The sequence below is a fragment of the Balaenoptera ricei genome, chromosome 6, assembly GCF_028023285.1.
Source record: "Balaenoptera ricei isolate mBalRic1 chromosome 6, mBalRic1.hap2, whole genome shotgun sequence".
NCBI lineage: Eukaryota > Metazoa > Chordata > Mammalia > Artiodactyla > Balaenopteridae > Balaenoptera > Balaenoptera ricei.
In genome coordinates, this window is record NC_082644.1 from 27,022,969 (window position 1) to 27,167,147 (window position 144,179).

Below are 144,179 nucleotides of genomic sequence, written 5' to 3' on the forward strand. Positions count from 1 at the left end.
CCTGAGAGCAGAGGCTCACCCCATGGAGCCAGCTTGGGGCTTGCCAGCTTGGCATTTGTAAACCCAGCACACCTCCATCAGCCCCGAAATGGCTGCCGGCTTCCCTTGTGCTCTCTGGTCAGGGAGACTAAAAACCTTGAGATGCAATGGACTTCAGAGCTCCTCTAGCTCAGCACCTTGTTCAGGAAACTAAAAACAGGCCAAGATATTTTGGCAATTCGAAATCCACCTCTTCCAATTTCCCCTTGAGGATAGCCATCGTAATTTCAAAAAGTGGCGAATATGATCATTTATTTATGGTATTATATAGCTGAAGAGGAACCTGTCCTTTTGTTTCTTCTGCAGTAGTGGACTCTCACTTTTCCAACTCCATCCTGAAATCACATCTGTGAAACCCTTCAGAGAAGAATTTGTAAAATGTTAGCCAACAGAAAAGGTATTATAGTAATTCACTTCTCACTGTAGTAATACTTCCAATCTGAAATCAGTTCTAAGAGGTCTCACAGGAGAACCATTAAACTGCTACCCTTCAGTTGTTCATTGGGCATTTCTATGAAGTCGAATTTCTAGGAATTGGAGATGCGGTGAAATGAACTATGGTACTACAGCTATCATTATCTCATGACCGTTATAAATAAAATCAACTTAAATGTGCCTTTACTAGTGTGAAACGTAGAAAAGTTGGCATTTTAAACGAAAGTATGTAACTTTCTGACAACAGTCATATCTGACTAAACAAAGTGCTCTATTTCCAGACCATACCAAATGCAAGGTTTATATCTTATTGCTGGAGTAGAAGGAATGAGCATCTGTATTATCATCTCTCATTCTTATGGGAGAAGGCAGGTCTCTAGTCGACCTTTTCTCCTCCCCCCCATCTCAGGATCAAAAATTAAGTTTCCCTGTAGTTGTCAATGCTGGCGAGAGTCATTTCAGTAAAATATAACCTTATTTTATTAAATGTTGAAAAAAGTAGCCCTGTGAAGAGAGCCAGAATCCATTCCACAAAATTTCTGCTTCTTCTGGTCTACTCATGAATTTCTTCCCTTGCCCAAGTAAGTCAAGAAATTCTTATGAAATTGCCCTGACACCAACAGAAGGAAAACTGGAAAATTCACAAATATGTGCACACTAACAACACACTCTTAAACAACGAATGGGCCAAAGAAAAGATTGCAAGAGAAGTTAGAAAATACCTTAAGACAAATGAAAACAAAAACATAAACATGCTATACCAAAACTTAATGGGATGCAGTGAGATAAGTTCAGAGGGAAATTTATAGCTTTAAATGCCTACATTAAAAAATATCTCAAATCAGTCACCTAACTTTGCACCATAAAGCACTAGAAAAAGAAGAGCAAACTAAACACAAAACTAGTACAAGGAAGGAAATAATAAATATTAGAGTGGAGATAAATAGAGAATAGAAAAACAAGAGGGAAAATAAATGAACCAAATTTATTTTAAAAGAGCAACAAAATTGACAAACCTTTAGCTAGAGTGACCAAAAAAGAGAAAAACTCAAATTACTAAAATCAGAAATGAAAGTGAGGAAATTACTACGGACCTTAGTACTAACAATAGCACTGAATTGTACTCTTAAAAATGGTTAACATGATGAATTTCATTTCATGTAAATTTTACCTTAGTAAAAAAGCCTGTATTTGCGTGGATTCATACCTGGACTCTCTGTTCTGTTCCATTGATCTACGTGTCTATCATCTCACCATTACCACACTGTCTTAATAACTGTGACTTTACAGTAAGTCTTAAAGTCAAATTTTTTTCTTTTCAAATTTATTTTGGCTACTCTAATTCCTATGACTTTCTATAAAGAGTTTAAAGTTAACTTGTCAATATATACAGTGAGTGATGCTGGGATTTTTATTGGAATTGTGTTAATCTATAGATCATTTTTTAAAGAATTGACATTTTAACTATATTGAGTCTTTCAATCCATGAGCATGATATATCTCTCCATTTATTTAGATTTTTTAGACATCCTTTGATTTCTTTCATTAGCTTTTTTTAGTTTTAAGTGTACAGCTCCTGCACATTTGTTAGATTTATATCAAAGTATTTCCTTTTTTAAAAAGAAGCTATTGTAAATGGTATTTAAAAAACAGATTTGGTTTCCTATTTTTCATTAATATTATATAAATTACATTTTAATTTTTGTGCATTGACCTTTTATTATGCAACTTTGCTACATTCACTTATTCATTCCAGTAGCTTTTAAAATAGATTCTGGAGATTTCTACTTTATCATGTCATCCTTTCCAATCTCTAAGCTTTTTTCCCCTTGCTTTATCACACTGGCTTGTCAACCAACCTATGGTGTTGAATAGGAGTGGTAAAAATATATAATCTTTGCTTTGTTCTTGATCCTGGGGTAAAACATTAAATCTTTCACTACTAACTATGATGTTAGCTATACAATTTTTTTGTAGATGCTTTCTATTCCTAATTTACTAGAGTTTTAATGTTGAATGGATGTTGAATTTTTCAAGTTCTTTTTCTGTATCAATTGATATAATCATGTGGTTTTACTTATTTTAGTCCAGGGGTCAGCATACTGTGACTCACAGGCCAAATCCTGCCCATTGACTGTTTCTTTAGAGGCCACAAGCCAAAAAATGATTTTTTCACATGTTTAAAGTGTTGTAAAAAGAAGAAGAATATGCTATAAAAACTGTATGTCACCCACAAAGCCTAAACTATTTACTATCTGGTTCTTTACTGAAAAACAATTGCCAAATCATCCTTTAGTTGATTAATATAGTGGATTGCATCAATGATCTCTGTCTAACTAGCTTTGCATCACAAGAAAACCCCCACTTGGTTGTGATGTATTATGCCTTTTACAAATTTCTGGATTTAATTTGCTATAATTTTATTAGAAAATTTTATGTCTATTTTCATAAGGGATATTGATTTGTAACTTTCTTACAAGGCCTTTTAAGGCTAATACTAGCCTCAGAAATGAGTTAGGAATCTCTCCTTTTCTATTTTTTAATTTGAAAATATTTTCTTAAGAAGCTCTATTTATTTTATATTCATAGGAAAATTGAGGAGACAGTATAAAAGTTACCCCCTGCCCCAACACACACACAGCTTCCCCCACTACCAATGTCTCATACCAGAGAGTACATTTGCAGGTTATTTGATAATCAACCTACATTGACACATCATTATCACCAAAAGTTCATCAAGGTTCACCCTGTGGGTTTTGACAAATGCATAATGACATGTATCACCATTATAGTATCATACAGAACAGCTACACTGCCCTAGAAATCCTCTGTGCTCCACAAATTTATTTATTCCTCCCTCCTTCTGAACCCCTGGAAACCACTGTTCTTTTTTACTGTCTGCATAATTTTACCTTATCTAGAATTTCATATATTGGAACCATACAGTGCGTAGCCATTTCAGATTGTCTTCTTTCACTTAGTAATAGGCATTTAAGTTTCTTCTATGTCTTTTCATGGCTTGAAATCTCATTTCTTTTTAGTGCTGAATAATATTCCATTGCCTGGATGTTTCACAGTTTATTTATTTATTCACTTAATGAAGGACAACTTGGTTGCTTTTAAGTTTTTGCAATTATGAATAAAGATGCTATAAACATCCATGTGCAGGTTCATAACTTTTCAGTTCCTTTGGGTAAATGCCAAGTAGTGCAATTGCTGGATCATATGGTAGGAGTATGTTTAGTTTTGTAAGAAAGTGCTTAACTGTCTTCCAAAGTGGTGGTACCATTTTGCATTCCCACTAGCAATGAATGAGAGTTCCTCTTGCTCCACATCCTTGTCAGCATTTGGTGTTGTCAGTGTTACAGATTTTGGCCATTCTGATAGGTGTGTAGTGGTATCTTACTATTGTTTTAATTTGCAATTTCCTAATGACATATAATGTTGAGCATTTTTTGTATGCTATTTTGTCATCTGTTTATCTTCCTCAATGATGTATCTGTTCAGGTTTTTTGCCCATGTTTAAATCAGGATGTTCATTTTCTTATTATTTAATTTTAACAGTTCTTTGTATATTGTGAATTACAGTCCTTCATTGGATAAATCTTTTGCAAATATTTTCTCGCAGTCTGTGGCTGTTTTCTTATTCTCTTGACAGTGTCTTTCACAGAGCAGAAGGTTTTTCTTTTTTTTAATTTTTATGAGTCCACCTTATCAATTATTTCTTTCACAGACCATACCTTTGGTGTTGTATCTAAAAAGTTATCACCATACCAAAAGCCATCTAGAATTTTTCTGTGTTAACTCCTAGGAGTTTTATAATTTTGCATTTTATATTAAGGTCTATCATCCATTTTCAATTAATTTTTTTGAAAGGTCTGTCTGTAGATTCTTATGTTTTTTAATATGTGGCTGTCTAGTTGTTCCAGCACCATTTGTTGAAGAGAGTGTCTTTTCTCCATTTTACCGTTGTATTTCATCAAGATCAGTGATATTTTCACAGAAATATAGTGATATTTATGTGAGTCTCTTTCTGGGCTCTTTATTCTGTTCCAATGGTCTATTTAACTGTTCTATCACCAACACCACACTTGGTTACTATAGCTTTATTGTAAGTCTTGAAGTCAGGCAGTGTCAGTCCTTCTGCTTTGTTCTTCTCCTTCAATACTGGCTATTCTGGGTCTTTTGCCACTCCAGATATACTTTAGAATCACTTAGTTGACATCCACAAAATAACATGCTGGCATTTTAATAGGGATTGCGTTGAATCTATAAATCAAGTTATGAAGAACCAACATCTTGACAAAATTGAGTTTTCCCATCCATGAACATGAAATATCTCTATACTTATTTAGTTCTTTTTTAAATTTGTTTCATCAGAATTTTGTAGTTTTCCTCATATAGATCTTGTACGTATTTTGTTAGATTTACACCTAAGTATTTGTGTTAATGTAAACGGCAATATGTTTTTAATTTAAAATTCTACTTGTTTATTGCTGGGATAAGGAAAGTGTTAACCTTTTGTACATTAACCTTACATCTTCCAAATTTGCTGTAATAACTTATTAGTTCCAGAAATTTTGTTGTTAATTCTTTTGTTTTCTATATAGACAATCATGTCATCCATGAACAAAGATAGTTTTATTTCTTCTTTTACACTCTGTATAACTTTTATTTCCCTTTTTTGGTATTATTGAGTTATCTAGAACTTCTGGTATGATGTTGAAAAGGAGTGGTGAGAGAGGACATCTGCCTTGTTCCTGCTTTTAGTGGAAAAACTTAGTTTCTCATCATTAAGTATAATGTTAGCTATCGATTTTGTATAGATGGTCTTTATCAATTTGAGAGAGTTCCCCTCTATTCCTAGCTTGCTAAGAGTTTTTATCAAGAATGAGTATTGGATTTTGTCAAATACTTTTTCTGTATCTATTGATATGATCATGTGATTTTTCTTCCTTAGACTGTTGATGTGATAGAGTATATTAATGGATTTCCAAATGATAAACCAACCTTGCATACCTGGGATAAATCTCACATGGTCATGGTGTATAATTCTTTTCATACATTTTTGGTTTTGATTTGCTAATGTTTTGTTGAGGATTTTTGCATTTGTGTTCATGAGAGATATTGGTCTGTAGTTTTCTTTTAAAGACTATCTGGTTTTGGTTTTAGGGTAATGCTGGCCTCATATAATGAGTTAGGAGGTTTCCCCTCTGTGTCTATCTTCTGGAAGAGATTGTATAAAATTGGCATAATTTCTTCCTTAAATGTTTGAATTCACCAGTGAACCTATCTGAGCCTGCTGCTTTCTGTTTTGGAAGGTTATTAATTGTTGATTCAATTTATTTAATAGATACAGGCCTATTCAGCATCTCTTTCTTCTTGTGTGAGTTTTGGCAGATGTATCTTTCAAGGAATTACTCCATTTAATCTCGGTTATCAAATTTGTGGCCATAGTGTTGTTCATAGTATTCCTTGATTATCCTTCTACTATCCATGGGATCTGTAGTAATGTCCCTCCTTTATTTTGGATGTTACTAATTTGTATTTTCTCTCTTTTTTCTTAGTTAGCCTGGCTAGAGGCTCATCAGCTCTATTGATCTTTTCAAAGAACTAGTTTTTTTTTTTAAATTGAAGTATAATTGACCTACAACACTATGTTAGTTCCAGGTGTACAACATAGTGATTCAATATTTCTATACATTAGAAAATGTTACTATGATAAATCTAGTTACAGTACATTACTATACAAAGATATTACAATATTACTGATTATATTCCACATGCTGTATATTTCATCCTCACAACTCATTTATATTGCAGCTGGAAGTTTACACCTCTTAATCTCCTTCACCTATTTTACTCAACCCCCCACCCCCTACCTTATGGCAACCACTATTTCTTCTCTGTATCTAAGAGACTGTTTCTATTTTGTTCATTTGTTCATTTGCTTTGTTTTTTACATTCCACATATAAGTTAAAATCATACATCATTTTTCTTTCTCTGCCTGACTTATTTCACTTAGCATAATAACCTCTAGGTCAATCCATGTTGTCACATCGAAATCACAAAAGATCTCATTCTTTTTTACGGCTGAGTAATATTCCACTGTGTATAATATACCACATCTTTATCCATTTATCTATTGATGGACACTTAGGTTGTTTCCATATCTTGCCTCTCGTAAGTAGTGCTGCAATAAACATAGGGATGCATATATTTTTTCTAATTAATGTTTTTGTTTTCTTTGGAAAAATACCCAAAGTGGAATTGCTGGATCATATAGTAGTTCTATTTTTAACTTTTTGAGGAACCTCCATATTGTTTTCCATAGTGGCTACACCAATTTGTACCACCAACAGTGCACAAGGGTTCCCTTTTCTCTACACCCTTACCAACACTTGTTATTTCTTGTCTTTTTGTAATAGCCATTCTGACAGGTGTGAGGTGATATCTCATTGTGGTTTTGATTTGCATTCCCCTGATATTTAGTAATGCTGAACATCTTTTCATGTGTCTGTTGGCCATATGTATGTCTTTGGAAAAATGTCTATTTAGGTCCTCAGCAAATTTTTCAATTGGTATTGGGTTATATGAGTTCTTTTGGGTTATATGAGTTCTTTGTATATTTTGGGTATTAACCCCTTATTGGATATCATTTGCAAATACCTTCTCCTATTCAGCATGCTGTTTTTTCATTTTGTTAAAAGTTTCCTTTGCTATACAAAAGCTTTTTGGTTTGATGTAGTCCCATTTGTTTATTTTTGCTTTTGTTTCCCTTGCCTGAAGACACATATCCAAAAAAATATTGCTAAGACCAATGTCAAAGAGTGTACTGACTATGTTTTTCTAGATGTTTTATGTTTTCAGGTCTTACGTTTGAGGCTTTAATCCATTTTGAGTTTTTTGGTGTTTTTTTTTTTTATGGTGTGAGAAAGTAGTCCAGTTTGATTCTTTTTCGTGGAGCTGTCCAGTTTATCCAACACCAATTAGTGAAGACACTATCTTTTCCCCATTGTATATTTTTGCCTACTCTGGCATAGAGGAATTGCCCATATAAGTGTGGGTTTAATTCTGGGCTCTCTATTCTGTTCTAATGATTTATGTATCTATTTTTGTGCCAGTACCATACTGTTTTGATGACTGTAGCTTTGTAGTATAGTTTAAGATCAGGGAGCATGATACCTCCAGCTTTGTTCTTCTTTGTCAAGATTGTTTTGATTATTCTGTGTCTTCTGTGTTTTCATACACATTTTAGAATAATTTATTGCAGTTCTGTGAAAAATGCTGTTGGTATTTTGAAAGGGATTGCACTGAATCTGCAGATTGCCTTGGGTAGTATGGTCATTTTTACTAATATTAATTCTTCCAATTCATGAACACAGTGTATCTTTCCACACAAAAGACCCAAATAGTCAAAACAACCTTGATAAGAAAACAAAGTTGGAGGTATCACGGTCCCGGATTTCAAACTATATGAAAAAGCTATCGTCATCAAAATAGTATGGTAAAGATGGATCTTTTCAATAAGTGGTGCTGGGTCAATTGAATATCCATATGAAAAAATAAGTGTGACCTGACACTTACCTCATACCATACATAAAAATCAATTCCATATGGATTGCATACCTAAATGTGAAGAAAAAACAATTAGGCTTCTAGAAGAAAATCTATGAGAACCATTTCATGACACACATCCAAAAGCTGAAATCTAAAACATGGAAAAAGCAAGTGTTGGTATGAATGTGGAACAACAGTAAACCTCATACACTCTTACTGGGAGCATAAATTGGTCCAACCACTTTGGAATACTGCTTGGCAGAGTCTACTAAAGCCAAACACATGCATATCCTATGACCCAGCAATTCTGCTCCTAGGTATATATCTATCAGAAATATGCACATTTATTTACCAAAAGACATGTACTAGAATATTCATAGCACTAATCATAATAGTCCCAAGCTGGAAACTAAATACCTGTTAAAACTGTTGTGGATAAATGAGTTGAGACACAATAAAGTACTATGCAGCAATGAGAATCAATTACCTATAACTACATGTAGTATGGATGAATCTGACAAATAGAATACAAAGGAAAATAAAACTACAGTTGACCCTTGAACAACATGGGAGTTAAGCCATGTATAACTTATAGTCAACTCTCCATATCCCTGGTTCCTCTGCATCTGCAGATTCAACCAACCACCGACTGTGTAGTACTATACTATTTACTATTGAAAAATACCCACATATAAGTGAACCCACAGTTCAAAGCAGTGTTGTTCAAGCGTCAACTATATAATATACCACATAACATACTATATGATTTCACGCATGCAAAGTACCAAAAAAAGCAACATTAATCTATGTTCTCAGATGTCAGGATAGTGGTTACTCAGAGAAGTTTGAGACTACAAGGAAGCTGAGAGGGCTTTGGGGGTTCTGGCATTGTTCTCTTTCTCGATTAGAATGCTGATATCATGAGTATGACCAGATAGTGATATTTCTTTGGGCTTTATGCATGCAATATTGCACTTTTCTGTATGTACACTATTTGTCAATAGAAAGTTTTAAAAATGTTTTCACATCATGGATGTGTCATAATGTATTCAAACATTTCTGTACTTATTGGTCATTCCATTTGTTTCAGCTTTTTTCTTCTACAAATAATGTAAAATAAACATCTCCATACATATTTTATACATATTGGTCCCTTTTTTTTTTAAACATCTTTATTGGAGTATAATTGCTTTACAGTGGTGTGTTAGTTTCTGCTTTATAACAAAGTGAATCAGTTATACATATACATATGTCCCCATATCTCTTCCCTCTTGCATCTCCCTCCCTCCTACCCTCCCTATCCCACCCCTCTAGGTGGTCACAGAGCACCGAGCTGATCTCCCTGTGCTATGCGGCTGCTTCCCACTAGCTATCTATTTTACGTTTGGTAGTGTATATATGTCCATGCCACTCTCTCACTTTGTCCCAGCTTACCCTTCCCCCTCCCCGTATCCTCAAGTCCATTCTCTAGTAGGTCTGTGTCTTTATTCCCTTTTAAAGAAATAAATTCTTCGTATATTAAGTGGTTTAAGTCTCCACACTAATATACAATATATGTGACATTTCTTCCAGAAAAGCTGTAAAAACTCAGATTTTCATTTTCACTAGCAATGTTTATATTTTTCCTCTTATATGCTCATTAGAATTTTTTCATGTCTTTTTTCAGTGTGTATATTGAGTTCTTATCCTCATTTATAATAGATTAAGTCATTTTGCTTTCCTATATGTTGCAAATACTTTTCCTAATATAGGTACTCTACATTGAATTTGTTTATAGTAGACTTCTGATAAAATTTATGGTGATTTAAAATATGTCCACAAATACTCTGATACCATTCCCTTGAAGAGATGGAGTTTAATTCCTCTATCTTCATCATGGACTGGACTTTAATGACTTCCTTTTAATGAATAGAATGTGGCAAATTGACAATGTTTGACTTCTGATACTAGGTTATGAAAGGCATTGCTCTCTTCTCTTTCTCTCTTGAATCATTCACTCTGGAGGAAGTCAGCTGTCATGTGGTAAGGACACTCAAGCAGCCCTGTGAAGTGGCCCACATGGTAAAGAGCTGAGGCCCCCAACCAACAGACATGTGTGTGAACTTTCATGGAAGTGGATCCTCCGGCCCCAGTCAAGCCATATGACTACAGCCCTGGCCAATGGCTTGACCCCAAGGCCACCCGGCTAAGATACTCACAAAGGCCTGGCCTTCAGAAAATGTGTGAGATAATAAGTATTTGCCTACTTAAACTGTTGAATTTTGTGGTAAATCTTTTTACAACATATAAGTAATATATAATTTAAAAATTTTTATTGTTAAACACAATGTATGTGCAAAAGCAAACAAAACATAGATGTACAATTTAACAAAGTATTATAAAGCAAACACTAATGTAATTACTACCCAGCTTAAGAAATTAAAAATTGCAGGTCCCCAAAAAGAATATGAGTGTCCTTTCATGATCAAAACCCTCTTGCTCCAGTTTATGTGCAATCACGATCTTGATTGTCATAGTGATCATTTCTCTGCTTTGCTTTATGATTTTGTCTCCTATGTTTACATCTCTAAACAATACAAGTTAGTTTTGCTTATTTCTGAGTTGCATATAAATGGAATCTATGGAATCACAGATTTACTTTTTTATGCCTTCTTCTGTTCAACCTTTTGTAAGATTCATCAATGTTGTTGTATGGAGCTCTAGTTTGTTTACTTGCATTTCTGTAGAATATTTCCATTGTATGACTCTACTGCAGCATATTTATCCATTTTACTATTTATGAATACTTGGGTTGTTTCTAATTTGGGACTACTATGCTTGCTTTTATGAACAATCTTGTTCATACTGTCATGGTTCATGTGCGCATGAGCTTCTCAAAGTTATATATTCCTAGGGGTGGTGATAGGAATATCACCACTTTACCATTTAATAACAACTTGTTTTCCAAAGGGACGGATTAATATGCACTGCCTCCAGTGCTGAATGAGTCCTTGTTGTGACATATCCTCAACAACACTCATAACTCTAAAGGTTTTTAATGTTTGCCAGTCTGAGGGGATAGAGTGGTATCTCACCATAGTTTAATATGCACTTCCTTTAATAATAATGATTTTAAGTAAATTTTCATATCTTTTTGGCCATTTTTATTTTCTCTATTATGAAGCACCATCTATTTTCTATACATTGCCTGCCTTCCTATTGAATCAGAGATTTAAAATTATATGTTTAAATTAAAAAAAATATATATGTATATACATTTTAATCCTTTATTGTTTATAACTTTAGAAAATATTCTCTGACACTCATTACTTTATCTTTCAATTTTTAAATAGTGTTTTAATGTACAGAACTTTTACATTTTAATGTAGTTAAATTATAAATCTATTCCTTATGGGTAGTTATTTTCTGACTGCTTTAACCAATTTTATACCACAAAGTATATATATTTTTATATATAAAAAATATATATATTATATATTTATATATATATAATTATAATATAAATGTATTTATTTTATATTTATTATATAAATAACATAATTATGATATATTATATATTTATAAATATATCTAACTCTAATATATTATATATATAATACATACATATATAATTATATTACTCGAGATATATCATGTTCTTGGACTGGAAGAATCAACATTGTGAAAATGACTCTACTACCCAAAGCAATCTACAGAGTCAATGCAATCCTTATCAAACTACCACTGGCATTTTTCACAGAACTAGAACAAAAAAATCTCACAATTTGTATGGAGACTCGAAAGACACTGAATAGCCAAAGCAATCTTGGGAAAGAAAAACGGAGCTGGAGGAATCAGGCTCTAGGACTTCAGACTATACTACAAAGCTACAGTAATCAAGACAGTATGGTACTGGCACAAAAACAGAAATATAGATCAATGGAACAGGATAGACAGCCCAGAGATAAACCCAGGCACATATGGTCACCTTATCTTTGATAAAGGAGGCAAGCATATACAGTGGAGAAAAGACAGCCTCTTCAATAAGTGGTGCTGGGAAAACTGGACAGCTACATGTAAAAGCATGAAATTAGAATGCTCCCTAACACCATACATGAAAATAAACTGAAAATGGATTAAAGACCTAAATGGAAGGCCAGATACTATGAAACTCTTAGAGGAAAACATAGGCAGAACACTCCATGACATAAATCACAGCAAGATCCTTTTTGACCCACCTCCTAGAGAAATGGAAATAGAAACAAAAATAAACAAATGGGACCTAATGAAAATTAAAAGCTTTTGCACAGCAAAGGAAACCATAAACAAGACCAAAAGACAACCCTCAGAATGGGAGAAAATATTTGCAAATGAAGCAACTGACAAAGGATTGATTAATCTCCAAAATTTACAAGCAGCTCATGCAGCTCAATATCAAAAAAACAAACAACCCAATCCAAGAATGGTCAGAAGACCTAAATAGACATTTCTCCAAAGAAGATACACAGATTGCCAACAAACACATGAAAGAATGCTCAACATCATTAATTATTAGAGAAATGCAAATCAAAATGACAATGAGATATCATCTCACACCGGTTACAATGGCCATCATCAAAAAATCTACAAACAATAAATGCTGGAGAGGGTGTGGAGAAAAGGGAACACTCTTGCACTGTTGGTGGGAATGTAAATTGATATAGCCACTATGGAGAACAGTATGGAGGTTCCTTAAAAAACTAAAAATAGAACTACCATATGACCCAGCAATCCCACTATTGGGCAGGTACCCTGAGAAAACCATAATTCAAAAAGAGTCATGTACAACAATGTTCATTGCAGCTTTATTTACAATAGCCAGGACATGGAAGCAACCTAAGTGTCCATCAACAGATGAATGGATAAAGAAGATGTGGCGCATATATACAATGGAATATTACTCAGCCATAAAAAGAAACAAAACTGAGTTATTTGTAGTGAGGTGGATGGAGCTAGAGTCTGTCATACAGAGTGAAGTAAGTCAGAAAGAGAAAAACAAATACCATATGGTAACACATATATATGGAATCTAAGAAAAAAAAAAAAAAGGTTCTGAAGAACCTAGGGGCAGGACAGGAATAAAGACGCAGATGTAGAGAATGGACTTGAGGACATGGGGAGGGGGAAGGGTAAGCTGGGACGAAGTGAGAGAGTGGCATGGACATATATACACTACCAAACGTAAAATAGATAGCTAGTGGGAAGCAGCTGGATTACACGGGGAGATCAGCTCGGTGCTTTGTGACCACCTAGAGCGGTGGGATGGGGAGGGTGGGAGGGAGATGCAAGAGAGAGGGGAAATGGGGATATATGTATACATATAGCTGATTCACTTTGTTATACAGCAGAAACTAACACCTTGTAATTATGCTCCAATAAAGATGTTTATAAAAAAAAGAAATTAGATTTACTCTAAGTGCTCAAAACACACACACACACACACACAAATAATTAATATGTAAATTTAGCAAGGCAGTTGAATACGGGTCAATATACAAAAATCGAATGCATTTCTATTTATATTTATACACAAATGATTTCTATGTATGCTACATATAGTATGCACAGAAATTTTTTTGTAAATACAAAACTATACATACCCCTATGTATTACTGTTGCGTTGCACCCTACAGGCCTGCAAGCCCTGCACTTGCCCAGCCTCGAGACCGAAGAAAGAGCCTGAAGTGAGCGACACAGACATCAGTGGTTTAATGGATGGAGGAGCTTACCTGTCCTGGAGCAACACTCCACGGTGTGCGGCAGACAGCGGGCAGGACATGGTAGTAGTCTTTGCTCCCAGGGCTCGGGGAGGTCACCGGTTATAGGGGGAATTGACATCAGGTTGGCTCATCGGTTACCAGGGAAACAAGCAGAGGGGCACATCCCTCACCGTCCCTTTGATAAGCTATCACCGTGGAGGTGCTCTGATCTAAAGATTAGAACAATCACCAGCTGGGGCCGGGGGCAAGTATGTATTAGGAAGGAAGGTTGGTGATGTGAGTAGTGTGTAGATGAAGGAGGACTGGTCGGGCAGGGGTTGTACAGCGAGCAAGAGAAGAGCCATCTTGGGTGGCTTGATCATACAATTATTTATGTATTTCTATATATGCTGTATACTAGCAATGAAAATATTGGAAAATCAAATTTTAAAATAACATTTAAATCGTATAAAAATACTTATGAATAATTTTAACAAAATATGTGCAAGCCCTGTTCACTTAAACCTACAAAACTTTGTTGAGAGAAATAAATGAAGGCCTATATAAATGGGGTCATATATGCCATGTTCATGGCTTAGAAGACTAAACATTAAGATGTCAGTTATCCCCAAATCAATCTATAGATTCAAAGTAATCAAAATCCCAGTAAGCAGTTTTGTAGAAATTTCCAAGCTGACTTGACAAATTTTATGGAAATGGATATATTTTCCAAAAAAGAAAATGCTGGAGGTCACGACTTAACTGTAATCTGCGGGAAACAAGACCCTGTGTTACTGTCATGAGGACAGACAAACAGATCAGTGGAGACTGACCCACATGTTCAACATATAACACATATAACACATACAGTCATTTGATATTTTGACAAACGAAGGTGATGATATAATTTGATGAAGAAAGGATGGTCTTTCCTACAAATTCTGGATACCCATTTGTAAATAAAAATGAACCCTGACGCTGACCATGCACACAAATATAATTTAACTTGAAATGAGCCACAGACCTATATGTAGATCATCTTCCCAATAACCCGTGAGACGAAGTCACACAAAGCTAAGCCAAGGCGTCAAGGTGCTGGGTTCTCACTGGGGCCCCATTCAGGTCGTTGGCAGTCCAGGACACTGTGGCTACAGAACTAAGGTTTCCCTGCCTGCTGGCTGGTGGCAGAGACTATTCTTGTCCTCAGGCCCACCGACAGCCTGGCAGCCAGCACGGGAGGCCCCCGCACCCGTGAGTCTCTGACTTCCTCTTCTGTGACCAGTCAGAGAAAACTCTCTGCCTTTGAAGCACTCATGGAATTAAAGTGGGCCCGCCCAGATCATCTCTCTTTAGCCAGGTAACAGAAATTTCTCGTGATGCTTGCAACTTTAACCATTTCTCCTTGAAATTCCACACATTTTTGTTCCATATATATTTTAGGCCATACTTTAAAGTGCATTCAAAATTAGCCTCGCTGTATCCTTCTGGGAGGCTGATCAAATTATTATTTTGAAATGACCCCTAAGATCTAGTAAACACTTTGATCTTCCGGTCTTCTCGTCTAACATTACCAGCTGTGTGAGCTTGCTTCTGGTTAGCATCTCCAACGCCTGTCATTTTCCCATCCTTTTAATTCCATCCTCCTTAAGTGTTCTGTTTTAGATGAGTCTTGTATTAATTTCCTAGGGCTGAAGTAACAAAACAGGGTGGCTTAAAAAAACAAAAATTTACTCCCTCACAGTTCTGGAGGCTAGAGGCCCAAAGTCAAGGTACCAGCAGGGCTCTGCTTCCTCTGAAGGTTCTAGGGCTTTCCTTGGCGTGTAACAGCACACTCCAATGTCTGCGGCATCTGCACATGGCTTCTCTGTGTGTGTCTCTGTGCCTTCTCCTCTTCTTAGCAAGATACCGTTAGATTAAGGGCCCAGACTAAATCCAGGATGATTTCATCTTGAGATCCTTAACTAAATACATCGCAGAATAGGAAGGGTGGCAGGGAGGTGCAAGAGGGAGGAGATATGGGGGTATATGTGTATGTATAGCTGATTCACTTTGTTATAAAGCAGAAACTAACACACCATTGTAAAGCAATTATACTCCAATAAAGATGTTAAATAAATAAATAAATAAATAAATAAATACATCGCAGCAGCACCGTTTCCAAAGAAGGTCACATTCTGAGGCTCTGGGTACACCTGAATTTTGGGGGGATACCCTTTTCTGTACCCCACTGGTGCATGTGTAAAGTCAGCAGTCTCCAAATCTGAGCAAAATTTTGTGTAGGGGGTTGATCCTGCCCCATCCTCCGACAGGGCAACCTCAAGAAAATCAGTGCTTCTGATACAAAACCTACCGACCTCAGCCCCGCACAACACACCATCGAAGTGAAAGCTGCAGGCTACATCTGGGCCCTAGTGGTGACAGAGGGGATCACAGGTTCAGGTTCAGATCACAGGTGACTCTCTGTTCCCAGGTACGTATTATGCCTTGGGACGTGGAGGTAGCATCCTGCAGGCTCCGCACAGCCACTGGAGCCTCCTTGCTAAGACAGAAATGACATCTTCAGGATGAAGGCAGGCCTGGCCATCTGGTGCAGGAGGAAGTAGCTTCCTGTTGTCCTCAGACCCTTGCCACAGGCAATGACACTAGAGCAGGCCACCCTCTGAGTAGACAAGAAAGGGAATTCTCTCGTGGTGTAGACAGCACTGCCACTGTCCCATGCCACACGGCCCACCAGAGCACTGCTGCTGCCTGTACCTTAACGGGTGTCCCGATAAAGGACAGACACAACAGTCCACACAAATGGTTGACCTTCAGGCTGTCATCTCAGTCACCTTAGCCCTTGATGCCCCAGCAAACAACCAGCATGTTTACACTCTTTGGCCATTGCCAGTGGCATGGCCATGTGGCCAGCCAACACAGAAACTAAATTCTCATCCAAGCTTTCCCGTTTGGGAGGAAGACCTCAGGACCTCTTGCCCCCCAAACACCCCAAATATAAATGATAGTCACACATGTCTGCACATAGCAGGCACTCCTATCCCCTTTGGAGACCCAGACATTACCAACAGTGACCAAGACTCTCATTTCACTTTAAAAACACACAACACCAAGCTCTTGAGCAAGTCATTCAAGAGAACTTCCCTTCATCTGCCAATTTAGAACGCAGGCCTCACAGAGGACCATATGGCCTACTTATACAAGTTCAGGTTCGGGGAAATGAAACATGCACCTGTCAGTCATCAAACATCAGAAATGCATCATAAAAACTTACTCCATTTTTGATGTTTGACAGCCGATAGCCTTTAAGGACCACCCCCCTCTCTTACCCCAGGGCAAGCTGATAAGAAAGGGGCACCTGCAGAGAATTCACACCAGTAAACCCTGGCCCAGGGTAAGAACCCCACCTCCCAAACCACAGGGAAAGCCAGAGTCAGTAACTCCCCCCTGCTTCCTCAGGCCATTTCCAGAGCGGCCTCCTGGGAGCCCACCCTGCTCTCCCAGCAAAGTCTCATTATGTGAAAAATGGACCTTTTCACTCCCACTCGCTGCATGTGTGGCATCATCAGTCTTGATAATGAAAACTAAAATGTTGCCTGCCATATCAGTAAACAAAGGATGTTGCAGCCATCAAGCCATCATATTACAGCCACCGGAGGGTGAGCCCTAAGGGAACCCAGGATGTAGACAAACGGGCTGCTCACTGCCAAACCCTCAGCCACTGCCACACCCCCTGGTTCTGCCAGTGTACCCTGAGGAAACTCAGGATAAGAATGCACAGGATACTGGCCCCAGATATTTAAGGTGCATATCAAAGGAATGATTTCAGTGAGCCCAGGCTCTTGCATCTTCCCCAACATAGAAAAGTGCTAAATTCCATAACTTGAGAAATCTGGTTTTCTTTTATTAACAGTAATCTTTTGATGTTCTGACTACCTGGTCTTTTGTTGAGAATCTCCTATATATCCTGGCTCCCCACCCTTGCCTCTTTGGAACAGTTTCTGCAATGTCATCTGAGATGCCATGTCCCGGGCCTGAAGTCCTCAGAAAGTCCACCCAATAAAACATAACTCTCAACTTTTAGGTTGTGCATTTTTTTTTTTCAGTCAACAATAACCAAGCCACATTTTGGGTCAGGTTGATCCTGCCCCCTATGGTGCAACCACAAAACACATTCATCTTCCTCTTATGATTTAGAAGCTATATGCTGTATACTATTCTTCTAGGAGTTAGACGAGAGATTACTATTTGCAGCCTGCCTTATAAAGTATACTGCTAATTGGTACATTTAATCTTCTCCGACAATTCAAGGAGCTTAGACCTTTTAGTTCCTCATAAACCTCCCCTAGCCTAAATGCTAAAGTCATGCATTTTATTTCTACATATAGTTTAAAGTCCACAAGGCATTGTTGTTGCTGTTTTATACAGTCAATATTTAGATTTCCTCATATTTACCACTGTTGCTGCTCATCGATCTTTCCTGCTTCTCTGACATTTCGTCTGTGATCATTTTCCCTCTGCCTGAAGAAGTCTCATTAGTATTACACCGAAGGTCATTTTACTTCCTCTCGCTGTTATTAAATACATTTTTCTTAGTCTTCAGTTATCTCAGTTCACTCTGATGGGTCTATATGCAGATTTATTTTTATTTACCCTGCTTGGGGTTTGCGGGGCCTTCTTGATTCCATGGAGTACTGTCCTTAGTCTATTTTGGAAAAATATCTACCATCATCTCTTCAAATGTTTCCTATGCGTCCCTGCCTCACCTACTCCTAGGATATAAAATAAACAAATACTAAAATTTTTTCACGGATCCTTTATGGCCTCGCCATTCAAAGTGTGGTCTATGACCTGATAGCATCAATATTCTCAAGAAGCTTCTAAAAACTCAGCATCTCAGGCATCCCCAGGGATCCACTGAATCAGAATCTTCATTTAAACAAGATCCACAGGTGAGTCACATCCCATTCAAGTCTGAGAAGCACTGGTCTCCATCTCTCAGCCTCTCTTCCACATTTACCACTCCTCGTCTCCCCATTCCATTGTAGATAATTACTTTTATCTTCCAGTTCACTAATTCTTTCATACTCTTAACTTCTTAATTGATGTATATAATACACATAGAAAATTGCACAAGACATAAACATAAGAGCTCAGTACATTTTTACAAAGTAAATATTCATGTCACCACCAAAGTTAAGAACACTGCCAGTGGCCCACAAGCTCCCCCCACCCACCCCAGACTTTTGTGGGATTCAACTGTCCACTCTGCTATTAAATTCATCCGCTGAGTCCTAACGTTTGTTATTCAGTTTTGCTACTCCAGAATTTCTTTCTACTTGGTTCTTTTCCAAATCTGTATGTCATTTTTCATGGCTTTAAGTTCTCTGTTGAAATGTATCTCCTTGAGCAGGGCAACCACAGGTGTGCTAGTGTTTGTGTCTATTAACTACAATATCCAAATCCCCTGGGGCTCTACTGACATTGTCAGCTGTTTATCCTGCAGGTTCTAGTTCATGTTATCTTTTTTTCTTTTTTATGGAGTATAGTTGACTTACAACATTGTGTTAGTTTCAGCTGTACAGCAAAGTGATTCAGTTATACATATACATATATTCATTCTTTTTTACATTCTTTTCTCATACAGGTTATCACAGAATATTGGGTAGAGTTCCCTGTGCTATACAGTAGGTTCTTGTTATCTATCTTATATATAGTAGTGTGTGTATTCGTCCCAAGCTCCTGACTTATCCCTCCCCACCACGTTTCCCCTTAGGTAACCATAAGTTTGTTTTTGATATCTATTAAGTCTGCTTCTGTTTTATTTATAAATGAGTTCATTTGTATCTTTTTTAAAAAAAAATTAGATTCCACATATGAGTGATATCATATGATATTTGTCTTTGTCTGACTTACTTGACTTAGTATGATAATCTTTAGGTCCATCCATTTTGCTGCAAATGGCATTATTTCATTCTTTTTTATGGCCGAGTAATATTCCATTGCATATATGTACCACATCTTCTTTATCCATTCCTCTGTTGATGGCCATTTAGGTTATTTCCATGTCCTGGCCATTGTAAATAGTGCTGCAATGAACACTGGGGTGTATGTATCCTTTTGGATTATGGTTTTCTCCAGATATATGCCCAGGAGTGGGATTGGTGGATCATATGGTAGCTCTATTTTAAGTTTTTAAGGAACCTCCATATTGTTCTCCATAGTGGTTGTACCAATTTACATTCCCACCAACAGTGTAGGAGGGTTCCCTTTTCTCCACACCCTCTCTAGCACTTACTGTTTGTAGACTTTTTGATGATGGCCATTCTGACAGGTGCAAGGTGATACCTCATTGTAGTTTTGATTTGCATTTCTCTGATAATTAGTGATGCTGAGCATCTTTTCATATGCTTTTTGGCTATCTGTATATCTTCTTTGGAGAACTGTCTGTTTAGATCTTCTGCCCATTTTTTGATTGGGTTGTTTGTTTTTTTGACATAGAGCTCCATGAGCTGTTTGTATATTTTGGAGATTAACCCCTTGTCAGTTGCATTATTTGCAAATATTTTCTCCCATTCTATGGGTATCTTTTTGTTTTGCTGATGGTTTCCTTTGCTGTGCAGAAGCTTTTAAGCTTAATTAGGTCACGTTTGTTTATTTTTGTTTTTATTTTCATTACTCTAGGAGGTGGATCAAAAACGATGTTGCTTTGATCTATGTCAAAGAATGTTCTGCCTATGTTTTTCTCTAAGAGTTTTATAGTGTCTGGCCTTACATTTAGGTCTTTGATCCATTTCCAGTTTATTTTTGTGTATGGTGTTAGAGAATGTTCTAATTTCATTCTTTTACATGTAGCTGTCCAGTTTTCCCAGCACCACTCATCAAAGAGACTGTTTTTTCTCCATTGTATATTCTTTCCTCCCTTGCCATAGATTAATTGACCATAGGAGCGTGAGTTTATTTCTGGGCTTTCTATCCTATTCCATTGATATATATTTCTGTTTTTGTGCCAGTACCATACTGTTTTGATTACTGTAGCTTTGTAGTATAGTCTGCAGTCAGGGAGTCTGATTCCTCCAGCTCCATTTTTCTTTCTCAAGATTGCTTTGGCTATTCGGGGTCTTTTGTGTTTCCATGTAATTAAAAAAAAAAAAATTTGCTCTAGTTCTGTGAAAAATGCCAATGGTAGTTTGATAGGGATTGCACTGAATCTGTAGATTGCCTTGGGTAGTTCATATCATCTTACCTCATGTGCCTACTTATCTCTAAGTGAGTGCTGAACACTGTATTTGAAAAGAGAGGCCTTGGGAGTTGTTAACCTTCTCCAGAAAGGATTTTCATTTACTCCCAGCCAGTAACTGGGCAGCTGCAGCCAGTTCAGGGACTGTTTACTTTCAGACCACCCTCACTCTTAGGCTGAAACTTGATAACCCACCCAACGTAAGAGGATTCACAGGGCTCCATTCCTTGGTGGCCCTGCAGTCCAACTTTTGTCTACTTGGCTATTAAGCTCTGCTCAGCCCCTTAGCTTTGTAGTAAACATCTCCAGGGCAAAAGCAGCCCCATTGTTAGGCTCAGCACTTTGATTTCTGCCATCTTCTGAATCTTGGCCTAGAAACCGTTTGCTCTTTTTAGCTCTCTGACTTGATATATATTCTAATTTTTCTAATTGTCCTTCACTGACAAGTATGTGTGAATCATGTGCTCTACCATTCCCAGGAGAGAAACTTAGTGGCTTCCTCTTCATCTACACAATATATTCTCAAATTGCTCTGGAGATGTTAATTACACTTATTCCAAAGTCTTCTTTAAACAACTAGAGTTGTTTATGTGAAATCTGTTTCATCAGGTTTTACTTTTTTTGTTTACGAGCTTAGTTCTTTTACAGAGTTAGTTCTGTTTACATATGAAACTGTTCCTGGATGTCTGCTCATCTTGATATTTGGGATGCCAGTTTGCCCACACTTGCAAAGACCTCCTTCCCTCCAGGAGGAGGATACTGCCCCCAGGTGAGAGCTACTTCCTCAATCTGCCAGCTAACACCCACTTTTGCCATTTCTCTCTGGCCAAATGCTCCCTCCCAATGCCCAAGAATCACCTCTAAAACAAATGTCCTGGCAGCAGAAGGCCTTCATCATCTGAGGCAAATGCTTGCATTCTGTCGAACATGCCTCAGTTTTCCTTTGAGTTGGGCCCTCGTGGAGACTTGAAAAGGGGGAAAGAAGGGTGAGAATGCAGTAGTGAGAAGGAACTGCAAGGGGAAGAAAGACTATGAGTAGGACCAGGAGACACGAAAGCAGGGGCCCGTGGACAAGAAAACACAGGCAGCCCACAGGGCTGGACCTCACTCTGAAAGGGTGAGAGGCTGCAGAGATGGGGCCAGGGAACAGGCTGTGGCACACTAGAGCCGAAGGGGGATGAGGAGTCTGCCCTCCACATGGCAGGCAAGGAGGAGCTTGGGGGACCGAGCAGAATTATGTGGTCACTTGGTCTTCCACGTGGAGGGCCTGGCTTGAAGTGCCACCTGGCACAGTGGTCTGGTGCCAGGTCCACAGACCCTGGGAAACAGCAGAGGTTCCTGAGAGCTGGGTCACTCACCAGCAGGAGGGGGCCTTCTGGAAAGTCTCAGGCCTCCAATGAAGACGAGTATGTAGGCAGGCAGGAGGCTTGCTCACACCCATTCTCTGCTTTCCATACTTTGATCAGTCCCTGCTCGTCCACGGTGACAACCAGTTGCAGCCGAGGGTAAGTCACCAAATTCACCGGAGCTGCAGGCTGTAGAGGGCTCAACAGATCTCCGTGCCCTAGGCAACAACAAAATTAATGTAACAACTCACATAGGGCCCATTTATTTCCTAAACACTTATCATTTTCATTCATTCGACCATCACCCAGTGCACACTGGGGACATGTAGGTGTAAAGGATATGATGCCCATCCTCACAGGCCGCACAGCATGGTAGGGAACACAACACAGAAGCAATGTTCCACCAGAGAGGAGACAGGTGTGTCCTGGAGGAGAGCAGTGGCTGAGCGTGGGTGTTGAGACTGCCTGGGGTTGGTGCCATTGCAGGGGGATTGAGGGTGGGGTTCTTCATGTGCACTGGGCACAGGATGTCTGAAGCACTCCCAGTGGTTACCTATGGCTCAACTGAAGAAGGCTGGGCAGGGAGGCAGGACCCAACACTACCCACCCTGCCCGGGATCTGGGCTGTGCTTGGGACCCAGGCTGTGCTGGGGAACTGGGCTGTACTCAGGACCTGGGCTTTGCAGGGCTGCATAAAGTGAACTTCCACGTGGAACGTCTCACTTGGTCCCCAAGGAACCCAGGTTTACAGATAAGCTAATTCAGCCTTGTGGTTGTAAACAGTTTCTGTTGCATATCTGCAACTGCCCTGCTCAGAACATGCCCTTCCCAGTGGTGTACCCAGCAGTGCCACCGCGGGCCAGGCCTGGCGAAGGCCCATGCCCTGTCACGGCCATTAGCACAGAGGAAAATGACTGGTCCGAGATGGGCTGATTCCCAGATACATGGTCTCTCCCAGGATTCTGAAAGCTAGAACAGCGAGGTAAAGAGCTCGGGTCCAGCAGGCCCACGGCACATTAGGATAGGGCGTCAGAGAACCAATCCTCTAATTGCTGTTTCTGAGTTTCTCAGAGTTGCCACATGGGGTTTCTTTCCAATTTGGAGTTATTACAGTTCTTTTTCTATCAGGTGTTATCATGTTAGCATGATCTTTTTCCAATCATGATATCCCAGTATTCTTCCATTCTTTTCTTTCTTCCCCCTCACATCAACAAATCAACAGTTGATTTCTGTTGCTTAAACAGCTAACAAGACTATTACTAGTAGGAACTCGGCACCAGTGACTGGGTCATGTCAACTAGGTCTCGGAGAATACACATTATTCACCAGTGGCTAGTAGTATGGAAGTGGGCAAAGAAGCAGTGAAACTCCCCTTCCCATTTCAGAATAGAAAGTAGCAACCAGGGGAACAGAGCGCAGAAACAGGCTACATACTGCATGACTCCAACAAAATGACTGAGCTTTCTAAAAATAAAATAAGATTGGAGATGTGTTCACAAAGAGGATTAAGGTTGGCAAGCCAGGCAGAATGGGTGCAGAAGGGTCTAGCCCTGTCTAACAGTCCCACACTGTGACCAACGGACCACACTAGAGTTCAACAAACCACAGCCTGCAGCCAAACCCAGCCCACTAACCATTTTTGTATTTTCGTTAAAAAAAAAAAAATCAAAGAATATTTCATGACACATGAAAAAAACAAGAAACTCACATGTGAGGGTCCATAAGTACAGTTTTATTGGAACACAGCCACTCCCTTTTTGTTTACTTCTTGTCTACAGCTGCTTCTGCTTTTCAGCCACATAGTTAAGTAGTTGCAACAGGACCACGTGGTCTGCAAAGCCTCAAATATTTGCTCTCTGGCCCTTTACAGAAAAGGTCTGCCACCCCAGCACCAAAGCTCTTTATGTGCAAGTCAAGACCTTTTTGTTTTGGCAACTATGGAACCTCCCAGCCTTCAGGTCTTCTTCCTGCCCAAGAGCCCCTCATCTAAGCCTGTGTGGTCTCATGTCCACAGCCTAAGGGGGGTCTCTTTCAGGGCAACACAACTGCAATGAAACAGAGACCAGCCACCTGCACCCATCAGTCACCAGAGACCTTCACTCGAAATTATAATGTCAAACATCACTGTATATGAGGAAAATAAAGCACGTGGAAGAGAAAAAAAAACATGATAAACAAATGAAAAACTGACCATGGAGGAAAGACATATGATGCAAATAACTGTATCCTTTAAACAACAAAAAAGAGCAATCAGAGAATATGAAAATGGATAGGAAAGCTTTTTAACAATTAGTACCAACCAAGTCCAAAATACTAATCAAGTTATCGAGGTTGTAACACTTAAGTTTGCAAGTGGGGTGAGTAAAAGCTGCATTATCTGGGCAAAACCACCCAGAGGCTGGCATTGGCTCCAATGTGGACATCACAGAAATGGGCATGGCAGCTGTCATCCCCTTGCATAAACAGCCTCCATCAGGCACTGCAAAAATGCCCATCTCCCTGAGGCAGGACAGCAGAGAGTCAAGGGCATTTGCGATCAATCAGACTCAAGTCTGAAGTGTGACCTGGCACAGCGACTGAGCCTCCTGCAGCTCAGATTTCTCATCTGTACAATGGGGCTCCCACTCCTCACCTCACAAGTTGGCTGTGATGCTTAAAGAGAATAAAGGCAAAGGGCCTCGCTAAGACTGAGGACATAGCAGCATCTGGTCACTTCTCCTCCTGGCCCCCTCCTGGACAGCTCACCTCTTGCAGATCCCAGGCACACACGGTGCCATCTGACGACACGGTGCACACCACGGACTCCTCCCGCCCATCAAACCAGTACTCTGGTTGAGATGTAGGCCAGCTCATCTATCTCTCCTGAAAGAGAACACAGACTTGCCTTAAGCATACACATGGATGCCTGGGATGTGAACATTCAACTTGGTGAAGGGGAGGCAGGCAAGTCATTCCTCTTCTCTCTCAGGAGCATGACAGGTGCTGATTCTAGGGACAGTGGTGGACAGAAAGAGCTGGGACTTCAGACTTACAGTTTGGGTATCATGCTCAGGACTGCCTATCACCCACCAGCCATGTTACTGTGAACAACAGTTACAACATCCTTATCTCTTAGTTTCTGTTTCTTTCTACTCTGAAATAGATGTAATGATCTCTGTGAGGATCAAATGATAACACAGGTATAGAACATAGCAGGGTATGTCCTCATTATGTGGCATTTTCCAACTAATTGGTTGAAAAACCAAATCCCTAGAGATCTGACCAGGGAAAGAGTGGGAATGCACAGAGTTACCACCTTCCCCACCCCGTACCTTTGTGCCCAGCAATGGCTTTGCAGATAAAGTCCTTCTCTGGCCACCCAGATTCCATTCGGAACTCCAGCTCGGATCAGCAGAGATAGTACTGTTTCCATGTCTGTGTGCCCAGGGTCGTCTGGGAGGCTTTACAGGAGGACCAGCGTCTCAGACACAGCTGCCTGAAACAAAGACCCACAGTCCCAGGCAGAAAAGGAGTCATTAGAAGGTGTTTTGGCATCAATAGGCCTAGCTTTGATTCCCAGCTTCACCATCTACTAGCTTGGACAACTCACTTTGCCTATGTAGGCCTCAGTTTCCTCCACTGTTAAATGGGGATAATGATATGACACTGAACGAGTGCTCACCATATGTCAGGAATAGGTGCTTTTCGTGTTTCCAGTCAATCTATATAACAACCCCATAAGGTAGGTCCTCATCTCCATTTTAGACATGAGAGAGAGGTTAAACAACTAACCCAGGGCCATGCAGCCTTGGTCATGCAACTGGAACTCAAGAGTCTGCATTTTTTTGAAGCCGCCAACTATTGTTGAACTATTTCTCCCTTCAATTTTGTCAGCCCTTCATGCATTTTGTTGCTTTGTTATTAGGTCCTTTTACATTTATAATTTTTAGATCTTCTTGATGGATTGATCTGTTTATTATTATAAAATATCCTTCTTTGTCCCTAGTAACACTTTTTGTCTTAAAGTCTGTTTTGTCTGATATTAGCATAGTCACTCTAGCTCTCTCTTGGTTGCTGTTTGCATGGTATATGTTTCCATTCTATTATTTTCAACCTGTATCTTTGAATCTAAAGTGTGTCTATTGCAGACAGCATATACTTGGATATTTTTAATCCCTTCTGCCAATCTCTGCCTTTTCATTGGAGTGTTTAATCCATATATATTTAATACAACTACTGATAAGATAGGATTTACATGTCATTTTGCTTATTTCTATGCATTTTTCCTTCTATTCCTCTATTACTGCCTTCTTTTGTATTAAGTATTTTCTTGTGTCCTATTGCCTTGTCATTTCTTCAACTGTATATTCTTTTAGTTCTTAGTGGTTGCCTTGGGGATTACTGGACAAAAATCTTAATTTATGACAATCTAGTTTTGATTAATATCAACTTAATAGTATCAAAAAACTTAGCTCCTGTGTAGCTCCATTTTATGCCCCTCTCATTCATGCTGTTATTGTCATACAGATTACATCTTCATACATTATGTACCCAATGGAGAGTCACAATTATTGTTTTATGCAGTTGTCCTTTAAATCACATAGGAAAAAAGGAGTTACAAACAAAAGAATTCATTTATGTTGCCTTTTATATACATCCATATGGTTACTTTACTGATGCTACTTCTTCACGTGGATTCAAGTTCCTGTCTAATGTCCTTTCATATCAATCTGAAAGACTCTTTAGTATTTTTTGTAGGGCAAGTCTACTAGCAACAAATTCTCAGAGCTTTTGTTAATCTGGGAATGTCTTAATTTTCTCCTTCATTTTGCTAGATATAGAATTATTTATTTATTTATTTGTTTATTTATTTATAATCAGTCATCAATTTTATACACATCAGTGTATACATGTCAATCCCAATCGCCCAATTCAGCACACCACCATCCCCACCCCACCGCGGTTGTCCCCCCTTGGTGTCCACACGTTTGTTCTCTACATCTGTGTCTCAACTTCTGCCCTGCAAACCAGTTCATCTGTACCATTTTTCTAGGTTCCACATACATGCATTAATATACGATATTTGTTTTTCTCTTTCTGACTTACTTCACTCTATATGACAGTCTCTAGATCCATCCACGTCTCAACAAATGACTCAATTTCGTTCCTTTTTATGGCTGAGTAATATTCCATTGTATATATGTACCACTACTTCTTTATACATTTGTCTGTCGATGGGCATTTAGGTTGGTTCCATGACCTGGCTATTGTAAATTGTGCTGCAATGAACATTGGGGTGCATGTGTCTTTTTGAATTACGGTTTTCTCTGGGTATATGCCCAGTAGTGGGATTGCTGGATCATATGGTAATTCTATTTTTAGTTTTTTAAGGAACCTCCATATTGTTCTCCATAGTGGCTGCATCAATTTACATTCCCACCAACAGTGCAAGAGGGTTCCCTTTTCTCCACACCCTCTCCAGCATTTGTTGTTTGTAGATTTTCTGATGATGCCCATTCTAACTGGTGTGAGGTGATACCTCATTGTAGTTTTGATTTGCATTTCTCTAATAATTAGTGATGTTGAGCAGCTTTTCATGTGCTTCTTGGCCATCTGTATGTCTTCTTTGGAGAAATGTCTATTTAGGTCTTCTGCCCATTTTTCGATTGGGTTGTTTGTTTCTTTAATATTGAGCTGAATGAGCTGTTTATATATTTTGGAGATTAATCCTTTGTCCGTTGATTTGTTTGCAAATATTTTCTCCCATTCTGAGGGTTGTCTTTTCGTCTTGTTTATGGTTTCCTTTGTTGTGCAAAAAAAAAAAAAGGAGCTGGAGGAATCAGACTCCCTGACTTCAGACTATACTACAAAGCTACAGTAATCAAGACAATATGGTACTGGCACAAAAACAGAAACATAGATCAAGGGAACAAGATAGAAAGCCCAAAGATAAACCCAGGCACCTATGGTCAACTAATCTATGACAAAGGAGGCAAAGATATACAATGGAGAAAAGACAGTCTCTTCAATAAGTGGTGCCAGGAAAACTGGACAGCTACGTGTAAAAGAAGGAAATTAGAATATTCCCTAACACCATACACAAAAATAAACTCAAAATGGATTCGAGACCTAAATGTAAGACCGGACACTATAAAACTCTTAGAGGAAAACATAGGAAGAACACTCTTTGACATCAATCACAGCAAGATCTTTTTTGATCCACCTCCTAGAGTAATGGAAATAAAAACAAAAATAAACAAATGGGACCTAATGAAACTTCAAAGCTTTTGCACAGCAAAGGATATAGAATTCTTGATGACAATCTTTTTCTTCCCACACCTTCAACATATCAGCACACTCCTTTTTGGGCTCCATGGTTTTTTATGAGAAATCAACCGTTACTCTCATTGGGGTTGTCCCATACATGATGAGTTGCTTCTCTCTTGATGCTTTCAAGATTCTGTCTTTGGTTTTCAAGTTGGATTATAATGTGTCTCGACATGGAACTCTTTTGACTTTATCCTACTTGCAGCTCACTGAGCTTCTGGATGTGTAAATTAACATTTTTCATCAAATTTGGGAAGTTTTCAGTCATATCTTTAAATACTTTCTACTTTCTTTCTCCTCTCATCTGGAACTCCCTATTATATGTTGCTTGCATGCTTGATGGTGTCCCACAGGTCTCTTAGGCACTATTCATTTTTCTTCATCTTTAGCTTCATTGCATTCCTCAGACTGGATAATCTCAACTGACCTATATTCCAGTTTACTGATTCTTTCTTCTGCCTGCTCAAATCTGCTCTTGAATTTTTAATTTGATATTGTACTTTCCTACTCCATAATTTCTGTTTAGTTATTTTTTTATACTTTCTCTTTATTAATATTCTCTATTAAATGAGACACTGTTCTCATACTTCCCTTCAGTTCTTTTCACATGGTTTCCTCTAGTTCTTTGCACATACTAAAATAGTTGATTTAAAGTCTTTGTCTAGTAGGTCTGATGCCTGGGCTTCCTTGGGGACAGTCTTTATTGTTTGCTTTGTTTCCTGCATATTAGCGACACTTTATTTCTTTGCATGACTTATAACTTCTGTTGAAAACTGAACATTTTAAATAACATAATGTAGAACTCTGGAAATCTGATTCCACCCCACCCCCGGTTTGTTATTATTGCCGTTATTATTTTTTGTTTGTTTAGTGAAGTAACTCTGAAAGTCTGTATTCTTTGTTATGTAGGGCCACTTATGTCTCTGCTCAGTTAAATTAATGTGCAGTAATGAGAGGACAGAGATTTCCTAAATTTCTGGAACCACTAAGTTTCCTAGTCATTGCCAAAGGCTCTATGTGCAGGTTGGGGCATGTGTGCAACACTCAGCCAGGCAGTTGACTTCTCTGCCTTAGTCTTCACTTCCTGCTTCCACAGAACCTGAAGGTTAACCAGAGGTAAAAGTTTAGAGCCCTTTTATATCTTCCCTGAGTTAGCACACAGCCCTGCACGAGCACTTGGCCTTCTAGATTCCTAGGAATGTGTTGGAGCTTTCCAAAACCCCTAAGGACATCACATTCCCAGCTTTTCCTTTTAAACTCTTTGGTTAGCCTATTGTTTCCTTAACTATCATTCATCAACTCTGATTAAAGACTAATTAAAAAGTTAATCAATTCTCTTTAGTTGTTTTGACAAATGCCCCAAGGTAAAGGTTTTTCACATTGGATGAACACCAAGCAAGGTAAAATAAAGACAGCTTACACGTGAGCTCTTCCAGGAAACACCAGACAGGTCGAACAATGACAATTCTCTGGGAATAAGGCTTTGAAGAATCTCCTCTCATCCCATTCTTACCCTTCCAATGACTGCGGCTCCTGGTTTCACTGTGATTGTGAACTGTTGGTGTTCAAGGCTAACACAAAGCTGGAAGGTTGTTATGGGAACAGGGCAAGTGAACACTTGCTGCTCTTACTGAGAATAAGCCATTTTTTTCTTGAATAAACATTTCCCAGACTACTGTAAGTCTCTGGTTAATTTCCAGAGTTCTGTAAAAGTTGATTTTGACAATTTATGCCAGTTTTCTCATTGCTTTTATGGAGGAGAAAATTTTCAGAAGTCATTAATCCACCATTTTCCAAGAGTCTGCATCCTTAACTTGTATGTATCAATAACTACTGTCAATTCTATGAGAGCAACTCGCTTATAAGGTTGTTGAAGATAAAACATTAGCTCATCCACACTATGGAGAATACTGAATCCCCACCTAGTCTGTGGACCCCAAAGTGAGTGAGACATGGTCCTTGCCCTATGAGTACTCGCAGCTGGTGGTTAGGAGGATAAGTAAAACTAAAATTCTGGAGAGAAATGCTAAGTTTCAGAAGGGGCAGCCTATGGTGCCATGGGAGTAAAACACAAGGAGAGTGAACATCTGGGAGAGGATTAGGGAGGCCCCATGGACAAAGGCTTTCAAAATTTACAGTCACCAGAGTTGATGCAGCATCAGAGGACTCCAGTCATATCTCACAGAGGAGAAAAATGAGGCTGGGTGGAAAATAAGTAGCTCACCGCCCATGGTCCCAATAAGTACAACACAAAGAGTTTCTCTCCATTCAAAGCCTGTACACTCACTGAGCACCTATGTGTCAGGCTCTGTACTAGGCACCAGTGACCTTCTAACACACTGTGAAGGATCCAGTGCTTATGTTGGATATGGGTTTTCCTGTACCCACTGAAACCCTGTTCCTTCTACCAGAAGTAGCATACTCACAGCCTGCAGGCAGAATGGGCATCCAGTTTACCTTGTCTGGCCTGCATAGGATTGGCCTATGTGAACTAGCTGCCAATACTTAAAAATCAAGAGATTTCACATACTAATTAGGTAAAGGAAGAAGATCTAACTATACTGAAATCAAATTCTCACCTGGAAAAATTTATCTGGGGCCACACAGAACAGTACTCTTCAGACAAGAATGAGCTTTCAGGGAATTCCCTGGTGGTCCAGTGGTTAGGACTCTGCGCTTTCACTGCTGAGGGCCTGGGTTCTATCCCTGGTCGGGGAGCTAGGATCCTGCAAGCCGCATGGCACAGCCAAAAAAAAAAAAAAAAAGAATGAGCTTTCAGCTCCATCACGGCCTTCACCATCCCTTTTATCTCTTGGACTAAGAGGCTGAGCATCAGCTGCCTCACATCATCATTCTTATGTTGTTGATTTTCTTTTAGTTGAAATAATCGGAAAGGGAAATTTCTTGTACCCATATCTCAACCTAAACAGTGTGAAAATAAAAGCTAGACTAAGAAGATAATGTGGTTTAAGAAAAAGGGGGGGTAACATTTCTTTGTGGAAGTGAAGTCTATTTCTACATATTTAAGGCCATTATACATCAAACCATAAGTAGGAACCATGACCAATATTCAGAAGAAATAACACCAAGTGATTTGACCAAAAAAAGGGCAGACTGTCAACATGGCTAAAGTGTGCACATGAGTAAAGTATGAGATAAGCCTCTGAAATACAAGGATGTATCAAGTGATAAAACACCATGGCACCAAAACCTTTCAGATAGCAATTAACAGCAAAACAATCTACTGTACACAAACAAAAAAAAATATTTGTACCTTAAACAAAAGCAAATATTTGCAATTTTACTTTTAACCAAAAATCTAACACATAGTGTGTTAAAGAGATGGCAGAATTTAAAAGGTCATGAAGCATTTTAAAGAAGTAACTTGCAGTGTTTTAAATTAGAATTATAGAGTACATATTAAAAACATATGACCGGTTAACCATGTTCATTTACTGTGTCCGTAAGAGTTCCTATGGGCCTGGAGAGTTTTGGGGCTTAGTACCCATGACAGGTACAACATTAGAAATGACACGTGCATGTGACGATGCTCCTGGAATGCTGTTGCAGTTGTCCCAGTTCCAGAAACATAAACCCAGTGTTTTTTATATGAACATAGGTCAAGGATACCATCCCAAAGAATGCCTGTATGCTAAAAAGAGTTTAGCACCAAAAACTATAAAATAGTAATGAACCGAAAACCCATTCGTGACTTGGCTTGCAGACAGCTGAAGAATCTGCTTGAGGAACCTGGAGGTACACACAATATGGTAACACATGCATACATGTGGGGGTTAGGTGATAAGCTGCTCAAGAGATTTTTTGAACTGCTGAAAGAAATATATTACTTATGTTATTCAAAGGGAAATTCCTACCCCAGCTTATCAGTAAAGATGAGAACAAAGACTAGGGTTTAGGGTTGGCATCCTACCCATTCCAACTGTGAGAACTGCCCTCCAAGGGCTTCCACAAATAGTTACACCAATCTATGAGTCAACTCATTTATTTCTAGTGACACAGTGTCTTTGAGAATCACATTTGGCAAGACATTCTCTTGCCCACTTATCTACAGAGAAATCAATTTCCAGAATTGAATGTTCTATCTAGAGTACATTCCCCAAATTGTAGAGATAAAGACTGAAATCCAATAAAAGTTCCCTTACTTCAAAATTGACTAGAGATTAACATCATTTTTCTAATTAATATTATTAGCAATAAAAAAAATGAATAAAAAGCAACAAACAGAACAGTGCTGTATGATACTGAAAAATAAATATGGCAAGATTGGCATTCCACAATTCTCAAATATATCAATTCACAGTTATTCTAAAAATAAAAACCATCAAGCAAAGATTCCCTCCATGTTTGGAGAAAACTTCATGTGAACAGTTGTTTTCCATCAAGAAAGACTAAAACTAAATATAGCTCCTAGTCGATAGTCAAGGCTATATAGTCTGTCCTATATTCTGCAAGAGGCAGAAGATCTGACACTTACCTCTTGGGACAAAAGAAAAGATGTCAGGTTCCAAAGGAGGAATGAACAGAAAAGAAAAATTTAATAATTTAATGATTAAAATATTTTTTATTTTCTACTTTTAATTTTTTGAATTTTATTTAAGTTCTAATATCAAACATGCTTATATAACTATGTTGTTACACCAAAGTTGAAATCAAATAAAAGTGGTTTATTTGTCTATTGATTTGTCTATCAGCCAGCTGCATTCAATTTGCTGTACATTTCTGCCCCTGAGTTTGGTACCCCCACCTACATCAACCTCCACTTGATTAACAAAATCGCTTATATTTCAATATACTATAAAAAAAGTCTCACACCCCCAACTAGGGAGGAGTTTCCTGCTGGTAAGGGCTGTGGATTGTCCCTTCTTGTCTACTTAACAGAAACGCAGTGAGTGCTGAAAAGTACACCCCTCTCTCCTTTGAGGGATACTCTCCTGAGCAGGCCTGGCTCTTCCTCCACTCACCTCCACAGTTCCTTGGTCCTTGAAGCCTCATTCCAGACCCAGAAGAGTAGCTGGTCAGTCAACATGCAATTAGTGCCTAGCCTGCCAGGCCCTGTGGAGGGGACAGAGAGCTAAATGAGACCCAGTGCTTGCACTCAAGAACACTCACCCTGGGGAGTTAGAGACAAATTCAGACCATCAAATAAAACACACCAAATAATGAATGACAAAGGAGAGAATGACCAACTCAGTTGGAGCCAAGGGGTTCAGAAGTAACTACTGATCAACTCCTGAAGGATGAGTAGTTATCCTCTAAGCAAACGGCTGAAGCATTTCAGGGAGAGAAAGATCCGCTTGGGCAAAGATTCAGAAGTATGAAAAAGATGATGAGTAAGTTGCCTTAATCAGAACATAGAGAAAGGAGCTGGAGACAGGCTTAGACCAACTCTTGGAAGTCAGAAGGGCAAAAACAGTGAGAAGTCACTTGAGAACTGTGAATGGAAGAGTGGCAAGTCAAACTGTGTTTTAGGCTGCTATGAGAAGGAAGGACTTGGAGACTTCTCTAGTGGTCCAATGGTTAAGAATCCGCCTTCCAATGCAGGGGGCATGGGTTGGATACCTGGTCGAGGAACTAAGATCCCACATGCTGGGGCAACTAAGCCCATGCACGCTCTAGAGCCCATGCGCCACAACTAGAGAGCCCGTGCACTGCAACGAAAGATCCCACATGCCACAACAAAGATCCTATGTGCCGCAACTAAGACCCGATGCAGCAAAATAAATAAATAAATATTAAAAAAAAAAAAAAAAGACTCTGAGCTTCCACTGTAGGGGGCACGGGTTGGATCCCTGGTTGGGGAACTAAGATCCTGTAAGCCACGTGGTAGGGCCAACTGAATAAAAAAGAGAGAGAGAAGGAAGGACTGGAAACGAGGGCAGAGCAGCAGGACCCATAAGAAGGCTGCTGCAATGGAGTAAATTAAGGCTCTGGCTAAAGGGATGTCCCAGAGACGCCAAGGTGGAGGAACAGAACTGCTACCTGGGGAGGGCACACAGGCCGTATTCCCACAAACTGCTCTCTGCAGAAGTATCTGGAAGAGGCTCAGGTGGCCCTGGGAAGGGATCACAGTACCCTGCCTCCCCCTCCCTCAGGCCCACACCTGCATCCTGGAACTTCTTGGCCTCTCCAGCTGGGCCACCCTAGGTTCTGGAGCCTATACAGCTTCAGCAGAAACCACTCTGGAGCTTTCTGTGGCCCAGACCTACTGAGGGTCCCAGCCAGATACGTGGCTTTCCAGGCCCGGGCAGAAATAACAACCACCCTGCCTGAGCCCAGGTTTCTACTTCCACAGCCCTCACTCACCCGAGATCAAAGTTTCTCAGTCCTTAAGAAATCTTTTTGGCTAGTAGGAATGTAAAGTTGATATTTTGCAATAATCAAACCAGGTAAGAAGATTTCCGCATTCTTTTTTTCTATAGTTCCCAGTTCAAAACCTAACTGAGATGTTCTTACTTCCCTAACATAAAATTATAATATGTAATATAACCTGCAAAATGGGTGTTACCCACCTTGGAGAATGCCTCTGTTAGATGCTGATCTTCATGATGACACTGTGAGGCAGGGTTTATTGACCTCATTTTACCTAACAGGGAAACCAGAACCTGGAGAAGTTGCTGCTATCAAAGGGTAAAAGGCACCTCCCTTTCAAAATCTGCTGGGAGACTACCTGGGTGACCTCAGCCAATGCACTCTCGGCACGATACTCACTTTCCCTATTGGTAAAAATGGGGATAACAACCCAGTATTTTACTTGATACATTTAAGTTATAATTACACAATTCAGGTAAGGGTCTGTTTATTAATCTTTTTGTAAAATGATATAATAATGTATTTTAAAAGTAAAGAAATTCATTTACTCAACAAACATTTACTTACAGTACACTAAATATCAAGCCATACGCTGAGTGTATACACACAGTGATCATACAGTGGTTATACACACAGTGATGCAAGAGACAAAAGAATGAGTCTAGCGGGCGTAGGGGGGAAGCAAACATTTAACAAGCACAGTATGTGATCATTTAGTCACAGTTGTGCTGAGTAAGAGCACAGAGGAGGAAGAGCTCGGAACACAACAGGGGCAGGATCGCAGATCAGACTAACGCACTAAACAGGCACTTAGGGAGCACAGCCAGTACAGGAGCTCGACTGGCTGGGAAGGGACAGGCGGAGCCCGCAGGAGGAGGCGTCACTCACAGGGAGGGCACGGCTTTCCAGGCAGGCCCCAGAAGGGAAATTCCAGAATATTCCAGAAGAGGTGGGATCCCTAGGCCAATCTTAGGGGTGAACCCTGTTCACAGGTGCCCAGTGCAAGCCAACCGCGCAGGGGCTCTGGACACACCGACAGACGGAGGAACAGAGGGATAAGAGGTTTCCACAGCAACCCCTTCATAGGTCGCCGAGGTCGCCACCCCGCGGGCCAAGAGCGTCCTCTGCAGATCGCGGATTCAGGGCCGTCCGACGCCCCCTCCCAGATTTGGGAAACGGAGGCTCCGAGGCGACGGGCCGACCATGGACACGCCAGTGACCAGGAGCCCAGCCCTGCCTCCCGCCTGGGACAGGACGCGCTACCTTATCCACCTGGGCGACGCAGAGCATGTCTCGGGCCTCCAAGAAGGAGAAGACGTGCAGCAGCTCGGGCAAACCCATCTGCGGCTCCACGGCGCCAGCCCCCGTGGTTGCCTGGGTCGGGCTACGCCTTCGCTGCGCTTCCGCCCCCGCAGGCCGAGCCCCGCCCGCTCGCTTCATCCTCGCCCAGCCTCCGCGCTTCCGTTCGGAACACCCACTTCTACTAATCCGCTCACCAGCCCCGCTTCTACTTGGCCTTAGACTGGCTTCTAACCCTTGTCCTGACATTCGCTGAGACCCTCGCCCACCCCCTTATACTGACATTCATCCTCGTTCTGACCTTCGCCCTGACCCTCACGCGGGACCCTGTGGTGCCCCTGAACCCAGCACCTCCCTAGCCCTTGCCCTGGTGCTGGCCCTTATCCAGACCTTGACCCTCTTCCTCAACCTCGCCCTAATCATCACCCTTGATTTCATTAGCATCTGACATCTACCATACTCCTGTCCCTACCCTCACCTGACCCTGACTCACCCTAATACACACCTTCATCCTGAGCTTTGCCCTAGCCCCGACCCTGGCCTTCACAATCACCTTCAGAATGACCCTCAGCCTCCGTCTTACACTGGCACTGGCCCTTGCCCAAGCCCTGGCTCTAACCTGGTACTTCCCTCATCATGGCCCCTGCCTGGGCTCTCACCCTACCTAGCCTTAGCCCCAACCCTGGACCTCACCCTGGTTTTGGTCGTGGCCCTGGCCGAGATCAGATCAGAGTTAGTGTAAGGGTGAAGGTCATGATCAAGCTCAATGTCAGAGCAGCCAGGGTCACAGTCAGGATGAGGGTAAGATCAGAGACAGAGTGATGAAGATCAGAATCAGCATGAGGGTGAGTGTCCAGTTCAAGGTAAAATTCTATGTCAGGTTAAGGATCAAGATAAGACAATGGTCAGGGTCATGGTGTCAGAATCAGGTTCAAGGACAAGATCACTATGAGGGAAATTTTAGATCCAGGGTTAGGTTCAAGATCAACTTCAAGATCAGTGTGAGAGCCAAGGTTAGGATCAAGTTGAGGCTCCATTAGAGAGGATCAGTGAGAGGATGAATGTCAGGATTAGGATGATGGTTATTGTCAGGGTGAAAGTAAGATTGAAAGTTGGATTCAAGTTGACAGTGGATGTCCAGTTCCGTGTAGGATTCAGGGTCAAGGTGAGGGTGAGGTTGATGTTCAGGATTAGAGTCAGTGTCAGGTTCAGGGTCAAGATCAATGTGAGGTAGTGTCAGGGTCAGGGTGAGCATGATGGTCATTGTGAAGGTCAAGGTCAATTAAAAGTCAAGGTGGGTCCCTTTTCTATTGCTGCTGGAAGGAATTAAGTCCTCCTCCTCCAACTCTCCCTCCCCCCAACCCCCATTGCATTGGCCCAATCTGCATAATCCAGGACACTCTTTCCATCTCAAAGTCTGTACGCTTTAATCACATTTGCAAAGTCCCTTTTGTGTGTAAAGCAATGTATTCATAGGTTAGGACATGGGCATCTTTGGTGGGGGGGGGACATTATTCTGCTTACCACAGAGGGTCAGAGTTTGGTTTATAGTCAAAATCAAGTTCAAGGTTAAGTTTCAAAGTGAGGATGGGTCAAGATGAAGGTGACGATCAGGCTGAGGACAAGTCATCATAATAATGAAAGTCAGTGTCCGTGTGAAGTTCAATTCAGGGTCAGGGTCTAGATTAGGTTCAAGGTCATGATGGGATTAGGGTGTCAATGGTGACAGCCAAGTGTGAGTTCATGTTCTGTGTGAGGCTCAGCATTAGGATGAGGACCCAGGTCAGGATGAAGTTGAGGTCTAGGTCAAGATGAGGGTCAGGATCAGGATCATGGTCAGGCTTGGTGTGCAGACTAGTTTCAGCTTGAGTGTACAGTGTAGTTCAGCATCAAGGCGCAAGTTCAAGGGCAGGGTGTGTCAGTATGATGGTCCTTGTCAAGGTGAGGATTCAGTCTAGGGGCAGAGTGAAGTTGAGGGTCAGAATCAGATTGAAGGTGGTGAGTATCTCATTTATCACAGTATTCACAATCAGTGTGAGAGAAGCTGTCATTGTCAAAGATAAGTCAAGCTCAGGGCAAGTGTCAGGGACATGTTAATGGTCAGGATCAGGATCATAATGAGCATCAAGGTAAGAGGAATGTCAATTAGAGACTCAGGGTTAAGGTTAAGATGAGAGCCAAGTTCATGGACAAGGTTTAGTTCTAGGTCAAACGGGGTCAGAGTTTGGGTGAGGGTCAGAGTCAATGCCAAGATCAAAGCCAGGCATGGGTGGGGAAGGGGCTGGCAAAGAATTGAGTGAGGGTGAGAGTCAGTGTATATGTCAGGGTCAGGGTGATAGGGTCAGGTTAAGTGTAAGGTTTAAGTTAAAGGTGAGGGTCAATGTCAGGGTGGAGTAAGCGTTAGAGTCTTTGTGAGTGGAACTGGCTGAGGGTCAGTGGTCAGGGTTTGGGTACAGACTTGCGTTCATACGAAGGTGAGAGACACCAGAAATTGAGCTAGACTGAAGCTTAGAGTCTACAGATGTGGCTGGACAAACAGGCAGAGGTCAGATCCTTAAAACATCTTTAAAGACATATGGGACACTCAGACTCTTCCCTGAAAGCAACAACTAGAGTTTACTGTGCTGTGCCCTCTAGGAGCTTGGAGAGCAGTGACTGTGGCACTGTTAGTCACCTCTGTGACTGCAGTGCTTACAGAATTTTAGCCACATGAGCACAAAATGAATATTTTAAGAATACAAGATTGCTAAGAATAAGTTTCTCTGACTTATCTGTTTTTATCTATCTGTGAACCAATACCACATTGCTTATTTATTACAGCCCTATGATAGTCTTGGTATCTGATAGGGTAAGTCCTTTCATCATTTTTTGCCTTTTCTTCTGCTTCTGCCTCCTCTTAACCCTTTCATTTCCGCATATATTTTAGAATTGGCTTACCAAATTATTTAATAAGAAAAACAAGAGCCAGTTCAGATTGTATTGGGATTTACTGAATTAACAAATGAGTTCCAGGAATGTCTGTCTTCTTATTTGCCCAGTATCTCTGAGTAAAGAGGAGGCCCATGTGGTCCAGGCTCACCCGTATCCTGAGGGTGATGTTGGTAAACCAGCTTAAGGTGTGGAGGGTCACTTATTGGGTCCCCAACTTGAGCCATTCCTGGGTCCTGATTTCTGCCAACTCACCTCCAAAAGCGAGCTCTGTCACATGAAGCACCTAGCAATCTCCCAAGACTAAAGTAGCCATGAATGGGGCCACTTTCCCAGTGACCACAGAGAAGCAAGGGCCAGGGGATGATGCTACCTCAGCCACTTCCCTCAGCTGGAAAGGAAGAGGGGCATACATCACGTAGAACTACCGGGCGTTTTTATAATAAATCTCAAAAGTGAACTAGTGTTTAATGTCTCTGAGAACAAAATCAAACCACACTTTCCTTCCCACTTGGATTTCCGACATGAGGACATCCTACACTCAGCGCTCCCCCAAACGGCTCCACCAGGACTGTCCCTGACCAGGAAGGCAGCAACTAGAGAACCAGCCCCATGGCAGGCATGCCAGCGGAACTCACTGCCTCCTTCTGATGGATCTGTTACCAGCAACAGACGGGAGGCCGACAGCACAGGCCGAGGGTCCCCTCTGCTGAGGCTGGATGGCCTGGCCAGGAGCAGGACCACTGTGGTCGAATCAGGCCGGAGCAGAAGAACAAGAGGCCTGGCTTGTCCTGGGGAGGGAAGCGGGGGACACGCCTGTGGGACCTGGCCCAACGTCTCAGCCCTCCAGGATGAAGGGCCGAATCAGCTCCGGGTTCAACAGCGACTCCTCGAGAGGCCGGTCCACGTGGAGGTCATGGACGTGGGGGGGGGGGTCCTGGGGGGGCCTTGAGGGCAGGTCCCCCTGGGTGCTGAGGAATCGGCAGCTCCGAGGGGTGGGCAGGCAGGGGAGCTGTGAAGAACTACTGGTGCAGGAAGGCCTGAGGGTAGCAAGCGAGGGGCAGCAAAAGGAAACTGGTCACCTCCCCGTCCCAGCTTCAGCCACTTCCCTCCGAGGAGGAGATGTGAACATTGCCCTGGAGAGGATTTTTCCTTCATCTGCTCATCGTTCAGGTGACTCCAACACCTCGGAGTGCTCACTGTTTGAGCACTGCTCCAGAGACAGGAGATGCAGCGGTAAACAGAACAAAGAGCTCTGCCTTCAAGTTTTCCACATAGTGAGGGGTGGGGGTAATAAACACGATAAAGAAGTAAGACAAACAGTGCATCAAATGATTAGTGCTGTGGGAAAGAGAAAGTATGAGGGGGGGATGAGGAATACTGGAGGGGCTGCAGGCCTGAAGAATGGTGAAGGGAGGCCCCTGGGAGGTGGCGCTCAAGCAGAGACCTGAAAGGTGAATGAGTGAGGCCTAGGGACAGAAATGCACAGACCCCCAGGACATGGAGAAGCCCTGGGGCCCGAGGGGAGTGAGCAAGGGGAATGGGAGCTGGCAGAGTCACAGAGGTGATGGCCCCAAATGTGTGATGGCTGTGGGCCACTAGGACCTGGCTTCTCCTCTGAGCGAGCCCCAGGAGGGCCCTGCAGGCGAGGATGCGACAGCCTACCTGGACAAGGTCCCTCTCTCTGCCACGTGGAGGAAAGACTAAATGGGCAGGAGAAGCAGATTCTGGGAGGCAATGGGGGGGGCCGCTTAGAATGGGGGCAGCAGCAGGGGGCTGAGAGGTGGTCAGTTGGCCTCAGTACACTCTGAAGGTGCTGCTGACATGGGAACTCGCCAGGGGCATGTGTAAACACACACTGCTAGTGCCGAGGGCAGGGAGGGGAGGCCGCCATGAGGCCAGATGGACAGATACACCTGACAGAGGCCCTCACACCATCAGCCATCAGCCCATGGTCCTCCCCTCCTCTCCTGCCTTCTAGCCACGACCCACCCCTCCTGGGTCCTCCTCTCCAGGCCTCTGCTCATCATTTCTCTTGGGAAAACAGCTCCCCATGCTTAAACCTGCCCTTCTCCAGGAAGCCTTGCATGACCCCAAAGTCAGTCCCAACATCCCTCCCCTCGGCTCCCACAGACTGACGGCCCTGCCTCACCACAGGGTGGAGACCCCACAGGCACAAGCCACGTCTGTTCACTCTGGATCAGGGTCCAGGACAATGCTCAGCACGTGCCAGATGCTAGTAAATTCTTGTTGAAGGAATGAAGGGACGAAGAAGTGAGTCACCAATAACCCAAGACTCGCTCTTCTGCGACGTGTGCATGCCCTTCTAATGGGCCACCCCTGGCCACCTGCCCTCTAGGGTCCACTCAGGAGAGGCACACCTGCCCTGCACCCTCCTAAACCTGGCTCCAGGGGTTCTGGTCCCAGCCCATCACAGGTTCTGAGAATCTCAACCTGCCTGGTCAAAAGGACACGGACGAGGAGGGTCAGGGCAACGGGTGTCACCCTACCTGGGAGGCTGCAATGCGCTGGCGTGGAGGGTAGAGGAGGAAATGCCCCAGCAGGTCCAAGGCCTGGGGAGAGGCATCGGGCAGCACCTCCTCCAGGGGCACGGGAGCCTGCTCCTTGAAGGAGATCTTGTTGTAGTCAGGCAGGTCCTTGATCTCCTGGAGGAGAAGGGGGTCCATCAGAGCCGGCACCCACCCTGCCAGCCCCCTTAGGTGTCAGTTCTCGCTCCCTGTCACCTACCTGCTCCCATTCACTCATCACTCCCCCATCCATGCACCCCTGCTCACACGTCACTCATGACATCACGTGCTCACTCAGTCCTTCAGTGCTTCCTCTACATCTCAGGCGCCTGCTCCATGCCCAGCTCGGTTTGGATGCGTGTGTGCTGGGGACGGGTGGGAAGGGATAGAGCTTGGGCCCTGGCCCTCGCACCTCCAGCAGGGCAGGGGAGGAGGAGACCCCACGCTGGGTCAGGACCGAGGTCCGGCAAGTCAAGGAGGCATGGGGCCACGAGAGAGAAGGTGCGGGGCAGGGGAGTCACTAGCTATTGGGGTAATAGAAGCCACCCACCCCCACCCCTCCCCACTGTAGGCCCCTGCAAACCGGCCAGACTTGAGGACTGGGGGTGCCCAAGATTCGAAGCACACAGCAAAGCTGTTCAATGTCATTCTCCCCTGGGAAAAGGGGGGACCCGTTCAACAGCTCCCCCAGGATGCAGCCAACAGCCCTGCAGATACAGAACCCAAACAACTCAGAGATCTCACACCATGGAAACAGATCCCCCCACACCAGCACCCACACCTCACACTGTGGTCAAGATACCCACAAAGTAGCCTTCAGGCTTCATAGCTAAGGATACAGATCCCCAAACAGTCAAAGACTTCAAGCCTAGAACACAGAGCATATCCCCCTCTCCAAACAGCTCTCAGGCCTCAACTCTGGAACACACATCAACCCCTCAACAGTTCTGAGACTTCTCAGAGCCTCACATTCTGGGACACACTGCCACCTCCTCCCATTCTGGGGCAGACTCCAAAACGGCCCCCAAATCTCAAACTCTTAGGCATATACAAACCATCCTACCCCAAATAAAGGTTCAGGGCCTTCATATCCAGGGACCCAGGCCTCTAGATAGCTCAGGAACATTGCATCCTGGGATATCACCCCCTGCATAGCAGCTTAGCTGCCCCATGCCTCGGACCACCTCCCCGACCTCAGCCCAGAAGCTTCCTACTGGGACAACCACTCTGATCCCACTTGACCCCTCCCAGCTCAAAACTGTCATGGGGAGGAACACTGATCCCAAACTCCTCAGAGATACTCTAACCAGGGGAGACACCCCCATGGCAACCTAGAGCTCACAGCAGGAAAACCCGCAAATGGCTTAGAGACCTCAATGCCCAGGAGGAAAAGGTGACCCAACGACCCACACTCCCCCTTGCCCAGCCCATAGGCGTCTCACCACAGGTCGACACCCTGATCATACTGGCGGGCACCATACAGGAGCTCAGGGGCTCGGTACCACCTGTGAGAGGAGGGCAGGTGGTCACAGCCAGGTCACCGGTCTGTCAGGAAGCTGCCTCGGAAGGTCATCCTGGACCCCACACCAGCCCCAAGAGCACTGTTTGGACAGAAGGTCCAGAAGCATCTCTTCCCAGCAGGAGGGTTGGGGCCTGTCTATTGCCAGGTCCTGCTTGGGAACTGGTCCTCCCTACCTGGTGGCCACCTGGTGCGTGTAGAGACGGCTGCCATCTGGGGAAAAGACCCGGGCCAGGCCAAAGTCCGCTATCTTGAGCTGGCCCGAGGCACTGATAAGCAGGTTGGCTGGTTTCAGGTCCTGAGAGCACCCAAAGAGGCATCAGTTCCTCCAGAGCCCCCACAGGACCTCGGGACAGGAGGGCTTGGCAGGCTGGGCACCCAGGTCAGCGCAAGACCCGACCTCCTCCAGGGCCCCCGCCCTGGCCTCCTACCCATAGGCCCTGCCCCCTCTGTCCCTTTTCTAACCATGCCCTTCATCAAGGGCTGGCCTACCCACAGCCCAGCCACCCCCCCGGTCCCACCCCAGCCCATGCTGGAACTGACCCGATGTACAATGTTGTTGGCATGGCAAAAAGCGACCCCCTTGAGCAGCATCTGCAGGTAGCTCTTGACCTGCGCCTGGGTCAGCGGCCTCTGGGCGTGGCGCACCACCTCAGCCAGATCTGACAGCATGAACTCGAAGGCCAGCACGAAGCCTGCGCCATGCGGGAACACGGCCTTCAGCTGTACCACCTGCAAGCGGGGCATCCCGTCAGCCTCCAGACTCACATGGCTCAGACTCTCTCTGGGACCCTCAGCCCTTGCACCAACAGAGGACCAGGCAGGCAGAGATGGTGGCATGAGATCTGAGCTCAGAATCAGGGAGCTTGGTGATCTCTTGCTTCCCTCTCCCAGGAGAAGGCAAGTCCCTACTCTAATACTCCAGTAAACACTCAGGGAAAAGGAGGTCTAAGAAAGGCGACTTAGGGCAGTGTCTGGTCCCCCACCCAGCCCACGAACTGGAAAATCACCTGGAAACACACACACACACAGGTGATCACAACTCCCAGCACTGGGAGAGCAGGAGACATGTCACATATACTTCCTGAGGGCCCACGAGGTCACGACGGCAGGCTGCACAGTAGTGAACAGGAGCGAGGGCTGGTGGGTCCCGAAGGACTTGAAGGAGCTCAGGGGACAAATGACTGACAAATGACCAAACAACAAACGTATAGGGTGTTTTGATGGAGATTCTGATGAAGAAAGAAGAGAAGGCGTCTGGGAAGGAGCTCTGGGCCAGGGGACAGCAAACACAAGGCCCGGAGGCAAGAACAGGAAGGAGGCCGCTCTGTTCTGCACTCCTGGAGCCTAGACAGTGCTCATCACGGGCGAGACACTTAAGAAGTTGTGAATGAAAAAAGAGGCTGGAGCGGGGTGGAAGCAGATGGTGACAGTTCTTTCGGAGTGAAGAGAAGCCTCTGGAGCTTTTCAAGCCAGGGAGTGGATGATTTCATGTACATTTTTTGACTGTGGAGTGGAGGCAGTGGCGGGGGGGCGGGGGGGCAGGGGAGCCTGCTGTAGTTGTTCTGATGAGAGGTGAGGATGGCCTGGGCCAGGGTAAGATCTGGAGTGTTTTAAAGATAGACTCTTCAGGCCTGCTGATGCACAGGACATGGGACCGTATCACCAGCTTCCTATGGGCCCTCCACCTCTCCCACACACAAGCTGTCAGCAAAGCCCTTTTACTTTCCTCAAAAAACAAGAATGGCCATATTGCTGTTTTTCTGATGTTGAGGGTAGTAGACACTCATTTTACAGATTGGGACAAACAAATACATTCAGATAATACCCAAAATTATAATGAAAAAAACAGCAAGAGAAAAACCCTATCACCTACAGTCAACCTTAGGAGTCTATTCCACCAGACTTTACAAGAGACATGGCACACACAGGCATGTATTCGTATATATATACAAAATATTTTCATACAAAACCAAGATGACACACACAGTTTTATAACATGCTTGTGTCACCCAATATATCAAGGACATCTCCAGAGAATAAGAAACAAGTCAGAGTATCACCCACCCTTAGGTGGGTGGACCTACCCTTGTCACTTCCCAGGAAGTTAAGCACATCCTCTACTCAGGACATGGACAAGAGAGAATACCACAAAGAGAATGAAACTGGGTGTGTGAGGTGTCTCTCCTCGTGTGCCCACAGCCCCTCCCAGGCCTGTCACAGCACAAACCACGCCAGATGGGCTCTGTAGCCTTTGGCCATCTCCCCTACCACACTTCAGTTCTCAAGAGCACGGTAGGGGCTGGTTTCTGTGTTGCCAGTAGCCAGTAGAGGGTAGAGTCTATGGGAGGCCCCAGTGTTAAACCGTCCTGATTCTGCGATCAGACCTGGGCCAAAGCCTCCACAGACAAGCGGAACAAGCTGAGCACCCGTAAGCTGGTGGCTGCGCCTCCTCCCCTGGCCTGAGATAGGGAGAGCCTGAGCGTGCCTTGCGGAGCAGAGGACGAAACTCAGAAGGACAATATACATAAAGCAGTTAACCTGGCATGCAGAACATAACAGGAGCTCAATAGGTGGCAATTATCATTATCATCAGAAATCACCAAGTGTTTTGAGAAAAAAGGAATAAGTTAGTGAATGAGCGAACGAGTACGCGAAGAAATAAGCGAGTGAACGACAGGGAATGAATGAGTGAAGTAACTGAGTGAATGAGGGTGAACAACAAGTGGAGAAAAAAGGGAGTGAGTGAGGGGTGAGGAAGCAAATGAGTGAACAGAGTGACTGCAGGACCTCAGAGTGGGAGTGAGTGGAGGAGGGCGGGAACCAGCACCTCAGAACACCAGCCCCACTCACATACTGACTGTCCTCGATCTCCTGCAAGGCCTTGATCTCCCGCAGGGCCTGGTTGGGGATGCCATCCTCCAGCCGCCGCAGGGCCACCTTCTTGAGGGCAACGATCTCTCCAGTCTGTTTGGGACAGGACGCAGACACTGCAGGCCCATCCCCGGCTGGAAAAGGGGATGCGACGCCGAGGCCTGAGGCCCTCGTGGGGGTGGGACACGCCCCCCACCCCGGGCTGGAGGGAAATCAGGGCCAGCAGGCGCAGCGCTGAGCAAGCAGCTCAGAGACATCCACGCCACCCTCCTAGGGGGCACTCGCCCGAAGAAAGCACCGCTGGTTGCTGGACGGCCTCCACTCAAGAGAGCAAAGGAGGCGGGAGCACGCCACGAAAAGCTGCGGGAAGGCAGGAGCCCAAGCGTGGGTCGGGACAACGGGTAGATCTCAATGGAACCGAAGGAGGAAGGGCTGGGTGCTCACCTCCACGTGCTTGGCCTTGAAGACGATCCCATGCGCGCCCTCCCCAATGCGGCCCAGGATGCGGTACTGCTCCATAGCCCTCTGCCAGACACCCGGACCCTCTGCAATCACAGCCCCTCCCCGGCACCCGTACCTTTCCGCATTAGCCCGCCCTGCCTCCCGCGCCCAGATGCGGCTGCCTAGCAACGGCGCAGGAAAGAGCGCAGAGGCCGGGAGGCCGAAGGCAGCTACAGGCGGCGTCCAGGCCTGTCTGCACCTTCCCCTAGGCCCTCGCCATCACGCCACAGTGCGCTTCATTCGGTGGGAATCACCCGTGCGCAGACCATGCCAGCGGGAGCGAGAGCCACCGCCGACCCCTCGCGGCACTGCCGGGCGTCACGTGATGAGTGACGCCAGGTTACGCAGAGGGGCGGGGGTATGCAGCCAGCGAGCAAGGAGGAACAGCCTTGGGAGCGGGCTACATAGGCGGGAGGGTGGAGCCGCTCTGCGGGGTGGAGGCGGGGCACTCAGCGAGGCGGGCGGGGCACTCAGCGGGGCGACCGGGGCATGGGGCGGGGCCTCACAGCCAGGGGCGGGACCGCAGCGCCAAGGGCGTGGCCGAAAGGTGACGGGGCGGGGCCGGCTGGCTACTCTGGCAGGCCAGGGTACCCTCGCCCCCATACCTAGAGGTGCAAGCTTCCACCTGTGAGAACGTACAGGTGCCATTTCCACCTATGAGCCCCAAAGCCAATGATGATTGAAGCGAGACGGGTTCGGGTCTGCATTGTGGAGGGAGCGTCAGCTGGCAACATGTAAAGACAACGTTTAAAGAGTAAAAAGTCTGACCCAGAAAGTCCATGTCTAAGGGCTTCTCATGAGGAAACATTTGGAGGAATTTGCAGCCTGAGTGATTTTTAAGAAGTTCATGCCATGAAAGGATGTTGACAAAAAAACACAATTAGCTTTTTAAACTTCTGAAAAGGTGCTCAATCTCATACACAATGAGATAAATGTAAAATAATCTACAATTTTCCATCTTTGGGATAGCTAAAGATCTCAGATCTAACAGTCCATTTAATCTTGGAGAGGCAGCAGTGAGTGGTGGCGTGAAGCAAGATCTTAATTCCGTGCCCAGGAATTGAACCTGGGTAGCCTAGATGAAAACCAGGAATCCTAACCACCACCCCTTGGCTCTTGCCCCCTGTGAAAAATGCATTTCTCATGGAGGCAAAACTGTAAAAACAGGTACAAAGTTTATTAATAGAGACACAGCACAACAACAACAAGTGGGAGAGCACACAGAGAAACAGTTTGTTTAGTTAAGATAGAAGCAAGGCAGAGATGCACACCTGGAGACAAAGGGTGTGGGTGTCCTCCCTAATGAGGAGGAGCACAGTAAAGAGGAGGTTAAGTCATTTATACAGGGCAGTTCTTCTGGGTCTTTGTGTACCTTTGGCCAATTATCTGGTTTCCTTTTCCACACCTGACCTGCCCTAGGACACTCCCCAACGTGCATGTGCAACTTTTTTCCAAGATGGATTACAGCCCAGAGGCCTATGGGATGACCTTAGCATCACATATTATGGGGTGGTGCCCCCTCCCTTTTGACTCCCAACGAGCCTTTCTGCACATGTGCCCCAAGGGTGGGAAATGTATGACCCCTTGATCTTTTCACAGGGTTTAGTCCCACTCTGTCCCTGCCATTAAAATGTCCAGTGTCCAGTTATTTACCCTATTTCTGTTGCTGGTTTTTATACTGAGGTGCACATCTCAAAATATAGACAGGAGTCCAGTCATAAATATGTAGTCCTGGAGCCCATTTATCTCTTGCTTCAGGAAATGTAAACAGGGGGCTGGTTATGAATGTCCGGCCTGGAGCACAACTTCTTCTCACCCCAGGAAGGGCAAACAGGAGGCCAGCTGTAAATGTCTAGCCTGGAGCCCCTCTATCTCCTGCCTCACATTGGCCATGCTGTGGGAAAACAGGAGCTTTCATATATTGCTGAAGCATTGGCACTGCTAATCAAATTACATCTGCATATCCCCTTGGACCCAGCAAGGTCTCTTCTAGAAGTACCTCCAACAGATATATTGCACACAGCGAAATGACATGTTCAAAGTTATTCATTGAAGCATAGTTTGAATAGCAAAAGATTAGAAACACCATAGATGCCAATCAATAGGAGACTGTCTAAATTCTGATACACCCATCAAATGAAAAATTATGCTCACTACCTTAAAAATGAACAAGGATGCTTTTTTATTACAATAATAGGAAGATTTCTAAGATGTATTGTTAAGTTAGAAAGGCAAGATGAAGAACAGAGCATATACAGTACCGCTAGCCGTGTAAAAAGAAAAGAAGAAAAGAACATAAAGAATGAATTTTTGTGCATTACAGGATATCTGGAAAATACTCTAGATTTCATGACTGTGCTTACCTGGTGAAGGGACTGGGAGGGTTGTGGACAGGGTAGGAGGCAAATGTTTCACTGGGGCTCTTCGTATTCTTTGAGATGTGAACTGTATAATTTATTAATTCTTTAAAAAAGTAAGAATTTTCAGGCTCAGAAATTCTACTCTGTTCTAACAACTTCAGAAGAAGGCCTTGATGTCCATACAAAGATGTTCACCCTGTTTGATGATGGCAGAGACCAGACAATAACCCAAATATCCCATGGAAGAGTGGCTGAATAAGTTATGAGAGTAACTTAGAATGACATGCTTTACAGCTATTATAAATGGTGAGGGTAGACACAGTGGTGGAATTGGAAAAGATGGTCTTCAAAAAATAGTACGGGTCATTTGAAAAGTCATATGAGGAAGAAATGTCTATTGACCCAAATCTGAAATCATAAACGAAAACTGATTCCAGATGGACTGCATACCTAAATATAAAGGTAAACAATGAAGCTCTTAGAAGAAAACATGATATCTTAATGACTTTGGGTTAGGTAAGCCTTTTCTAAATAAGGTTACAGAGAATACTAAAAGGGAAATAAAAATTAGAAGTCAGACTTCGTCATTAGTAAGAACATCTGTTCATCAAAAGAAACCATTCAGAGAGTGAAAAGCAAAGCCACAAAAAGGGACATGGTATCGTAACACGTGTATCTGACAAAGCACTCATATCCAGAACTTATAAAGAACTCTTACAAAATCATAAAGAAGAAGCAAACCTTCAGAAAAATTGGCAAAACCTGTGATAGACACTTCACAAAAGGTGATACCCAAATGGCCCATAAGCATTTGAAAAGGTCTGTGCTAACTCCACTAGTCATCAGGAAATTTCAAATCAAAACTGTAATACAATATTACTATAATCACCAGAATCATTCCACTCCTAGGAATTTAACTTGGCAGAAATGTGTAAATATATATATATATATATATATACACATATATATTCACCAGAAACACACAAGAATATTCATAGCAACACTCTTTTTAATAGCCCAAACCTGGAAACAACCCCAAAGTCTATAGTAAAATAAATAAATAAATTGTGGGATTTTTACCCAATGGAGTGCTACACAGCAATGAGAATAAACAAACCATAACTACTGGCAACAACATGGATGAATCCCAAACACAAGGTTCAGCAAAGAAACTTGACAGAAAATAATGTAAAATGGTGCATCTGCTACGGAAAACAATATAGCAGTTACTCACAAATTAAAAATAGAATTACTCTGTGATCCAGTAATTCCACCTCTGGGTATATATCAAAAGAATTAACAGCAGGATCTTGAAGAGATATTTGCACACCCATTTTCCTAGTAGCACTGTTCACAATAGGCAAGAGGAGGAAGCAACCCAAGTGTCCATAGACAGAGAAATGAATAAACAAAATGCAGTATATACATGCAATGGAATACTATTCATTCTGAAAAAGGAAGAAAATTCTGACACTTTCTACAATGTGAATGAATCTTCAGGACATTATGTTAAGTGAAATAAGCAGGTCACAAAAAGAAAAATACTGTATGATTCCATTTATATGAAATATGTAGAGACGTCAAATTCATATCAACAGAAATTAGGTTGATGGTTACTGGGTCCTGGAGGGAGGATGAAATGAGGTGCTGTTTTTTAATGAGTATAGAGTTTCAGTTTTACAAGATGAAAACTTCTGGATATTGGTTGCACAATACTGTAAATATACTTAACACTATTGAAGTGTACACTTAGAAATAGTTCAAATGGTAAATTTTATATGTGTTCTTTTCCACAATTGAAACTATTTAAATAAAAAAAAAATTTTAATAAACAGAATATGAAGGGTTGGTAGGAAAATAGCAGTAGATCTAACATCTAGGAGAGGAGGAAGAGGGCAAGGCTGAAAAATAATATTTGAATAAATAATGACTGAAAGCTTCACAAATTTGGGGAAAGGCACAACCTACAGATTCAAGAAGCTGAGTAAGAATAAGCCCCCAAACATCATAATGCCCAGAAACAACATAATCAAATTACTGAAAACTAAAGGAAAAAAAAGCAAAAAAAAACAAAACAAAAAACAAAAAAAACCTTCCTGAACACATCCATAGATAGATGACACATTGCCTCCTGGGGCAGATTGTCTCTAATTCCTGTGATTTCTCATTAGAAGCCATGGAGGCCAGAAGGAAATAGCACATTTTTCAAGTGCTAAGAGAAAGGAACTGTGAACAGAATTCTATATCCAGTGAGAATATCCTTCAGAAATGAAAGTGAAATGAAGACACTCTCAGATGAAGGAAAACTGAGTGAATTTGTTGCCAGCAGACTTAATTTGAAAATTGCTAAAGGAAGTTCTTGAGACAGAAGGGGAATGATAACAGAAGGAAACAGGGAATGTCAAGAGTGAAAAAGAAGAATAGAAAGGGTTAATATTGGTGAGGATACTAGATTATTCTCCACTGAGGTTTTAAAAATTGTTTGCTATTGAAAAACAACAAAATATATAGCGTTGTTTGAAGTAGTTCTCAGTGTATTCAGATAACATTTAACACAAACAATATTTAAAACAGAAAGCAAGAAACTGCTAAAAAAAATCAGGATACAAAATTAATGCACAGAAATCTCCTGCATTCCTATACACTAATAAAGTAAACTCTAAAAGTGAAATTAAGGAAACACTCCCATTTACCATTGCAACAAAAAGAATAAAATACCTAGGAATGAACCTACCTAAGGAGACAAAATACCTGTATGCAGAAAACTATAAGACACTGATGAAAGAAATTAAAGATGATACAAAAAGAGGGAGAGATATACCATGTCCTTGGATTGGAAGAGTTAACATAGTGAAAATGACTATACTATCCAAAACAATCTACAGAGTCAATGCAATCCATATCAAACTACCAATGGCATTTTTCACAGAACTAGAACAAAAAAATTCACAATTTGTATGGAAACACAAAAGATCCCAAATAGCCAAAGCAATGTTGAGACAGAAAAACAGAGCTGTACCAGTCCCTCCCATCAGGAAACTTGCAAAAACCTCATAGATAACCTCGTCCACCAGAGGGCAGACAGCAGAAGGAAGAAGAACTACAGTCCTGCAGCCTGTGGAACAAAAACCACATTCACAGAAAGATAGACAACATGAAAAGTCAGAGGGCTATATATCAGATGAAGGAATAAGATAAAACCCCAGAAAAACAATTAAATGAAGTGGAAATAGGCAACCTTCCAGAAAAAGAATTCAGAATAATGACAGTGAATATAATCAAGGACCTCAGAAAAAGAATGGAGGCAAAGATCGAGAAGATGCAAGAAATGTTTAACAAAGACCTAGGAGAATTAAAGGACAAACAAACAGAGATGAACAATGCAATAACTAAAATGAAAAGTACACTAGAAGGAATCAATAGCAGAAAAACTGAGGTAGAAAAACGGTGAGTGACCTGGAAGACAGAATGGTGGATTTCACTGCTGTGGAACAGAATAAAGAATAAAGAATGAAAAGACATGAAGACAGCCTAAGAGACCTGTGGGACAACATTAAATGCAACAACATTCGCATTATAGGGGTCCCTGAAAAAGAAGAGAGAGAGAAAGCACCAGAGAAAATATTTGAAGAGATTATAGTTGAAAACTTCCCTAACGTGGGAAAGGAAATAGTCATCCAAGTTCAGGAAGCACAGAGAGTCCCATACAGGATAAACCCAAGGAGAAATATGCCGAGACACATAGTAGTCAAATTGGCAAAAATTAAAGACAAAGAAAAATTATTGAAAGCAGCAAGGGAAAAATGACAAATAACATACAAGGGTACTCCCATAAGGTTAACAGCTGATTTCTCAGCAGAAACTCTACAAGTCAGAAGGGAGTGGCATGACATACTTAAAGTGATGAAAGGGAAGAAACTACAACCAGGATTACTCTACCCAGCAAGGATCTCATTCAGATTCGATGGAGAAATCAAAAGCTTTACAGACAAGCAAAAGCTAAGAGAATTCAGCACCACCAAACCAGCTCTACAAGAAATGTTAAAAGAACTCTCTAAGTGGGAAACAAAAGAGAATTATAGGACCTGCAAAAACAAACCCAAAACAACTAAGAAAATGGTAATAGGAACATACATATTGATAATTACCTTAAATGTGAATGGATTAAATGCTCCACCCAAAAGACACAGGTTTGCTGAATGGATACAAAAACAAGACCCATATATCTGCTGTCTACAAAAGACCCACTTCAGACCTAGGGACGCATACAGACTGAAAGTGAGGGGATGGAAAAAGATATTCCATACAAATGGAAATCAAAAGAAAGCTGGAGTAGCAATACTCATATCAGATAAAATAGACTTTAAAATAAAGAACGTTACAAGAGACAAGGAAGGACACTACATAATGATCAAGGGATCAGTCCAAGAACAAGATATAACAATTATTAATATATATGCACCCAAAATAGGAGGACCTCAATACATAAGGCAACTGCTAACAGCTCTAAAAGAGGAAATCAACAGTAACACAATAATAGTGGGGGACATTAACACCTCACTTACACCAATGGACAGATCATACAAACAGAAAATTAATAAGGAAACACAATAGACCAGATAAGTATAATTGATATTTACGGGACATTCCATACAAAAACAGCAAATAACACTTTCTTCCGAAGTGCGCAAAGAACGTTCTCCAGGATAGATCACATCTTGGGTCACAAATCAAGCCTCAGTAAATTTAAGAAAATTGAAATCATATCAAGCATCTTTTCTGACCCAAATGCTATAAGACTGGAAATCAAATACATGGGAAAAAATGTAAAAAACACAAACACATGGAGGATAAATAATATGTTACTAAATAACCAAGAGATCACTGAAGAAATCAAGGAGGAAATGAAAAATTACCTAGAGACAAATGACAATGAAAACACGACGATCCAAAACCTATGGGATGCAGCAAAAGCAGTTCTAAGAGGGAAGTGTATAGCAATAGAAGCCTACCTCAAGAAAGAAGAAAAATCTCAAATAAACAATCCAACCTTACACCTAAAAGAACTATAGAAAGAAGAACAAACAAAACCCAAGGTTAGCAGAAGGAAAGATATCATAAAGATCAGAGCAGAAATAAATGAAATAGAAACAAAGAAAACAATAGCAAAGATCAATAAAACTAAAAGCTGGTTCTTTGAGAAGATAAACAAAATTGATAAGCCATTAGCCAGACTCATCAAGAAAAAGAGGGAGAGGACTCAAATCAATACAATTAGAAATGAAAAAGGAGAGGTTACAGCAGACACCACAAAAATACAAAACATCCTAAGAGACTACTACAGGAAATTCTATGCCAAAAAAAATAGACAACCTGGAAGAAATGGACACATTCTCAGAAAGGTATAACCTTCTGAGACTGAACCAGGAAGAAATAGAAAATATTAACAGACCAATCACAAGTAATGAATTTGAAACTCTGATTAAAAATCTTCCAAGAGACAAAAGTCCAGGACCAGATGGCTTCACAGGTTAATTCTATCAAACATTCAGAGAAGAGCTAACAACCATCCTTCTCAAACTCTTCCAAAAAATTGCAGAGTTAGGAACACTCCCAAACTCATTCTATGAGGACACCATCACCCTGATACCAAAACCAGACAAAGATACTACAAAAAAAGAAAATTACAGACCAAAATCACTGATGAATATAGATGCAAAAATCCTCAACAAAATTCTAGCCAACAGAATCCAACAACACATTGAAAGGATCATACACTATGATCACGTGGGATTTTCCCAGGGATGCAAGGATTCCTCAATATACTCAAAGCAATCAATGTGATACACCATATTAACAAACTGAAGAATAAAATCCATATGATCATTACAATAGATGCAGAAAAATCTTTTCAAAAAATTCAACACCTATTTATGATAAAAAAGCTGCTGAAAGTGGGCATAGAGGGAACCTACCTCAACATAATAAAGGTGACAAACCCACAGCAAACATCATTCTCAATGGTGAAAAACTGAAACCATTTCCAGTAAGATCAGGAATGAGACAAGGATGTCCACTATCACCACTGTTATTCAACAGTTTTGGAAGTCCTAGCTACGGCAATCAGAGAAGAAAAAGAAGTAAAAGGAATGCAAATTGTAAAAGAAGAAGTAAAACTGTCACTGTTTGAAGATGACATGATACTACACATAGAGAATCCTAAAGATGCCACCAGAAAACTACTAGAGCTAATCAATGAATTTGGTAAAGTAGCAGGATACAAAATTAATGCACAGAATTCTCTTGCATTCCTATACAATAATGATGAAAAATCTGAAAGAGAAATTAAGGAAACACTCCTATTTACCACTGCAACAAAAAGAATAAAATACCTAGGAATAAACCTACCTAGGGAGACAAAAGACCTGTATGCAGAAAACTATAAGACACTGATGAAAGAAATTAAAGATGATACAAACAGATGGAGAGATATACCATGTTCTTGGATTGGAAGAATCAATATTGTGAAAATGACTATACTACCCAAAGCAAACTACACATTCAATACAATCCATATGAAAACACCAATGGCATTTTTTACAGAACTAAAACAATAAATCTTAAAATTTGTATGGAGACACAAAAGACCCTGAATAGCCAAAGCAGTCTTGAGGGAAAAAAACGGAGGTGGAGGAATCAGAATCCCTGACTTCAGACTACACTACAAACCTACACTAATCAAGACAATATGGTACTGGCACAAAAATATAAATATAGATCAATGGAACAGGATAGAAAGGCCAGAGGTAAACCCACGCACCTATGGTCAACTAATCTATGACAAAGGAGGAAAGATATACAATGGAAAAAAGACAGTCTCTTCAATAAGTGGTGCTGGGAAAACTGGACAGCTACGTGTAAAAGAATGAAATTAGAACACTTCCTAACACCATACACAAAAATAAACTCAAAATGGATTAGAGGGCTTCCCTGGTGGCACAGTGGTTGATAATCTGCCTGCCGATGCAGGGGACACAGGTTCGAGCCCTGGTCTGGGAAGATCCCACATGCCGCGGAGCAACTAGGCCCGTGAGCCACAACTACTGAGCCTGCGCGTCTGGAGCCTGTGCTCTGCAACAAGAGAGGCCACGATAGTGAGAGGCCTGCACACCGCGATGAAAAGTGGCCCCGCTTGCCGCAACTGGAGAAAGCCCTCGCACAGAAACGAAGACCCAACACAGCCAAAAATAAATAAATAAATAAATAAATAAATAAATAAAATTTAAAAAATGGATTAGAGAGCTAAATGTAAGACTGGACACTATAAAGCTCTCAGAGAAAACATAAGAAGAACACTCTTTGACATAAATCACAGCAAGATATTTTTGATCCACCTCCTAGAGTAATGGAAATAAAAACAAAAATAAACAAATGGGGCCTAATGAAAGTTAAAACCTTTTCCAAAGCAAAGGAAACCATAAAGAAGACAAAAAGACAACCCTCAGAATGGGAGAAAATGTTTGCCAATGAGTCAACTGACAAAGGATTAATCTCCAAAATATATAAACAGCTCATGCAGCTCAATATTAAAAAAACAAACAACCCAATCAAGAAATGGGCAGAAGACCTAAATAGACATTTCTCCAAAGAAGACATACGGATGGCCAAGAAGCATATGAAAAACTGCTCAACATCACAAATTATTATAGAAATGCAAATCAAAACTACAATGAGGTGTCACCTCACACCAGTTAGAATGGGCATCACCAGAAAATCTACAAACAAAAAATGCTGGAGAGGTTGTGGAGAAAAGGTAACCCTCTTGTACTGTTGGTGGGAATGTAAATTGATACAGTCACTATGGAGGACAGTATGGAGGTTCCTTAAAAAACTAAAACTAGAATTACCATATGACCCATCAATCCCACTACTGGGCATATACCCAGAGAAAACCATAATTCAAAAAGACACATGCACTCCAATGTTCATTGCAGCACTATTTACAATAGCCAGGTCATGGAAGCAACCTAAATGCCATCAACAGACGAATGGATAAAGAAGATGTGGTCCATATATACAATGGAATATTACTCTGCCATAAAAAGGAACGAAATTGGGTCATATGTAGAGACGTGGATGGATCTAGAGACTGTCATACAGAGTGAAGTAAGTCAGAAAGAGAAAAACAAATATCGTATATAAACGCATATATGTGGAACCTAGAAAAATGATACAGATGAACCAGTTTGCAGGGCAGAAATTGAGACACAGATGTACAGAACAAACGTATGGACAGCAAGGGGCAGAGCAGCAGAGGTGGTGGTGGTGGTGTCATGAATTGGGAGATTGGGATTGATATATATATACTAATATGTATAAAATGGATAACTAATAAGAACCTGCTGTATAAAAATATAAATAAAATTCAAAAATTCAAAAAAAAGAAAAGAAAATCGGAGCTGGAGGAATCAGGCTCTAGGACTTCAGACTTTACTACAAAGCTACAGTAATCAAGACAGTATGGTACTGGCACCAAAATAGAAATTTAGATCAATGGAACAGGATAGAAAGGCCAGAAATAAACCCAAACGCATATGGTCACCTTATTTTTGATAAAGGAGGCAAGAGTATACAATGTAGAAAACACAGCCTCTTCAATAAATGGTGCTGGGAAAACTGGACAGCTACATGTAAAAGAATGAAATTAGAACACTCCCTAACACCATACACAAAAATAAACTCAAAATGAATTAAAGACCTAAATGTAAGGCCAGACACTATCAAACTCTTAGAGGAAAACATAGGCAGAACACTCTATGACATAAATCACAGCAAGATCCTTTTTGACCCACCTCCTAGAGAAATGGAAATAAAAACCAAAATAAACAAATGGGACCTAATGAAACTTAAAAACTTTTGCACAGAAAAGGAGACCATAAAGAAGACGAAAAGACAACCCTCAGAAGGGGAGAAAATATTTGCAAATGAAGCAAGTGACAAATGATTAATCTCCAAAATTTACAAGCAGCTCATGCAGCTCAATACCAAAAAAACAAAAAACCCAATCAAAAAATGGACAGAAGACCTAAATAGACGTTTCTCCAAAGATGATATACAGATTGCCAATAAACACATGAAAAGATGCTCAACCTTCACTAAGCATTAGGGAAATGCAAATCAAAACTACAATGAGGTATCATCTCACACCGGTCAGAATCTACAAACCATAAATGCTGGAGAGGGTGTGGAGAAAAGGGAACCCTCTTGCACTGTTGGTGGGAATATAAATTGATACAGCTACTATGGAGAACAGTATGGAGGTTCCTTAAAAAACTAAAAATAGAACTACCATATGACCCAGCAATCCCACTACTGGGCATATACCCTTAGGAAACCATAATTCAAAAAGAGTCATGTACCACAACGTTCATTGCAGCTCTATTTACAATAACCAGGACATGGAAGCAACCTAAGTGTCCATCGACCGATGAATGGATAAAGAAGATGTAGCAAATGTATACAATGGAGTATTACTCAGCCATAAAAAGAAACGAAATTGAGTTATTTGTAGTGAGATGGATGGACCTAGAGTCTGTCATACAGAGTGAAGTAAGTCAGAAAGAGAAAAACAAATACCATATGCTAACACATATATATAGAATCTAAACAAAAAAAAGGTTCTGAAAAACCTAGGGGCAAGACAGGAATAAAGACACAGATGTATAGGATGGACCTGAGGACATGGGGAGGGGGAAGGGTAAGCTGGGATGAAGTGAGAGAGTGGCATGGACATATATACACTACCAAATGTAAAATAGTTAGCTAGTGGAAAGCAGCCACATAGCACAGGGAGATCAGCTCAGTGCTTTGTGACCACCTAGAGGGGTTGGATGGTGAGGGTAGGAGGGAGATGCAAGAGGGAGGATATATGGGGATATATGTATATGTATAGCTGATTCACTTTGTTATCAAGCAGAAACTAACATACCATTATTGGAATAAAGCAATTATACTCCAATAAAGATTTTTTTAAAAAAAGAAAAATAAATAAATAAAATATTAAAGACAGACTTTCAAAAAAATAAAAAGAAACTTCTAAATAAATAAATAAATAAATAAGGTCTACATGAGCCAACTAAAAGAGCTTCCAATGGCTAAAGCTGAAGCAATTTGACCAATAAAATAAATAATTTAGTATTGGGTTATAACCCAAAGTATAAAATTAATATCCATGAATCCTTATTAATAAATAAATGAGTAAGAAAGAAAGGAAGGAAGGAAGGAAGGAAGGAAGGAAGGATAATAGAAAGTATCCTGTACAGAAGAATTCCAAATAACTTATATAGATACTCTGCTCTCAGGAGGTGCAGTATAACTCCCCACTTTTTAACTGTGGGCTGTACATTGTGTCATACTGTCAAAGAGGACAATATGGAAAGGGAATAAACAGACTATACAGCGAAGAAATTTGACAGGAGTCCACCTCAGCCAGGAGACTAAGGTCAACAACACTAGGGATAAGTCATGTTGATAGTATGTGCCATTGATATGTGAAGAGAATGACACTTTACATCTGTGGTCTTCCTCCCCAAATCCTATAACATCCATCTAATCATGAGGAAACATCAGGCAAATCCCAAATAGGGGACATTCTACAAAATAGGTGACCAACACTCCTCAATACTGTCAAGGTCTTCAAAACCAAGGAAAGTCTGAGAAACAGTTCAGCCAAGAGGACCCTAAGGAGACTAAATGTACCTTGGTATCTTAGATGGAATACTAGAAACAGAAAAAACACTTTAGGTAAAAACTAAGGAAATCTAGGGACTTCCCTGGTGGTGCAGTGGTTGGGAGTCCACCTGCCAGTGCGGGGGATAAGGGTTCAAGCCCTGGTCTGGGAAGATCCCACATGCCGTGGGGCAGCTGGGCCCGTGCGCCACAGCTACTGAGCCTGTGTTCTAGAGGCCGTGAGCCACAACTGCTGAGTCCATGTGCCACAACTACTGAAGCCCATGTGCCTGGGGCCTGTGCTCTGCAATAAGAGAAGCCACCTCAATGAGAAGGCTGTGCACTGCAATGAAGAGTAGCCCCCGCTTGCTGCAACTAGAGGAAGCCTGCGCACAGCAACGGGGACCCAATGCAGTCAAAAATAATAAATAAATAAATAAATAAATTAATTAATTAATTAATTTTAAAAAACTAAGGAAATCTGAATAAAGTGTGGACTTTAGTCAATAATAATGTATCAATATTCATTTATTAATGGTCATAAATGTGCCATACTAATACAAAATGTTAATAGAAGAAACTAGATGTGAGGTATATGCAAGCTGTATTATTTTTGCAATTTTTCTGTAAATCTAAAACTATTCTAAATTTTAAAGTTTCCTCTAAAAATATATCATTAGAACAGTAATATCATTATTGTGATTTCTGTGATTAATATCATTAATCACAGAAAGCTGGAGTGGTTATATTAATGTGAGACAAAATGGACTTCAGAACAAAGAAAATTACCAGCGTCAAAGAGAGAGATGATAATGATGAAAGGGTCGATTCACTAAGAAAATATAATCCAAAATGTGTATGCACCAAAAAACAGAACTGATAGGACTGAAAAGAGAAGCAGACACATGGTCAATTATAGGCAGGGATTTTGACACGCATCTCACAGTCATCGATAGAACCACCAGATAAAAGCAGCACGGGTATGGAAGAACGACACTATCAACAAAATGCCTACAGTATTTTGTGTAGATGTCGATAGACTGATTATCAGATTTTGTGGGAAGGCAAAGAAACTGGAACAGTTATTTTTAAAAGTTTTGAAAATGAAGAATAAAGTTTGAAGAGTCACCCTACCCAAATTTACGGAGTTGTGTATATCTATAGTAATCAAGACAGTGTGATACTGGCAGACAAATAGACCCATAAATCAATGGAATAGAATAGAGTCCAAGAATAGACCAACACAAGTATGGTCAAATGTTTTTGTTTTAAATTGAGATATAATTCACATACCATAAAATTTCCCCTTTTAATGTGTACATTAAGTCGTTTTTTGTATATTCACAAGATTTTTAATATGTCCACAAGACTGCAACCATTACTACTATCTAAACCAGAATATTTTCATCACCCTCCATAAGATCCCATACCAATTAGCAGTCACTTCCCATTCCCCTCTCGCCCCAGCCCCTGACACCCACTAATATACTTTCTATTACTGTGAATTTTCCTAGTCTGGACATTTCACATAAATGAAACCATACATATGTGGCATTTTGTGTCTGGCTTCTTTCACTTAGCATAATGTTTTCAAGGTTCATCCATGTTGTAGCATGCATCAGTACTCATTCCATTTTATGGCTGAATAATATTCCGCTATCCGGATATACTTCATTTTGTTTATCCATTCATCAGGTGATAGACATTTGTTTCCACTTTTTGACTCTGACGAATGCTGCTATGATCACTCATGTACAAGATTTTGTGTGAAATTATGTTTTCAATTTTCTTCAGTGTATTTGTAGGAGTGGAATTGCTGGATCATATGTTAACTATGTTTAACTTTTTGAGGAGTTGACACATTGTTGTCCAAAGTAGCTGCAACTGCAACAGTTTACATTCCCACCAGAAATGTATGAGATTCCAATTTCTCCACATCCTTACCAACATGTGTTATTGACCATCTTTTTTATTCCAGCCATCCTAGTGGATTCTCACTCTGCTTTTTATTTGTATTTTCCTAATAACCAATGATGTTGAACATTTTTTCTCGTGCTCTTTGGCCATTTGTATATCTTCTCTGGAGAAATTTGTGTTTTGGAGCAATTTGTGTTTGGGATATTTGTGTTTTTATTGTAGACTTGTAAGAGTATTTTATGTATTCTGGATGCTAGACTCTTATCAAATATATGATTTGCAAATGTTTTCTTCCACTCAGGGGTTGTTTTTTTTGTGTTTTTTTTTTCACTTTCTTGATAGCGTCCTTTGAAGCACAATTTTTTTTTATTAAGTTCAGGTTATCTATTTTTTTCTTTGGTTGCTTGTGCTTTAGGTAGCATATCTAAGGAATCATTGACTAATCCAAGATCACAAAGATTTATGCTTATATTTTCTTCTAAGAGTTCCACAGGTTTAGCTCTTACACTTAGGTCTTTCATCCATCTTTTGTAGATAGTGTGAGGTAGAGGTCCAACTTCATTATTTTGCACGTGAGGATATATAGTTGTCCCATCAGTGTTTGTGAAAAGACTATTCTTCTCTTTTTGCATTGTTTTAGAACCCTTGTCAAAAATCAGCTCCCCATAGTGATTGGATTTATTTCTGGAGTCTCAATTCTACTCTGCTGATTTATATGTCTGTCCTTATGCCAGTATCACCTAGTCTGGATTACAGTAGCTTTGTAGTAAGTTTTGAAGTTGGGAAATGTGAATCCTTAAACTATATTCCTATTTTTCAAGATTGTTTTGGCTATTCTGGGTCCCTTGCATTTCCATCTGAATCTTAGGATCCGCGTGCTAATTTGTGGGGAAAAAAGTCAATTTTGTAGAGATTGTAGTGAATCTGTACATAATTTGGGGAGTATTGCCATCTTAAGAATATTAAGTCTTCTAATCCATGAAGACAGGATATCATTCTATTTAGTTAGATCTTCTTTAATTTCTTTTTTTTTTTTTTTGGTAGTTTTCAGTGCATAAGTCTTGTGCTACTTTTGTTAAATTTATTCCTAAGAAGCTTATTCAGTTTATGCTATTGTAAATAGAATTGTTTTCTTAATTTTATTTTCAGAGTGTTCATTGCTACTTTATAGAAATACAACTGATTTTTGTATATTGATCTTGTGTCCTACAACATTGTTGAACTTTATTAGCTTAATAGTTTTCTTGTGGATTCCTTAGTATTTTTTATCTACAAATAGAGATAGTTTTACTTCTTGCTTTCTAATCTGGGTAGCTTTTACTTCTTCTTCTTATCGGATTGCCCTGGCTAGAACCTCCAGTAAAATGTTGCCTGTAAGTGGAGAGAGCAGACATTATTGTCCTGATCCTGATATTCGGGAGGAAATTTTCAGTCTCTCACCATTAAGTATGATGTTAATTGTGGGGTTTCCATAGACGCCTTTATTAGGTTGAGGATGTTCTCTCCTATTTTTATTTTGTTGAATATTTTTATCCTGTAAGGGTTTCGATTTGTCAAGTGCATTTTTCTGTGTCTATTGAAATTAGCATGTGAGATTTGTCCCTTATCAAGATGATATATTACATTTATTGATTTTCTTATGTTGAGCACTTTGCATTCCTGAGACAAATCCTACTTGGTTGCTGTGTATAGTCTTTTAAACACACACACACATACACAGACACACAGATACTTTATTTTTTGAGAAGATTTAGGTTCACAGCAAAACTGAGCAGAAAGTACAGAGAGTTCCCTTATATTCCTTGTTGCTCTGCACACACAGCTTCCCCCACCATCAACATCCTGCACCAGAGTGGTACATTTACTACAATTAATGAACCAACATTGACACTTCATTATCATTTAAAGTCTATAGTTCAAATTAAGGTTCACTCTTGGTGTTGTATATTTTACGGATTTTGGCAAATGTATAATGGCATGCACCCACCACTATAGTATCATATATAATTATTTCACTGCCTAAAAGTCCCCTGTGCTCATTCTATTCATTCCCTTCACCCCAGCCCTTGGCAACCACTGAAATTTTTACTGTCTCCATAGCCTTGGTTTTTCCAGAATATCATGTAGTTGGAATCACACAGTAATTGGCTACTTTCACTTAGTAATATGCAATTAAAGTTCCTCTATGCCTTCTCGTGGCTTGGTAGCTCATTTCTTTCTAGCACTGAAAAATATTCCATTGTCTAGATATACCACAGTTTATTTACCCAATCACCTACTTAAGGGCACCTTGGTTGCTTCCAAGGTTTGGTAATTATGGTACAAAGCTGCTATAAACATCCACGTGTAGGTGTTTTTGTGGAATTAAGTTTTCCACTTTTTTGGGTAAATACCAAGGAGCACAATTGCTGAACTGAATGGTAAGAGTATGTTTAGTTTTGTAAGAAACTATCAAATTGTCTTCCAAAGTGGCAGTATCATTTTGCATTATCACCAACAATGAATGAACATTCCTCTTACTCTCCATCCTCACAAGAATTTGGTGTTGTCAGTGTTTTGGATTTTCACCATTCTAATATGTGTGTAGTGGTATCCTCATTGTTGTTTTAATTTGCAGTTCCTAATGGCATTTGATGTAGAGCATCTTTTCATATGTCATTTGTATATCTTCTTTGGTGAATTGTCTGCTCAGACCTTCTGCCCATTTTAAAATCAGGTTGGATAACAGTGCTTTATCAGCTGTCTTTTGCAAATATTTTCTTCTAGTCTGTGGTTTGTCTTCTCATTATTTTGATATAATCTTTTTTATACTTTCTTGATTTGCTGTGCCAGTATTTTGTTGAAGATTTTTAAAGTCCATTTTCATTATCCATATCCACTTTATCTATAAAGGATACTAGTTTATAGTTTTCTTCTGATATCTTTGTCTGATTTTGGTATCAGGGTAATACTGGACTCATAAAATATGTTGGAAAGTGTTCCCTTCTATTCTATGTTTTGAAATATGTGAAGGAGTGGTGTTAATTCTTTAGACATTTCAGAGAATGCACCAGTGAAACTATTCCTGGGCTTTTCTTTGTGGGAAGTTTTATGATTATTCATTACTTGCTATGTATATATTCAAAGTTTCTTTTCTTCTTGAACAACTTCAGGAGTCCATGTCTTTCTGTAAATTTGTCTATTTCATCTGGATTATCTAGCTTCTTTTGCCATGCAATTGTTCATAGTATTCCAATATAATCCTTTTTGTTTTTTACATCTGTTAGGTCAGTAGTGATGTTTTTCATTCATTTTTTTTTTTTACAGCTAAGATTTTTTATTTGTTTATAGATTTTGTTCTTTGTGGAATAATATTGAATGAATCTGGTTTTATTTCTGGGTGCCAAAATGATATATTCCCATACTTAGTGAAAACCTAAGTAAGGGTCATAGAAAATGGGGAAATGGAAATCTCTCCTCTCCCTTTTTTAATTTATTTACTTAACTGATTTTTTTTTTTTTTTTTTTTTTTTTTTGCCTGCGTTGGATTTTTGTTGTAGCGTGCGGGCTTTCTCTAGTTGCGGTGAGCAGGGGCTAATCTTCCTTGTGGTGTGCGGGCTTCTCATTGCGGTGGCTTCTCTTGTTGTGGAACACAGGCTCTAGGTGCACAGGCTTCAGTAGTTGTGGCTTGCATGTTCTAGAGCGCAGGCTCAGTAGTTGTGGCGCACTGCCTTAGTTGCTCTGTGGCATGTGGGAATCTTCCCAGACCAGGGCTCAAGTCCATGTCCCCTGCACTGGCAGGTGGATTCTTAACCACTGCACCACCAGGAAAGTCCCCTCCTCTCCCTTTTTTTAATTCTCTGGAACCTGACAGGAAATTCCTAACAAGCACAAGGTAACATCTGAAGTCACAGTTTGTAAATAAATCAGCTGTGTCAGAAAAAATTTCAGGAAGAATGAGTCAATAATTAATTAATTCCAACCAATGAGTAGGTTATAAACTCTTGGTATAATTTACTTGCCCATAATGGGGAATTCAGTATAGCCCTTAGGTCCGTGCTGACTTACAGGGTCTTTTCTCTCCATTAGGTGGGCCATCTTCTGCACAGCTTATGCTTCTGTACTGCTTAAACTCTACCCCTCATAAGTGTAGAATTGGAAGTGTCTTAGTATACAGGAGGGGTCCAGACCCATCACACTGTCCAAGGGCCACTTTTTAGGACTTTTAATTTATGTGGATTTATAATACTCTTCTCATTAAAAGAAACTTATACTTATTTGTACTTGCAATTTCTTAAGGAAAGTCCAGGCTGCTTTTTTCTTTTGTTACTTATATACAGTAAATTCACTCCTTTTGGTGTAGAGTTCTAAGAGTTTTAACTACTACCACCACATTCATTCTTGATTAGAGTATTTTGAATTTTCTCTCTTTTTCCTGGTCAGGCTAGCTGTACTAAATGTATGGTGGGCATGTCCCCTGCCATCTCCCCCAGCTCCAAGTAAGACCAAATTTTTATCTTCTCTCCTGGAAGGAGCTTGTCCACACCTCTAGCACACCAGTTTTCAACTGCCACCTAAGGGACTAGCCCCCAATTCACCTAGCTCTGGGAGCTGAAAGGGCTCAGCCTTCATGAGTCCCTGGGACCACTAAAAACAAAGGCTGTTTTGCTTGGACAGAGAAGCATTCAGAGCAACTATTTCCCTTGGCTCAGCACAGAGTGAGGAAGAAAAAACTCTTCCAGCTCTGGATTCTTCTTCATAGGGGCTAGACTACATATGTCATATTCTGACTTTTCCAACTCCTGCCTGATAATTGGGCTTCCAATTAACCTGCATCAGGGAGTTAAAGCAGCAGGTAACTGGCAGTTGTCCAGAAGCCTAAACAGGCATATGAGCATTAACCACATCTTTGAGGACACTGATGGGTCTTGGAACACCCTCAACTACTGGAAGTCACTAAGAACAAAGACAATGGTTTCAACAACCAGGCCAGGCTGATTAAGGAGGTTCATATCCTACACAAGGCCAATCTGTCAAAACTGGGAAAAGTGGCTGTTTTATACAAAAACCAACACAGAGAGTCAAGGAAAGTAAAGAAACGGGGATGTTTCAAACAAATAAACAGACGTCTAGGAGCTGACCTTAATGAAGTGGATATAAGTGAATTACCCAACAGAGAGTTCAAAATAATGGTAATAAAGATGCTTACTGACGTCAGGAGAATAAAGCATGAACAAAGTGTGAGTTTCAACAAAGAGACAGAAAATATTAAGAAGTACGAAACAGAAATCATAGATTTCAGAATAAATGAACCGAAAAATTCAATACAGGGCTTCACAAGCAGACTAGACCAAATGGAAGAAAGAATCAGACAAGGCAGTGGAAGTCATCTAATCAAAAGAGCAAAAAGAAAGAAGACTAGAAAAAGGTGAAGATCACATAAGGGACACCAGTAAGTGGATCAATATATGCGTTACAGGTCTTCAAGAAAGAGAAGGAAAGAAAGGGCAGAAAGCATATTCAAAGAAATAATGCCTAAAAACTTCCCTAATGTGGGGAAAGAAAGAGATATCCAGATTGAGGAAGCCCAAAAACTTCCAAATAAGATTAATCCAAAGAGATCTACACATAGACAGACTATAATGAAATTATCAGAAGATAAAGACAGAATCGTAAAAGCAAGAACAAAAAAGCCACTTGTTTAATACATGGGAATCCTCATAAGATTAACAGATTTTTCAGCAAAAAATATTGCAGCCCATAAGGGATAGGAACGATATATTCAAAGTGTGCAAAGAAAAAAAAACTGCCAAGAATACTCTATCCAGCAAACTTGTCCTTTAGAATTGGAGAGACAGAGTTTTCATAGACAAACAAAAGCTGAAGGAGTTTATACAAAAGTTGTTAAAAGTTCTTCAATCTGAAATGAAAGCATGTTAGTTAATTAGGAACATGAAAACACATGAAAGTATAAAACTCATGGGTCAAAAGATAGTTAAGTTCAGAATACTCTAATATTGTGATGGTGATGGGTAAACCTCTTATATCTTTAGTATAAAAGTTAAAGACAAGAACAACTATAACTGCAATAATTTTTTAATGGATTCACAATATAAAAAGATGTGAATTGTGACATCAAAGCGTAAAATAAGGAGAGTGTAAAATTGTACCGCTTTTGTATGTATTCAAAATTAAGTTGTTATCACCTTAAAATAGTATGTCATAAAGTCTAAGAGGTTGTATGAAAGGCTCACGATAACAAAGAATCAAAAACCTTTAGTAGATGCCCAAAAAACAGAGACAAGAATCAAAGCATACCACAACAAATTATCAATTCACAAAGAAAGACAGCAAGAAAAGAAGAAAGGAGTAAAAGAATGACAAAAAAGCCAGGAAACATTTAATATGATGGAATTAGTAAGTCCTTACCTGTCAATGATTCCTCTATATGCAAATGAATTAAATTCTCCCATTAAAAGACATAGAGTGCTTTTATGAATTTAAAAAGAAGACCCAACTGTCTGCTGATAACAAGAGTCTCATTTCAGCTTTAATGACACACTTACACTGAAAGTAAAGGGATGGAAAAAGATATTCTATTCAAATGGAAAACAAAAGAGAGCAGTGGTAGCTATACTTATATAAACTTGAAGTCAAATACTGTAACAAGAGACAAAGAAGGTCATTATATAAAGATAAAGAATAAATTTAGTTATAACAGGACATACAATTATACATTTGTATTCCTCCAAATATCAAAGCACCCTAAATATATAAAGCAAATAGTAACTGACCTGAAGGCGGAAATAGGCAGCAAATCAGTATTTCGGGACTTCAATACCCCATTTTCAACAATGCATAGATCATCATCCAAAAAGAAAATCAATAAGGAAACATTGGACTTAAGCTACACATACTACACATAATACCAGATGGACCTAACAGACATATGCAGAACAGAAGAATACACATTCTTCCCAAGCATACATGGAATACTCTCCATGATAGATCATCTGTTAGGTCATAATATAACTGAAATCACTGTATCGTTTCCGACTACAATGGTTTGACACTAAAATACATTATAGGAGGAAAATCAGAAATATCCCAAATATGTGGAGGTTAAACATCAGGCTCCTAAACAAAAGGGTTGAAGAAGAAATCAAAGGGTAATTGACAAGATATTTTGAGACAAATGAAAATGAAACACAATGTACTACAACTTATGAGCTGCAGCAAAAACAGTTCTAACAGGGAAGTTTATAATGATAAAAGTCTACATTAAGAAAAAAGAAAGGTCTAAAATAAACAACCTAAAAAAAAAACAACTAAAAAAACCTCAAGGAACTAAACAACATACTAAGCCTAATGTTAACAGAAGGAAGGAAATAAAAATTAGGGCACATATAAATGAAACAGGGACTAGAAATACAAGAGACGACCACTGAAACTAAGAGCTGGTTTTTTAAAAGTTAGAAAAAAAAAAAAGATGTGCAAGCCTTTAGCTAGACTAACTAGGCAAAAAAGAGAAGACTCAGTATTATCCAAAGTGAAAGGGGATATATCACCACACGTAACAGTAACAACAAAGATAAAGGATCAGAAGAAATTACTATGAGCAATTTTATGCCAACAAATTAGATAACCTAGAAGAAATGGATAAATTCCTAGAAACATACAACCTACCAAGACTGAATCATAAGAAAATAGAAAATATGAACAAATTACAAGTAAGGAGATTGAATCAGTAAATAATAAACCTCTCAACCAAAAATAGTTCCAAGACCAGATGGCTTCACTGGTAAATTCTATCAACACTGTAAAGAAATTAACCATTCTATCTCAAACACTTCCAAAGAACTGAAGAGGAGGGAAAACTCCCAAACTCATTTTACAAGGCCAATATTACCCTGCTACCAAAGCCAGGCAAGCACACTACAAGAAAATAAAATTAATGCTCAACATCCTTGATGAACACAGATGCCAAAATCCTCACAAAATATTACCAAACAAACTTCAACAGCACATTACAAGAATCATACACCATGACCAAGCAGGTTTATTCCCGGGATGCAAAGATGGTTCATCACATGTAAATCAATAAATGTGATATAGCACATTAATAAAATGAGGGATAAAATCATATGATCAGCTCAATGGATGCAGCAATAGCTTTTGACAAAAGTGAACATTATTTCATGATAAAAACTCAGCAAATTGAATGGATAAAAAAACAAGACCCATATATATGCTGTCTACAAGAGACCCACTTCAGATCTACGGACACATACAGACTGAAAGCGAGGGGATGGAGAAAGATATTCCATGCAAATGGAAATCAAAAGAAAGCTGGAGTAGCTATACTCATATCAGATAAAATAGACTTTAAAATAAAGAATGTTACAAGAGACAAGGAAGGACACTACATAATGATCAAGGGATCAATCCAAGAAGAAAATATAACAATTATAAATATATATGCACCCAACCTAGGAGCACCTCAATACATAAGGCAACTGCTAACGGCTCTAAAAGAGGAGATCGACCGTAACACAATAATAGTGGGGGACTTTAACACCTCACTTACACCAATGGACAGATAATCCAAAGAGAAAAGTAAGGAAACACAACCTTTAAATGACACAATAGACCAGATAGAGTTAATTGATATTTATATGACATTCCATCCAAAAACTGCAGATTAAACTTTCTTTACAAGTACGCATGGAACATTCCCCAGGATAGATCACATCTTGGGTCTCAAATCAACCTTCAGTAAATTTAAGAAAATTGAAATCATATCAAGCATCTTTTCTGACCACAACGCTATAAGATTAGGAAACAATCACAGGGAAAAAACAGTAAGAAGCACAAACACTTAGAGGCTAAAACATACATTACCAAATAACGAAGAGATCACTGAAGAAATCAAAGAGGAAATCAAACAATACCTAGAGACAACTGACAATGAAAACACGAGGATCCAAAACCTATGGGATGCAGCAAGAGCAGTTCTAAGAGGGAAGTTTATAGCTATACAAGCCTACCTCAAGAAACAAGAAAAATCTGAAATAAACAATCCAACATTACACCTAAAGGAACTAGAGAAAGAACAACAAACAAAACCCAAAGTTAGCAGGAGGAAAGAAATCATAAAGATCAGAGCAGAAATAAATGAAATAGAAACAAAGAAAACAGTAGCAAAGATCAATAAAACTAAAAGCAGGTTCTTTAAGAAGATAAACAAAATTGATGAACCATTAGCCAGACTCATCAAGAAAAAGAGGGAGAGGACTCAAATCAATAAAATTAGAAATGAAAAAGGAGAAGTTACAACAGACACGGCAGAAATACACAGGATTATAAGAGATTACTACAAACACCTATATGCCAATAACATAGACAACCTGGAAGAAATGGACAAATTCTTAGAAAGGTATAACCTTCCAAGAGTGAACCAGGAAGAAATAGAAAATATGAACAGACCAATCACAAGTAATGAAATTGAAACTGTATTAAAAATCTTGCAACAAACAGAAGTCCAGGACCAGATGGCTTCACAGGTGAATTCTATCAAACATTTAGAGAAGAGCTAACACCCATCCTTCTCAAACTCTTCCAAAAAATTGCAGAGGAAGGAAAACTCCCACACTATTCTATGAGGCCACCATAACTCTGATACCAAAACCAGACAAAGATACTACAAAAGACGAAAACTACAGACCAATATCACTGATGAATATAGATGCAAAAATGCTCAACAAAATACTAGCAAACATAATCCAACAATACATTAAAGGATCATACACCATGATCAAGTGGGATTTATCCCAGCGATGCAAGGATTCTTCAATATATGCAAATCAATCAATGTGATACACCATATTAACAAACTGAAGAATAAAACCCATATGATTATCTCAATGGATGCAGAAAAAGATTTTGACAAAATTCAACACCCATTTATGATAAATGGGTTTTCTCCAGAAAGTGGGCATAGAGGGAACCTACCTCAACATAATAAAGGCCATATATGACAAACCCACAGCAAACATCGTTCTCAATGGTGGACAACTGAAAGCATTTCCTCTAAGATCAGGAACGACACAAGGATGGCCACGCTCACCACTATTATTCAACATAGTTTTGGAAGTCCTACCAAGGCAATCAGAGAAGAAAAAGAAATAAAAGGAATACAAATTGGAAAGGAATAAGTAAAACTGTCACTGTTTGCAGATGACATGATACCATACATAGAGAACCCTAAAAATGACACCAGAAAATTACTAGAGCTAATCAATGAATTTGGTAAAGTTGCAGGATACAAAATTAATGCACAGAAATCTCTTGCATTCCTATACAATAATGATGAAAAATCTGAAAGAGAAATTTAGGAAACACTCCCATTTACCACTGTAACAAAAAGAATATAATACCTAGGAATCAACCTACCTATGGAAACAAAAGACCTGTATGCAGGAAACTATAAGACACTGATGTAAGAAATTAAAGATGATACAAACAGATGGAGAGATATACCATGTTCTTGGATTGGGAGAATCAATATTGTGAAAATGACTATACTACCCAAAGCAATCTACAGATTCAATGCAATCCCTATCAAATTACCAATGGCATTTTTTTACAGAACTAGAACAAATCATCTTAAAATTTGTATGGAGTCACAAAAGACCCCGAATAGCCAAAGCAGTCTGGAGGGAAAAAAACAGAGCTGGAGGAATCAGACTCCCTGACTTCAGAATATACTACAAAGCTACAGTAATCAAGACAATATGGTACTGGCACAAAAAGAGAAACATAGATCAATGGAACAAGATAGAAAGCCCAGAGATAAACCCACGCACCTATGGTCAACTAATCTATGACAAAGGAGGCAAAGATATACAATGGAGAAAACACAGTCTCTTCAATGAGTGGTGCTGGGAAAACTGGACAGCTACATGTAAAAGAATGAAATTAGAACACTCCCTAGCACCATACACAACAATAAACTCAAAATGGATTCGAGACCTAAATGTAAGACCGGACACTATAAAACTCTTAGAAGAAAACATAGGAAGAACACTCTTGACATAAATCACAGCAAGATCTTTTTTGATCCACCTCCTAGAGTAATGGAAATAAAAACAAAAATAAACAAATGGGACCTAATGAAACTTCAAAGCTTTTGCACAGCAAAGGAAACCATAAACAAGACGAAAAGACAACCCTCAGAATGGGAGAAAATATTCGAAAATGAATCAACGGACAAAGGATTAATCTCCAAAATATATAAACAGCTCATGCAGCTCAATACTAAAGAAACAAACAACCCAATCCCAAAATGGGCAGAACACCTAAATAGACATTTCTCCAAAGAAGACATACAGATGACCAAGAAGTACAATGAAAGCTGCTCAACATCACTAATTATTAGAGAAATGCAAATCAAAACTACAATGAGGTATCACCTCACACCAGTTAGAATGGGCATCATCAGAAATTCTACAAACAACAAATGCTGGAGAGGGTGTGGAGAAAAGGGAACCCTCTTGCACTGTTGGTGGGAATGTAAATTGATACAGCCACTATGGGGAACAGTTTGGTGGTTCCTTAAAAAACTAAAAATAGAATTACCATATGATCCAGCAATCCCACTACTGGGCATATACCCAGAGAAAACCGTAATTCAAAAAGACAGATGCACCCCAATGTACATTGCAGCACTATTTACAATAGCCAGGTCATGGAAGCAACCTAAATGTCCATCGACAGACGAATGGATAAAGAAGTTGTGGTACATATATACAATGGAATATTACTCAGCCATAAAAAGGAACGAAATTGAGTCATTTGTTGAGACGTGGATGGATCTACAGATTGTCCTACAGAGTGAAGTAAGTCACAAAGAGAAAAACAAATATCATATATTAACACATGTATGTGGAACCTAGAAAAATGGTACAGATGAACCAGTTTGCAGGGCAGAAGTTGAGACACAGATGTCGAAAACAAACATATGGACATCAAGGGGGGAAAACCGCGGTGAGGTGGGGATAGTAGTATGCTGAATTGGGCGATTGGGATTGACATGTATACACTGGTGCGTATAAAACTGATAACTAATAAGAACCTGCAGTATAGAAAAAAAACAAAAAAACAACTAATACGAAACTTTCTTTGGGTTATTTGTATGGAAATATGTTAATATAAATGTTTCAGACAGTACATGAAATTTCTAAAAATCTTATATGTTCTGGTATAATGTTATAAGTCATAATTCTAGTTATTACTTTAAAATGTATATCTCAGGAATAACTAAATTTCCTTGTCAATTGCATTATTATAAACTTTCATCAAATCTTTAACCATGGTCATTTTTAAGTCTTTTGTCATTTACAGACAGTTCTGGGTATACTCTGATGCTTTCGCAAAAATGTTCCTATAAAAGGGTTTCATATTCAAGGCATTCATGGAAAAGACTCTGACAAGTACACGTTTCTGGTAACTAACTATACTGCTGACCTGAATGAATAAGCATATTCGGAACTCTAATGAAAAAATGATGAATTCATAAAAGTGCTAACAAAAGATCAAGATAAAAAAAATTAATTACATGGAACTGAGTGAACTGATGAGGATGATTATAATTTCTGTGACTTTCTGTTTGAATAAAAAAAAAATCCCACAAGGACTCAGAGGCAAAAAATATACAAATCAATTTTCACTGCAAAGTAAAGGAGCTGTTACAGTGGAGGATTGCTGGACTGAATGTCAATATTATGACACAGTATGAGTGTGTTTCGTGTTTGGTAATTGCAATCATTGTTGCTTTTGTTGTGGTCACCCATTTACAATGCATCGTGTCAGTTTAACTCTTGTAAAAGTAAAATACAGTGTGTGTGTGTGAAAAAAAAACTCAGCAAATTATGTATAGATGTAATGTTCATTATCGTAATAACGGCCATATATGATAAGACTACAGCTAACATCACACGCAACAGTGAGAAGCTGAAGCAAGGAACAGGATCGTCTAAGATCAGGAACAAGACAAGGATGCAACTCTCTGCACCTTCATTCACCATATGAATGTAAGTCCTAGCCACAGCAATTAAGCAAGAAAAACGAATAAAAGGCATCCAAATTGTAAAGTTATAAGTAAAATAAGTCTGTTTGCAGATGACATGATAGTATATGTGGAAAACCCTAAACACACTGCAAAAAAAAAAAAAACCTGTTAGAATAACTGAATTCTGTAAAGTTTCAGGATCAATATACAAAAATCAGCTGCATTTGTATATGAACGAATATCAACTAACAATGAATTATCAGAAAGAAAAATTAAGAAAATAATCTCATTTACAATAGTATGAAAAAAAGTAAAATACTTAGGAACAAATTTATCTAACGGGGTGAAAGATCTATACACTAAAAACCATAAAACACGGATGTAAGAAATTGAAGAAGACACAAACAAATGGATAGATATTCTGTGTTCATGGATTGGAAGGGTTAATATTGTGAAAATGCCCATACCATCCAAAGTGATCTACAGATTCAATGCAAGCTCTATCAAAATTCCAAAGCATTTTTTAGAGAAATAGAAAAAAAATCCTAAAACTCATATGAAACCACAAAAGACTCCAAAGAGCCAAAGCAATCTTGAGAAAGAAGAACAAAACTAGAGACATCACACTTCCTGATTTCAAACTATAATACAAAGCTATAGTAATCACATAAGTACTGTATTGGCAAAAAACAGAAACACAGATCAACACAAAGGAATAGAGAGCTCAAAAATAAACCCACGCATATATAGTCAATTAGTTTTCAGCAAGGAAGTCAAGAATAAACAATGGGAAAAGGAGAGTCTCTCCAATAAACGGTTTTTGGGGAAACTGCATAGCCACATGCAAAAGTCACATTACGCCAGACATAGAAATAAGCTCAAAATTAATTAAAGACATGAACATAGGACCTGATCCTTAAAATTCTTAGTAGAAAATATAGGGGGTAATCTCCTTGACATTAATCTCATCACTGTTCTTTTGGATTTGACACCAAAAGCAAAGGCAACAAAAGCAAAAATGTACAAGTGGGACTACATCAAACGAAATAGGTTCTGAACAGCAAAGGTAACCATTCAGAAAAAGAAAAAGCAACCTATGGAGTGTGAGAAAATATTTGCAAATCACGTATCTAAAAAGAAGTTAATATCCAAAGTATACAAGGAGCTCATACAACTCAGTAGCACAAACACCATATAACACAATTTAAAAATTGGCAAAGGACCTAAAAAGACATTTTTCCAAAGATGACAAACATTTGGGGAACAGGTATATGAAAAGGTGATTCACATCACCAATCATCAGGGAAATGCAAATCAAAACCACAATGAGATATCACCTCACACCTGTTAGTATGTGTATTATGAAAAAGACAAGAGATAAATGCCGGTGAGGATGTGGAGAAAAGGGAATCTGTGTGCACTGTTTTTGGGAATGTAAATTGGTACAAGCAGTACTGAAAACAGTATGGAGATTCCTCAAGAAAATAAAATTAGAATACCATGTGATCCAGCAACTCCACTTCTGGTCATATAGCAAAAAGAAACCATATTTTTTTAGGAGTTCCCCGGCTGTCCAGTGGTTAGGACTTCGTGCTCTCACTGCTGAGGGGAGGGCCCGGGTTCAATCCGTGGTTGGGGAACTAAGATCCCACAAGCCATGTGGTATGGGAAAAAAACAAAACAAAAACAAAACCAAATTTTGAAATGTTATTCACAGTAATGGTATGGAAAGAACGTGCCTGTCTCTCACAGATGAATGGATAAACAAAATCTGATACACACACACACACACCATACACACAAATATACATACATAACATACACAATGAGATATTATTCAGCCTTAAAGTAAATCCTTACACTTGCAAGAACATGAATGAGCCTGGAGAACATTATGCTAAGTGAAATAAGCCTGATGGAGAAAAGACAAATGCTGCATGTTATCACTTATGTGTGGAATCTAAAAAAAAGTTGGAATCATAGAAACACAGAGCAGGAATTGTTGCCTGCAGTTGGGCATGGGGGGGAATGGGAACACGCTGGTAAATGGATACAAATTTTCAGTTATAACATGAGGGATAAAATGAAGGAATAAGGTCTGAGGAGCTAATGTATAACATGGGGACTAACTGATGATGCTGTATTCTGTAACTGAAAATTTCTGAGAGAGTAGAATTTGTGTCCTCACACACAGAAAGTAAATATATGACAGGTGATGGGTATGTTAATTAACTTGATTGTGAGAATCCTTTCACAATATATACGTATATCAAATAATCATGTTATACGTTTTAGATATATTACAGTTTTGTCAGTTATGCCTCAAAATAGCTGTAAAAAGAGGAAAACGATCAACAAAATTGACAAAACTACTTAGATTGACTATTTAAAAAAGAGATAAGAACAAAATATGTAAAATCAGAAATGAAGAAAGGGGCGTTACTACCAATTTTGTAGAGATAAAAAGGCTTACAATAGAGTACTATTGACAGTTGTATACCAACTAATTTGATAACTTAGATGAAATGAACACATTCCTAGAAACACACATCCTACCAAGAAATACAAAATCTGAACAGATCTAGAAGTTAAGATATGGAATCTGTTATCAAAAATCTCCCAACAACTGAACGCCCAGCACCAGGTATCTTCATGGTGAATTCTACCAACACCTTAAAGAAGAATTAACACCAATCCTTCTCAAGTTCTTCCAAACAATTTAAGAGGAGAGAATGTATCTTCACTCATTCTATGAGGTTAACCTTACATCAATTACAAACCTAAAGACACTACAAGAAAAGTACACTACAGACCAATATCCCTTATGAATACTGATGCAAAAACCCTTTAAAAAATAATAAGAGACAGAACAGCCCATTATAAGGATTATACATCATGACCAAATGGGATTTATTCTTGCAAGGCAAGGTTGGTTCAACATATGAAAATCAATCAATGTAGTATAGCATGTAAACAGATTGAAGGGACTAAACTCCATGTGATCATCTTAATTGATGCAGAAAAAACATTTGACAAAATTCAATGCCATTTTATGATTAAAAAAAAAAACTCAACAAACCAGGAATACAAGTTGATGACTTCAACATAACAAAGGTCACAGATAGAAAACCAACAGCTATTATATTCAGTGGTGAAATCTTTCTCCCTAAGATCAGGAACAAAGGAAGGATGCCTGTTGTCACCACTTCTATTCAGCAAAGTACTGGAATTCCTAGCCAAATAAATAAGGCAAGATAAAAAATAAAAGGTATCTAAATCAGAAAGGAAGAAATGAAATTATATTTGTTCAGAGACAACACACATGCACCAAAAAAACCCTGTTAGAATTAATAAATGAATTTAGAAAATTTGCCAGATACAAAATCAACACTCAAAAATCAGTTGTTTCTCTATACACTAAGAATGAAAATTTTGAAAAGAAAAGTAAAAAAAAAAAATACCATTTAAAATATCGTGAAATATAGTAAAAAACGAGGAATAACTTAACCAGCGGGACAAAAGACATGTACATTGGAAACTAGAAAACGTTGCTGAAGGAAATTAATGAAGACACCAATAAATGTAAAGGCATCTTGAGTCCACAGATTGGAAGACTTAATGTTGTTAATATGTCAACACGACTTAAAGGGATGTACGGATTAAAAGCAATCTCTTTAAACATCACAGTGAGGTTTTTTCAGAAGTAGTAAAATTCATCCTAAAGTTCATATGGAATTTAAAAGGCCTGAATAATCAAAATAATGTGTGAAAAGAACAAAATTTGAAGTTTCAAATTTCTTGATTTCAAAACCGACTACACAACCACAGTAATTAACATAGTATTGGCATAAACACACATACAGGACGGAGAATAGGCCAGTGGAACAAAATAGAAACCCAGAAGTAAACCCGTATATACATCACCAAATGATTTTCAACAGGAGTGCCAAGACCACCTAATGGGGAAAGGATAGCGATTTCAACAAATGGTACTGGAAAAAAAAATCCACATTCAAAAGAATGACAGTAGACCCTTACCTTACACCACATACAGAAATTAACTCAGTGAATCAAAGACCTAAATGTGAGACCTAAAACTATAAAACTCTTAGAAGAATGTTCTGGGAAGAAAACCATGACATGAAATTTGGCAAAGAGTTCTTGAATATGACACCAAAAGTGGAGGTAATAAAAGAAATAGATAAACTAGGTATTCAGAATTTAAAAATACTTCTTTCATCAAAAAATAAAACGAACCTCCTGAATGGGAGAAAATATTTGCAAATCCTATAGCTGATAAGGTTAATATCCAGTATGTATACACTTGTACACTGTTGGTGGGTATGGAAAATGGTGCACACAGAAAGGAAAACAGTATGGTCGTTCCTCAAAACATTAAAAATAGAATTACCATATGATCCCATAATTCGAGTTCCTATTAAATACTCAAAAAGAATTGAAATTATGAACTCAAAGAGTTATGTGTTCACCCATGTTCATAGCAGAATTATTCGCTATAGGCAAAAGGTGAAAAAACTCAAAGGTCCATTGAGGGATGAAGAGATATACAAAATGTGGCCTATACAAACAATAAATCAATATTCAGTCTTAAAAAGGAAGGGAATTCTGACACATGCTACAACATGGATCAACCTTCAGGCATTACGCTAAGTAAAATAAGCCAGTCACAAGAGGACAAATACTGTATGATCCCACTTATATGAAGTACATAGCGTAATCAAATTCACAGAGATGGAAAGTACAATGGTGGTTTCCAGGGGTGAGGGGGCAAGGGAAATGGAGAGTTGTTGTTTCATGAGTACAGACTATTATAGTTTTGCAAGATGAAAAGTTCTGTGGATGGATGATGGTAATGATAGCACAGCAGTGTAAATATATTTCATGCCTCTGGCCTGCACTCTTAAATTGTTAAGATGATAAATTTTATGTTATGTATATTTTACCAGATTTTTTTTAAATAAAGGAAAATTAAGACATTCATATAAAGAAACACTGATGAAGTTCATTACTAGTAGATCTGCTCAATAAGAACTGTTAAAGGAATCCTTCAGGCTGAAATGAAACGTAACTTGAAATCATATGAAGAATTAAAGGACAATGGTAAAGGGAACTACACTAAGTTTAAAAGGCCAACACATTTGCAGTTAGGGTTTGTAACGCCTCTTTTCAAAATGTGATTTAAAAGACAAATATATAAAATAGTTATTATAAGGCTATTAATGGGCACACAATGCATAAGGATGTCATTTGTGACAAGTGCAGTGTAAACGAGGATGCGGGATGTAAATAAGCAGAATTTTTGTTATTATTAAATGAAAATGTCATTACTTCAAATTTGTTTTTTCATAAACTTAAGATGTTTACTTTAACCCCTAGGATAAGCACTAAGAAAACTACCTCACAAATATACAGAAAAGAAATAAGAAGAGAATCAAAATGGTAAACTGGGAAACACATCAACAACAAAAGAATGTAATAATGAAGGAACTGAAGAACAAAAAGGATATAAGATATCTAGAAAATAAATAGTGTAGCAGTAGAAGTAAGTTCAAAGGGCTCAATATAGGATCAACACAAAGAAGACTACACGCAATCACGTTATAATCAACTTGTTAAGTGTGAAGTACAAAGAGAGAATATTGAAAGGAACAAGAGAAAAGTGACTTGGAACATATGAGGGAACTCCCAGAAAACAATTTGTGAATTTCTCAGCAGAAACCTTAAAGGTCAGGAGAAAGTTGGATGATATATTCAAAGTACCGAAAAAAAAAAAAAAACCTGTAAGCAAAAATGACCATACCTAGCAAAATTATGCTTTAAAAATAAAGGAGAGATAAAGTCAACAAAATCAAAGTGAGTTCATCACTACTAGACCTTCCTTATAAGAAATGCTTAAGGGAGATCACTTTGAAATGAAAACATGTTAACAGAAATGCAAAAGCAAACAAAAGCATAAATTTCAATGGTAAACTCATACACACACAGACAAATATAGCATAATAACACTGTAATGGTGCTGTATAAAGTACTTTAACACTGAGATAAAAGTTAAAATTTGTTAACAATATACAAAGAAGGAAACTGACTATAAGGACACAAAGGTTGGGTGGGAGTAAAAGAATAGATGTTTAGAACTACAAGGTTTCTATGTAGCCTTCAGTTAACCACAAAGAAAAGGCCTACTATAAATAAACAAAAGATAAAGAGAAAAGGATCAAAGTAAATCATTCCAAAAAAAAGATCAAACAACAATGAAATAAAGCTACAGAGAAAGAGGACAAAACAGCTGCAAAACACACATAAGACAATTAACAAAACAGCAATAGTAAGTCCTTACTGATTGATAATTAGTTTAATATACATGGATTAATCTTCCCAATCAAAAGGCATAGAGTGGCTGAATGGATAAAAAAACAATATCCAACCTTATGTTGTCTACAAGAGACTCATTTTAGATTAAAAGACAAATACAGGCTCAAAGTGAAGGGACGGAAAAAGATACTCCATGCAAATGGCAACCAAAACAAAGTGAGAGTTCCTATATGCATAACAGACAAAATAGACATTAAGTCAAAAATTGTCTGTATAGACAAAGAAGGTTTCTATATGATAATAAAAGAGTCAACTCAACAGGAGGATATAACAATTATATATGCATCCAGCATCAGAGCACATAAAGCTCTAAAGGAAATATCGAAATTAAATGGAGAAATTGATTGCAGTACAGGAATAGTAAGGGACTTCAATAACCCAGTTACAATAATGGATAGAACACCCAGACGGAAAATCAATCAACAAACGTGACTTGAACAACACTATGGACCATATGGTCCTTACAGACATATACAAAACATTTCATCCAACAGCAGCACATACACGTTCATTTCAAGTACACACACAACATTCTCCAGAATAGATAATATGTTAGGCCACAATCAAGTCTTAACAAATTTAAGAAGTCTGAAATAATTTCAAGTATCTTTTCTGATCACAATGGTATGAAACTAGAAATCCCATCATAGTAACAAAACAGGAATATCTGGACGTCCCTGGTGGCACAGTGCTTTAAGAATCTGCCTGTCAATGCAGGGGACATGGGTTCAATCCCTGGTAAGCAAAGATCTCACATGATGCAGAGCAACTAAGCCCGTGCACCACAACTACTGAGCCTGCGCTCTAGGGCCCATGTGCCGCAACTACTGAACCCGAGTGCTGCAACTACTGAAGCCTGTGCACCTTAAAGCCTGTTGTCCGCAACAAGAAAAGCCACCGCAATCAGAAGCCTGTGCACCACAACAAAGAGTAGCCCCTGCTCACTGCAACTAGAGAAAGCCTGCACGCAGTGACGAAGACGCAACACAGCAAAAAATTAAATTAAAAACAAAATTCTAATAAAGAAAAGAAAACAAGAAAATTTACCAATATGTGGAAACTAAACAATATACTCTTTTCCCTCGTTCCACTTTTATTGAGATATAACTGCCATAGAGCCCTGCATAAGTTTTAGGTGTACAGCATAAAGATATGACTTATGTACATCAAGAAATGATTACCACAGTAAGTTTAGTGAACATCATCTCATATGGCCACAAAATAAAAGAAAAAGAAAAAAATGTTTTCCTTGTGATGAGAACTCTTAGGATTTACTCTCTTAACCTTCATGCATGACACAGAGCAATGTTAATTATATTTATCATGTTGAATAATACAGTCTTGAGCAACAATTGGGTCAAAGAGAAAATCAAAAGGGAATTTTAAAAGAATCTTGACACAAACTAAAATGAAACACAACACACCAAGATTTATGGGATGCAGCAAAAGCAGTACTACAGGAGAATTTTGTAGTGATAAATGCATACATTAAAGGAGAAGTAAAACCTCAAGTAAACAATCTCACTTTATGCCTCAAGGAACTAGAAAAAGAAGAAAAAAGTCATCTCAAATTTGGCAGAAGGAAGGAAATAGTAAAGATTAGAGCAGAAATAAATCAAATAGAGAATAGAAAAACAATAGAAAATAGAAACAAAACTAAGTGGTGTTTTTTGGAAAGATAAACTTGAAAGACTCTTGACTACATGAATTAAGAAAAAAAATACAAAAGACAACTCAATAAAATCAGAAATGAAAGAGGAGACAATACAAGTGATGCCTCAGAAATAAAGGAATCATAAGGGTCCATTATCAATTATGCCAACAAATGTGATAATCTAGAAGAAATGGATAAATTCCTACAAACATACAACCTACCAACACTGAATCAAGATAACACAGAAAGTCTGAACAGTCCAATAACAAATATGGAGATTGAATCAATAATTAAAAAAAAAACAAAATAGAAAATCGAGGACCAGATGGCTTCCCTGGTGAATTTTGCCAAATATTTTAAGAATTACTACCAATCCTTTTCAAACTCATCCAAAAAAATGGATAGGAGGGAACACTTCCAAACTAATTTTACAATGTTAGCATTACCCCGATGCCAAAGCCAGACACAGGCACTAGAAGAAAAGAAAATTACAGCCAATATCTTTGATAGACATAGATGCAAAAATCCTCAACAAAGTATTAGCAAACCAATTTTAACAATAAATTTAAATTATCATACCCCATGCTCAAGTCAGATTTATTTCTAGGATGCAAGGATGGTTCAACATACACAAATCAACCAATGTGATACACCACACTAACAAAATGAAGGAAAAATCATATGATCATCTCAATAGAGGCAGAAAAGGATTTGACAAAATTCAACATCCTTTCATGATAAAAACTCTAAACAAATTAGGTGTAGAAGGAATGTACCTCAACACAATAAAGGCATATGAAAAAGAAAAGATCACAGCAAACATCTTAATCAACAGTGAAAAACTAAAAGCTGTCCCTCTAATATCAGGAAGAACCCAAGAATGTCCACACTTAAGCACTTCTATTCAACATAGCACTGGAAGACGGAGGAATTAGGCAAGAAAAAGAAATAAAATGCATCCAAATCAGAAAGGAAGAAATAAAATTACCTCTGTTTGCAGATGACATGATCATACATGTAGAAAATCCTAAAGATTCGACAACAACAGCAATAAAAACTGTTAGAGGGGCTTCCCTGGTGGTGCAGTGGTTGAGAATCTGCCTGCCAATGCAGGGGACACGGCTTCGAGCCCTGGTCTGGGAAGATCCCACATGCCACGGAGCAAATGGGCCCGTGAACCACAGCTACTGAGTCTGCACGTCTGGAGCCTGTGCTCCGCAACAAGAGGCCGCGATAGTGAGAGGCCCGCACACCGCGATGAAGAGTGGCCCCTGCTTGCCACAACTAGAGAAAGCCCTCGCACAGAAACGAAGACCCAACACACCCAATCATAAATAAATAAATAAATAAAAACCAAAAAACTGTTACAACTCATAGGTGAGTTTAGTAAAGTTGCAGGATATAAAATCAGCATATAGAAGTCATTATACAAAAGGAATGACCTACCCAAAAAAGGAAATTAAGAAAACAACCCCATTCTTAATTTCATTACAAAGAATAAAATACTTAGGAATAAATTTAGCCAAAGGGGTGAAAGATCTCTACATTGAAAAGTATAAAAAATGGATGAGGAAAATTAAAGATGACACTGATAATATGGAAAGATATCCCATGTTCATGAACTGGAGGATTTACTATCATTAAAATATCCATACTACCCAAAGTGATCCACAGATTCAATGCAATCCCTATTAAAATCCCAATGGGGGACTTCCCTGGTGGTGCAGTGCTTAAGAATCCACCTGCCAATGCAGGGGACACGGCTTGGAGCCCTGGTACAGGAAGATCCCACATGCCGTGGAGCAACTAAGTCCACACACCACAACCACTGAGCCTGCGCTCTAGAGCCTGTGAGCCACAACTCCTGAAGCCCGCGCACCTAGAGATCGTGCTCTGCAATGAGAGAAGCAACTGCAATGAGAAGCCCGTGCACCACAACAGAGTAGCCCTCACTCGCCTCAACCAGAGAAAGCCCACGCTCAGCAACAAAGACCCAACACAGCCAAAAATAAATAAATAAAAAAAATAAATTTAGTTTTAAAAATGGGCAAAGGACTTGAATAGACATTTCTCCAAAGGAGGCATATAAATGGCCAACAGATGTATGAAAAGGTGCTCAACATCACTAACTGTCAGAGAAATGCAAGTCAAACCACAATGAGATATCACCTCACACCTGTTACAATGGCAATTATCAAAAAGACAAAAGATAACAAGTGTTGATGAGGATGTGGAGAAAAGGGAACCCTCGCGCATTTTTGTTGGGTACATAAGTTGATACAGCCACTAAGGAAAACAGTATTGAAGTTCCTCAAAACATTAAAAATACAACTACCTTATGACTCAGCAATCCCACTTCTGGGTATACAGCAAAAGGAAATGAAATTGGTATCGTGAAGAGACATATGCACTTCCATGTTTACTTTTCACAGTAGCCAAGATATTGGATCAACCGAAGTGTCTGTAGATTCATGAATGGATAAATAGAGTGTGGTATATAAACAGGCATATCTCATTTTATTGTGCTTTGCCGATACTACGTTGTCTACAGATTGAAGGTTTGTGGCAATCCTGCATTAAGTCCATTGGTGCCATTTTCCCAATTAGCATTACTTTAAAATTAAGGTATGAACATTGGTTTTTTAGACATAATGCTATCGCATATTAACATACTATAATATAGTATACACATAAGTTATTTATTTATTTATTTATTTATTTATTTATTTTTGGTTGTGTTGGGTCTTCGTTTCTGTGCCAGGGCTTTCTCTAGTTGCGGCAAGCGGGGGCCACTCTTCATCGTGGTGCGCGGACCTCTCACTATAGCAGCCTCTCTTGTTGCGGAGCACAGGCTCCAGACGCGCAGGCTCAGTAATTGTGGCTCACGGGCCCAGTTGCTCTGCGGCATGTGGGATCTTCCCAGACCAGGGCTCGAACCCATGTCCCCTGTATTGGCAGGCGGATTCTCAACCACCGCACCACCAGGGAAGCCCTACACATAAGTTTTATATGCACGGGTAAACCAAAAAATTCATGTGGCTTGTTTTGTTGCAATATTTGCTTTATTTTGGTGGTCTGGAACCAAACCTGCAATATATCCAAGGTATGCCTGTATACGATGGAATATTATTCAGCCTTTAAAATGAAGGAAATGCTGCTATTTGTGACAACATGGATGAACCTGAAAGAGATTATGCTAAGTGAAATAAGCCAGATACAGAAAGGCAGCTACAAACACTTCAGGATGCTGCTTTTATGTGGAATCTGAAATAGTCATAGATGTGGGGTGCAGAACAGTGGTTGACAGTAGATGAGGGGATGGGAAAATTGGCAGGTATTAATCACGAGGTGCAAAGTTTCAGTTATGCAAGGTGAATAATTTCTGGAAATCTAGTGTACAACAATGTGCATATAGTTAACAATGCTGTATTGTGTACTTGTAATTTGCTAAGAGGGTAGATCTGAAGTGTTCTCACCATAAAGAAAGAAAAAAGAAAGTGGTAATTATATGAGGTGATGGATATGTGAATTGGCTTGATTGTGGCAATTATTTCAAAAATGTATATGCATACCAAAACATCAAGTTGTATATCTTAAATATATATTTTTATTTCTCTATTATACCTCATTAAAGATGGGAAGAAGAAAGAAATGAGGTAATGATACACACTACAATATGGGTGAACCTTGAAAATTATGCTATGTGAAAGAAGCCAGACATAAGTGGTCACATACTGTATAATTTACACTTATATGAAATATCCAAATAGATATATCTATAGAGACAGAAAGCAGATTGGTGACTGCCCAGGGGTTAGGTAGAAGAAAGCATGGGTAGGTCTTCCCTTTACAGCGATAAAAATATTTTTGAACCACGTAGAACTAAGGGTTGCACAACATGGTGAAGGTACTAAATGCTATTGAATCGTGCGAGTTAAAACGGTTAATTTTATCTCCGTAGAAAGTAAAACTTCTCCCCAAGTTACGTTTAGTTAATTTACTGTGTCCTGACAAGTTTTAATATGAATCATATAGTTAAGAAGAAACAGCCTCAATTCACACCAAATAAACATTCAGTTTAACGAGGTATCTGTTTTCTAATGGTTTTTTTAATGCCCTAACTTTAGCATACTACCCCATCCCTATTGTTGTGGTAGAGCAAATGGCATGAACCAGAGGTGGAAACCTAAATCAGACCTTAGAACTCTGAATTTTTGAGACCGTGCAACGGCGGGGTTTACGTGTTTTTGCTTCAACATGTTTGTACCCACAATTTCTTATCTTGTTCTACCTGACTTTTTAAAATCTTTAATTCATTTACCTTAAAATATGTAAATGGTTTATAAAAAGCAAGTAAATATCTATGTATTGCTAGAAAAGAGATAATTTAATGATGAGCTTTCTTTATTCGTCATATTTTATACTGTTAGAAGAATGAGGCTATCAACTGAATTCTGTCCCCCCAAAATTCATATATTCAAGCTCTAACAAACTGATGGTATTTGGAGATGAGGCCTTTGGCAGGTAATTAGACTAAAGGATGTCATGAGGATTAGGCTCTATTAGTGCCCCTGTAAGAGGAAACCAGAGAGTTTTTTCTGTCTCTCTCCACCATGTGAGGACACAGTGAAAAGACAGTTGTCTGCAAGCCAGGAAGAGAGCCCTCACCAGGCACTGAATTGGTCAGCACCGTGATCTTAGACTTCCAAGCCTCTAGAACTGTGAGTTGTTAAAGTCACCAAGCCTATAGTATTATGTTATGGCAGCTTGAGCTATAAGAGTACTAAATGGAAGAGACATGGAGGAACCCTAAACACATATTGCTAAATGAAAGAGGCCAAACAGAAATGGATACATACTGTATGATTTCAGCTATATGACATCCTGGAAAAGGTAGGGCACTTAAACTATTCTGTATGATACTGTAATGGTCAATGCTTGTCATACATTCGTCAAAACCCATAGGATATGCAACAGAGCAAACTGTAATGTAAACTATGGATATTAGTTAATAGGAATGTATGAACTTTGGCTCATCAATTGTAAAAAATGCCCCACACTAATGCAAGACGTTAATAATAGGGGAAACTTTGGTTTGGGGAATAGATGTGAGGGGGTGTATGGGAACTCTATACTCTGCTCAAATTCTCTTTAAACTTAAAACTACTCTAAATATAGGCTACCCATTTATTTAAACAAAATAAATCTAAGTTGCCTCATCATATTGTGAGGTTATTACCATCTTACAGTTTTTCTATTTGATCTACTTCTTTAATGTTCATTTCTATCTTCTTTTATCCTTGTAAAAAATATATCAAATGTTTTGTATTATTTCACCTCCCAGCCTATTATCTTTTTAGTTATATGTCTTTCCCAAACTTTCATTGGAAACTACATTAGATATCCTTGACTTATTACACTCTATGCCCATTACTATTTTCACCACCTCCCTAGTAATGCTTGAACCTTGGCTATGACCCATTGTCACCTCTGGACAAATAGTTTCTGCTCTATTTTCTGTCTTCTGTCCTTCTGGGCCACTTCTATCTACCATCATTACCCAAAGAACTGACTTGACAGATTCTATAGGCCAGTGTGTAAGACTTGCAGTGTTTTAAGAAGTATCCCAACTTCATGATGATGATTTGGGATCATTACCAAAGCACTCGGGATCATACATACTATCTTAAGGTAGTTTTATAGGACAACGCACATTGGCATTTTCCTCCTATTAACAGAGTAGGAAACTGTGGGTTGATCTGCAGCTATTTTGATTAAGAAAGCAGGATATGAACTCTGCTTCTTTGCTGGGGTACTTGGCACTGCTCCTTCTCTTGCTAGGACATATTTTGCGCCTTTACAGCCTGGCATCTAGGCGTACTGATCAGACTAATGTTTGGCTTTATTGGATACGTTGACCAGTCTGATTGATATTCTGGTACATACAGGGTACTTGGTCATGGTTGCTCACCTCTGAACCTCAGCTTCATCACCTGCAAAGTGCAACTAATAGCACACCCGCTTTGTGGGGTTTTTATGGATTTGGCAAGCGTCATAGTGCCTGGCACGTGCTAGAGACTCAGATGATGCAGTAATTACCCAAATTTGCATTTTCAGTGGATCCTTCCCACCTGGAGAAGGTGACTCACAGCCTTGGGGGAGGAAGAGCAGGACAAACAGCAAGGGCAGCATGGGCCAAGGGAAGGAGGTGAGAACTGACATGCAAGGGGGCCTCATGCTGCTATCACCAGAGGGCCCAGAGTGAGCCAGGATGTGGGGAGAGACTGGTCGGTCAGTAAGACCAGGCCAAGAAGGGCCGTATGAGGGGGCTTAGCTTTTACCTTGTGGTAGAGGCCATCCAAAGAAGAAAGTGGAAGATGGGTAGGTATAAACTTCTCCCTTAGGAATTGTCCTCGGGGTCTGTTTATCTCCTGGCAGGGTCTGTTCAATGAGTTGGCCTCTCCAGCACATTCTAGAGAGGACTGGCCATGTCTGACCCTCTGGAGATACAGCCCTGACCTCCTGGCCACCTCACTGAGGAGAGGGCTCATGGGGGAATCAGCCTCACTCTGCATCTGTCCACCAGTCCTGCACCCTGGACTCCAGGATGTGTGCAAGAGACACATCCAGCTGCCAGAGGAAGTGACATTTCCTGACTCATCTGGCTAAGAATGAGCAGAGTATTGCTGACCATTGCAGGGGAGTAGCTGCCACAGAAGATCAGGATGGGTCCAAGCCATAGAAGGTCAGAAGGAACAAAGGTCAGTCCACGTGGGAGTTCACATGGGCGCCTCACAGTCACCAACATGCCCTCGAGTTTTCCTTCCAGCCCAACATACACTCCACCTGCCCACAGTCACCTGTACCACCATCACACAGCCCCACAGAGCTCCAAACATCCTCAAACACACAAACTCCCTACCTATAAGCAGATGCCTGTGTGCCCAGAACCCTCCTGCTCCAATATACATGCACTACAAACCCCAATAAAATCACAGCCACAGTCTTGAATACAAAATCACACCCCCAACGGCCCCCGATAATCAAACACCTAAATCCTCATATCCCACAAAAATCCACCCAACCCCATATAACCCCCCAATGCAAACACACAAACCCTTCAACAATAGCCAAATACATCCAAACCAAACTCACATACTTCTTAATATAAGACACAACCCCCCAAATCCAAATATAACACATACAGTCCCCCCACAGCTGTGAACATCCACGTATGTACAATGCCTTAGAGGCTGAGACAAACACAAAATACCATCAGAGAGACACAATGTTTTCAACCTTCTCCTAAATAGTCCCCCCACAACACATGATGAACTCACATCCCCAATACAAACATACACCCATCTCCCTCTTGAGATACTATAAACAGCCTCTGTCACATCCCCTGATTATACACACACAGCTAGCAACCCCAATTTACACTGACAACCCCAATCTCTGCAAATTCCTCCACACCAAAAATACACTCCCTAAACTCTTACCCTACAGGATGAGCATATGTATAACCCCTATACTCTGAATACACACAGATCCAACACACAAAACATTAAAATGCATACCCCTACCTCTTCTCAAATGCCTGCACACTGAGCCTCAAAAGACCCAGAACCAGCCCCACCACCCAGCCGCACCATGCTACACCAACCGTACACTCATAAAGGCACTCAGGTCCCTCATCTCTCCCCAGATCACACATACACAGTCTTTACACAGCTTTACTATTACCCCAAACCGTCCTATACCCCAAACATACATCCATGAGCTCCCCACACAGCCCTAACCCTTGACAGAGGCAGCTCTACCAGGGGCATCATGGCACCCCGAGCGGGCAAATGCCGCTGAGGTAAGTGCCTCCTATGTTGCTGCAATTCTTGCTGCTGTTGCAAATCATCCCTTGACCCCACCGAGGCTGACTGGGACACCCTAAACGGGAAGTGGCAGCATATGAGTCAGGGAAAACTCCCTTCCAGGTATTCCCTGTCACCATCCACTGCACCAAAACATCGGATGACCAGCATGAACAAGAAACAGAGACGTGTAACTATACCATGATACAAATGCAAATTTTTCTAGAAAACATTTCTCCAAGGGAAGGGGGAGAACTGTGTTCCCCCTAATTATAAAGCCATGCTGTTACAATTCAAAGAAACGTCAGATACAGTACAACAGGCATTGGACTGCATCCATGTTGTAGCTAGATATGAGAAAGATAATTTTTCTGAAGCCCCAAATCTCGCTTGCCAATAAAGGCACATGGGCCCCGCTGCCCCATCGGCCAGGAACCCAACAGAGGACCCTTAAGGGATAGAGGGACTTCTGGGACCCTTACTGGTCTCCACCAAGGGGTGGTGCTTCACACAGCTCCATCCTTCATGAGATGACTAACAGACCTCCCTGTATTGGCAGCTCTGGAGATCGGGGTCCCTAATGACGTAACCTTGGGACAGCCCAAGCACAAGTTAGAAATTTTTGCCCAGGTGTTACAGACTCTTCAGCAGACTGGAGTGATGGGCAGCTGTCACCTCTCCGAATCCTGTACCCTGACCTCTGCCAAGGCCTCTGCCTTAGGGACCTGGCAGATCCCTGGAGCGTGGCCCTCCTCTGGGACAATTGCCCATATACTTCTCTAATTATCCTTGGGACACACATAAACAACTTTTCTTATGGCTCTCATTGACAACTGGAGCTCAAATTACAGTGCTTCCTGGGAAACCCTTCAATTATAAGCAAGGGCCACACGTTAGATTACAGCGCATAATAGTCAGGGGAGTAGAAAGCATTCAGCTTCCATTGACTGTCACTACTGAAACAATCTTTATTAAAAATCTTGTAGTGGTGGTAGCCCCTTTGGCCCTACCCTTTCCCGTTACAGCTACGGATGCCTTGATGTACCGCAACGCCATTTGGAACAAACCCAAATCCCTGGTCTTCCTGGTGGAAGCTGAATATTGGGAGCCCATAAGACTGCCACCTAAGACAGTAAATATCCCCCAATAACATGTATGACAGGGGGCTGTGGGATTGCAGCCCAAAATTCAAAATTTAGGACAAGAAGAAGTCATTAAACACACCATTTCTCCTTTTCAATTCCCCCATTTGGCTGCTATTAAAGCCTGCTATTAATGAGTGGCGCCTTATAAGCAGCTACTGAAATATCAATGCTGATCCCCACTATTAAGGCTCCCATTTCCAACACTGTCCAGTTAATTAAGGATATCCAAAGGGCTCCAGGGAATTACTTTGCTGTGACAATCTAGCTATTATGTTCTATTCAGTACCAGTTATTGAGGAGTCCCAGCTGCAGTCTACTTTTACTGCAGAAGGCACCCAGTATGTTTTAACCTGTCTGCCTACTGGCTATCTTAACAGCCCAGCTATTGCCCACAGTCTTTCTTGGCAAGACCTGGTGTCCCCTTGCACCGTCTGGCACTATACTGATGTTCTAACCCAGAACCCCTCAGGAGATTGGTGCACGAGGCCCTAACATGGTTGGTGACCCATCTATAACATACAGGTGGGCTACTGCCCCACAGAAAATTCAAGGGCTCTCCACAACTATTAAATTTCTGGGCATTAACTGATCCTCTAAAAGCCAGGAAGTTCCTCTTGCAGCTAAACCTCAGCTGTTAACTATTTAGACCCCCAACACACTATAGCAAGCCCAACTCGTCTTACTTAGGTCTCTTCACACTCCGGAGGCAACAAATACCACACTTGTCCAACATTCGTAGACCCATTTATGCAGCCACGTACAAACCCTCCATATTTTACTGGCGAAGAGCTAAACAATAAGCTTTATAGCAGGCACAAAGGTCAATTAGTCAAGCCCTCCCACTGGTTCCCCCTGGCTGCTCCTTCTGGGCTGAGAATGGACTATGTGTCCCGGAGCCTTTGGACTAACACAGCTCCTCCTAGCTGCCTGTGGGCTTCTGGACCAGACGGCTGCTCTCTACACCACTACACCCCCTCAGAACCGATTTGGGAACTGGTTCGTTGGTTTTGGTCTTGGTTTGGTGTGCACTGATGCCAGAATTTGCTTGCGTCTTTTGCATTTTGGTGTACACAATGGGAAACACTCCATCTACCCTGAAGGAGAGCCCTTTGGGGCCTATATTAGATAAATGGGTGAAACCTAGCCCTGAGCCTATGACTAAGAAACACATGATATACTATTGTAATAGGGTGCGGACCCAAAATATAGGATCAGAAGGGCGGTAGCCCCTGAATGGCTCACTCAACTTTTATAGGATCTCGCAGTTACAAGTGTTTTGCAAAACAGCAAGCTGCACCGGCAGTTGTTCCAACTGCCCACCCTCCCCCCATGCCGCCATCATATTCACCACCTCCTGTTTCCCCTACCCACGGGGATCAAATAGAAGTTTCTGTGTTAACCCCCAGAGCACAGGAGCCTGATTTAGTATCACCATCTAAGACTCCACAGGCCACCCAATTTGGACCGGGAGCCACTTCCACAGCAGGGCAATTTCCCTTGTGCTGACAACCTATAAGAGGCCAGGCGACGCCTTGGACTTGAGGCGTCCGATTCTAATTTCCCCACAGGAGCCCCAGGGAACTTTGACAGTGGGGAACGAGTTGATTGACTCTCCAATAGATACCACTCCCCAAACCCTCCCTGTTTATCTTAAGAGGCGTGTAAATATTAAACAAGGGGGAAACAAAGTCATCCTAGGAAAAACTTGCCTGTATCTTTGAGAAGCAAATGTCCTTTCTGGTCTTCTCAGGAACCCTCATCTCTGCCATCTTTTTAAAATGCATCTTTTTAAAAGAGGGTAAAGTAATTTAGAAATTGACTTATCAAGGATAAATAAAAAACCTAAGTGTCTTTTCTGTAATAATTCAGCCATCTAGACGAGTGAGTTTGATTTTTTCCATCTGTCAGAAACCTAATTTGGATCCAACCTCTTTTTGTAAACTGAGGGGTTTCACATGGCTGTACCTGACTCCCTGCTGAAATTTGGAAATGACAACTATGACGTCTCTGTATGTTTGTGTCCTTGTATGTGTCTTTGTCTTTGGATAACATTACTGAGGTTGATTTGTGGATGAGCTCTATTTAATTGGCTTAAAGAAAAGTGAGCACTTACAAACCAAACTATTCTAAATACAAGAGAAATTGAGCTAAATGAGCTTCAGGTTCATGTGAACTGGGAAATAGTCAGTATTAATTAAGACCTGGTATTAACGTTCGTTTGTTGATCTAATTAATATAAACATGCTGTTAGAGTCATCAACATTAAGTATAATACTTTTATTGTGCCTAGGTTTAATATATGCTAAATAAAATCTTGTTATATCTATTGCAAATTTGTCAGCAAAGAAATAACTTGATGTGAAGAAACTTTTAAGGAAAGAAAATGCAAATGAAATAAGAGCTTTAGGTGAACTTTTTAAAATACTTATCTTTTAGGAAGGTCTATCTAAAATTAGTCTCTCCAGATATTTGACCACTTGAAAGTCAGAATTGTGCTAAAATAAGTGACAGAAGGTTTATGGAAAGTGGACCCTGAAAAAAAGAGTTCTGTACGTGGTCAGGATTGACTAAGTTTAAAATAAGTTTAATTGAGTAAATAAATTTTAAAAGTAAGCTGGTGCAAAACTTGAATTTCTCTTTTCTCTCTGTTAAGAAGACAAGGTTTCTTAAGATTTTGGACTACTTTTGATACCAGATTTTAAGTTTTTCTACCTCTTAAGAGATCTGTTCTGTACTTGCCTTTGAAATCTTTTATTGTTACTTTGGCTAACTGAATAACTATTGTTTCACAGTGACATGTGATCCTACCTGACAGTTTTAAACCCTTTTCTTATTTTTCGGACAAAACTTCCCAAATCAAATTATAATGAAGTTCCTTTGACCTCTAGCTAACTTTGGGGTGCTTCAAAGGGCCCCTGAAACACCCCAAAGAGAGATATTAACTAATTAGGTTAACTTGGTATGTTGAATTACACGGGAAGTGTTGTCAAATAAACAATAAATCTTCTTAGGTTACATTGTATGCCAAATGATACAGGTATTCTACAGATTATATGCAGTTCCTAAAATTTGGTATGTCCTGGTAAAATGTTACCAGTCAGAATTCTCTTTATTATCTGAAAGTGTTGCATGTCACTGCAGTAACCACGTTACTTTGTCAACTGCATCGTAATCAGATTTAAACGTGCCTTTTTAAGTCTTTCGTCATTGTACACAGTTATGGTTTCACTCTGATGCCTTTGCAAAAATGCTTCCTCTTCAAGAAGATTTATAGAAGGGACCTTTGGATAAATACAAGTTTCTGGTTTTCAAACCATAAGGGTGAACTGGGTAAGAACTTGAAGAATTCTAATGGGAAACCTGATGGCTTCATAAAGCTGTTAACAAAAATGATTAGTTGCACATGACTGGGTAAACTGGTGACTATGGTTATAATTTTTATGGTTTCTATCTGAAAAATGACTGTTTTAAATCTGTGTTTTCCAGGTGTAAGCAAAACCCTCCCCTTAAACTAATTATGACTTACAGTAATTTGTTAAATTATGCCCTTGTATGCAGAATTGAAACATTTATCTTTTTCTCTCTACCTGGTTGATCCTGCCAGTAGCGTATGCTTGTCTCAAAGATGAAGCCGTGCATGTCTAAGTATGCACTGCTGGTACACTGAAACAGCGGATGGCTCACTAACTCAGTTATGGTACCTCTGGTCGCTCGCTATTGCAATTGGATTACAAGTAGTTATACTGATCATTGTTCTTTGTTTCCAGATTGTTTGCTCTTTGTGTCTCCCTGCTGCACTGTGTCTTTGTTAACGTTACTAGCTGCATTACTTATATCCTGTCTATTTTATAAGATTGGTGTCTCTTACAGTACCCAGTATGTAACCAGGCCTCCAACAATACTTCTATGGCTAAGCATCTTGAGGAAATAGATCACATTTATAACATAAAATAATTGTAATAGTGTGATTCTAGGTATGGGAGGAAGCAACAAGGGAAAATGTCTCCTGGGTCATAATTAGATAGAGGATCCAGAGGATCTTTAATTATCAATAGAGCCTAATCCAAAAACTAGCACCTGGAGTGACATATCAAGAATTCTCCCCTGACCTGGGATGAGCCTCCCAGCACCGTGGGACAAAATTTGATCCTGAAATGTCTCCCAGATATTGGTCAAAATCCTGACCAAGAGGAGAGGATCTGAGAAATGGAAGATTTCCTGACACATCAGTCATTAGAGACTGCAGCCCTCCAACGTGAGCCGGTGAGCCCTGACGAAACTCAGGATATGAGAATATAGGATACAGGTCCCGGATAGCTGAGGTACATATCAAATGAATGATTTCAGTGAGCCCAGACTCTTGCATCTTCCCATACATAGAAAACTGCTAAATTCCTTAACTTGAGATGCTGCCTCCCAGGCTTGAAGCTCTCAAAATTCCCGTCAAATAGATCGTAACTCTCAACTTTTAGGCTGAGAATATTTTTTTAAGGCTACAGGTGTAAAGGAGACACTTTCCAGACAGGAACAAAACAAACAAACAAACAACGTTTGGAACACTGCAACCGATGGTGGACACTCCCGGAAAGTTCCATCTGACGAAGCAATTAGAAGGGCCGTCACCCCTTTTTCCGCAAGACTGTGGAATGGACATTGACAGTAGGGAATTGTACAGGGAGGAGCCAAATCTGACTACACGTTGGATCTGTTTCTTTGACTTTAACCTTTGCCTTCCGCTGCTTTTGTTCACTAAAAGGATACCGTCTGTACATAATGGCCTGCCTCGGGGAACCCTGTTCCTCTGCCTGAATGTTAAACCAAAGTGCCTTTGTTCAGGGAAACATACGGACTCTGTCCACCTGTGGATGGCTGCAATTAAGAAGAAATTAACACATCCCCTCCCTGAGGCTGGCCATTCCAGGGGATATTCGCAAAACTTATGGCCCTTTTACTTTACCTCCTCATCTCCTCCCCATCTCTGTGCTATAAAACAAACTGGCATCCAAACCCCGATAAGATGGTTATTTTGAGACTTTAGTCCGCCGTCTTCTCGGTCTGCTGGCTTTCCGAATAAAGTCATATTCCTTGCCTCAACACCTCATCTCCGACTTATTGGCCTGTCGTGCGGCAAGCACAGCAAGCTTGGACTTGGTAACATCTTTACTCAGGACACGGTGTCACAAAATGGGACATTGTTTTCTGTTTGTTTGTTTTGTTTTTGTGTTTTGTGTTTGTTTTTGTTTTGGGCTGCGCCACGTGGCTTGTGGGATCTTAGTTCCTCGACCAGAGATCGAACCCACGCTCCCTGCAGTGGAAGCTCGGAGTCCTAAGCAATGGCCTACCAGGGAATTCCCATGGGACACTGTTACCTTGCAGTCATGGTCCTCACCTTTGTGAGACAGAGGTAGTAGTGTAGCAGGATTGAGAACGTTGTAAAGTTTAAGACAAAGATTAGGTGGTGAAAGCAGGATTTCACAGGAAGTGAATCTAGTGACACTTGCAGTGAAACGTTGTCAATTCAGAGTTAAGAAGACTGTGGACAATGTGTGGAGTTTGCAAATAAACTTCATTTTCTAGAGTAAAATCTGCCAAGGCTTCCACTAAATTTGCAGTTGTGGCTATAACCTTAAGACAACTGAGATAGGCATAAGCAACTGACTCAAGTTGCATGCTATAATAGGCAATAGGCCTATGTTTACTACCATGCTCACATAGTTCCGCGGGGCCTGATTATGCCATTCATGCACAAATCAAGTAAAAGGTTCTGCATAACCTAAAGTTAATCTATTAGGTAGAGATCTCTTTGCTAACTTAAAAGGGCTAATATATTTTGCCTCCAGTGGAGATCTCACCTTAAGGTTTCCGGATCAACCTGAACCTGATCATTTGGGTAACCCTAAGGCAGGCAGCTCTTGCAGTGCTTGTTTTAGCCTTATAAAAGCCTGCTTATGTTTATCTTCCCAAGCAAAGGATTCAGGGACTAAATCTTTAATAAGTTCATAGAGTGGAAGAGGTAACAGAGAAAAATTTGGAACCCAGAGCTTGCAATAACCAGCTAAACCTAGAAATCCACAATGCTAGCACTTAGTTGTGGGTCTAGGAAGTTCCTGTATCAGCCTAATTCTCTCTGGAGATAGCTGAATTCCTTCAGTGCTTAGATTATGTCCTAGGTAATGAACAGTGTCTAGAGATAATTGTAGTTTTTCCTTTGTGTTCTTTCTCAGCTAACTGTTGCAGCAAATAAATGGAATCTTTTATGCATGCCTTATGGAATCTTTACAGTAGCTGAGCACAGCAGGAGGTTATCTCCATATGGTAAAAAGGTTGATTTCTCAGGGAACTAGAGGGTACTTAAATCTTGGTGAGGTACTTGGGAGAAAAAAGAAGGGGTCCCAGTGAACCCTTGAGGCATAAAAGTGCAGGTATATTGTTGACTGTTGCAAGTAAAGGCAGATAGATATTGGCTGTTGGGTCTCCGGGATGCTGAAGAAAGGTGAACAAAGGTCTCCAACAGTAAACCATTCCAAGTCAGTTGAATCTTGTGACAGAAGGGTGGCTAGGTTTGGAACAACAGGAAAACAGGGAATAACTATTTTTATTAACAGCTCCCAAGTCCTGGACAAATCGCCATCCTGCCAGGTTTCCAACCAGGCAAGATTGGCATGCTGCAGGGACGAGTACAGGAATGACTACCTCCCGGGAAATTAAGTCTTCTACAATAGGTGTGAGACCTTGTATGACCACAGGCTTTAATAGTTGTTGAGGAAACCTAGGGAGAGGTTAGGCTACATCTATCTGAATCTTTATAGGTATGCATTTTTTTATTCTTCTGATGTTAACACCGTCAGAAGTAGCCCCCAAATTTGCAGGCATCTCCATCAAATTAGAGAACTTGTGCTGAACTTCCTCTTTTATGTCCAGGACAGATTGTAAGGAACATAAATAATCAGGTTCAGGTTGATCAGGAAATTTTAAGGTGAGATCTCCACTGGAGGCAAAATGTACTGGCCCTTTTAAGTTAGAAAAGAGATTCCTACCGAATAGATTGACTGGGGCTATATTGCATAGCAAAAAGGAATCTTGGTTGAGATAAAAATTCTCTCTGAACTTTATTAGGTACTCCCACTATGGAAACATCCTCTTGACTCAGAGGGACCTGTTGTTCTTTGAGGGTGAGATTTAGAGTAGAAAGCACAGCTCTGGTTAGGGCTAGGGGTAGGGTGTTAAAGGGTTAGGTAATTATGTTTACACTTAGGGTTAGGGTTTAATGTAGATTTCAAAGTAAAATATGAGAGTGGGGTTTAAAGTAGAAAGCATAGCTCCAGTATCAACTAAAATTTGGCAGTTTTTCATTAATTTTCATTCTATTTTCCTCTGGGCTGTTTAAGGTAATTGCTGGTAATAGTTTACCAGAGAACCTCTGGAGTTTTGCCAACTAGGGGAGAGGGTCATGGGGGGGCCCTCCCTTTGAGACAGATATGAGAGCATTTGTGAAGAGTTTGCATAGGACCTTTGAGGACACCATTTTTTCTAGTGTCCTCACTGATTACAAATGAAACATCAACTTTGGGTCATCGAATTGATCATGGACCCCTAGGAGGTTGTAATGGGGGAGGCCTAGGTGTTATTTTGTGTCTCTTGCCTTAGAGCTGTTGTAACTGTAAGGCTATGAGCTTGGTGGATTTCTGTTTGTGATCTTGCTCCAAGGTCCTTTCAAAATGCTCAGCTGTAGTCAGGAGTTCAGTCAGGCCTACAGCCTCCCAGCCTATTTTCTGCCCTTTTATCAATCCATTAATCTCAGAAGATAATCCATTTACAAAGAGGGCAGTTAAAGTAGGCTGAGTGGCCTTTTTATTGCTTGCAACCCCAAATGCTGTAAAAAGAGAACCTACAAACTGGCTCTAAAGTCTTCCACAGATTCACCCCTCTTTTGTTTGTATGAGTGAATAACAGGCCAATCATTATTAGGCCAATTAATAATAGACCAAGTGTGAGCAGGGAAGATTTTAGGAATAGCTTATAAAAGGTTAGTTGTTATTCTGCAAGCCTTTTTAGGTTGAGGATCTTGAATATCATCCTAGGGATTATGTCATTTTGCTTCCCGCGTCCATTCTGGGGCTTCCCCCAGTCCTACCAACATGTGTACAAGTGGATAAAGATCTAGCAGTTTGGGGACATAGGCCGTGACAGGGACTCTAAATTCTTCAAAAAATGTTGGGGGTTCCTCCCTAGGTTTAGAGAATTCTTTGACTATAGCTCTCATTTCAGTCTTTCACCAAGAGGTAAAGGACACCTGAGGGGGCTCACCTGCAACCTCAGGTAGTTTTACTTTAAATGGCAATTGTTAAATATTCTCTTGGGAATAGAAAAGTATTTCAGACAGAAAATGAGTAAAACAAGAGTACTCAGGTGAAAAAGGAAAGGGGAGGACAGTAGGAGTTAAATCTGCAGTCACATCCGTCCTATGGTCTTTTGTTTCAGGTACCTTTTGTCTCTTTAATTTTTCATTAGCTTTTTGTTCTAAGTCTCTAAATGAAGCTATTTTGGAATCTTGAAACCTTCTGTAAACTTTTACATACCAATTAAAGCAGGCATTTCATTCTCCCTGTCCAATTTGGGAACCCTTGCTCTCTAGTGTTTTCCTTAAATGAACAATCTTGTCTAACTGGAACATTCCCCACAATGAACATTGTAATTCTAGATTAATATTAGTATAATTTTGCCATCTTTCTAAATATCTACAGCCTCCAGGACCATAGTTCTCAAATATAAAATAAGCAGGTGTGCCAGAAGCTGGCATTCTCAACTCTTTGGTGATAAAGGATCTCATTTCCTTAGCTAGCCTTTGTCAACCCAAAAGAACACACAAAAGAACTGCGCCTTAATATATCAGCAGTAACAAAGAGATGTTACTATGTCCTGGCCAAAAGAAGGCCTGGTATGCACCACCACCAATTCCCAGGTATCCTTGAACTGAGGAAAAAGATCCAACCAGCAAATCCCAAGGAATGGGGACTGCAAACTGATGCCAAACAAAATGGAGAACTATAGCCGCCACCAACAGTTCCAAGCATGGAAACTGAGGGCTGATGCCAAACAGATGGGGAAGTGCAGACTACACTGCCAGCAGTGCCCAATGTGGAATCCAGGGAACAAAATTAGGGGCTAGGGTTTACCACTCAAAAATATACTGGCAATAACCAAGAGATGTTACTGTGTCCTGGTAATTTCCATCTGAAAGGCTAGGGGTTTGGCCTCAGGGAGAATCCTCTACCAGCCAAACTGCCCTGCCCTGTAAAGGAAAGCCAATTAGATTGCGAGCACAAACTCAATCAAAGAGAATGGAGCTCAAACCAAGAGGAGCTTACCAACAACCTTCAGGAATGGCAAAAGACAGTGAACTCAAAGGAGTTGTGGGCACCACACCTGTTTCTCCTTGTCCCAAATGTTATCAGAAATTTGCTTCAGATCCCATCACTGCCACCAATATATTTATCTTTTTCTTTTTAAAAAGATAAGCATTTAATCATAAAATCATCGTGTTAGCAGGAGGAATCATAAGAGTGGATTTTAGAAAAGTGCACATACATATTTTTATACAGAACATTTCTGAAGGGATACATATTCAACTGTTAGTGGCCACCTCTGAATGCCACCAATGTATTAAAAAAACAAGATTTAACTGAGTAAATTTGAAGATTTACTTTGAATTTTGAATAAATTGGCTTTATTAAACGATTCATGAATCAGGCAGCATCTCATCTGACAGAAAGGGAGATACTCCAACTGGTTACACAACATGGAAGGCTTTTTGTTTTTTGGCCACGCCACATGGCATGTGGAAATCTTAGTTCCCCGACCAGGGATCAAACCCATGCCCCGTGCATTGGAAGAGCAGAGTCTTAGCCCCTGGACCACCAGGAAGTCCCAGAAGGCTTTTAAAGTAAAGAGGGTGGAACAAGGAAAGAAAATCATCATCAAGGGAAAAAATGAAAGTTCACTGGAGGAAAGTGAAACTTCAGGTGACAATGGCTTCTCATTGGCTAAACTGCGTAATTTTCTATTAGCTATTTCTATTTTCTATTTCTTGTTGCTGGCCAGGAAGGAAGTCTTCCCTCCTCCAGCTGGGGTAGTACAGTGGTTGCACTTCCTGTTTGGGGTCAGTGAATGACCTCTTCCTGTTGGGGTAATTGATGATGAGTGACACGGCATGAGAGCTCCCTCTACGGGCCTTCCAGACTCCAATTCTAGTTGAGGTTTCCTTTTGTTAACACTCACAGCATGTTTTATTGGCAGGAGGATTCACAATGAGGGAGAAAAGGCCACAAGACTCACCATAAAGAAGGCTCAGAAATTCCTGGGTGGGTCCAAGGGAGGCACAAGGTGGCTGTGGGGTCAGCTGGTGGCCACAATGATCACATGGTTCCATCTGATGGGTTTGCAGCTCGATGTGGAATAGTGAATAAAAGGGTCAGTTCATCCTATCAGAGAAACATGAAACTGAGATAAGCTTCCCACTGCTGGAAGCATCTTGAGCCTTCAGAAAAGAACAGAGAACATGTCTAAAGGGTTTGGGAACATCAGAGTCATATCTCCTCAGAGTGGGACTCCCCAGGCTCTCCAGGTCTCAGTCCCCAACTCTCCCTCGGGGACAAAGCCTCCCCACCTCTGTCCTTGTCAGCTCACTGATCCCTAGAGGTCCTGCCTATCCCTGAGGACTTAGGTTTCCACGGAGACAGGTTGGTTGAGACCTAGTGATACAGTTGACCAGCCTGATACGCAACAGTTCCCACCACCCTGGGGCAGTTGGGCTCAGGGACACGTGGCTCTGGACCCCATGTGGAGGGTGTCCTTGCACGTCAGCTGTGCCCCAGAAGAGCCAGTAACGCCTGTAGCTGTCCAACTGATTCTCAGGGTATTTTCCTGGGAGAGCCCTTGGTCATCTGACCTCCTATCCAGGAAGCCCCGTGACTTTCTGACTGCTGCCTGTCACGCCAACAACACACCTGTGAAGGTTCTGCTCTGCATGGCCATCTGTCCACCAGGCCCCCCCTTCTAGGGACCCAGATGCTAGGACCACACACATGCTGAAGGAGTGTCCACCTGCCTAAGGTACAGACCCCCCTGTATCCATCTGCATGATTTCTACTGGGAATCAACAACATTTATGGGGATTCTTTGGCCCTAAAGAACAGACCAACCTGATAGGAGCAATGCAATGATTCACGATTACCAGGGTCAATGCACATATACAGGGGCCCATAGCCCCAGATGCCCCACTCACAATTCACATGGGTGTCCCATACGTACCCACCGATGCCCAAATATTCTTGCTTCATACATCCATCCATCCAAACACACACATCAGTGGTGTGCTGGTAAGTGCTAAAAAACTCTCCGAGAAAGGTGGGAAAGACTTCACCTATGCTCTCTACGTGGTATAAATATTCCCAGCATGACCAATTTCAAGCTACCCACCTGACATCACTGAACACAGAGCTGGGAAGAGATATGCACCATTGACTATCCCAGGATAGTATGAACCAGTTTCAGCACATCCCATACCTTTTCCTATGAATTTGTGCACACAATCCACTTACACCCCAAGTAGAACCCTCAACTCCCATCACAGATATATAACCAAAAGGATACCACATACACATATCTGTTTGTACATATACATATACATATATATATATATATATATATATCCTGAACACACACGTACATTTCTACCCTCACCCTGAATAAATACACAAACAGACTACCTCTTACTACCTAAATTTTTACAGACAAAACCTTACTCACCCTGAATATTCACATTCCACTCTCACAACTATATATACACACACAACATGGGCCTGAAAACAAACACGTGCAACCAATATGCTATCCAGATGTACACACTGAGTACCTAAACACACAGGCTCACCAAGTACACAACTGGGCAACCCAAAAAAGACCCACATGCAATCCCACAGCCCTAAAATACATATACTCCAGGATTCCTGCACACACACATAACCTACACCGTCTACTGGTTTCCAAACACACAAACTAAACTCTCACATCCCCCAGAATACATACCCCAGAAGCCCCAGGAACTCAAAAACACACACAGCCACAAAATAACCTATTCTTATCAAATACAGCTGACCCTTGAACAACTTGGGGGTTAGGGCGTCAGCCCTCCATGCAGTGGTTCTGCATCCATGGATCGTGTAGTAGTCCTGTAGTATTTACTGGAAAAAAAATCCACTAGAAGTGGACCCGTGTGGTTCAAACGTGTGTTGTTCAAGGGTCAACTGTACATATAAGTCCACCTCACTAATACTGAGAACACACATACAAGCAACACCACTAAATTCTTCAGGCATTACATTTGGAAATAGACACATAGAGGACTCTAAGCCTCCTGATATACTCACAAATCACAAATACACACACCCACAAACTACTCATGACTATACACCCCAAATGCTCAGACACACTCAAAACAGAAAAACACCAACAACCTCTGCAGACTTACTAATATACATACACAATTCTCACACACCTATGGACACACACATGCAAATATTCCCAAGCCCTGAACATACAGATCCCCTCCCAAACACTATACATTATGCTACCTCTCCAGAATACAAGCTCCCCACCACTACCCCAACATATAAACTGTATATGTGTGTGGGGGTGTTTATATATATATATTTCTACCCTCACCCTGAATATATAGACAGACCATCTCTTACTCCTACCAAACACATGTATAAACACCCTAGCATTCTCCAAAGAAATACACTTTGAATACTCCTAACAACTCCATACCTTATGAACAAACTTTGATAATGCATGAACCTGATGATGGACACACACACAGATTAGAATACACAAGTAAGATACATGGAAGTGTCTCCAGCAAACCATTTATGAAACAACTTCCATATATCAAATGATCCCTAGCTATTAGGAGCCAGCTCACACATATGCAAGTACTAACAAATACCCATATCACATATTTCTAATACATAGAAATGCAATTGTCCAACTTCCCTGTAGAAACATAGAACCCCACCTCTTTATCAGATATACATATACTCACTTCCCAAAATACATAAGCTTCAGAGGCTCCTACTGAAAATTACAAGTGCACAGCCTCAGCAAATATTCCTCCAAGTGGCCATGCCCCTTGAATACACACACAAACTCATTTAACACATAACTCTCCACAAGTCCCAAATGCAACCACAATTACCCAGAACACTACAAATATGCAATAATATCATCCTATATGCCCTTTGTTCCAAATACACATGCAGTACCACACTACTGGCATATACATAACCCCACATTCCCAACCTCTCACACACAATTAACTCTGCCATCTTGCAGAATACAGAATCATACAAACACAACATACCTACATATACAACATCCACCAGTCCCAGAAAATAGTCAGAGACTTGCCCTCTACACATCCAAATATACATAGACAGCTCCTGAAAATGCACACACACAAACACCCCATAACCATACAACATGCCCTGAATACACAAATGATCATCCTACATTCCCCAAATATACAAAATAAACAGACTGGACACCCAAAGTAATATACACCACTACTTTTCCTGACATTGCCCTTATGCATATGCAGATAATCCTTCCAAATCCACCATTAGACACACATAAATCCCCAAATTCATGGGTGGAAAAAAACACATGTAAACATATTCCCCAAACACCTAATTACAAACACCTAACCACCAACTCCTTGAGTATGCCTGCGTCACATCTCAACACCCTCCAAGTACAACACTCACTCTTACACACTCTCACAAAAACACAGGCATGACCTCCCTTCAGACACAAACATCCACAGACAAAACCAACCCACACATTTGACTACATATCAGATTCCCACCAACCAATTAAATATGTACAGACCCCATCTATGCTTGCAAATCAATCATGATTTGACATCAGACTACAAATACATGTTTATTACCACATTCAGCAAAGTTGCTCCCATCACTGACAAAAGAATGCAGTTTGAACATAAGTGGTGATTGATGTTTTTATGATAAGAAGGAAGACACTAGTGAAACCATGAGTGTGTTCCTTCGATCTTCACTCATTTTCCAATCACCTGAGCTACACCTTTGGAACCAGATGAGGGTTTTCAACTCGCAAGAATGTCCCTCTAGCTTTTGTACTCTTCAGAACGCGCAGCCTAGAACGGCACCTGGGCACCTGTTTAATAGCTCACACGCACTATTTCCCCCTGATTGTAGGCCCCGCAATCACTGAACCCTTCATGCAGCCGGCTCCCCAGTGGTGCCAATAACCCTGGGGTAAACCCCTCAAGGGAATCGAGCTCTATGGGGGCGTGAATCCACATTGTGGGGAGTCTCCTTACACGGACAAGGGCACAAACAACCCACAGGGTGAACACCAGCGCAGAGCGGTGACACCTGAGGGGTGAAAAGTCCCCGTACCCCTTACCTCAGGGTTCCTGGAATTGACTCTCGAGGCCGCCATGACAGGCCCCGCCCCCGCCAGACGGCCGCTGGGGCCCCACCCTCCGCGCTCGCGCATGCGCTCCTGTCTTCCAGAGCCAACTGCCCCAACAGACGCCAGGAGCCATGGGAGGACGGCGGTCCGCGTGCCCGAGAGCCCCGCCCCAGTGGGCGTGCGCAGGCGTGCAGGCGCGGGGCACGCGGGCATCTGGTCCTGCAGCTCTCTGCCAGAGAGGAGAGAGGTGCAGTGTCAGGCGCGCTGCGGAGCGTCTCTGGCGACGCTCCTCGCCGGGAACTTTTGTGCTGGTCTCTTCTTAAAACCAGATCTTGTGAGATGTGCACTCGTGATTTTTCTATTACACACGTGAAACCCATGCACTTAGCTACAAAGAGTTCTGGAGAGCTCCGCTCTAAGCACAGTAGCCTCAAATTGGGGCAAGTGCTTTCATGCCCTTTGGACTGCAGTTCCTTGGTTCTTGTTTATGCCTTTCAAAAAACAGTAGGTCCTTTTTCCTAGCAAGCTTGAAGTTTCCGTTAAAGAACAATTCTAGCAAAGAATTCAGACCTGGGAAGCACTCTTAAGATACTGTCTCCTGACTCCGTTCCTAGAGTCTTTCCAAACGCATTTACTCTACTAGAATATTTTTTCTCAGTGTATTTAATACATGGAGGTTTTTCAATAAATGTTGATTCACAGGTGTTTCCTTTGTACGGTTTTTTTTTTTTTAAATAACTATGAGAGAGAGTGGACAATCTGGGCCAATTTCAACACAGCAGGTAGTATGGGAACAATTTTCCTTTCCCTCCCTCCTTTTTTGTAATATCTTGCAGACTTTCAGTTGGCATTAAAAACAACAACAACAACAAAAATAGTAGCGGGATCAACTTACTGACCTGACTTTGTAATACTTCCCAAAGAAACTTCAATCATCAGATCCTCTTTCTGGTCAATTGCAAGATTAGAGCATTTTCACTCAACAGGATGCCTCTGAAGACCCCTCACATCTAACAGCACTAAGCGCCTCCAAGTGCACAGACTTGAAAACTCCACAAGACACAAACATGGTATCTCTTCGTTTCTTTAATGTTTCGTGATTGAGTGGAAGATGAACTGTCTTCTGAGGCTTGTGATGCATGTCCAGAGTTGTTTTTTCTCAGTAGTCAATGCCTGCCCGCAGCCTCTGTGCAGGAATAGTCAGAGATCATGATCCAGAGGACTTTTAGATACTCCCTTCTGTGACTGCTCTTCCCAAATTACATTTGGGCTAATTTGATTAACTCTGTCCCTGGGGTGTAGGATTTTGAAGTATTACAAAAGTGATTGCAGAATTGGGACTAATTTTTGCACAGTGCAATTTTTGTATCAGTGGCCTTGAGAAGAGTCCTTCAAATACTGTATCAGAATTATGAGTGAGAATCTTGTAAATAACTGGTTGAATGACTGAACAAAGGGAGGAAGCAACAAGGAAGCCTGCCTTTCTCGAGTGCCTGGGTACAATATTTTGCCTCACCATCCCTCTAGTATGAAGTTATTGGTTGAAAATCATATGAGTTTTCCTTCATTGTAAAAGCTCCAGTACTGAGCGATATTCCCAAACTGTTTATTTTTTTCAGTCCCCGACAGGAGTTTCTTTAGATATAAAGTTCATTTAGAAACTTTATGTCTTAAGTTTCTTTAGATATAAAGTTTCACCATGATGTTACTTGAAATAATCTCACCTTATCTTCTCATCTTCTTCTGAGTCAGTTTTTCCTGACAAGGGGCAAGGAATTTCTTAAACACCAACAGGAGTCTTTTTCACACTGTGGCACAGTCCTTCTAAACCTCTGTTTCCTTCCCCAACACCCCACAATCAGTTGGAGTTCTACTGCAGCTACAGCAGTGAGAGAATCTCGTCTCGCAAGAGATTTGGTTGCCATCCTCTGAGGTTTTCAGCCTTCATCTCCCTTGACAAGTTTCCTAACAGTCCTCTCTTCTCACAACACAAAACACAAATACTCTTTCATATCATTTTGATAGTGGTAAACTGACTGACATGGATTCTCAATATGAAAATAATAATCAAACAAGTTTTGTAAAAGGAATGCTACCATGATTCCCATGCAGATGGGGCCATATGCAATGATGAGCCGAGATTGTAAAGAGCAAGTGTATGTAATGCAGACAGGAAATTAACAAACTTGTAAGCAGGGCTTGCAGGCTAGGATTTAGATGGAAGTGGGCTTGTCTGAATGGGGATTGGACACTGGTGGATAAACTCTTGGCATTGTGTCAAGGTGCACATCCATCTCATGGGTAGTGGACTTTTAACACCTAGAAAAACCAGGGCTCTAGGATGTTTCGTCCCTTTAACATAAGGAAAGAGAAGAAGATTTTCTGCCTTCTTGTTCCTTACTTCTGTCCTTACCCCTACTAAGCCAAGATGTTCAGTGCTATATGATGGCTCTTCCAAATCCATTTCATCCAAAGAGCCTGCAGATTTTGTGTATGTTTACAGTTGTGTTTTCTGTTGGAGCCAAGGTGCACACTTGAGTCTCATCACTCCAAGTTCTCTTTCTCATAAGGATGAGTAACTGATAATAGCTTAGTATGTTCTGATTTTTTGGTAGTGTTGCCAGATAAAATACAGATTTCAAGTTAAATGTAAATTTCAGATAAACAGGGAAAGAATTTGCAGTAAAACTATGTCCAAAATGTTGCATGGGACAAAGTTGTACTAAAAATGAATTCATTGTTTATGTGAAATTCAAAAGTCAAATTCAGTTAGGCATTTGTTACTTTTCTTTATTAGATCGAGCCACCCTATTCTTTCAGGTGCTTTGAAATTTAAGAGACTAGAAAGTCTTGTTCTAGGAATCTAGTGCAGAAACAGAGGAGCCACGATACCCGTACAAAGACAATCATTGGAAATATCCTCAGATATATAGGAACATATATGAATTTTCATCTAGAAAAAAAATGAAGGCATTTTAAAAACTGAAAACAGATTGCCTTCGTTTTTAGTTGCATGACGTATCTCTGGGAAGATTTTAGTGAAAGAGATAACACTGGTTTCCTCCGGGAAAGAGGATTGGGTTGACAGGGGAAAGAGGTGGGAGGAGGACTCGCCACTGCATATTCCATTTTGCACAATTTAATTTTGAACCATGAGACGGTGTTGCTCGCTTAAAATATTACACTAAAATCATTTAAAAGGTAAAAAACTAAATCTTTTACAACCATGGAATACTATGAGAAAGACATTTAGTGAATTCTGGTCTTGGACATGGGGGCTGCATGACGGTTTTTTGATGGACGGGGGCTTTCCAGCACAAAGGATCATTAGTAAGGCTGGTCCTGCTGGATGTTGGTTGGAGCACAAGGACCACTCCCTTAGGAGTGATGTACATACAGCAGTCAAAGACACTGGATCTGCTGAGACAATCCTAATTTCAAATACTCAGTTCCATGTGGCCATAAATACCCAAGTGTTTATCAGACTAACAGTCCTGAATTTTGATCAGAAAGTCTAGTCTCTGTTGAAGTAAGTCAAGAGCCAGGTAGGAAGCAGAGTGTGTTGAGGGACACAAAACTAGGTTGATGGAAAAAGAAGTGAAAGGAAGGGACCGTCAAGTCCAACCTCGGTGCCGTGAATCAAAAAAACAGTCTATAAACTGCGTAAAGAGGCACACGCCAATTGTGTTGCCACTGTGTGAGGTGGAAGGAACTTCCGGTTCTTGCCTACCTGCCAGAGCCCTCGTGGAATGTCTCCCCACCCCCACCCTACCCAGACCCACGTGCCCTCTGCCCCTCCCCCACTGCAGAATGTTTCAGCCACATTCTACTGTTATGACTCAAACGTGCCCCTCCTTCAGTTGGATCCTGAGCGTCTGTTGAAGCAGGTCACTCTCTGGGTCCTGGTCTTGACTTTTCTCATTGAGGCTACCAGGCAGCAGTAGTCCGTGCCCAAGCCTGCAGGATGGCTTCAGAAGGAGGTAAGCCTATAGGCTGGGGGTGTGTTCTCACAGACCCTGCCATCCCTCACATCCTTCGGGTTCACACGTGACACTTCACGGTGGGCACACAGTTGGACTGAAGTAGAGGGAGAAGAGAGCACTGGACACACGAGGACATTTCACCTGGGGAGACTGGGGAGCCTGAAGAAACCCGAGACTGCACTGGGGAGGAGGGGTCATTGGAGGTGGATCAAGAGGAATTGCCCTGGCTATGGAGAAAGGATGGCAGCAGGCAGGTTGATTCTTTCTAGGAGGGAGACAAGCCACTTTGAAACGTGTGTGTAAGGATGTGTGTGATGTCCTGGTGGTGACACAGGGAGGGTCATGAGGAAAGCCTAGACGTGTCTTGTGTTCCTGAGGCACCTGAAGCTTGCCTCACCATATCTTTCTAAGGGATTTGAACAGGAGCATACTGTATCTAAGGGGGCCGTGGGGAGAGATGGTCTTGGTGAGAAAACTATTCAGTGGGGCTGTGTGTGGCCACACCTGCAGTGAAGTGTCCTCTCCGAGAGCTAGGCAGGAGGTTACTCTAACTGCCGCAGCCCACACCTCGTCCACTCCTCCCAGCCCAGAGCTCACTTCTCAGTTCAGGCAACTGTTGCTTGGGATTCAACAGGGGATGGGCAACCGTGTAACTTCAGCCAAGATAGGGCTCAGGTTCCTGAGTTGCTCTGAATTGTTCTTCCTTTTGTGGAATCGCAGTACTTCAGACCTACTTGATCTCGTCCAGTATCTCATGGTGGACCCTCAGGCTGCCTTGAGAGGAAGAGTTTGTTCATATTTCCTGTCACTCCTTCATGGACAGGGGACAGATGTGGAGTGGGGTTGTTTCGGGTGGAATGTCTGTGAAGGCTGCTTCCTCTTTTAAAGGGGGAAGGAGTGTAGCCCAGGGGCAGGAAGACGATCTTCTGTGTTATTATTAAACGTCCTATGACACCTGTTCTGGTTAATTAGGTGCACCGTGGTGTGTACCTTGTTCTCCTGAACAGGGATGTGATCCAGACAACTTGATCGCCATGGCAACTGGCTTCTGCCTGCTTCTCAGATTGTCTTTCCGTTATTGGGAGCTGGAGGGGGAAGGACCACAGGCGGTCTGTAGTCCCATGACCAATGTAACATGACAATTCCCTGGCCCTTGTTTAATCCTCTGCAGCCATCACTGGCTGTGAAATGACAGAATCTAAGGGACACGCGCCTACTTCTCACACACCACTCCCCCCACCCCCGCCTCCTAGGAACAGAACTCCTGAGTGATGACAGTGACTCTGGGCACTGGGGAAGGGGTGGCAGGACCTGGCCCATGTTACGTGTCTGCTGTGGGTTGTTCTGAGATGCAGGTGCATTCTGGGCCAGTGTTATGGGTTTGCATCAGGATTCCATTAGAGAGATATTTTCCAGCATTTTGTTTTGTTTTGTGAGGCTAGGAAAGAAAGAGGGGATTTCTACTGAGCATCAGGAAAAGGAGGACTGAGGAGGAGGTGGGGCCCTAATATTTTACACAATACCTGTCCACAAAGGGCTTTTGGGTGCCTAGAACTTACCTTGGAGAAGGTCCCTACCTGCTAGTACGCCGGCTGAGGGGCATTTCTCACAGAGCGGATGTCCACACAGTTCCAGATCTTGGGAGACAGCCTGTGAGGCTTAGGTGCCAAGGGGTGCCTTAGGGAGGCTCTCCAAGTCAGTGCTTGCTGAGGCGATTTCTTCTCGGCAGACAGGGGTCAGGGACCTTGGTGGATGGGCACGGGGTCACCAGTGGAATAATTCTCAACTGGAGGTCAGGGCATGAAAATCACTTGAAGACATTTGCACGCTGCACAGTTTCCCTTGTCCAAGTGTCCCTGACCTGTGGAGATGTACACTCTGATGCCACAGAAAGCCTCAGTCCCACTTGCCCATTCTCCTCCTCCATTCACTCCTTTCCTTTGCCTCCACAGCATGGCCAGTGCTGGGAACGGATGTGACCATGAACCCCGGTGCCTCCTTGTCTACTTTCACGGCAGTGCCCTTCCCTCCACCCATTCCTGGCGCCCAGCACCGGCCACCCTGGCAGCAGCACCTGCCACGTCCCATCACCCCAGCATTCCCTCCTGGCAGCAGCCTGCTGCTGCCAGCTTTCCCCAGGACGCCTATGGTGGCTAATGGTGGCCGTGGCCCCAGTGCCCCTGGGGCTTGCAACCTCACTGTCCAAGTCAGGTCACAAGGGAGGACAGTGGAGGCCCCCCAGACTCAGACCTTTGTCGTTACTCAGGCCCCCCTCAACTGGAGCGCACCCGGGGCCCTCAGCAGGAGTGCTGCATGTCCTGCACCCGTATTCATAGCAACCCCTGTGATGGGGACCGTTGTGACTGCTCCAGCTGTTGGAGTTAGTCAGGCTGGCAAGGGAGGCTGGACCCCAGGCTTTCCTCCTCAAGCTCCACCACCAGCTGCCCAGCTGGCCCCTATCATTCGCCCAGTGAACTCTGGGCCATGGCCACATGGCACTTCCAGGGAGGGCCGCCTGGCCACCAACCAGTCCAACGCCTCGCACGATGGCTCCTCTAACCCCCAGAGAGAGTACAGTAACTTCCGACGTTGGCAGCACATCAAGCCCCTGGCCCGGAGACACTTTCACCTGAGTCCTGATGCAGAAGCTTTTTCCTGCTTTCTCATGTGAGTGAACGCTCAGGGGGTCCTGAGCTTATGGGAGCTTTTAGATAAAGAGGAACTGGGGATGGACTCGCACGTTAGCTTTCTAGGGATACTGGAAGGAAGGTGTGAGGGCGATGTCCATGCTATGAGAAGGCACATTGTCGGTCACATGGGTGGGCCTGCCAGTCTGTGACATCAGGACTGAAATGTGCCCTATCTCAACTGGCCCCACCACCCTGTGAGTCTGGCCAGCTTGCTCTTCCATGATTCTCATGGTAATATGGACTGAAGACTTGCAGTCAGAGAGGGTCGTGGTGTAAGGTGAGGAGCCAAGGAGTGGATGCCGCACTCTCCTGTGGTGCCGTATCCTTCATACAGGACTTGAGCGTACACGGCCAGGGGAGGTCACTTCAGAGGAGGGAGAGGAGCGCGGGGCCCAGGAGGGCGCTTTATGCATGCCTCCACTTCGTTGTGGAGAATTCCACGAGGAACAGGGTGATGGTAGAGCTCTCCTAAGGGCGTGGGCTCTCTCCCACTAGAGTTGTGAGCCTGGCAGGCATTTCCATCCTAAACCTCCGGTCCCTCGTAAAAAGGGGACACTTACACTTCACTCAGAGGACTGTGCAGAAGACGCCTTGGGCTAATCTATGAAGTGTTAGCAGATTGCTTGGCACATGCCACGCCTCATTGATGATGATGATTTTTATTATGAAAATGTAGCCTTGAGGAGGAAAAGAGCTCCCCAAGGCACAATGTCCCAGCTCTAGCCTGGGAGTGGATGGTCATCCTTGAGTGAGTGTGAGGCGGTGACAGCAGTGGCCGGGAAGGCTTGTCTTTGCCCTCCCAGACACCCGCCTCTCACCCTCCTGTTGCTCAGTCATTCTGGGTTGAGTGATGTGTGGTCCACATGGGCGGGTGGGGTCAGGCAGGTGGGGGCTGGGCTGGGCCCGGAGACTGACCCCAAGGGCTTACAGCCCAGTGCTTCGATCCGTGGCCCGCCTGAATCCCAACATGCCGCTGGAGGAGGGACTGTGGAGGGCCGTGCAGGAATGGCGGCGCTTGAGCAACCTTGACCGGATGATCTACTACGAGAGGGCGGAAAAGTGAGTCAGCGTCCTGGGCCCAGGGGCTGCGTGGAGGGTGAGGCGAATGGGTGAGGGCAGGGTCTCGCCGTGGGGGTGCTCATCAGAGAGGACAGAGGAGAAGGGCTGTCACCCAGCACAGGGTCCCCGCAGCCCAGGGGCCCTACTGTCCCCCAGAAACCCCTCCCTCACCTTGAGAGTTTGAGACTTCTGTCCTTCCTCCACCAGGAGCTCTGCCCTCCCCTGATTTTAACCTACCCTTGCCTTGACATGAAGGTCTCAGGACGGGGCAGGGTGAAGCTGTGTGTCCAGTAGGGGTCCAACTCCGGCCATATGGGCTGGGCCGGGGAAAGAGCTCCACCCGCCAGCCTGCTGCTTCCTTAGTGGTGGGTGGCTGGCGGCCGCTAACATAGATTTGGGACCCCCTCTCCTCATGAAAAGTGCCCTGTGTGGGTACCCTGGCATCCCTGAAGAGGCTGGGGAAGCCAGCTGTCATCGGCCCAAGGGTCTCCGGCCCTTCCAGTGTTTGCTCCATGGTAATCCCCTTGGTTTAAGAAACAAAAGCAAACAAACGAGCGCCTCTCAGAGGAAGGGAAGGCCTCTCCTCTAAGCTCAGCATCCACATCGTCCAGCCTCTCCTGGGCCCTGTCTCCAGGTCTATGTTCCAGGAGTCTCAGTCCTAGCCCAGGGTCCTGGATTCGGGCAAGGACCCCTGTGGGGAACACATGCCTGTTCCAGCCTCTGGCTGTCAGCCCTTCATGTGGTTCTGGATGGGGACGGGGGCATGAGGAGGGTGCCCCCTGGGTCAGCCATGTGTCCCGTTGACCTGGTTCAATTCAGAGACCTGGGTCTATGCTGTTGAATGCCCTCCAGTGCTGGTGAGGCAGGAAGGGTCCCAGATCTTGTTATCACTTCCAGGAGCAGCTCTCTGCTGTGGACAGCACCTCACAGGGCCTTGACGGCCCCAAGGCACATCCTCTCCCAGTGCCTCATTCTTGGCTGCCTTTGTTGGGCTCCAGAACCCAGGCCCTTTTCTCAGGGTGGCCTGTGCCTCCGTCACCCCCCAGGTTCATGGAATTTGCGGCCGAGGAGGAGACGCACATTCAGCATTTGCAGTGGATGCAGTGCGCGCAGGACCTGCCTCCTCCAGCCCCACCGAAGCTGGGTCCTCGGGGGCCCCCAGCCCCGAAAGTGCGCCTTCAGCCAGGCACCCAGCTTCCCACTGGAGCTGAAGGCACAGGTAACAGGGCCTAGGGTTGGCCACCGTCCCCATGTGGATCCTTTTCCTTCAAGACAGGGGCATTGGTCTTTCAACCAAAACAGCCACCGAGGCGGGGGGTGGGGGGTGGGGTCTCAGCTGCCCTTTGTCACTACGGGGTATTGACTTGGTCAGTTTTGTAACTCCTCTCACACCTCCCTGTCAAAGGACCCCACACGAAGTCTGCCTAAGAAGTGGGCTTGATGGGGAGACCCCTAGAAAATTGGAGGTTCCCCACTTCCTTACTTGTGACTCTCTTAGATGACCCCCTAACCTCCCCTCTCCAACTGTGCATGAGGCTTCAGATGGTCCTGACCCCTCCCACACCCACATCAACGTCCCCCAAACAATGCCCTCACCAACGTGCGCTCGGTGGTCAGGAGGTGGACCGGGAGTCCCTCACCTTCCTTCCCTTCCTCCTGCTCTGCCTCAGCCTGTGCTCCCAGGATGTCCGGCCCCAGGGCCCAGGCCTCGCACCCGAAGCCACACAGATCCCAGTGGCGCCTGGAGCCCAAGGCGCCCAAGGAGATTCCCCCTGAGACTGTGAGGGAGTATGTGGACAGGATGGAGGCGCTGGTGGGGCACGTCCACTCAGCCACAGGCAAGTCACCTGCAGAATGTGGAAAGGACGGAAATGAGCTGAAGCAGGAAGAGGGCGACACCTACTTGGACCCGTGTCTCTTGAGCTACACTGACGAGCTGCGTTCCCGGGAACACTCTGTCACCAAGGTAGGCTGGGCCTGGAGCCTGGGGTCTACAAGATGCCAGGGCATGGAACTCTCAGCACCCAAGATCTGGGTTCTGCTCAGGCCGATGGGACTTAAGCTCAGCTCCTGGTTCCTGAGCCTGGTGTTCGGGGAGGTTTACGGAGATGTATGTGTGTATATGTTTGTGTCTGTGTGTATGCCTTTGTGTGTCTGTGTATGTGCATCTGTATATGTGCTCTTTTGTGTGTGACTGTGTATGTGCATGTTTGGGTGTGTGTGTGTGTGTGTGTGCTGACCATCCCCGCCTTGTGGAGGAGAGTGGGGGTGGGTCTCTGCTTTTCACTTTCCCTCCTGGTCTTCTTGTGTCACAGGCCACTCCTGGCCAAGGATGCTCACAGCCTCTTCTTTCTGTCCGAGGTGGAGGCAGTCATTCATCCTCGATTCCTGGCAGAATTGTTTTCCCCGGACCCACAGCTGGATGTCTTGGCCCTTGCTGAGGAGCTGAAGCAGGAGGAAGGACTCACCCCTGAAGAAGTGAGCCAGGGGAGGGAGAGGGACACTTAGGGAGCCAGGGGACTCCAGGGGAGGGGGGACCCCAGGTGATCCAGGGGACAGGGGAAACCAGGTGGCCCAGGGGAGCCAGAGGAGGGAGGGATCGCAGGTAGAACAGGGGAGACAAGGGACACCCAGGAAGACCAGGGCACGGAGGGACCCCAGTGAGCAGGGGAGAGCTAGGGCCCCAGAACAGGAGGCCCACATGGCTCTGTCCGTCCCTTCCCTGCCTCAGAGGCCTGGCATGGGGAAGGGCCCTCTCTGGGGTGGGTGCAGCGCAGGGTGATAGGAAGGAGAGGATGGGGAGCTGGGAGCGGAGGGAAGGACACACAGCTGGGAATAAGGTGCAGGAGGATGGCAGGAATGCCACCGTGTCTGTATTTGGAGTCTAGTCCTGGGGTCACCCGTCCCCTCCTCCCCCCCAGGGCCATTGTCCCACTGCCCAGTGCTCCTCCTCTCACACGTGCGCGTGGAGCCGTCACTGTCCTCCTCCCTCCTACCAGCTGGTGCAGAAACGACTCCTGGCCTTGAAAGAGGACAAGGGTGGGCCGGCAGCCCCGAGCCACAGTGCACCCGGAATGGGCTCAAGTCCATCTGAGTCCCACGCCGGCCAAGGTGCCCAGAGGCACGACCAAGACCGCCATCGAGGGGTCAGTGATGAAGCCTGCCCAGCAGAGATTGATGTTGAGGCTCTTCATAGGCCCATCCGAACAGACACTGGCCCGTTCGTGCTCAGAGTCTTTGTTCCCTCTCGAGGAAGTCAGGATGGCAAGGGAGGCTGGACCCCAGGCTTTCCTCCTCAAGCTCCACCACCAGCTGCCCAGCTGGCCCCTATCATTCGCCCAGTGAACTCTGGGCCATGGCCACATGGCACTTCCAGGGAGGGCCGCCTGGCCACCAACCAGTCCAACGCCTCGCACGATGGCTCCTCTAACCCCCAGAGAGAGTACAGTAACTTCCGACGTTGGCAGCACATCAAGCCCCTGGCCCGGAGACACTTTCACCTGAGTCCTGATGCAGAAGCTTTTTCCTGCTTTCTCATGTGAGTGAACGCTCAGGGGGTCCTGAGCTTATGGGAGCTTTTAGATAAAGAGGAACTGGGGATGGACTCGCACGTTAGCTTTCTAGGGATACTGGAAGGAAGGTGTGAGGGCGATGTCCATGCTATGAGAAGGCACATTGTCGGTCACATGGGTGGGCCTGCCAGTCTGTGACATCAGGACTGAAATGTGCCCTATCTCAACTGGCCCCACCACCCTGTGAGTCTGGCCAGCTTGCTCTTCCATGATTCTCATGGTAATATGGACTGAAGACTTGCAGTCAGAGAGGGTCGTGGTGTAAGGTGAGGAGCCAAGGAGTGGATGCCGCACTCTCCTGTGGTGCCATGTCCTTCATACAGGACTTGAGCGTACATGGCCAGGGGAGGTCACTTCAGAGGAGGGAGAGGAGCGCGGGGCCCAGGAGGGCGCTTTATGCATGCCTCCACTTCGTTGTGGAGAATTCCACGAGGAACAGGGTGATGGTAGAGCTCTCCTAAGGGCGTGGGCTCTCTCCCACTAGAGTTGTGAGCCTGGCAGGCATTTCCATCCTAAACCTCCGGTCCCTCGTAAAAAGGGGACACTTACACTTCACTCAGAGGACTGTGCAGAAGACGCCTTGGGCTAATCTATGAAGTGTTAGCAGATTGCTTGGCACATGCCACGCCTCATTGATGATGATGATTTTTATTATGAAAATGTAGCCTTGAGGAGGAAAAGAGCTCCCCAAGGCACAATGTCCCAGCTCTAGCCTGGGAGTGGATGGTCATCCTTGAGTGAGTGTGAGGCGGTGACAGCAGTGGCCGGGAAGGCTTGTCTTTGCCCTCCCAGACACCCGCCTCTCACCCTCCTGTTGCTCAGTCATTCTGGGTTGAGTGATGTGTGGTCCACATGGGCGGGTGGGGTCAGGCAGGTGCGGGCTGGGCTGGGCCCGGAGACTGACCCCGAGGGCTTACAGCCCAGTGCTTCGATCCGTGGCCCGCCTGAATCCCAACATGCCGCTGGAGGAGGGACTGTGGAGGGCCGTGCAGGAATGGCGGCGCTTGAGCAACCTTGACCGGATGATCTACTACGAGAGGGCGGAAAAGTGAGTCAGCGTCCTGGGCCCAGGGGCTGTGTGGAGGGTGAGGCGAGTGGGTGAGGGCAGGGTCTGGCCGTGGGGGTGCTCATCAGAGAGGACAGAGGAGAAGGGCTGTCACCCAGCACAGGGTCCCCGCAGCCCAGGGGCCCTACTGTCCCCCAGAAACCCATCCCTCACCTTGAGAGTTTGAGACTTCTGTCCTTCCTCCACCAGGAGCTCTGCCTTCCCCTGATTTTGACCTACCCTTGCCTTGACATGAAGGTCTTAGGACGGGGCAGGGTGAAGCTGTGTGTCCAGTAGGGGTCCAACTCCGGCCATATGGGCTGGGCCGGGGAAAGAGCTCCACCCGCCAGCCTGCTGCTTCCTTAGTGGTGGGTGGCTGGCGGCCACTAACATAGATTTGGGACCCCCTCTCCTTATGAAAAGTGCCCTGTGTGGGTACCCTGGCATCCCTGAAGAGGCTGGGGAAGCCAGCTGTCGTCGGCCCAAGGGTCTCCGGCCCTTCCAGTGTTTGCTCCATGGTAATCCCCTTGGTTTAAGAAACAAAAGCAAACAAACGAGCGTCTCTCAGAGGAAGGGAAGGCCTCTCCTCTAAGCTCAGCATCCACATCGTCCAGCCTCTCCTGGGCCCTGTCTCCAGGTCTATGTTCCAGGAGTCTCAGTCCTAGCCCAGGGTCCTGGATTCGGGCAAGGACCCCTGTGGGGAACACATGCCTGTTCCAGCCTCTGGCTGTCAGCCCTTCATGTGGTTCTGGATGGGGACGGGGGCATGAGGAGGGTGCCCCCTGGGTCAGCCATGTGTCCCGTTGACCTGGTTCAATTCAGAGACCTGGGTCTATGCTGTTGAATGCCCTCCAGTGCTGGTGAGGCAGGAAGGGTCCCAGATCTTGTTATCACTTCCAGGAGCAGCTCTCTGCTGTGGACAGCACCTCACAGGGCCTTGACGGCCCCAAGGCACATCCTCTCCCAGTGCCTCATTCTTGGCTGCCTTTGTTGGGCTCCAGAACCCAGGCCCTTTTCTCAGGGTGGCCTGTGCCTCCGTCACCCCCCAGGTTCATGGAATTTGCGGCCGAGGAGGAGACGCACATTCAGCATTTGCAGTGGATGCAGTGCGCGCAGGACCTGCCTCCTCCAGCCCCACCGAAGCTGGGTCCTCGGGGGCCCCCAGCCCCGAAAGTGCGCCTTCAGCCAGGCACCCAGCTTCCCACTGGAGCTGAAGGCACAGGTAACAGGGCCTAGGGTTGGCCACCGTCCCCATGTGGATCCTTTTCCTTCAAGACAGGGGCATTGGTCTTTCAACCAAAACAGCCACCGAGGCGGGGGGTGGGGGGTGGGGTCTCAGCTGCCCTTTGTCACTACGGGGTATTGACTTGGTCAGTTTTGTAACTCCTCTCACACCTCCCTGTCAAAGGACCCCACACGAAGTCTGCCTAAGAAGTGGGCTTGATGGGGAGACCCCTAGAAAATTGGAGGTTCCCCACTTCCTTACTTGTGACTCTCTTAGATGACCCCCTAACCTCCCCTCTCCAACTGTGCATGAGGCTTCAGATGGTCCTGACCCCTCCCACACCCACATCAACGTCCCCCAAACAATGCCCTCACCAACGTGCGCTCGGTGGTCAGGAGGTGGACCGGGAGTCCCTCACCTTCCTTCCCTTCCTCCTGCTCTGCCTCAGCCTGTGCTCCCAGGATGTCCGGCCCCAGGGCCCAGGCCTCGCACCCGAAGCCACACAGATCCCAGTGGCCCCCGGAGCCCAAGGCGCCCAAGGAGATTCCCCCTGAGACTGTGAGGGAGTATGTGGACAGGATGGAGGCGCTGGTGGGGCACGTCCACTCAGCCACAGGCAAGTCACCTGCAGAATGTGGAAAGGACGGAAATGAGCTGAAGCAGGAAGAGGGCGACACCTACTTGGACCCGTGTCTCTTGAGCTACACTGACGAGCTGCGTTCCCGGGAACACTCTGTCACCAAGGTAGGCTGGGCCTGGAGCCTGGGGTCTACAAGATGCCAGGGCATGGAACTCTCAGCACCCAAGATCTGGGTTCTGCTCAGGCCGATGGGACTTAAGCTCAGCTCCTGGTTCCTGAGCCTGGTGTTCGGGGAGGTTTACGGAGATGTATGTGTGTATATGTTTGTGTCTGTGTGTATGCCTTTGTGTGTCTGTGTATGTGCATCTGTATATGTGCTCTTTTGTGTGTGACTGTGTATGTGCATGTTTGGGTGTGTGTGTGTGTGTGTGTGCTGACCATCCCCGCCTTGTGGAGGAGAGTGGGGGTGGGTCTCTGCTTTTCACTTTCCCTCCTGGTCTTCTTGTGTCACAGGCCACTCCTGGCCAAGGATGCTCACAGCCTCTTCTTTCTGTCCGAGGTGGAGGCAGTCATTCATCCTCGATTCCTGGCAGAATTGTTTTCCCCGGACCCACAGCTGGATGTCTTGGCCCTTGCTGAGGAGCTGAAGCAGGAGGAAGGACTCACCCCTGAAGAAGTGAGCCAGGGGAGGGAGAGGGACACTTAGGGAGCCAGGGGACTCCAGGGGAGGGGGGACCCCAGGTGATCCAGGGGACAGGGGAAACCAGGTGGCCCAGGGGAGCCAGAGGAGGGAGGGATCGCAGGTAGAACAGGGGAGACAAGGGACACCCAGGAAGACCAGGGCACGGAGGGACCCCAGTGAGCAGGGGAGAGCTAGGGCCCCAGAACAGGAGGCCCACATGGCTCTGTCCGTCCCTTCCCTGCCTCGGAGGCCTGGCATGGGGAAGGGCCCTCTCTGGGGTGGGTGCAGCGCAGGGTGATAGGAAGGAGAGGATGGGGAGCCGGGAGCGGAGGGAAGGACACACAGCTGGGAATAAGGTGCAGGAGGATGGCAGGAATGCCACCGTGTCTGTATTTGGAGTCTAGTCCTGGGGTCACCCGTCCCCTCCTCCCCCCCAGGGCCATTGTCCCACTGCCCAGTGCTCCTCCTCTCACACGTGCGCGTGGAGCCGTCACTGTCCTCCTCCCTCCTACCAGCTGGTGCAGAAACAACTCCTGGCCTTGAAAGAGGAGGAAGGTGGGCCGGCAGCCCCGAGCCACAGTGCACCCGGAATGGGCTCAAGTCCATCTGAGTCCCACGACGGCCAAGGTGCCCAGAGGCACGACCAAGACCGCCATCGAGGGGTCAGTGATGAAGCCTGCCCAGCAGAGATTGATGTTGAGGCTCTTCATAGGCCCATCCAAACAGACACTGGCCCATTCGTGCTCAGAGTCTTTGTTCCCTGTCAAGGACGTCAGGAGGTCTCTCCATTCCGGGCCGGACGGCCCTCCCCTCCCCAGGGTCAAAGGCGCACTGGCCCTCTACTGGGACCCAGGGATGCGTCTGTTCTCAGAGAGGCGTCTCCTGTTCCGGAGGCCCGAGGGCCCAGGGACGCGTCCAGTGAGGACGAGGAGGCGCTCCCCAGCGTGGCCTCCCTCTTGGCCTCTCCGCAGAGCCTGCCGCCTTGCTGGCTGTCCCAGAGTCCTGCCCCTGCCTCAGGCCTGGCCTCCCCTGGAGGTTGGGGGGCCCAGAGTGCTCCCCAGGCCCCCTCCCCTCAGAGAAGAGGCCCCAGCCCAGCTCCACCAGCCGCTCCCAAGTCGAGGAAGCGGGCTCTGTGTGGGCGCCCAGCCGCTGCTGAGAAGCTGCCCATCCCCGGGGCTGGCCACGGGGTCTCTGCGAGGCCAGCCTTGGCTCTGGGCCTGGCTCGCCCCTCACAGCCGAGAAAGAGAAAGCTTGACCCGTTTGTCACAGGGAAGAGGAGGAAGAAGAGGAAGCACTGCAGCCAGTAGGGAACAGCCGGGCCGGCCCTCCAGGGCGAGCCCCCCAGGGCGGCCCCCAGGGGAGCCTAGGGGCTCCTCCTCACACCAGAGCTGATCCTGGGATTGTGGGGGGTTAGGGAGGTGGGGGAGGTGGGTGTGGGCAGGACCTTTGGAGTCATGTATGAAAATTGTGAATAAAGATAGTTTTGGTGGGAAATGCTCTCAGGCCACTGTCATCTTCTTCGTGTGGAGCTGCTCCACAGAGAGCGATCCTGAGAGGAAGGAAGGGTGAGGGAGGTCACAGGAGCTATGGATCTACAGGTGGCCAAACCTTTCCTCCACATAGACAAGGACTCCTCAGGCTGCCCCTGGGAACGCACAGCTCTCACTTTCCCCAGGGACCCCCTCATCATCCCCTTCTCTAAAGCCTGCTTGGCTAGGGGCCTTCTGGGGCATCTGTACCATCTTCTGCATCCCTGAACCGTCTGGGGAGGGAGAGCTGCTTTTGTGCCTCTCAGCCCTCTGGACACTAACCAGTTTCTAGGACGGAGCCTGGAGACGGCCTTTGTCTTTATGGAGCTGCTCTCTGCTTCCCTGAAGTGGCCAGGCGATGGCGCTGGGGTGACCCTCCGCTCATCCAGGGTTTCCTGTGTGGGTGGCCTGACCAGACAGGAAAAGTCTTGGCCATGGGGACAGGACTGTCTGCCTCGTCATAGCGGGAGCGTTCTCTAGTCCCACTGGGATTATTGCAATGTGGAGAGTGGTTGAGGCAGCTACCTCTTAATCCCAGTGAGGATGCAACGAGGGGAATGGGCGCGGGGAAATTCATGGGGCACCCGTTACAGGTGTGTCTAAGGGAAACGACAGTTGGGCCCCTTTGTGGAACTTGTGGGATTTCTGTGCAGCAGCATCTCGTTCAACTGAGGGAGGAGGACCCATCTGGCTGTGGCTGTGGGGACTGGCCTTAGGGGCCTAGGGGTGTGCAAAGACACCCCAGAACTACTGTCCCTTCCCTTTCCACCCATGGCTGGACATGTGTGTGTATTGGTATCAACACTGATTTGTATTCCCATAGAAAACAGTTCCTCCTGACAAACTATGACCGTGTTTCACAAGAACAGCTTGCTCACAGGGGCAGCAGGGGTGGGGGAGAGGTGTCTGTGGCCCCAGATCTGGGTGGGAGCTGGGATCCATGCTGAGGAGTGTGGAGGCCTCAGTCACCGTCCTGCGGTTGCCGGCAGAGACTTCGAATCATCAGAGCAGGGGAAATGACCCGCTCATAAGGGTGAGACGAGCAAACAATGAGGGGCAGGGAGCAGACCCCTGCTGTCTCCCTGAACTGCCCCCCGTCGCAGCCTGCTTAGCCCCCGTCATGGCCTGTGCTGGCCCACCTCTGAAGCCCCTTCCTCCTAATGCACTCAGATGCTCTGATCCTTTGTGGACCCGCCCTGGGCCTCACCCCCCCTTCCCTGCTGGCCAAAGCCTCTTCTCCCGGTTCTGAGTTCTGATTCCTTCCCCAGGACCCAGGCGGGGGTTGGGACAGCAGAGACTCCCTAATTCTCCCTCCTCCTCCCTGAGATCTTGACAATCACCTTTGTATGTTTCTATGATTTTAACTACTGTAGATACTTCATGTGAGTGGCTATGATATGTCCTTTGATGAGTGGCTTATTTCACTTAGCATAATGTCTTAGAGGTTTATCCATGTTGTAGCATGAGACATGGTTTCCTTTTATTTCAAGGAAGGAAATATTTCCTTGTGTTTTTAGACCCGCATTATCCCTTCATCTGTTGATGGACATTTGGGTTTCTTCACGTCTTGGGTATTTTGGATAATGCTACGACGAATGTGGGTGTGCAAATATCTCTTTGAGATCCTGCTTTGAATTCTTTTGGATACATACCCAGAAGTGGGACTGCTGGATCACATGGTAGTTATATTTTTAATTTTTTGAGGAAACTTCATATTGTTTTCCGTAAGGGTTGTCCCATTTTACACCTCTCACCAACAATGAGAAAGATAGCCACCATCAAGAACTTGGTATATATCCATCTTATAAAAATGTTTATGCTTTTAGCAGAGCTGTAGATAATCAAAATTATGTATAATAACAATATTTTTGGTTATATATGGTGTCATGTAAATCATATTGCCTTTGGCTTCTTCTTTCAACATTCTTACTTTAAGAAAAATGGATATATTAGATGTTCTTTAATTTTTTAATTATTTATAATTTTGCATTGTATGCATACATTAAAAATAATTTATCAGTTCCCTTGTTGGTGAACTTTTATAAATTATAATGTGACAGGGTAATCAGTTCCAGAGGAAAAGTTTTTCCTTTCAGAACTTTGAGTATTTATTCCATCGAATATGGTTTTTGTTACTGTTTTTTTCAAATTATGCCATCAATACACCCTTTCATGGTGGGTGATCAGTTTCCTTGCTAATTGTTTTTTGGAAGACTGTCTGTTGTCTTTTGTGTTCTCCAGTTTCTTGACGTGTGATTAGTTTCAGGTTAAAAAAATGTATCCTCCATGTGATCTATTTTGCTTCATTCACTGATAATACACATTCTTCATCTCATCTAGAACATAATATTATCTTTTTCATATGTTACTTCTACTCATTCTCTCCTGTCTCTACTTCTAGAACCCTGGATATATGTATATTAGACCATCTTATATATTCTCTGTGTCTTCATCAGCTTGGACGGCTATAACAAAATGCCATAGACCTGGTGGCTTGAAAAACAGACGGTAATTTCTTAACAGTTCTGAAGGTTGGAAGTCCAAGATCAAGGTGCCATATTCAGTTCCTGGTGAGAGCTCTCTTCCTACTTTTCAGATGGTTGTCTTCTTACCGCGTCCTCACGTGGCAGAAAGAGGGATCTCTCGTGTGTCTTTTCTTTTAAGGGCACTAAACCCATTATGAAAGCTTCATTCCCATGCCCTAATTACCTCCCAAAGGCCCTGTCCCCAAATACATTGAAGGGTAGGGCTTCAACATAAGAATTGGTGGGGGGGATATACGTCCATAGCATTCTGCCCCTGGTACCCAAAATTCGTGTCCTTATTGTATGCAAAATACATTCATTCTACCCCAACAGCCTCAAAAGCCTTAACTCATTCCAACATCAACTGTAAAATTTAAAGTCCAAAGTCTGATCTAAACACCATCTAAATCACATATGGGTGAGACTGGAGGTACTATTCATCCTGAGGCAAAGTTCCTCTGTAGCTGTAAATCTGTGACCCAAACAAGTTAAGTGTTTCCAAATACGATGCTGGGACTGGCATAGAATAGACATCCCTACTCCAAAAGGAAGAAACAGGAAAGAAGGAAGGGGTGACAGTTTCCAAGCTAGTCCAAAGCCTAGCAAGGCCAATCCCATTAGATCTTAAGGAACGAGAATAACCCTCTTTAGTTTGATGCTTTGCCCTCCAGGCCCGCTGGGGTGGCAGCATCATCCCCACAGCTCGGTGGGGCAGCCCCACTCCTTCAGCTTGGTGGGGTGCCACCCACACTGCAGCTCTCTGTAGGGCCTCCACCTACACCATGACTCTCTGTGAGGGCGACAATCTCACACTTTGAAACTGAGGCCCCCTGGGCCTGTGGTGGGATTGACAGACCCGATGACCTCGGAATCACCTTTGGGGTCCTTCTTCCCTTTTCGTCAAGAGGAGTACACATTCACAGCCAAATGGCTCTAGTCTCCCATTCTGTAGAATCCAAGAATTCTGACAGCCTTCCTCATTCTGCCTGGCTTTCTCTGTCCCCTTTAGTTCCAACTGGCAGTGTCCCTTCTCTACTCCTGGCCTCTGCTGAGATGACTAATTAAATTAATATCACACCTATGATCTCTTCTTCAAAGGGTTGCTCAGCTGCACCCTTAGAGTTTCTTCAGAACAAGCTTTCTCACTTTCAAATATGGATAGGCTGAGAAGTTTCCAAATCTCTAAGTTCTGATTTCTTTTTGCTTAACAATTTGGTCTTCAATTTATCTTTCTCCTGATGTGTTTTACTAGGAGCGGTGATGAGGAACCAAGCTACTTCTTCCAAACTTTGTTCAGAGATGTCCTCAGATGAATATTCAATTTCATCACTTACAAGGTCTACCTCCCCCAAAACGCTAGAACACAGTTCAGTCAAGTTCTTTGCCACTTTATAATAAGAATTGCCTCTCCTCCAATTTCTAATAATGTGTTCCTCATTTCTGTTGGAGACCTCACCAGAATAGCATCTAACGTCCATATTTCTGTCTGTTCATGATTATTTCTGTATTCTCTACAAAGATGGAGACTTTCTCTCCAGTGTGCCTCTTTGCTTTCTGAGCCATCACCAGAATCACTTTTAATAGGTATAGGCTGAAAGGACTTTATGGCGATTTCAGCTCTTTTTTAGCATGCACTTCAAATCTCTTTCAGCCTTTACCTACTATCCAATTCCAAGGCCACTTCCACATATTTAGGTATTTGCTACTTCTTGGTACTAAAATATGTCTTAGCTCAAAGGGCTATAACAAACTACCACAGACTGGGTGGCTTAAACAAAAGACGTATATTTCTCACAGTTCTGGAGGCTGCAAAGTCCAAAATCAAGCCACCAGCAGACTCTAGGTCCATAGATTTCTCATTCATAATTTCTGACCGTTTCTTTTCTGTGCTACATTTTAGCTAATTTTTCACATCTATCATCCGTGTCATCCACTTCCTCTTTATCAGTATCTGATCTAACTTTTTCCCACTCCCTTTGATATACAGATGTGTGATGTTTGTAAGTTGAATTTCATCATCCACTATAAAATATTCAATTTCAATGGTCAAGATTTACTAACATAAATCATTTTTACTGTTGAAGACAGAACATTCTTAACTGGAACTGGCACTGTTAATACAAGTGTATGATAGTGAATACAAGCCCAACTAGTACAGTTTGGTGCTACTCCTTGATTTGGGTTAAGGTGCCAGCACTTCTGCCACCTTTGCTTTTGCACCATCAGTACCTATGTCAACACAATTGTTCCAGAGTAAATCATGAGATTAAAAAAGTTTCACCAACAGTTTGAATATTACAGCATCATGTTGTTTGTGATCAAGCGTGAAGATCGTCAATATTATCTAGTGCTGGTACTAGACAAATTCAAGGAAAACGGCAAACCCAGTCACTTTTTGTTTCCTTTTCCATGTGAAAAGCTGTAAGCAACATGTTTTTGCCCTTTAAAGGGCTCCTATGTCTCTGTTTAAAATATTCCATTCCTCTCTCTCTGTTTTCAAATTCATTAATTGATTTATTTGTTTTTAGCTGCGTTGGGTCTTCGTTGCTGTGCGCAGGCTTTCTCTAGTCGCGGTGAGCAGGCTTCTCATTGCGGTGGCTTCTCTTGTTGCGGAGCACGGGCTCTAGGCGCGCGGGCGTCAGTAGTCGTGGCACACGGGCTCAGTAGTCGTAGTTCGTGGGCTCTAGAGCGCAGGCTCAGTAATTGTGGAGCACGGGCTTAGTTGCTCAGCGGCATGTGGGATCTTCCCAGACCAGGGATCAAACCCATGTCCCCTGCATTGGCAGGCGGATTCCCAACCACTGCGCCACCAGGCAAGTCCCAATTCCTCTCTCTTTAAACATAAAGTGATTGGACTTAAAGCAGTGCTTAAAGTTTACCGGTACTATACTCCTTGTTCAAAATTGCTCTGTGGCATAAGCCACAATGCAGTGAATTGTTGACACCTCCAAATCCCAGGGAGGCCCCTGAGTGCTCTCTCAGGAGGAAATTGAGGTCAGGTGTATCTGATGGCCTGTGTGCTCTCTGTGCTTCTGGTGATATGTGGGGGCTTTCAGGTGAGTGCAGTGGGTAGACTCATGGACTCTTAGTCTTGGCTGGGGGAGACAGCACTGTCGGGTTTATGTTTCCACATTTGCCTCCTTTTGTGTTGCCTTTCTCCCAGTTGCATTTAGCCTGATGAGAGGGAAGGAGGAGATGTCGGTAGCTGGGCAGGTGGTTCTCCAGGAGCAAATGTCAGGGACGGTTGTGTGGGCAAGATCCCTAGGCCCCGTCCTGGCAATCTTGCTGTGCACTGAGCAGTCCAGATGAATCGGGTCCTTGGCCAGAAGTCCATGAAACTTTTGGCAATCTGGGCAAAATTTGGGATCTGAGGATGGGCTCAGAAATTTCAGCAAGGATTTGGCGGTATCTTACCCTCGGGCTGTTTAAGAGCCCCTGGTTTTGAATGGCATGAAGCACCAGAGAGCCTTTGATCACATTCTATACAGCTGTCCTGTGTGTGGCCCTCCAGCAGCAAACCTTCTCTGCTGTGACCTCAGGGCAGGCCCCATTCCCCCCCACCCCCACCCCCGAGGCTCCTGCCCTGTGAAACACGAGGGTGTAACGCAGGCTGCTTGTCAGTGCTTGGCTCCTGGCTTGCCTGACGCAAAGGATGGAGCATCTGTTCACCTTGTGCGGGTGCCCTTCCCAGAATCAATGGGCTCACAGCCCAGACATTTATGCTGAGTCTGGGGGCAGCTGTGCCCTGAGAAGCCATGTCTTGTCACATGGCCCAGGGAGCACCTCCTCAACAGACCACACTTATCATATGGGCCTCCTGCTCTTGTGCCCTCTTGTTTTGTTCTGAGGCAGGTGGTTGTGATGGCCAGTACTGTGGGGTCTTGTGATCTCAGAGCAGACACTGGAGGCTGACTGACCCCACAGAGGTGGACAAGGATGTGGGCTCAGGCGATGGGTCCTTTCTTGGGTTTCTGCCTCTCCTCCCTGACTCCTGACCCTTGCTCTCAAAAGCTCACCTTTCTGTTGTAGTTGCCTCACCAGGGGGCAGTGATGGGCTTTGCCCCCGCTGAACTATACCCTCGGGGTAGGTGGCCACAGCCTGGCTTGTCACACACTGGGGAAATCCTACACTGGGGAAGTCAGGATTGTGCCTTGCTGGGCTTGGAACCCAGGTAGAAAGGTAGATGGTGTGGGTCTGAGGGACTGATGCCCCAGCCCCAGGGCAGGTGACTTCTCCTGGGAGAGGTTGCCCATGGCCCCCTTTGGCCCCTCGACCCTGCAGAGGTGCTGATACACGCCCGCTGCAGGCCACAGCCTCTGTGCATAGGATCTGCCCCAGTATCACATGAGAAGCCGGGGCCAGGAGCCTCGCTCTCTCGGAGAGCAGCTGGTCATCCCACACTGAGGGGCGTCTTCTCGGACACAGGGCCCATAGCTGACCTGTAACTGACATATGGACTCTGCCCTGGGCTTTACCCCTGAATTTACCTCCATTCTTGTCTCCTGTCTCACGGCCCCTGCCTTTTCCCCCAGACACCGAGATCTCCAGGCTTGGGTGGAGTATGGCATGTTGTCAAGCTCAGTGGTGTCCACCTCACCAGCCCACTGGAATCAAGCCCCAGGGAGCCTTTCAGAGAGCAAGACCAAGGACTTTAAGAAGACTACGGTTAATGTTAAGGAGCAGAGATTGTAAGATGAGGAATTTCACTAGTGTTTTTCAATCCGTAAGAAGAAGGAAATAGAAATTGCAGAATTGAAACTTGCACAGACATCAAGAAATAATAGTTTACAGGCCTCAAGAAATAATAGTTTAACAAATACCCCATTCACAGAATCAAGGAAATGAGCACCATCCACAGGGTGTGCAAAGGAGGTGCCTAATCCCAGGAGCAGCATGGCCACGGCTCGGCTGAGAGCGAGGCATGTGCTGGGCAAGCTTTTGTATGTAATGTTCACCAAAGGGAACCTTGGCCAGTGATACCAGGGAAAGGCTATCATGGTGAAGGCCCACTCATCTCCACCACCCTCAACTTGAATCCAAGTATTGGCTGAAGAAACAGACTTGACAGAGACTTTGGCCACCTGGCCTGGGTTCTCCCTACAAAATGTCATGTTCCTCCAAGAACAGGGCAAGGAGTCACAGTTGTCCGAATCACAGACGGCATATCTTAACGGTACAGCTATTACAAAGTTGCACCTTTGTTTGAAGGGAATTGTTACGTGGTGGGTAGGGAGTGATGTGTTCCAGGGAGGATTTGGGCCCTCTGGCTTGCAGGTGACCCTCTTATCAGACAGGGCAATTCTGCCAATAACTCATCACTGCCTTCATTCCTCAGGTGGTAGGGATACAAAAGGATTAAAAGGGGTGCGGGCAGAGGACAGCCCTCACTGACAGCACAGAGCCATCACCTACTGTCTCCTCAACTCCTCTGCCCATATAGCCACCGAGGGTGCCAGCTGCTGGCGTTCACAGCAGCTGTTGATAGCACACCATCATCCAAGGAGTTCTTGAGCACCAACTTTGCACTACTCAGCAGCATAATGGAGAAATCAAGGATGGTCCATGGAAATAGCTAAGGGTCTTGTTTTAGGGCAAACGAGCTTATTCTGCAATATGTGCTTCTTAGTTAATTGGGGTTCGAATGTCCTTTCTTGTATGAAATGATGTTGATAATGTTTGAAAAATAAAAGGTTGGCCACCCCATGAGAAACTATGCTCTTATCTGAGTGGGGTTGGGGAGCAAGAGGGAGTAATGAAAATTTTGGTTGTTGAAGTAGTGACAGGGCAGGGCTAACTTGTTCAAGACTGCCTCCCTGCAGGAGGAAGGCCGGCCTTCCTCAAGACTTCATGGACACTACCCATAGCCAGGGCTTAAGGCTGTCATAGCTGGTGACTCAGCCATGGGCCTACTGAGCAATACAGCTGCAACCGCAGCTTGGCTCAGCCCTGACCAGCAGGAGAGAGGCTGGGCCTCCCTCAGCCTGACTGCTCGTTCCATGGAGAGGGACTGGACCTGGGTCCTGTGTGTCCCAGTGCTGGTCCTAGTTCCTGCCCACACGGGACCTGGGCTTCCCTGATTCTGCAATATAAACACCAGAGCCCAAAGTTTGGGTCCCTCTCCTGGACCCTGGATCCCTACTGGATCCCTGTGTGCTGGCCCAGAACAAAGTGTGCAGTGGGGACCCACAAACTCCCCACTATTCCTGTGACTGTGAACTGCCCCTGAAAAACATGGCTCCAGCAGCCAGGGTTACATATTTTTAGGGAACTCTCTTATGGTTACAAGTGCAAAAGACTGAGAACTACTATGTAAAACTAATATTTGAAAACTTCACTCCAGTGATATTTGAAGAACCTCTATAAAATAACTAAACAAACATAATCGCATTTTATTCCACTGTGTCCACAGTCTAAGCTTTAAATTGTATAAAAATGAGAACGAGAAGTAGAATGCCTCCAAACATTTGGAAATTAAGATGCACACTTCTAAATAATCCATGGTTAAAGAGGAATTTCAAGGAAAATTTTTAAGATAAATAGAACTGAGTGAAAATGAAAATACAACACATAAAATGTGGAAGGATCCAGATAAAACATTATTAAGAGGAAAACGAATGGCACTAAATGCTTATAATAGAAAAGAGGGAAGGTCTCAGATCAATAATCTAAGCTTTCACACACGGAAACGGGAAAAAAAATTGCACAATAAAATCAACACATGAAGAAGGCAGCAAATAACAATACACTCTGATCAACTGGAGTCTATTCTCGGAACACAAGCTTGGTTTACTATTCAAAAATCATCAGCGTAATTTGCCATATTAATAGATTGAAGAAGAAACTCTACATGGCCACATCAATTAATGAAGAAAAAGCATTTGATGAACTTCAACACACATTCATGTCAGAAACTCTCAGGAATAGAAGGGCTCTACTTCAACCCAGTAAAGAATATCTACAAAAAACCGACAGTGAACATCATACTTAATGGTGAGAGAATGAATGTTTTCCTCCTAAATTCAAAAGAAGGCCAGAATGTCCTCTTTCATCTCTCCTTTTCAACTTAGTACTGTAGGTACTAGCCAGTGCAGCATGGCAAGAAAAAGAAAGAAAGACACACAGATTAGAAAGGAAGAAATATTACTGTCCATACTCATGGATAGCATGACTGTCTGCATAGAAAATCCCAAGAAATCTCTAAGAAGCAATTAATAAGCGGCAATTACTTTAACAAAGTCTCAGGATACAAGATCAACACAAAAACATTAGTCATATTTCCAAATATTAACAATGAACAACTGGAAACCAAAACTAAAAACACAATGCCGGGGCTTCCCTGGTGGCGCAGTGGTTGAGAATCTGCCTGCCAATGCAGGGGACACGGGTTTGAGCCCTGGTCTGGGAAGATCCCACATGCCGTGGAGCGACTAGGCCCGTGAGCCACAACTACTGAGCCTGTGCGTCTGGAGCCTGTGCTCTGCAACAAGAGAGGCCGCGACAGTGAGAGGCCCGCGCACCGCGATGAAGAGTGGCCCCCACTCGCCACAACTAGAGAAAGCCCTCGCACAGAAACAAAGACCCAACACAGACAAAAAGAAAAAAAGAAAAATTAAAAAAACAACAACAACACAATGCCATACACAATGCTTCCAAAACATGACATATTTGATTATAAATATTTTAATAGAGGATCTGTAGGATACAACCAAACAAGACCTAAATCAATGGAGAGACATATCGCATTCATGGATTGGAAGACTCAACATAATAAAAGGTCAACTTCCAACAGAATTTTTTTGTCAACATGGACAAGCTTATTCTAAAATGTATGAACAAAAGGTAAAGGCAAAGGAACCAGAATAAGTAAAACAATTTTGAGAAAGCAGAATATAGTTAGAGGATATTAAGACCTACTGTAAAGCTATAAGTAAGACAGTGTGGTATTGGTGGAAGGATAGATACATAGTTCAATGAATAGGATAGAGAATACAGAAATAGACACATGCCAATACAACAAACTGTTTTTTTTTTACATAAGTTAAAAAGCGATATAAAAAGCAAAATCTCTAGTCCTTATAATAACCCTAAAAGGAACACAAATCTGTTAAATGACTAAGCAAGACCATACAGTTAGTGGCAGCACCAGAATCAGAACACAGGTCTACCTACTCTTGCTATGACTGAGCCTCTTCCTCTACATCTCCTAAATGTCACTCTGAGTTGAAGAGGGGAAAGAAATGGGAGACCACCGTGATGCCACATCCCTGTGCTTTAACCAGTATGTTTCCTTTATATACTGGACCATCTAGTTCAGATTTTATTTGAAGCAAGTTTTGGCTTGCTTCAGTATGTATTTCATTTTCTATTTATCACCCTCTTTCATTCATGGCAGACAGGCTCTAGAGGTCCTGAGAATGTCTGAAACAAAGAATGCTATAAAACACCTTAGTAACTCTCGAAAATGCTAAGTGGACCCTGAATCAAAACTTCAAGTTTCAGAGAACTTACAGCCACTAACGATCTGCAAAACAAACAAATAAACAAACAAACAACCCCACACCCTAGCAACTCTCAACCTTGGATCAAACTACAATATGTTGGAAGAGGTATTACTGAAAAGAGCTTGAAAGGGCAGCCTAAAAGGCAGAGGGTACAGAACATGGGCCATGTCCCTGTAAAGGGGACATGGTTCATAATATTGTGAATCAAGGGGCTGGTTCACAATACTGGTTATGATGTTCAAAACTGTCAATCAAAGAGAGGTGCATTATTATATATTTGCTTGTTGCTATTGCTTTTCTGATTAGAAGATACAGAGTCACTTTAGGTAACTTCCATTTAATTTAATATTTACTTTCATTTTATATCCAGGTCACATTTTCTACATTAAAATATAATCATGCTGACTCCCCCCACCCCCTATACCCTCAGAGAACAAAAGTGAAGAACTTTACACAACTTGAAAGAAAGATGGAATGCACAGAGAAGTTGCTACTGCACCCAAGTAACAAAGAACACAGAGAGACCAAGCAGTAGACATGTCAGAAGTGCACAGAAGACAGCTCAGGGCTCGCAGCAGGAAGGAGGAGGAATCAAAAGACTAAAGCTTTTAAATGCTATCACTTGTGCCACAAGATTACCCTGAAAAGGCAGATAGGTCAGAAAGCAGGACCAAATAGGGGATTTTCCAAAGGCTGCTATCTAACAGAGTTTAAAATATCCATAGATTATATATATATATAAAAGATTCCATACACAGAAGAGCTTTCTCTTCCCCACCTTGCCTTTAGCATCCGGTCAACACTTTAGAAACTTAAAACCACTGTTAGCATGTCCGAATGTAGAACCGATATAGGTTTTTTCTTTCTTAAAAAATTGTATCCCAACTCTTTCCAACCAAGAATTCTATTAATTATTTTCATTATGATTCCTCTGCATGGAAACCCAGTAAGGGATCATCAAGACAGGGCATCTCACTACTATCAGATCAATGCCAGTTGGGCAAAAGCTGCATGATTCTGTGTTACTCAGAGGGAGGGAGAACAGTAAGACACAGGAGTTGAAACTTATCCGCACCAAAGAGGAAAAGGAAACTCCTTTTCTAACCTATTCATTAAATAGGAAACAGCAGGTGGACAGGAAAAGCCATCTGCTTAGAGCAGACCCAGAGGCACACCAAAGTCTAAAAACAAGCGCTCAGGAAAGCGTCTCGGCTCGGAGAGGAAGCGTCTTTCAGACCCTATCTTGTCCCTAGTTTGGAGATCAAAGCATTGTAACTTCAGATAGTGATACTCTGGAGGGGGTGGACAGGGAAGGTCTGAGAGACCCAAATAATGAGGACACTAGGCAGCTAACTACACCACTACGTACAAATACACACATCAGTAAGAAAACTTCACCTCCAACCCTCAGCTACTTTAAACAAAGCACTGCAGTTCCAGGTTTTCGGAACAGGGGATATTTTAAAGTCTGTTAGCAGTTTAAAACATTGCAACACTGGCACAATATGTTACCTATTCTTTGTTTTTAATTACAGGGTAACACAGTAAACTCCAACACAAAGGTGGGGATGGGGGAGTGCAAAAGGAATAAAGAAAACAGAACCAGTATTTCACAAGAGCATCGAGCCAGCGATGAAGTAGCAGCTAATGCTTTGCAGAGTCTCGAGGGTAGAATTCGCTCAAGGTGCTCTGAGGGATTCTCTTCAGCATTTCTTTGGGGAAGATTCGGAGCAGTTGCCAGCCAATGTCCAAAGTCTCATAGACAGTGCGGTTTTCCTAAGGACCTTACAAAAAATTGAGATTAGATGAATAAAGGCCAACTACTTCCAACTTATCAGCGTTATTCAAAATTTATTGTTATGGGTCTAGCACTGTGAGCATGAAGTATAAAAAAGAGACACAAAGCAGTCAGGTCTCCCAGGACTGGATGTGACCAAATGTGGAAATGAGGGTCTAGACAGTAAGTACCCCTGGGAATCAGAGAAAAGGGAGAAAGCCCGCAGGCGAGACGTTGGGCGCGTGCGTGCGTGCGTGTGTGTGTGTGTGTTTAACAACGGGCGGGATCTAAAAACACTCCACGGAATAATGGCAACTAGACCCAGAGTTTTGTCCAGAGAGTAGTGAGAAAAGCAGTTTCCCAGCAACACAGGCTGACCTGAAGGAGGCTAGTACAGATACTTAGAAGGCCTTAAATGCCGATTAAGCACCTGAATAGGTCCACGTGAAAGTTTTCAAACTTGCTATTGCTATTATTATTTTTAATAGCAGAATCATTCTTATCCTGCAAATAAATCTCATTTTCTAACTAAGGAGTTAGAGTGGCTAGAGTTCTGCATTCTTTTCTCTACCAGAATAATTTTTATCTTTTTAAGATATTAAGGTTCTGCATAAATTTTTTTTTTTTTTTTTTTTTTAGAAAACCCAACAATCATATGTTCTGGGGATTTTAATGGTACTTAAAAAATGTATCACACAAATAGAAAAGTGCACAAATCCTAAGTGTGCAGCTGATGCATTATTCCAAAATAAACTCATCGTTTGTAAGTATCACTGAGGTCAAAAATAGAGTTTACCAGCATTAGCAGGGGTGGCAGGGAAGAGACCAAACAAAACAGCTTGAAAGCCCTACACATGCTATGTAATAAAAACCATTATAGACTTTTTAACAGAAGGACAATCAATAAAATTAATACTAAATTTACCCCGGCAATGGCACATAGAGAGTCAGGGAGACTGGTGAAGATGCTGGCACTAACAGCCAAGGATGATGGGACAAAGGCCTGGACTAGGTCTTGGGACACAAAGAGTGGTCAGAGATCAGCAGCTTCAACATCGCCCAGGAACTTGTCAAAATACAGGCTCTCTGGCCCCACCCACACCTACCGAATCAGAATCTGCACTTCAACAAGATCCCTGGTAGGTTCAAAAGCATATTCAACTTTGAGAAACACTGGCCTAAGTTTTTTTAATAGGAATGAAAAGAGAACAGGATAAGATGTTTCAAAGGAGAACAATGCAAATTAGCAAATATTTGATGACTGGAGAATAAATGAAGAGGCTTAAGAATGCCCAATTCCTGAGCTTGGGCTAACTAGGGTAATGGTCATGCCAGAGGTAGACAGAAATTGAAAAGGGAATTGCTAGGCAGGTGGTCAGTTGGGAAAAGACTTTGGTTCTCACCACGCTGAGCCAGAGAGGATGGTGGCATAAACACAGGCTTCCTAGCTGGAGATGTGGGATTAGAGCTTCAGAAAGAGGGTAAAGGCTCATACATAGCAAGTTAGTCATCAGCATAGGGGAAAAAAAGCACAGAAAGAACAGGTAATGAAGCCTTTGGGAACATTAACAATTAAGAAGCAGGAAGATAAGAAATCAGGAGGATGAAAACAGAGGGACTGGGAAAGTCCAAAACCCCCAAAGCCAGAGGAGAGCATTGCAGAGAGGTTAAGAGCGAGGAGAAGTGGCAATGGAGGTAGGAGAGCAGAAGGCCGGTTGTAAGGAAGATATAAAATAAGACAGGAGCTAAATAAATGGATAAAGAAATTGAAGGTAGAAGGGAAGGAACCAGAGGGCTAAGAACAAAGACATGGCAGGCGGCTGGAAGAACCTCTTCTCTAATCAGAAGGAAAATTGTATGGAGACCAATGTAAATTCTCTCAGACTAGGAAAGAAGTCCTCAAAACTACATATGATGCTGTTTCTATTCATAGGAAAATAGTAATCTTACCCTGAGCAATGAAGTTCCTCTCAAACTTCTGCAGAAATTCCAAGTAAAGCACATCATCTGAGGTAAGGGCTTCTTCTCCAACTACGGCTTTCATGGACTGCACATCCTTACCAATAGCATAGCATGCATACTAAAGAGAAAAAAAGGTTTACATGAACCTTTATAAATGGTAACGGTACTCTGGGCATTAATAAGTGTATTGCTGTAGCTATCTTCACAGTATTTCACATTATTTCCAAACATAATTCACATATGCAAGTATTGGAAAGACTTTATTATACGGCAGTCTCACTAAGGAAGGAGTCTTCAGGCATGCAATACATAGACATTACTAACACTCTACAAAAAATACACTCCCTCAATATATCAATGAGCTTCCATTTTGTAGAGCATTTAAAAATCACAACTTACGCAATAGGAGAAATCCATCTCTAAATTCTATTCAAAAAAAAATATCTGGGTTATCAGTAGGTTTATTTATCATTTCTACTTTAAGGTCAAATGTATTTTTCTTTAATTATGCTTGGTATACAATCTCAGGACCATAGAAACCAAGGATTTCATAGAATATACACAGCTGTATCCCTTAGCGTTCTGGTGATTGCCTAATATGTTAAACAAAAAATTAGTTGGAATAGTCTTTCAGAAATACTCTATAATAAAGGTTACTAATAAAAACTTAATCGTCTTATGCCTTTTTTATTTAAAAACTACCTCATACAGCATTAGAGGTGGGTTTCAAGCATGTGATCTTTAATCTTTGTCATGAGCAGTTATCCTTATGAAAAAGACTGTTTGTCTCTAATGAATGTTTCTGTATTCCAGTATTCTATATTATATATTCTATATTAAAATTCTACTTTGATGGGGGGAGAAGAAAAGTGATATGGAAGAAAGACAAGAGGTATAAGACAGCAGCATGAACTGAGAAAGTACTCATTTCTTTAAACACAATCCTGGAGAAAACATACGTACCAGCTGGTTAGATACATCGGCGTGATCCTTTCTGGTCATACCTTCTCCAGTAGCAGACTTCATTCACCGAGACAACGAGGGCAGCACATTAATAGGCGGGTAAATCTTGGGTAAAAGGGGAAGGGGGAAAATATTATATTTAAGTACAAAATTCAAGCTTTACTGGTAGTAAAGGAGGATTTTGAAACTCATTTTTATTGCTTAAATTGCATAAAACTGCTACATTTGTTTCCTAGATGATTCCTAATATCTCTTCCTGGTAAGAAAAGGGAGTAAGAAACATTTTACAGGTTAAGATTTCTTTTTGAGAATCAAATCCAAAAAGTAAAATCTACAAAACAGTACAAGATTCTATTAAAAAACTGAATTTTCAACATCTGCCTACAATAGCAAATCCAAATGGTCTTCTGAACTCTGACTCATAAAATCACACATAAAAAGATTAACAATAATTTCACCTAAAAGCTGATATCAGAAGCTGGCATCTACTAAAGAACCAATAAAAAATCTGTTTTTGATTTTTCAGTCATAAAAAAGAATGAAATCTTGCTGTTTGCAACATCATGGATGGACCTTTAGGGCACTATGCTAAGTGAAATAAGCCAGACAGAAAAAGATAAATACCATATCATCTCACATATATGGGACCTTAAAAAACAAACAAAAAAATGTCAAGCTCACAGATAGAGAACAGACTGGTGGCTGCCTGAGGCAGGGGATGAGTGAGCCAAATGGGTGAGGGACGTTAAAAGGTACAAACTTCCAGTTATAAAATGAGTAAGTCATGGGGATGGAACTTTCACAGCATGGTGACTATGTACGTTAATAATACCGTATTGCATATTTAAAGGTAGCTAGAAGAGTGGCTCTTCAAAATTCTCATCACAAGAAAAAAAGTGTTGTAACTATGTGAGGTGGTGGATGTTAAGTGGACTTATTGTGGTGATCACTCTGCAACATATACAAACATCAAATCATGACATTGTACACCTGCGACCAATGTAATGTTACGTCAATTATACCTCAATTAAAAAAATTTTAACAATAAAAGACAAAGAAAAAACTCTGAAAAATCTGTTCTTGTATTAATAACAAAAGTGTGTGTGTTTAACAACGGGTGGGATCTAAAAACACTCCACGGAATAATGGCAACTAGACCCAGAGTTTTGTCCAGAGAGTAGTGAGAAAAGCAGTTTCCCAGCAACACAGGCTGACCTGAAGGAGGCTAGTACAGATACTTAGAAGGCCTTAAATGCCAATTAAGCACCTGAATAGGTCCACGTGAAAGTTTTCAAACTTGCTATTGCTATTATTATTTTTAATAGCAGCATCATTCTTATCCTGCAAATAAATCTCATTTTTTAACTAAGGAGTTAGAGTGGCTAGAGTTCTGTATTCTTTTCTCTACCAGAATAATTTTTATTATTATATATATTATTATTATATGTGACCTGGAGGGAGCCACTCACTCTTTGAGACCTTGTTACAGGGAAGAACCAAATCTGACTACACGGTGGATCTGTTTCTTTGACTTTAACCTTTGCCTTCCGCTTCTTTTGTTCACTAAAAGGATACTGTCTGTACATAATGGCCTGCCTCGGGGAACCCTGTTCCTCTGCCTGAATGTTAAACCAAAGTGCCTTTGTTCAGGGAAACATAGGGACTCTGTCCACCTGCGGATGGCTGCAATTAAAAAGAAATTAACACATCCCCTCCCTGAGGCTGGCCATTCCAGGGGATATTCGCAAAACTTATGGCCCTTTTACTTTACCTCCTCATCTCCTCCCCATCTCTGTGCTATAAAAGAAACTGGCATCCAAACCCCGATAAGATGGTTATTTTGAGACTTTAGTCCGCCGTCTTCTCGGTCTGCTGGCTTTCCGAATAAAGTCGTATTCTTTCCCTCAATGCGTCATGTCTGATTTACTGGCCTGTCGTGCGGCAAGCACAGCAAGCTTGGACTCGGGAACAACCTTCGTTTATCCGGATGCGGGTGCTTTGTACCAGGTGAACTCTAAAGTTTTCCCTTCTGTAGATAAGGTTACCTCAACACGTTCCAGAAAGTAAAAGAATAATCTCTCCTTCTGCTTGATTAAAGTAAGCAAACATCTACCTAAAGTGCACTTAAAATATTTGCTTTCCAGACATTTATGTAATATATTCCGCCATGAAAATCTCAAGTTGTGGTCAATGTGTTGGAAAAAGTATGCACTTAGTATTTCCAGTTTGGGTTTATGGCCTCTTGGTGGAAGCAAGTCAGGAGAGTCAAAAGCAGAAAGAGATAACCATCTCCGTGTGTCCCACCACCTTCTCCTACAGCAAGAGGGAACCCACCTGCCCCATGGCTGAGCACAACTACACCACACAGGAACTCACAGCGCCTGGCCCTGAAATCATCCGAAACCCAGGGCCAATGCAGATCTGTGAAACTGGGTCCTAAATGCTGCTTTTAATTGACATGCTTTTGTTATCTGTATTGTTTAGACAGCTGCAACGTAAGCATGATAGAAACATTGTTGAAATCAAGTCTTTTTCAAACACATGGCTAAAGATATAGGCTTTTACTTTTTTTTTTTTTCCCTCCTGCTTGAAATATTATTAATCTAGGATGGAACACAGCTCACCCTTCCTGTGCAGCAAAAGTACAGCTCAAGTTTCTCAATACTCTTTCTTTCCCAATCTTTCTAAATGATCAGGAAGAAAACATTTTAGAAGACATCTGGGAACACATCTTTTGTGGCAAAGATGTTGAAAACAGAGAAAAAGTCAGAAAAAAATTACTTCCAATGACATCAAGACCGTATTTTGAAATTGTTACCGACCAGGGTTCTTGGCGTCCTTAAACAATAAAAATTGATCAAAGGCCAGACAAGAAATTCAGGCAAGGCTTTATCGGGGCCCCTGCTGCAGCAGGGGGGAGCGAGAACAAACAACAGGTTCCTTTGCTTGCGTGCTCCCTAAGCGGGGGCGAGCTTGCTGCTTATATGGCAGTGGTCCCCAAACCTTTTTGGCACCAGGGACCAGTTTCATGGAAGACCATTTTTCCACGGACCGGCAGGGGCTGGGGTGGGGGGATGTTTCAGGCAGTAATGTGAGCGATGGGGAGCAGGAGATGAAGCTTTACTCGCTCCCCTGCCACTCACCTCCTGCTGTGCAGCCTGATTCCTACCAGGCTGCGGCCTGGGGGTTGGGGACCCCTGTTATATGGCGTGAGGGCAGGGGTGTGTCCAGGGGTCGGGCCAGAAGGGTGGCTTAGGTGGTTTGCCCACCGCTTAGGTGGTGTTGTGTGCAGGGGGCACGTGCAGTACCCTGCTTTTGCTCTGGGATCTTCAAAAGTGGCAGTTGGGTTTTTTGGTCTCTTTGTATCTTTTGTCCAGAATTTGCCCCAACTGGGCGAGCACGTCGTTATTTTTAGTCCCATACAGTTTCTTTGTTATTTTGTTGCTCGAGGAGAGGTGTGTCGAGGTGCAAGCACTGCAACACTGCAGCAAAGGGCCCCAGGTCCCAGCAAAGGGTCCCAGGTCCCAGCCTGTCTCAAAATCAATATATGGCTGTTGAAAACAATACTAGAACACTGCAAATAAAAGTATGTTATTTGATACATGGCACAAATTTAGTTCTGACAAATGAATTGGCTTCTAAACTTCAAGAGTAACACAAAAGAAGAAAATGAAGTATGGTTAGTGTTATTAAGGAATGCCTCAAAGGGGTGCTGGGTAGTGGGCATATTCTATTAGCAGCTTCAAGGAATTAAATAAATTAATGAACTTAAAGGAATTAAAGTATTTAACTGTGAGTCTAGACTGTTTCAGGACTACTGGGAGAATAGCACTAATCCAGTGGCCTCCTGTATATGTTGAAAATAGTAATATGCAAATTGGGTCATTTGTACAAAATTTAGGAAGATTTCTCATTAAGAAGTTCCATTGACTTAAAGTGATACCAATATGTGTTTAGTTCAACATTAAACTACTTCAAATGGTAGGGAATTCCTTTAACCTACTGTTATGTTGAAGCCCTAACCCCCAGTACCTCAGAATGTGACTGTATTTGGAGAAAGGGTCTTTAAAGAGGTGATTAAGGTAAAAGGAGGCCATTAGGGTGGGTCCTAATCCAATCTGACTGGTGTCCTTACTAGAAGAGGAAATCTGGACACAGAGAAGCACCAGGGAAGTGTGCACACGGAGGAAAGACCATGTGAGGACACAGCAAGAAGACAGTCATTTGTCAGCCAGGGAGAGAGGCCTCAGAAGAAACCAACCCTGCCAACACCTCGATCTGGGACTTCTAGCTACCAGAACTGTGAGAAAATAAATTTCTGTTGTTTAACCATCTGAATGTGTCATTTTGTTACTGCAGCCCGAGGAAAATAATACTCTTAGCTTCTGGATTGGCCTGTGGTGGCCTTGCTGAGTGACTTGGATCGGTGAGTCCCTTACGGCTCAGCCACAATCCGTTATACTCATGACCCTCAGGGTCTCACAAGGTTTGTATGCTAGGTGGGTGCCATGTTCGCTACCACTCTCTAAGTCTGCCTTATTTCCAAAGTAGTTTAAGTTTCTCCTCAGACCATCACTGACCAGTCTAGTTCTGGCAAGCAGAAGGCACTCGGTGGCATTGTTGAAATTCAGGAAGTTTTCAAGTTTAATTGTGTCTGCCAGTTGAATTCCCGGAAGAGTATGTGTCTGAGAAGGACCACGATGGTACCTCCTAGCTAACTCAGACCATCCTTAACCACATTCCACACCGTCCGTGCCTAACAGACACTTGTTCACTGACTCAATTTTCAGGGCCAATTGGTCATTTCTAGGCCTTTCCATTCTTTCCAGCGCAGGCTCCTTGTTTTCTCCTATAGAGAGGGCCAGTTCAGAGGTGTCCTCTATGAGTCATCGCTCTTAAGGACTCAGGGAAATTACCCTGAGTCCTTATTTTTGAAATGTGGCATCACTTATTTTTGAAATGGGACAGATTAAGCGCCTTACTAGGGAATGACCATTTCTTAGGTAATGAATGAAGGGCCTTGGTCGTGCCCTCCTCGGGAGCAGAGCCTCCAGAGCTTCAGAAGGACTTGGTGTGTTCTGTCCACCTTAGCGCAGGACCATGCTGGTATTTTCATGTAAGAAACTAAGGGTGTTAAATGAGATCATCTTATTAAAATAATAGAATATAAGATTGAAGGTAAGAAAGACTGAAGGAAAGGAAGAAAAAAAATCAGAACCAAAAGAGATAACAGTGATAACATCCGCAGGCCTGAGTCACCATCCTGAGAAAGGCTTGCTGGTGTCTAGGCACCTGAATTTTGGGAGGGCTTTCACCACTCCCAGAATTGATAAGAGTGGCTCACTGCTGCCTAAGATGTTTATGCAAACAATGTGGTTGGTGCTGAACACTTGCTTTCCTTCTGGAATCTGGGATTTTGATATGTACCAGGGAGGGGGTGCCTACATGACCATCCCCCATAAAAGCCTGGGCTCCTAGGCTGAGGCTAAGCTCCCCTGGTTGGCAACATTTCACACATGTTGTCCTCATGGCTGGAGGACTTAAGCGTGTCCTGTGTGGTTCCACTAGCAGAGGACTCGAGGGAGCTTGCCTCTGGTTTCCTCCAGACTTTGGTCCACTTGCCTTTTCCTTTGTTGACTGTACTTTGTGTCCTGCTGCTGTAATAAATCACAGCTGTGAATATAACGCTAGGCTGATTCCTATGAGTCCTTCCAGTGAATCATGGAGCCTGGGAGTGGCGTGGCGGACCCCAATACAGGAGTGATCACGGAGAACTGCCAGAGGCAAAGAACCCAGAGTGGAATGCAGCCTGGAGACATTCCCTATAGGACACAAGTC

The 144,179-nt window shown here is 42.5% G+C and overlaps 3 protein-coding genes across 7 annotated transcripts; 1 reads left to right on the forward strand and 2 right to left on the reverse strand.

Moving 5' to 3' along the window:
- Positions 1-20,485: 20,485 nt before the first annotated feature.
- Positions 20,486-106,294, reverse strand: FBXW12 (F-box and WD repeat domain containing 12). Its single transcript, XM_059924362.1, is given in 8 exon segments — positions 20,486-21,954; positions 22,348-22,553; positions 25,081-25,165; positions 25,167-25,197; positions 25,647-25,810; positions 33,624-33,714; positions 102,069-102,214; positions 106,239-106,294. Coding segments are annotated over 6 exon segments (483 nt in total). The 5' UTR covers positions 102,163-102,214; positions 106,239-106,294; the 3' UTR covers positions 20,486-21,954; positions 22,348-22,535.
- LOC132366904 (cyclin-dependent kinase 20-like) lies at positions 39,239-46,978 on the reverse strand. Of its 5 annotated transcripts, none has more exons than XM_059924356.1 (8): positions 46,564-46,978; positions 46,099-46,212; positions 43,789-43,977; positions 43,422-43,543; positions 43,169-43,231; positions 42,310-42,433; positions 41,709-41,864; positions 39,239-39,989 (listed from the first exon to the last, which is right to left on the reverse strand). In XM_059924356.1, exons 1-8 carry the CDS (start codon positions 46,636-46,638, stop codon positions 39,858-39,860), a joined length of 975 nt encoding a protein of 324 aa, XP_059780339.1. In that variant the 5' UTR covers positions 46,639-46,978; the 3' UTR covers positions 39,239-39,857. The 5 variants fall into 5 exon arrangements, with proteins under 5 accessions (XP_059780339.1, XP_059780343.1, XP_059780340.1 ...); XM_059924358.1 differs by lacking the exon at positions 39,239-39,989 and adding an exon at positions 40,141-40,238; XM_059924360.1 differs by lacking the exon at positions 42,310-42,433 and having other exon boundaries at positions 39,865-39,989.
- Positions 106,295-110,211: 3,917 nt separating the features above from the next.
- Positions 110,212-130,714, forward strand: LOC132367764 (NUT family member 2G-like). The gene is made up of 15 exons (XM_059926353.1): positions 110,212-110,227; positions 112,183-112,897; positions 113,851-113,979; positions 115,026-115,149; positions 115,700-115,945; positions 116,341-116,457; positions 116,979-117,517; positions 118,471-118,599; positions 119,646-119,769; positions 120,320-120,565; positions 120,961-121,077; positions 121,599-122,118; positions 128,301-128,370; positions 129,671-129,826; positions 130,579-130,714. The coding sequence occupies exons 1-15, from the start codon at positions 110,212-110,214 to the stop codon at positions 130,712-130,714; spliced, it is 3,384 nt and encodes a 1,127-aa protein (XP_059782336.1).
- The last annotated feature ends 13,465 nt before the right edge of the window (positions 130,715-144,179 follow it).

What these genes read in the sequence shown, in the direction of transcription:
- LOC132366904 (XM_059924356.1), bottom strand. Translation starts at nt 46,638, where the DNA reads ATGGAGCAGTACCGCATCCTGGGCCGCATTGGGGAGGGCGCGCATGGG. An exon ending in TCAAGGCCAAGCACGTGGAG is followed by an intron (nt 46,213 to 46,563) that starts GTGAGCACCCAG and finishes TGTCCCAAACAG; the next exon opens with ACTGGAGAGATCGTTGCCCT. An exon ending in GATCAGGGTGTCGACCTGTG is followed by an intron (nt 42,434 to 43,168) that starts GTGAGACGCCTA and finishes CTGTATCTGCAG; the next exon opens with GGCTGTTGGCTGCATCCTGG.
- LOC132367764 (XM_059926353.1), top strand. An exon ending in TACTACGAGAGGGCGGAAAA is followed by an intron (nt 118,600 to 119,645) that starts GTGAGTCAGCGT and finishes GTCACCCCCCAG; the next exon opens with GTTCATGGAATTTGCGGCCG. An exon ending in GGGAACACTCTGTCACCAAG is followed by an intron (nt 120,566 to 120,960) that starts GTAGGCTGGGCC and finishes TTTCTGTCCGAG; the next exon opens with GTGGAGGCAGTCATTCATCC.